This window comes from Buteo buteo, chromosome 3 (assembly GCF_964188355.1).
Source record: "Buteo buteo chromosome 3, bButBut1.hap1.1, whole genome shotgun sequence".
Classification (NCBI taxonomy): Eukaryota; Metazoa; Chordata; class Aves; order Accipitriformes; family Accipitridae; genus Buteo; species Buteo buteo.
In genome coordinates this window covers 11087505-11218005 of record NC_134173.1, presented here as the reverse complement: position 1 = coordinate 11218005, position 130501 = coordinate 11087505, and the positions used below count along the sequence as shown (strand labels likewise).

At 45.3% G+C, this 130501-nt stretch overlaps 4 protein-coding genes across 5 annotated transcripts; 2 read left to right on the top strand and 2 right to left on the bottom strand.

Moving 5' to 3' along the window:
* Nucleotides 1-13665: 13665 nt before the first annotated feature.
* Nucleotides 13666-21628, bottom strand: C3H6orf62 (chromosome 3 C6orf62 homolog). The gene is made up of 5 exons (XM_075022855.1): nucleotides 19364-21628; nucleotides 17224-17400; nucleotides 16513-16635; nucleotides 15498-15632; nucleotides 13666-14947 (listed from the first exon to the last, which is right to left on the bottom strand). The coding sequence occupies exons 1-5, from the start codon at nucleotides 19490-19492 to the stop codon at nucleotides 14822-14824; spliced, it is 690 nt and encodes a 229-aa protein (XP_074878956.1). The 5' UTR covers nucleotides 19493-21628; the 3' UTR covers nucleotides 13666-14821.
* Nucleotides 21629-36578: 14950 nt separating this feature from the next.
* LOC142029430 (uncharacterized) lies at nucleotides 36579-38199 on the top strand. Its single transcript, XM_075024284.1, has one exon. The coding sequence runs from the start codon at nucleotides 36632-36634 to the stop codon at nucleotides 37982-37984; it is 1353 nt and encodes a 450-aa protein (XP_074880385.1). The 5' UTR covers nucleotides 36579-36631; the 3' UTR covers nucleotides 37985-38199.
* Nucleotides 38200-45968: 7769 nt separating this feature from the next.
* GMNN (geminin DNA replication inhibitor) lies at nucleotides 45969-51928 on the top strand. 2 transcript variants are annotated; one of them, XM_075022852.1, is made up of 7 exons: nucleotides 45969-46052; nucleotides 46361-46424; nucleotides 48256-48354; nucleotides 48741-48876; nucleotides 49565-49647; nucleotides 49726-49836; nucleotides 51412-51928. In XM_075022852.1, exons 2-7 carry the CDS (start codon nucleotides 46368-46370, stop codon nucleotides 51613-51615), a joined length of 690 nt encoding a protein of 229 aa, XP_074878953.1. In that variant the 5' UTR covers nucleotides 45969-46052; nucleotides 46361-46367; the 3' UTR covers nucleotides 51616-51928. The 2 variants fall into 2 exon arrangements, with proteins under 2 accessions (XP_074878953.1, XP_074878952.1); XM_075022851.1 differs by having other exon boundaries at nucleotides 48738-48876; nucleotides 51412-51927.
* Nucleotides 51929-57816: 5888 nt separating this feature from the next.
* Nucleotides 57817-127164, bottom strand: RIPOR2 (RHO family interacting cell polarization regulator 2). Its single transcript, XM_075022849.1, has 22 exons — nucleotides 126879-127164; nucleotides 92923-93049; nucleotides 91499-91654; nucleotides 90795-90873; nucleotides 90553-90576; nucleotides 89337-89390; nucleotides 86316-86465; nucleotides 85315-85378; nucleotides 81074-81117; nucleotides 79563-79688; nucleotides 78422-78570; nucleotides 77256-77385; nucleotides 74500-75189; nucleotides 71715-71899; nucleotides 69635-69803; nucleotides 68022-68157; nucleotides 66908-67069; nucleotides 65974-66132; nucleotides 64729-64931; nucleotides 63193-63276; nucleotides 61022-61112; nucleotides 57817-59559 (listed from the first exon to the last, which is right to left on the bottom strand). The coding sequence occupies exons 1-22, from the start codon at nucleotides 126937-126939 to the stop codon at nucleotides 59459-59461; spliced, it is 3144 nt and encodes a 1047-aa protein (XP_074878950.1). The 5' UTR covers nucleotides 126940-127164; the 3' UTR covers nucleotides 57817-59458.
* Between the last annotated feature and the right edge of the window lie 3337 nt (nucleotides 127165-130501).

Below are 130501 nucleotides of genomic sequence, written 5' to 3'. Positions count from 1 at the left end.
GGGCTGGTATAAAGAGCAGCGTTCGGCTGGTACGGCTCTGAGGTAATGCTGCGTCAGGAGCAATTAAAGTTGAATTGAGGTGTTGCTGTGTTACCTTCAGCTTTGTAGCCTGTAGCTGCTGTGTAGGGTGGCCCTGTGGAGCAGTTTCAGTGTCCTCGTTAAATTTCGCAACGCTAGAATTCTCCATTTAATTTCTATTTGGGTAACTGTGACATGGAGTGATGCAGTAAATATATCTAAGAAAACCAGCCATGTCAAAATCTGTATGTTTTGCACCGTACACGACCAAATGTAATATTGGAAGCAGTGCTTTCCTTGACAGTTCCACGATCCCAAACATTTAATAGAAAGTAACTATTTGTAAAGCAACTCATACTGTCTTGTTTCCCCAAGATGTTTTGGTCTTGTATATAAAAAGTATAAAGCTTTAAGTTTAAGAAGTTCACTTATTTATAGAGTCCAATTAGTTCTTAGTCACCTCTTCACTGTGATAACTTTCCTCTACCTTAAAATCCCACTAAATGGAGAGCCAAGGTAGTATTTCAGCTCATAAAGGTAACTGGCTGGAAGTGAGCCGTGGGAGACAGGCTTCCTGCCTTGCTCTCGAATACTTCTAGACTTCTTCTGCAATCTCCTTCTAAAATTATGCTGCTGTGAACATAATCATAATATCAAAGTACACTTTTGTTTCAATTTAAAGTATCTGCTGTTTTTCTGGGAGACACCTGAAGCCTTTCTTACCATAACTAAATATGAGTCAAGTTTTTTTCCTGTTCTGGAAAAGATTTTAGTGTGAAACTTTTCAGTTCCAGCATCAGACTTCATTTCTGGTTTAATTCCAGTGTGGTATCTACATAGGGTTTAACGACTGTGGGTCTGAAAGCCCTTTCTCCAAAGAAGTAGAGCGTCGCAGTAGTGGTTGGAAGCCGAAGCAGCATATTGTTCACAGAGACAGACATGTGGGAGGACAGGCACAGAAGGGCTGTGAGAAGTACAAACACAGCTCTGCCTGTGGAAGTCCTGGAAGCGTTCAAATACTGAACTATTTTCGTCAAGGAGAGCAGGCAGCTAGTGCCAGATCAGAGCAATGACAAATGAAATGAGATGCTTTCCTCGCCTGGCTGATGGATTGGAGCGCTCCCTGACAGTAGTGGAAGCCATCTGCTCCCAGTGTCAAGCATCCGTGAAGTCCTCGTTAGAAATTCTGTCAGAAACTTAGGCCTCCAGTCAGTACAGCACAGCATGCCTGGTTTAGGACTTGGGATTTTCATTGATCAAGGTGCTATTTTCTATATTAGGACACTGGCTCAGTGATTTCCCCTCTGCTTAATTGCAGCTTTTTCTGTTTGTAGACGGACTGTGTACTTGTCCTTGTTTTGGCTGGGATAGAGTTAATTTTCTTTCCGGTAGCTGGTGTAGTGCTATGTTTTGGATTCAGTATGAGAAGAATGTTGATAACACACTGATGTTTTCAAGTGGTGCTAAGCAGTGTTTATGCCAAGTCAAGGATTTTTCAGCTTCTCATGCCCAGCCAGCGAGAAGGCTGGAGGGGCAAGAGAAATTGGGAGGGGACACAGCCAGGACAGCTGACCCAGACTGGCCAAAGGGGTATTCCATACCGTGTGATGTCATGCCCAGTATATAAACTGGGGGGAGTTGGCTGGAGTGGGGGGTGGGTGTGGGGTGGATCGCTGCTCAGGAACTACCTGGGCATCGGTCAGCAAGTGGTTAGCAATTGCATTGTACATCACTTGTTTTGTATATTCCAATCCTTTTATTATTATTGTTGTCATTTTATTATTTTCTTCCTTTCTGTCCTATTAAACTGTTCTTATCTCAACCCACAAGTTTTACTTTTTTGTTTCCCCCTCCAATTCTCTCCCCCATCCCACAGGGTGGGGGGAAGTGAGCAAGTGGCTGCGTGGTCTACTTAGTTGCTGGCTGGGGTTAAACCACAACAGTACTACATCATCATTTATCTTAGTATCATTTCTCTGCAAAATTTGGATAAAATTTGGCCTATCAGAAAGGGGCATGGGCTGAAACTGAGCTCTTGCACTGCTTTATAAATAAGGAATAGTGAAACTGGAGACACTTCAATCTTAATTCCTTCTAAGATTAAAAAGATTTAAGTCAACTCAGCTGATATGGTATGGAAACATATAAGTTAAAAAAAAACTTTCTAAAAAAATTAGAAATTTAGTAGGAATTATAATAAATATTATGCCCACATTTCACATGTGACAGTCTAAAGGTACTTCAGAGTCTTAGTTGTAGGTGTAAATATATATGCTGAACTTACCCCAGTTTTGCACCTGCTTTCAGATTTTGAATGTAGTGCTACTAACTGAAGAAACTTGAAAAAAAGATTTTAAAAGACTGAATTGCAGTAACTTCTTGGTCTCAAAAATCCAGCTTCTTGCGTTGGCTACAGGGGGAAGCACGGTACCATAGATGTACTGTAATTTTCTATTTAACACCCATGGGCTGAAATAAAAGTGTATACGCAAATCACGATGCTGTAATACAGTGTGATACAGTCTTGGATACTTCTACCAAGGAATATGAATTTCAGTTCAGGGAGTCCTATCTGATTAGCATTTCCAATGCTCATTTCAAAATACTGATTTTTACTGAGATTGCTCTAGTATAATGATTAATGAATTACTGTCAGTCTCGTTTCCATTTTGTGAGCTAACAAATACACCTTCACAGCTACAGTACGCACAGATAGAACAGTTTTGCATTCCCTCTAATCTGGCTTCTCAGTTACAGATTAAAGCAAAAGGAAAACTGAAGAATGTTGTCTCCTAAGCAATTCCTGAGAGCATAGCAAGTATTGAAGTTTTGTTAAGCTGTCAGTTTAAATATTCATCTGCAGTAGAAATACAATTTTTTCTAAGGCAACAATCTTCTGCTCAAAATTTATGGAAATACCTAATGTGACAGTTGAATTCCTGTATTTTCCATCTTTTAATTTGTCTCATGAGTCCAGAATTAAACAAGATTTACTTTCCATTTGATTCAGGGCAGTATTCAGTGTTGGTACTATTGTCAGTAAGCTGTTTATTCCTTTTTTGGTCATACAGATGAAACTTCTGTCTGCAACTCCTGGAAAAGTTGTTTGTGAAATGAAAGTAGAGGAGGAGCATACAAATAGAGGTGGCACCTTACATGGAGGCTTGACAGCCACACTTGTGGATGTGGTGTCAACAGCAGCGTTGCTGAACACAGAAAAAGCAGTGCCTGGGGTCAGTGTGGACATGAACATCACGTAGGTATCATCCACCATGTTTACCAGAACATACTAACTTCTCTTCCCCTAATACGGTGTCGGTTCCATTGTACTTTGTTTCTATGCTGTAGTACTCACCTCTTTGGTTTCAGAACTCTTGTCTTGATAAATTAAGGGGGGATTGTATTTGGGGATATTGCCATTTGGTTGCAAAATTCGAGTTGGACTGACTTAAGCTTTTATTTGCTACACACATTTAAGAGACAGTTCCCATTTGTTCATAGAATGTAAAGGGATGTTGATATGTAGTAAATTTTAGTCTTATGAAATTGGCTCAACTTCTGTCTTCACTTGCAAAGATGTGTCAGAGTGTGTCCTTAAACACCAAGATCTAGGGTAAGCAGCTTTCTGTAAACCCTTTTTTAGTATTAGTCAAAAAAATGTTAGAACAGGAAAAAAACCAGGAAACAGTTCAGGTCTGTTGTATTATCTGCTTACATAGAGGGTGAATTACAGATTGAATCAGAATTTCTCAGTGGAGGAAGATTGCTTTGCTCTAGGTCATTTAAAGGTAGTTTTATACTGAGAATAGTTCTTCCTGTAATGCAAATTTAAAGCACAGTGTCTTAAAAAAAAAAAAAAAAAGAAAAAGTTGTTCTGAAACCTTCTTTGATCATGCTATTATAGCTTGTCAACTTTGATTCATTACTTTTAATGAAGAGATTATGACTGATTGGAACTAAAGTAATCCTACTTGGAATAACTAACACAGAGCATTAAAAATCTTGGGAAAGTAAACCCTCATCAAAACTGTCTTAAAAAAAAAAAAAAAAGCTCTAAAAGTGGGGCAGGAGTGATCTATATCTTTACCAGGTTCCCTCCCTTCCCCCCCCCCCACCCAGCACCTTCCGATTTCTCCACTGAGGAGTGGGACTGGAGCATCTATTTAAGCTTTATACTACCACTGTGATAACTAGGAAACTACTGGAAATGAAAACCTGAAATTCTCCTATGATTATGTTTTTCTCCCTACAGTAGTATAGCAAGAGGCTAAAACCTGAATTATTTACACTGTCAAGTATGCCTAGCCAATTACATAAGGGCTAAAATTGTAAGAAAGTTCTCTCTCCAGGGGTGATCCAAAATGATTGCATAGCATAACCTTTAGGAAATGTTATGTGAAGCAATATTAATAGCTTTGTTTAACCCAGACTACTGCTTTTATTGAACAAGTGATACTGGATGTCAAATACTAGTATCATACAACTTCTTCCTTTTTCGGAAGGAACTTTTTAAAAAATTGGCATGAGGAAACTATTTCGGTAATGGAAAGAACAGAGAAACTTTTTTTTTTTTTTAATCACAAGAGGATCAGCAGCAGCCTCTGAGAACAAAACAAGTCTGAAACCCTGCCCCCTGTCAACTAATGGGACTTGTGCTACATCAGCATTAGGCCATTGGGCGTTACTGACGTCCTTTTGACGTGGTGTCATGTATAAAAATGGACTGCTTGATGAAATTTTTCTCAATAAGATTTATATCCAGTAATTATACATTCTCCTCTGTAATTCTAACATTTGAATATTGTTCCCTTACCTCAGATCATGGTTGGATCATGTTCCTCCTAATTCTTCCCAGGTTTTCTGAGGGGGAATTTCTTCCTGTTCCCTGGAGAGTTGTGTTTTAAAAGCACACCCTCCTACTCATGTAAATAAAACCAGAGAGTTATCTAATGAACGGAAACAGCATTAAACCTGGGAAGTTTGAAGGCCTCCCAGATTTCCATGACTCTTCTCTGACCAGGGTATGGGAAGCAGTTAACCTATGCTTAGATTCTATACAGAAATGACCTTCTGGAGCCTTTGTAACAGAGACATTTTGCAGTTGAACCAGCCAGACTGGTTTAGAAAGGCTTTAGGGAGCCAGCAGTGGCTGGAATAGGACTTGTAGCTGAACTTGTAGCTGAGGTCTTTGATACCTAATTGTTTGTGTTCCAAAATGGACTTTTCCTCAGAACCAAGCCAATGAGTTTCTTTCTGTCCTCCATTTTCTCAGAGAACTCTTATACTGAATTACCACTGCAGTATGCAGAGGAACTCAAGGACTTTAAGAAGTGGGGATTTGCAAGCAAGCGTTAGACGTGTCTTTATTACTCACATTTGCTAACTCCCTTCATGATAATCTAAAATGCAGGAATATTATTGGATTTTTGCTCTGTACAGCCTCTTACCTGTTCATTTTGTTCTTCATTGAAGATATACCTCTGCTGCAAAGATTGGAGAAGAGATACTGATTACAGCTCAGATTTTGAAGCAAGGAAGAAATATTGCATTTGCCAGTGTGGATTTAACAAATAAGGCAACAGGAAAGTTAATTGCACAAGGTAGACATACAAAGTATCTAGGAAATTAATATAAGAAAGTAATTTTAAAAATAATAATGTTGGGCTTAAGAATCCTATATAGAATGATTTTCTCATTTATGCAGTAAGACATCATCTGCACAAAGTTGTGATAGTCTATATAAAGTGAATTTATCTCACTCCCATAATGAACGAATTTCTTAATTACCACCAAAATTGCTACAAGCCTAAAATTAGTGCCTATTTTGGGACAAACAACATGATAGCATGGGGATGCATCTGGCTTTTTTTGGTCAAGATAGCAGAAGGGAAGAGCCTTTGTACAAGCCATATGGTTTACCAGCATGACAGTGTTCTAAGAGATCTCTGTTTTCTTTGCCTGTGGTGTCGTCATGTGACAAAGCAACCCTGTCTTCAGGCCTGTCACAGTCACGTTCAAACAACACTATACACGCTCACAAACTAAACTGCTTGTTCTGTAAGATGGTCATACAGACTTCCTATAACATAGTGTGAAACTGCTTTGAAAGCGTAAAGCAGGCTAATACAAAATGTGATTTACTGTAACATTCAAAAGTATTCAATAAAGTTTTCTGAAACTACCTTTTTAAAGATTATTTAATAGTTTTGTAATCTCTTTGCACTGAGTAAAAGCTTGCCAGCATGGAGTGGTTGAGAGAGGGTGCAGTGGAACCCTTGTACACAAGTTCACCTGAGTTTTCATCATCTCCCTGCGATTCCTGAATGTGACAATGCACGCACTTACATCATCAGGGCTTTTCACCTCTACCTGCCTGAAGTTCTGGCTATATTTGTTTAAAAATCATCAGCTGAGAGTTAAAGATATATCAGAATAAATTTGGTGAGCCTTTCGTCAGGCTAAGGCTGTAGATTGTCTGACTTGGGTTGAATGTGGTAGAGTTAAGCTGCTTTTCATCAGCTGAAGACTTGTCTCCTCATGCACTGTTGGGGACAGGTTTAACTGCTTTCTCCAAACTGATGACACATGATGCTTGGCAAGGCTATCACACTGTAAAAAAAAACAACTGATGCTACTACATACGCAGTGCAAGTTTACGTAAACCATGACCTTAGTTTTTCTTCTCTAGCGGGAGATTGGAAAAAGTTAATCTACGTTAGTAAAGGGCATGCCTAATTCTTTTTCTCATGGGAGTTGACTCATTGTTTTCAGTGATTTGAATTTTGTGATTAAATGTGTAGTTAGGGCTTTTGTTGTGCATTCCTAAACCTAAAGAAATAATTTCCAATGAGTTAAGTGACCTGTTCATGCAGACTGATTTTCAATATGAACAGGTTTACTAATACATCAGCAATCTTTCCAAAATTACTTTCAAACAAGTGATATAGCTGATAATTTACCCTTCAGTGGAAGTTTTCTAAAAAAAAACAAACCACAAACAACAAACCTACAGTGGGCTCAGGCTATCAGCATGTATTTTTGCTGCAAGTTTAGAACAGTTGTTTGTGCTATATACATTCTCAGCTTTTTCTGCGAGACTGTCTCAGAAGCATACGTGGCTTACATGCCTGTGGCTAGTTGAACTTTTAATAGTAGCATCCTCTCTTCCACAGTATGTTCGTAATTATTTTTTTGCCACTACTTGCACTCATGCTCAGAATCTTCCCTGAATCTCACTTATAGAAACACAATGCTTTGCTAAAGCAGTTCTGTGAAGATACTTATTACAGGAGCAACCTTTTTTAACATCTTTGCTCAGCAGAACTATATGCTTCACTGCATTAAATTGTTTCTCACTTTACAGCTTCCTCTGCCTGGAGCTCTACTGAGTCTTAAGCATCTCCAGCTCCTCTGCAGTTACTGGCATGAGCAGACAGAAAGAATCCACCATAGCATGCGGACACACCTAGTGGGTTTAGCAATTCTGTTCTGGTTGTCTTCCTATTAACATGTTCTGGCATCTCCAGTCATCTTTTTTTCTCATTCTTAAGTTTACCCCTTTTCTTCCGGAGGTCACCCACGTAGTAGAGTGCAAGGAAAGAGAAGTGAGGATTAAAACTGCTCCCCCAACTACTATAAACTCACCCCCCTTCACTGGAACACGAGTGTGATTTCAACTATTATCTGAAGTAAAAAGGCAGAGGGTGAGAATGAAGGAGGTGCCAAATTCAATACATGCCAAAAATTGGGAACGCTCTCAGCTCTGCGTGCTGGCACAACTCTGTGTAACTGTCCCACTGCAACTTAACATGACTTCCCTCAATCAAAGCTGGCTTCATCAGGAACCTACTATAGTTAACTGGTCTCATTCTATCACTTAGCATTCATCGTATCTACATAATTACAACTGAAAAGTGTCCAGGCAAATTAAGAGTGGCAAACCTCAACACCAGAAACAACAGCATCCTCCTGTTCCCGTTCGAGCCTGGCAAGGACTGTTGCAGGCCGAGAGGGAAATGGAAAAAAAACCCCTTCCTGACGTAACAAGTGAATTCTCTTCTCCCTTGTAACAGACTATTCACCACAGTATTTTAGTGCTGCCCAATTAATAAGAGGGACATCATTAATATGCAGGCCAGTTATTTTAAAGTGGTTCATTAGACTGATTATTTTAAGACAACCTTGTCTGTTATCCCTCCACCAGCCACAGTATGTGTAACTCTTAATTTATTTCACAGCTAACTTAGGCTTTGAGATGATCTTAGAAGGAATTGTCGCAGTTGAGCTTGCTTGGCTTTGGGAATAAACTGTCAAACATCAGACTTAATATTTGGAAGTGTTCTTTACTAACTTCACCCTAACCTACATGTTGAAAAATCTGTATCTTACCTCAGCTGAATCTCAAAGGAAATAATGGAAGAAAATTACCGTAATAAGGACAAATGGTACGTGGTTCCACCTGGCATCAGAACAAACATCTCCTGTGGGGCTGACCTGGTTCCATCACTGCAGATTTATGTATAATTCCCTTACAAGCAAGCAAATAAAGTGACCTTATGAGATCATCTTGTGAGTCTTGGTAGTACACCAGCTTACATATCCAATAACTGACAGACATCTGTAAGCTCCGTATCTTACAGCTGCAAATGAGACTGTCATTCCCATATTGTGCTGTTTGGGGTTTCTTTTTTCTAGTCTTTTTTTTTTTAAGCATACCAAACACCTACACCATACTCCTTGATGTCTAAAGGTCTGTCCTTACAGACGGCCACACGTAGCAGTACGTGACGTGTTGTGAAACAGTTTGTTTCTATCAGTGAAAGTAATTGCAGCTTCCCACTTCGTGCCAATATTGGTCAGCCAAGACTTTCATGCTGTTTTCATGTTACTGCTATTGCAGGAACGCATTCAGACTGACACCCAAGCATTTGCACCGTGGTAGAACTGTGCATTACAGATCCCTTGAGAAAATGAGGAATCCAAACAGAATCATTCCCACTGGCATTTAAGAGTCCAGATACTAATCAGGGCAAATACTGATCACAGATTAAGGTGCCATGAGAAGCGATTTAGTCATTAAGGATTCCAGCTCTCGGGAAGAGGCAACTTGTCAGCGATAAAAACAGTGGGGAGGAGAGGGTAAGGAAGGACATCACTGCTGAAACAGGCATTAAACTATCAGGACTCCTTGTTACTCTTTCAGGTTGAGCCACCTGTCACAGGGGTCTCCTGGCTGAGCTGCTTCACCCAGGTTACTCTGCCAATTTAATTACAAACTAGTTGGTTTACAATTCTCAAATTGGCAAGCATTGCCACCTAAAGGGGATGGGGGGGGGGGGGGGAATTAGGCTGTTAAGTAACTGTTCTGAACAGCAGTTCAATTCTGTTCAGCTTCATTGACTGGCTCCGAGCCACTGCCAGGGCGTACGGAAGAATTTCCAACTGCGTTTTATCACTAACCAACCATTTTAGAATCCTCTATCTGCAGAAACCATTTAGCCAGTAGAAAGAAACCTCAAAACCTCTCCCTTAAAGAAACCTCAAAACCTCACTGTCCAAAGGAATGAAGAAAAAAGTATTTTGATTCCTATTTTGCTACTTAAGAGTTCAGAAATGACACAGTGACAGTTATTACCTTTGTGATTCTGCAATGCATTCGCTGAACAACAGTGGTGACCAGATCCCCTGGTCCCAAGCTGCCATGATTGTGGGACACTGCAGCATATACAGCTCTCGCCTAAACCAGAGTAAATTACCTGCAAGCTCTAATCAAACAAGACACATTGGCTGTCCTCCAGAAAAAACACCAAACTACTGTTGTTCACCAAAACAGTACCTGGGGCTATACCACTACAGTAAGATTCTGGATCTTTGATTTCTTTTGCATAAAAGCAGCAGCTGCTCGAACAGATTTCAAGAGTCCAGGAAAGCAGCTTGTAGAGTGTGTGCTCTAGCATACACTAATTGTGCTCATATTAAGGGACCTTTCCATATGTAAATCCTTTCCAAGCAGAACTAGGTCATAGATATCTTCAGCCCTAAAAAGCATTTCAGTCATCCATGCAGAACAGAAATGCTGCTTATCACTTAGCTTGCTTCAGTTAACCTGTAGAGGTGATGCACCCCTCCACAGCATCAGCACTGTACAATCAGCCTTGTGAGCCCCCACCTGCGGTGCACAAACCGGAAAGCACAGCATCTCCTACCCTAGGTGGAACTGCGGTTTCCTCCTCGTATTTTCAACAGCAGAGAGTTCATCTGTACTCCAAGAACACCGCAACAGGGAAGATCTAAACACCAAACTAATGCAAAGCACCCAGCCCCTGTGCGCTACAGCAGGGAAAGAGCTAAGGGAACTTCCAGTTGCAGCCTAGAGGCTCACTTGCTCACTCTGAGCCTTTTAACTCACAGTCATGCTGAGCTCCTGCAGCAAAGTGAAGTAGCCTAGCAGGTACAGAAGACACCTACAAGCTGAGGCCTTGCTCTCACAACACCCGCATAGCACCAAGTAGTACAGGTGCAAACGAAGGCCAAACCTATACACAGAAATGTCCTTTTTGTATGCTAATGATAATAAGGGACAAGTACTAATACTGGCCTTATGGTTTGGGAAAGAGTGGTTTATATGTAAAGATTAGCAAAACGAAAAATTCCTCAAAAGGAATGCTAGAATAAACACCACTCACTAGTCCCATGCCTCAAACAGCCATGCTAAACTTTTTTCCCCTTTTGTAAAACACTATTAAAACCCTTTATCTCATTACTTCATTCTGGAAAGCTGTTCCAGAATCTGTAGGCTTATACAACTTCTGATTTTGCTGCTGCAAACCACAAAACTAAAAATAGGAGAAGCTTCTCCAGGTCAATAAAGTAAAACAGCAATTAAGTAAACTCACACCACATGTGTCTCTGCTTAGTAAATGTAGTCTAGTAATTCTTGACTTTAACAACTATCATACTAGTGGCAGGAACCTTAACATAACCTTAAATGAAGCCTGTAGCAGTCCACTAGAATAATCTCACACTTAAGGAGCAAAAAACCCTTAAGTGACCATTTTTACTGTTCAACCCCCAGAGATCCAGATTTAACATGAGATGGGTGTTCATTAACTGCAAGTCACCTAAGGACTCGGCACATGACAAGTACAAGAAAATCCAGCGTTCTCCCAGCAGCAAAACAGAAACGGGCAGGGAAGGACGCCTGTAGAGCTCACAAGCTGGAAGTATGTACAAGGAGCAGGATTTTATGGCACTTGTATGGGGTTTTAAAGGGATTTTAAAACTAATACATCATGCCTTAATGTGTCAACAAAAAGATGTGGATATTCGCAAGGACCAGAGCACCTACACATAGTGAAACCTGATCCTCTGCTTGTTTTGTATTTTGCAAATACAGATCAAGTAGATCTTTCAGGGATTTAATTTTTTAAGAGGTCTAGAAAATTTAAACTGGCAAAATTACCATCTTTCCACCAGCTTTGTTTCTCATAGGCTTAACCTTTTGCTATGCAAAAAAAATCAACTTGTAGCAAGAGATCAGTACCTTGATCTAAAGCTTTCAATGCACCAAGATTAAGTTTCTAGTTTGAGTAGCTATTTTTTTTCTTTTTTTAAAGAGAAACACTGAATAATCCCAATGTGTTTCTAGTACTTGATGTATCGCTTAGCACAGCGATTTTACTGGAATGGAATAGCTTTCGAGAAGCAATTTATGCTTTGTTTGAGACAGATGCGACAAAGGGCATCAACTGCCAACTAGCTACAGGCCTATTACATTTGTACAATGCTTGTACAAGCTGTTCTGTCCATCTTGCCATATTTCTGTTAACACTTGTGCAGCTGAAGAAGCTTGAAGTGTGAAGGGAAACTATGCAGCCGTGTATAGGCTATGACACTTAAGAAGTTTCTCCTCGTCATCTGGGAAGCACCTGACACAAGCTTCCCTCCACTAGACACTTCATTTAGATGCAAGAGATTGAACGGGCCTCTCTCTACTTCATTTTGCTGCCTCCACATTTATCCCAGCCCCATTCACACTTGCCAAGTTCACATGACAAATCCTCAAACAATAGCCTGGTAAAACTGCCATATTCAGGCAAGATATTGAGTGTTGTTTCAATCTTTGGTATTAGCATATCCAAAGCAGCCACACGAACAGCTGACAGCAGGTAGTAACGAATATTCTTCTCCTATAGAGGCCTTTTTGTATTTACAAACAGCTCCACTGAACAAACTAATAAGGTTTACACAGTCACAAACTCTGCTTTGTAAACATTAGTTTTCTGAAATAAAACCTACACTCTGAAGTTAAGAAAGCCTACCAAAAAGCCACTAAGGTGATATAAAGAGGGCCTGAAACCAAAAGCTGGATATTGTGAACGGCTTCCATTCACTTCTGGAGGGCATTTTGCTGAAGGAACTTAACAGAATAATATTCCAAGATTGAACTAGAAGCTCCATTAAGGAGGAGTGGGACAATTTCAAGTTTAATCTTTTCGCTCAAAAGTCCTCCTGTTTAGGTGGAGAAAGAGATAGCTTTCAAAGATGCCAAATGATTTCAGAACAAACTCTCATACACTCCCCGAGATTCTCATGCTCTGAAGCCTATTGTTCCCCTTTATCTTTTTTCCACAACTTACACAATGCAGATAGCTATCAACTCAACCTGATAGCACAGCAAAAGCGTAACGTTTGTTAGCTGGGTAGAATAGACCACATTTAACAAAATTAGTATTATACAACCATGTTCTCCCAAGAAAGCAAAGTATTATTTAACTCTGGGATCACTGTCACAAAGAACAAATAAGTAGCCTGTGCATCCCACACAAAACTAAAAAAGCCATTAAACTGAAGAGGTTGTTCCCTGTAATACAGAGAATTAAGGTTAAGGATCATAACATTGCTGACATTTAAAAAAAGCATTGTATGCAGCCACTCAGGCTTACATCTTGAGGCTTCTTCTACAAGAAATCAGAACAAAGAAAACCAAAACTCCTAATGCAAGAACTAAGTCATTTGCTTTGCTAACCAAGATAACCATGGCCATACTCTCACTGCTGCAAGATGATGTCCAAAACAACAAATCAAGAAGAAACAAAGGGATTGCACTGAGGAAACAAAATCCAAACTCATGAAACTTGAGCGTTCAAGACCCTACAAAATGTCTCTCAAGCTTCATGTGGACACTCAGTATTATGTCTTACAGGCCATTTGAAGGGGCACTTAAAGCTGGGAAATTTTAAGTACTATTAGCAGGTATGGTGGTTACTAAATATTCTAGAAAGTCTTGGCATTCTGTAGAGCAGCATTTTCAACATATTTCTTTGTAACTTAAGGCATTTACTAATGTGAAGTTGCAGCTTTTGGGTGGTGTTTTTCTAAGGAGCTCCAGTTTAACCTGTAGGATGACCAAAGAACTAAAAATATCCATGTACCAATACAATAGTATGCTAGTAATTCAATTATTTCCAACAGCTACTTTTCAGAACAAACATACTGCCCACATACAGGACACCTTTGCCACTAATCTTTGTTAATCTTAATACCATTTTACAGCCTGTACATTTTCAGTGTTTGCAATGGGTGACACTGCCAAGATGCAAGACACCGCTAAAATTCAATTCATAGGATTTCCATAAATAAAACCAGTCATCTTTCACCTAATTTTATTTAAGTTCCAATTTTTTCCAATTCCAAACAAAAGCTAAATACAAGTTTTTAACAGGTAAGCACTAGTTTTATCCAAAGGGAGCAGGCTTATGCAGTTTTACTCCAGTAAAGTACTCAACCCTTAAGCAGAGCCTTCTTTGTCATCAAAACTATACAGTAGTCTTCCTTTTATCATTGCACAATCTTAAAATGTTCTGTCAGAACCAACTTTTGACACTCCAAACACTATTTTACATTGTTTTATAATGTCTATTCCAAAAGAAAAAAACCTCAACGGGTTTTCCATAAGAAATGTTTTAGAAACCAGTATGTCCTGCACAGTTCACCTGCAAGTTTACAAGTCTCAACTCTCAAGAAAAAATAATCCTCTACCAACATTGTTTCTGCAGCTATTATTTTACTTTATTTTTAGCTGCTTTAGCAACTTCAGACTCCAGGTCTGCCTCATCTGTATAAATGCATCCAACTCAAAAAGAATACTTTCATACAGTTATACAGCAACTTGGGGAAAGAGATCCAAAACAAAAGTGCCAGTAAACTTAGACATGGCCCAGCAAAATAAAAGAGGCAAAAACTGCCTACACATTAAATGAGATGCTTTTTTTTAAAGAAAGATTTCTTTCCCGCATTTACCTCCTATTGTAATAGCCACTTTTCTGTTCATTAAAATGAATGATAGTGCTCTTTGATACAATCATTAACAGCAAAGCTATAAGGCTTTTATACCCGTTACATTCACTTCTCACCCTCCAAATACTGATGGTTAACATTATAGATGTTAGGGGGCATGACCAGCACGAATGGGAACACCACCACAAATGATCACTTTGTGCTTTCGGATACATTTGTTTCAGTGTACAGTCCCTTCATTTCACATTTTAGTAAGATGCTGATGCAGTGCAGAAGCGTGCAGAGCACCCTCTCTTTCACAAGGTCCATGCAGAAAACATCTAAAAAAAATTGTAAAGTTCTGAGATACAAATGATAAAAAAAATCCAGGATGATCAAGTTTCACAATGTATAGTGTTCTGAACATGAGTCCATTTTCTTCTAAATTCTGAAAGAATAAAGTGGTGAGGAAAGTGAAAATCCACTGCTGCATTCTGTGATCTTCCCCATTTTGCTGGCCAGTACCTTACTCTGGCATGTAAGGACGGAGGTGATCCTCTATGGTACCAACCGTCCAGTGAGTGAGCTGCTCCTGTGGCAGGTACAGGCAGATGCTGCATACCTTGAAGATTGTAGCTTTGTTTTTTGGAGTCTAGAGGCAAAGAAAACCCAAAGAAAAACTATTAAACATGAAAGTTAACTCAAGACTAATAGGCAGACCCCCTGCAGATCCAGCCCAATTATTAGCTTGCTGCTGGTTGTGGAACCACAGATATTTAAAAGCCACTGTTTCATCTGCATAAACAGCCCAAACTCAAAATTAGTCTGTGACCTGTAATGCCTAAAATATTTTCACTACTCTGTTCATTCTTCACTTGAATAATTTCTGTAGTATCACCCACATTAAGCCAATGTTTTAATTCTTCCAAAACACCATTAAGTCTATTTTAGAACTTACTTAATTTTCAATAAAAGAACATTAAATTCATTCTATGTGAACACATCTGTGGCCCATAACTACTTTTTGCATGTATGAATCCTATTTATACCATAAGGTTCCTCTGAAACTGCTGAAATGCAAGCATGAATGCATGATCAATGTTTCTACTTCAGTATTTTGCAGTAAAATCACTGATGTTCCTAAGAAAAAGTATTTTATCATTAAAAGACACTTGTTTAGAAGAGGGACAAAATAAACTTACCTGCAAGTGCTGTCTGTCAATGAAGAGAAACACTGACTGGTTAGGGTTGTTGACAACAATTCCAGTCTTGTCCTTTCGGCTCAGAACATGCAGAAACTGTTTTTCATAGTCACCGTGATGAAATTCAAACTTGGCCTGCATTGTGTGAGGGAAGGGAATAAAATATTTATTAAGCTAAAGCTCACATTTAACCAATTAATCTTCTTCAATCTGGGGCTTTACCATGACTTTTCTTTCCTTTTCTCATCTATGAAAAGCAGAAAATTGGGGACCACAGCAACACCACCACACTTGAGTCTTGGCACTATTTAAAGCATTACCTAGTTTCATTCTGCCAACATTGACGTTAAGTCATTGCAACAATGGATTAACAATTCAAAGGTACAACTTTAACTGCATGTATAAAACCAGATTTAGCTTGTTGTGGCAAAACATCCCTGTGCATCAACAATACAGCACATTTCTTCCAACAGCTTCCCATTATTGCAGAACCAGCACAGAAAATACATGTAACTGTTCAAAAATCTGAATGTAAACTGCTAAAGCTGGCTACTGAAAAAATAGTCTAAAATGTTTGAAGTTTATTTCAAGGTAAAATTATTATGAAACAATTCCATCTCAGACCCTCTTTCATCTAACAAAATACAGCAACTTAGGAAACTCGCAGACCCTTAATGACACCATCGTATTTAGACAAAGATTCAACTGTACTAAAAACCACATCTAATCCACTTGTACAAATACTAACATCATGCATGTATTTATACATACACGTCATTTGCAAAGGTCCTTCAGATGCTTAAATTTTGGAAGTGCTAATATAACAGTGCATAAAGATAGGAACCAGAATTTGGCATTCAAAACACTGACTACTTGATAAATAAAAACAGACAGCATACTTTAACATCCACAGAAGTCACACACCTTATCAACTTATTGGTTAAGAAAAGACAGTACTTACCTTCCCCTCCAGGTGTAAGTTACTTACTGAAGTTAGAAAAACAAAAACAAATACCTGAACAGGCCTAAAGGGTTCATCAGATCCCTTCCACCGAGAAAACAGGAGACAGACTATCTTCTCAATATCGTTACGAGGCCAAAGAATGAAGTCCATCTCCTGAGTACAGCCAATCACGTCCTGTAAGTAGTAAAGTTCTGTACTTACATTCCCTCCATTATAGCCAAAGATACAGATAAGCAACTTAATCCATACAGGCACATCATTTAAAGGTGGTACTTATTACCATGTTTGTGTAATTTTCCATTTGTATTACTTGTAGCACAACTAAAGTCTTCCTTGTCTTCCACTGAGTTTTAGTATCAGAATCCAGTTAATATAAATTCCAACTTTAAGAAAACATTAGCAAAGACTATCTTCCAATATTCAGAGCAAACCCACTTAGTTGTACAGCAAGTTATTGCAAGAATTAACACATGCCTACTAAAGGACAAGGATGGCAAGAAGATATAATTCCCAAGGCATATTTGAGTGAGACAGATGAAAGGTCAAGCTTGAGCACTACATATTTAAACAGAATTTCAGAACAGAACACATAGGCTGTTAACCCTTCAAACTAGATCCCATAAACACATGCCTGCAGAACCCTCATGCAGAACCCTCATGCAGCACAGGAGAAAAAAAAAAGCAAGATTAGTCTTAAGATTCACAAGGAAAAGCACAAGTGTTGAAAAACTAGAATTCAGCAAGTGTCAAGAGGAACTTTACCCTGCGCATAGACTGGTAGCGGGGTGCATGAAGCTGTACTACATCCTTCTGCAGAAGCTCTAAGGAACTTTCCAAAGAATAGCTGGAATCCCGCACACCTTTCAGGATATTTTCTTCATAATTATTGGTCATGACTGGTATCACTTCAGACACTTCAAAAAGCGCTGACTTCTTCTTCTAAAAAAAGCACAGGTTACATCAAGATTACAATCCCTTCTAGGCAATTATAGGTAACAGTTTATTTCAGAGTTTATGATTTTCTCTTAGCATTCATATATAAAGTGCACATCACAAGTTAGGACTTTGACACAAACCACACTAAAATTTACAGGCAAAATTTTATAAATTAAACAGAATCAGTCCAACAACTTTTTATAAGAAGAAGTTGAAGATGGTTTTGTAGTCTCCAAAGATACAGATTTACATGCCAATCTTGCAAACATTAAAGTTGTATCCAAACATTAACAGAACTGCCCTTTTATCACATAGATTACATGACTTTGGGCTGACCAAGAGCCCTCTGCAAGCTTCTCTTTGCAAATCAAGTAACACTCCCCCCATCCTCATTTCCCCACCCCTGGCCTTTGCAATACTTTAAAGTTGGCCTTCTATGAAAAGTGAAGTCTTTCAATGCCACATTTGGTAGCAGTGTGTGATCAAGATCCAATCTGAAGTTACCTAGAAGGCATAACCTCCTCAAAGGAGGACTATTTTAATCTGCTAAATAACCTTTATGCTGACTACAAATATTTCAGTATCTCTCAAACAAGGCCAAAACATTATGGGGAATTTGGAAGAGTTTTTGTTGTATGTAAAATTGCTTAGAGTTGTATGTCTCCTTCTAACAGTTTTCTTATAGCTCATGAGAACTCTTGACCTATTTAAGAACTACATAGCAGGCAAAGCATATTTTATGAAATAATTCTTCACACCCCCAGCCAGAACATACATAACAGGCAACTATTTGCTGACCAAGCTAGGCTGAGCTGAACTACTTTAAGCAAACTGGTACTGGATGGACATCTTCAGTTCACTGCGATAAGCAAATTTTACGGGATTTAAAACAGGCATTTGCAACAAATTTCTACAAAGCAACCAGGAAGTAGTATGAATGCTCCAACTAAAACTATTAAAGTCATATCATCTAAGAAAATCTAATTGTTACCACTGACTAAACATTCATATTTCTCTTTAAGACTATGAGACAGTACCAAGAAATTACATCCCACTACATCCATCTATGTTTGCACTAGAACTGATGAACAAAAGCAAACTAAACTTGGGAATTTCACGGAAACTTTTCAATTAAGAGTTCAAAGAACAGAGTCTTCATTAAAACACACATAACTATTACAGCAAATGCAAAAACTATACATTTGAGGGGATTAAAGAATTTCAGTGCTTATCTACATGCATTTCGCACATTATGTACCCTGTTGCCACTTGCTTCTATTTTCACTTGTTCATCATTTGTTCAGCTCATTCACTTTGTACAAGCACCTACTTCTCCCCATCTTCTGTGGACGGAAACTCTCCTACAATTCTGGGTCTAATTAGCTTTAGAAATACCACCCTGGCCCAGACACGCAGCATCCAGCAGCAGGCAAGGCAGCCAAGCAAATGAAGACTTCCTCTCTTCCCTCCCCACTCCCTTTCAAAATGGTAGCAGCAGTTTCACATATGCCTGCGTGCTTGGGCCATTTCAGTATTGCATTTTACAACTCCTCCCTTCAACTGCCAGGTCTTAAACGCAGTAACATTAGCAATCGCTCCAGCCAGGTCTCCCTTTCCAACTCCACTGTTCACAGCCAACAATTATGCAATTCAGACCCCAATTAGGCTTAATGAGTTACAGTAACTTCGAAAAATATTTACCCAATGCAGAAGTTACCAAGTAATCATTTAATAAGGCACTAGCACCCTCTGCATTACAAAACTACAAACATACAAAAAGCCAGAACTGCAAACATGAACTAAGTAAATTTTATAGTAATTAGCCATTAAAAAAATGTTAGAAAGTCAATGGAATTTATTAAGGATAAACTATAGGATGCAATCAGGCAGCAAGACTTTGCACAGCGTAGTCAACATGCATTGTAACAGACAACACAGTAAGAGAGAAACATTAAAACCAAGTTACCTTGTCTTTGAACACAAAGGCAATGTACATCTTGAAGTCAAACTGGTCAGCTAAAGATTCTTTTTTCTTTCTAAGCTGAGCACGAAGTCTGTTCAGAGCTTGTTTCTTCCGGGAGTTTGGGTCCCCCATTTTGTAATACAGGTGGTACTAAAGCCTTTGGAAACTGTTGCTAAACTATGGGCACCTTTTCGTAAGACTCAAGTACAACAGAAACAAGTCGTTTTATTCCTGCTAATACGACTGAATAGATAAAACACTAATGTAACCCAAAACCGCACCTCAGGCAATATTTTACGAGAATGTCGTATCGGAGGGGTCAAGAAACAAAGTAAGTAGTTGTCCAGCCATGCTGGACAAGAGGTTTTACAATAAACCAAGAAAAAAAACCCTAAGAATTTTGAAGACAAAAATTTGAACAGTTTAGCCGCAGGAATAAGTGGGTAAGAATGAGAAAAAAAAACAAAAAACAAATCTTATCACAATTTATGTGTACAATAAAAAGCAACTGGCACAAGCCCAATCCATGGGGGGGGTACTTTTGCTCTGCTTACAAAAAAAAAAATGAAGCTGAAATTACAAATTGCGTTTTACCCCAGCCAGATTCATGACTCTACTGATTATTATTCCCAGCTTTCCACTATTGCTATGTTGCCCGTCTTTTTTTTTTGTTCTTTAGAATTATTACACTTGGTGGAGAGCAGAGAAAAGGGTGCAAAGGAGGAGTGCACATCCTGGGAGGTATGACATTTCTCTGCCAACAACAACAACAAAATCAACTACAGACAACACAGTGCTGGTTTGCAGGGGAGCAAAGAGAAAAAACAGCGGAGTCATTTCTAACTTCATCCTGCTCGTCATCAGGCACATCACTGCCCTGAGGCTACTGCTGCCAAAGAGAAGAGGGATCATGATGGCCATAGATGAGGGGCGGGCAGGGGTTCAAGGGACAGTATTATCTCACCTAGAGACTAAAACCCAAATCAGTGCCCCAAACCCGGGCTCCTTTACCAGTGGGAGAGCCCTACATCCCCCAACACCTCACACGCTCCCTGGGCTGCTGATCCCCCGGGGATCCTTCTCTCTCTGCTGCTGCTGCGCTCCACAGCGAGCACAGTTAGCCGAGGCTGTGCATGGCCAATGCTTTTCGCTTCTCCTTAGGCCTCTCTCTACACAAGACGGCAGAGGCTGCAGCAGGCGGCCTGTGCCCAGGGAAACGGGACACCCACAGTAGCACGGCGTCTCCCCTCTCACTTCATGGTCACGACTTGGAAAACATGGAGAGTTTTGCTCCTGCTTTTCTCGCAAAACAGGTTTTCGGTGTCAAAAATTTTTGCGAGGGTTTTTTTTTTTTTTCAATTGCAAGCCTAGGTTGCAATTTTAAACCTCTAAAACACCCTCCCCCCCCAAAAGCAAATCCCCGGTTATCAGGTTATTTTCTTCCTCTCTCCAGACATTTTCCCCCCCAGGTGTTTGATTAGTCGGGGTTAAAAGTTTTTAGGTTAGCAAATTCGTCAGACCAGGTTAAGAAGAGGGGAAAAAGTATTCCCCCTCCTCTCTTGACAAAAAGAAAAAAGAAAGGAAACGGGAAAAAAAGAAAACAAAAAAAAAACAAAAAAAGGAACCCCTCCCAAAACTTCCCCCCCCCACTTAAGCAAGAGACTGAGAAACTCAGGCAAGAGACCGAGACCGTGGCCCGCTCGCTACCCGCAGCCGGCGGGCGCAGGAGGAGCAGTGGAGGCGGCGGCGCTGCTAGCAGCACGGAGAGGAGCCATGTCAAGATAAAGCCACGAAGCCGCGGAGCCCCCCCATCCCTGCTGCAGTGGACACGGTGACCGGGCCGCCCGCTCTGCCGCTGCTCAGCCCCAACCTGGTCCCCATAGTCTAGCTCAGCGCCCCGGTGCCGGGGAGTGGGGAAATGGTGGCGGAGAGAGGAAGAGGAGAAGGAGGAAGAGGCGACGGCGGTGGCAGCAGCGGAAGGAGGAGGAGACGGCGGCGGGTGCCTGCGCTAGTGGCTCCTACGGAGGGCGGCGGGCATAGAGATCCCGGAGCGGCGGCGGCGGAGGACGGGGACGGCCGGGAGAAGGACGAAAGGGCTGAGGCGAGCCTCTCTTCGCCCAGGAGGTCCCGGGACGTCCTCGAAGGCGACGGCAGGAGCGAGCGGCAGCACCTCGGTCTGCGCCTGTGCCTCGGCACGGGAGGGAGCGAGCGCGGAGCGGAGCTGCGCGGCCAGGACCCACCACTCAAAATGGCAGCGCCTGAGTCACACAGGCACCGCCCTGCCCGCACTGCGCAGGCGCGCTCTGGCGGGCGCGTACCAAGCGCAAGAGCCCCACACCGGGGGGGGGGGCACAGAACGTTGTGCTCCAGGCAGGCTCAGCGGTAGCCTCGCTAGCCACAGACACTCCTGTTCGGGAGAGACGGAGGGGAGAGTACGACGGCGACAGAGCATCTCCTAGCTGTCGCCACACCAAGAATCCGGGTCGCACTTCCCTGCTCCTTCCCCCCCCCCACTGTCACGCCTAGTGCCACCGCCCTCCTGCCCCACGTGATGCCGAGTGGGCCACGGCCCGCCGGACAAGGACCCGGATGGGGTTGCTCAACGCAGTTCTCGGCGGAGGGGGGGGAGCGGGGGCAGGGCAGGAAGGCACAACGGGAGGAAGGGGACGCCGCCCCCCCTCCCCTCCCTGAGGTGGTATCTGCCCGGGGCACACACACCCCCCCCCCCCCTTCGTACATGAAGGGAATATTTAAACTTTTTTCAACCTTAAGCGTCGTGATGTTATTGGTAAATACAGCTTTTAAGTCCTGTAGTGGTGCATTTTGTTTAATTTCGTCCGTTGGGGTTGGTGTTCGGCCCATCGTACATGCGTGAAGTAAACTGTAAATAAAAAAAATAAAAAAAATCTAACATTTACTAAAAGCTTATGTGGCGTCTCCAGCACTGATCTTGCAACAGAAACCAGGGCCCAGCCCGTGTAGGACAATCCGTGTTCCTCTGCGGTGGTCGTAATGCTTCCTGAGGAGGCTGCCTAATTTTTATAAATAAGTAATGGCTATTGCAGAGACACAGACCCAATCCTTGGAGAAAAGTAAGCATTTTTCTTCCTGTACTACAAGGAAAGGCTTATGCCTCCCTCCTTTCACCTTCCCTGCGATGCTGCTGGCTTTGACCTGGGCGCTTTGCATCGGAAGGCGGGAGGCGAGGCGGGAGAACCACCATCCTCAGGCGTTCGATGGCGCCCACCCCTCGTGTCTCCCCTCAGGCGTGCCAGGGAGAGCCTCGCCATCCAGAATTACCCAGGCTGGACGTGCTTCCAAAACGCCCGGCAGCTGCGCCAGAGCTAAGGGGACGGTGACTCGCTGAGGGAGAGGCAGGCCGCCGAGGTGGGCGAAGGCATCTCTCCCACCTTCCCTCTGGAAGCTGGCGCCTGTGACTCACCAGAACGGCAACGATATTAAAAAGATTACAAGCAGAAGACAAGCGCGGGCACCGTCTGTCTCATCTGGTTGTCTTTCCAAGCCCATGCAGCGTGGCCATGGCACTCTCCAATAAACTCCGGTAGATTTCAGTCTTTTTTCCCCTTGGTCTCTGCTCTTACTTGTCTCCGCTGGTTTCCCTTGTTCTCTCCTGACCTTCATATTAGCTATCTCCCTTTAGCACACCTTCACGCACTTTCCCTTGGACGCCTTGTCGACTTTCCTCCTACCTGTCTTCTGTCGCAGCCCTTAGACCTCATTGCCTTCACCCGGCATCAGTCAGGCCCTCCGATGCAAACACTCTTATCTTGCTTTCCCTGTCACAGGCGTTACCCAGAACGCTCTCCGGTTGTTTGAACAGGAACAGAGCAGAAACGAGTAATTTTTACCCACTTACAGACTGCTGTTTGCTCCTAATGGCAACGCCTATTGAAAATAACTCTTTATTTGGAGGTAAAAAGCAAGGCATCTAAACAGGGGTATTACATTAGCTCTGCACTGCTGGGACTGTTTCAAAATGCCAACACTCTTTAACTGTAATATCAGCCTGCCCTTAACGAGAGCTGTGTTTAGCTACCCGCTTTTTCAGTCAGAGCACTTTTGTTTGCCGTGCTGCCCTGTACGGCATTTTGTGCCGCAGTCTGAAATTCCCGTCTTGTGCCCGCTGCTATTTTAAGCCGTGACTCACACTTGGCCTGTGACCCTCTTTGTGCCGGCACAGCAGCACTGCTTGACGTGAGGATCGCCCCGGCACAGAAGGCTCTCCGAGGGAACTGGCACCTTGCTTGCCTGCGGAGGAGAAAGGAAGGAGTTTTATTCCAGCCCAGTAACTCCAGCTGCCCTCTCGAGTGCAGGGATGCATCCACAGCTACTGCCCCTTGTCACAGGGGAGTAGGCAGGTGCCCAGCCCCAGGTTGAGGAATGCATCCAAAAAATTTTGTCAAATGTAGTGCTGGCCGAGAACAGTTTTTCTTCAGGAGGACTTTCTAGAAGAGCTATGAGGAGAGGAATATATATACTTAGAGGAGAGATATATATATATATATACACCTAGAGGAAACGGGGATCGGGTACAGAGTATTACATGTTAAGCAGCCACCAGCTGTCTTCTGGAAACTCAGGCTGCTCAAATCCTTTCACAACATTTCAGAAGGGGATGGGGAACTGAAATCACTCCTGATTCCCTGTGTATAGGTTGCTGCTCCTCCTTATATAGGCAACTACCTCCCTTACCAAACTCAGAGAAGAGTTTTTTCTTTTCTCTTATGGGCTAGCAAAGAGATCCTGACGATGTTTATGCAAATGAGTACATCAACCAACCAAAGTATGTTTATTATACATAGATGTGCAGAAATTTCTGCACTATTAAAGCCATGAGTAAGAGCTGAGTCTTGTCCTACTTTTGTACAGTTGTGCTTCTTTTCCTCCATCATGCACAATGATGAAGCTCATATAGTAGAAAAATATCAGCATCTTAGTGAAAATATATATTATTAAGTAACATCTCTCACTGAATGGAGAGTTAAGACTTAGCAAAATAAACATTTATATGCTATTGAGCCATAATTCTCTTGACCAGATAATTGTATATTATTGTTATGCTTTTTACTGGTTATGCAATGTTGTACCATTTATAAGAGAGGCTTGTGTGCCTGAAAGCTGGTGTGTCTTTTGCCATTATAACACTTGGTCTAATGACAGACTGCCTCTCTTCAAATCTAGTTAAAAATGATATAAACTTTATTACTAAGAAGAGAGAAATGTGCGTGATATACAAAACAAACCTGACAAGTAGATTGTGGCAGTATATGCAAAATATGTAATAGTTTTTTATTTAGGCTTCAGTCCCATTAGCACAGCAAAAATAGTGTTTCTTGTGCATGTTAAATCCAGGCTGAGCAAAGCAGTCAGTAGAGTGGGTCAGCTTCTGCTTGGTTAACTTTGGTGTCCTTTAGCCTTTCTGCCACTCAAAGTGAGGAGGAATTTGTACGTTGCCATGTAGCTGCAGTCCTGTAGTCTTTGGGGAATCAAATGCACGCACATCCCAAGGGACTTCGGTCTCTGCAGTCGTGGGGTGGGGGGGAGGATTAAGTAGGAAAGACCTTGTCACAAAAATATATTCCTTGGGAAAGAAAGTGTTTGAGTAATGTAGTTTTGAGAAGCACTGCAAGTTTGGAATGCCTGGTTGCTTGTGTATTTTTTCCTTTTCTGCTCTGAAAAACTTGTATTTTCTCTTCACCATTTTATTGTTTCCTTGCCATTTTCAGTGAAATTAAGCACCGTAGTTTTTTTCACATTTCAGTTGCATAATAAGTTGTGGGTTTTTTCTGTAAATTAAAAAGGATTGATAACTCTATAGAAACACCTTGTTGGGGTTTTTTTTCCAAAATTTATGGGATTTCAGAATCTAACTCATGTTTTCAGAATTAACTATTTACTCATAAGCATATGGGCAAGATTGTACTCTAATGCCTCTGCTCTTAATTTCCAGCTTAATAATTAGTTACTTAAAACTTAATAATTTCTAGATAATAATAAGTTTTTAACAGATTGCAGCAAATTGCTATATATGTTAGGAAGAGATGAAATGGATTCTGTTATCTTTCTGTTTATACTTTCCACGCATACTGTACTGGCTGTGTATGTTGGAGTTGTACCAGCCCTGAAGCTACTCGCTTCAAAAACAGAACTGTGATTAATTCAGTGCCAAATGTTTATGCATCAGACAAAAATAAATCAGTATTCTTTCTAAATTCAAACAAAACAAATTAGGTGGCAATTTAAACTCTTTCATATACTTCAGAATATACTGTGATTCACTCTTTCCTGGCTTTAGAAAGAACATTCATCTCTAAGACATAACAGGAATGCTTTTGTGTAGAGAAATGGCAACGTTTAATGCATAAAACATTCCTCACATCATGCTGTGGACAAATGTATATCCACTGACAGCTATTGCTACAATATTAAGCTTCATTCATCACTTCCCTATGTCCTGCCTTCTAGTTGTAGGGCTGTGGTCATAAAACGGCCCATATGTTCTTGGGCACGTGAGGTATTGATCCTAAACTTTGGCTGAACTATACCTACTATCTTGCTGGGTTTGTTCCATCTGTGTGTGTATATATACATATATATACTTAAATACACTTGATTATGCGTGTTCTCATTTTCTGCTTGTCCAGTTTGTGCTTTCCTCACTCGTTTATGAGTGCTGAGTATGTGCAGTTATGATGTCAAAAGTAACTAAGGGTTCTCAGTGCCTTTGCTGAGATGATAGTTTCCCCAAACACTGACACCCAATCAATTGCCTCTTTGAGTATGGTAGTTTTGATTTCTTTAGCAGCTTGGCCATTTGTTTTGTGTAACAAACACACGTTCTGTCTCTAAAACTTTGCATTTATTTTGAAAACGTCGGAAGTGCACATTAAAAACAAGGATCCTTGCCTGCACTTTGTACGTAAACCTGCAATTCAAATTCCATTGGACAAAGTGTTTTGGTGTCTGAAAGACTATGGACTCTTTGTCACCGTGCTGTGTCATCTTTAACTTATGTTCTCAGTTAGTGATATGCAAATGCATTTGTCTTTATTAGACTGGTTTGATCTATCAAAACCAAAGATAGTCATGTAGGGTTTGTGTTTGCTCAGCAGGTACTTGCAGGAATAAGAGTAAAATTTGAAACAACTTGTTTTATCTGTTCAGTCTGTAAATAATATTCTGAATACTTGTAGTCAACAGAATTGGAAGTAGCTTTAGATTAATAATTCCTAGCCTTTATAGAGAATATTTCATTTTTAAATCTTACATGACAGAAATTATGTTTTTTTCAAGGTAAATCCATAGCTGAGAAGGTTAGGACCTAACAGTGTTTTAAGGGATGTCTTAGTGACTCACACAGTACATAACTAGGGAAAAATTCATAAGGTGAGATGTAGATTTTCTTTTAACCTTTCACCTCTGAAGCACTAAGGATCACTATTCACAGGACAATCTTTTATTTTAATACATGAAGATTCTGTGGAGAGATTTAATTAATAGCAGTGGCTGTCATTGAAAACTGGCTTGCATTATGAATTATACCTGCATTGTGCTGTGTATATAATCCTTTCTTTGGACTGAGTTTCATTAGCATGCAACCTTCCATGCTGATTAACCTAGGGAAAAGAAGACAAATCATTAACTTCTTGTTGGTAACACACAAAACACTTGTCTATACAAGGTAATACCCCAGGAACAAGACGCTGAGGGAAGGGAAGCATTAGCCAACATGATGCCATGCTGTCACCTACAGTGTCATCCGGCAGATTGCGGGGAGCCTGTTTATCCCTTCGGTTAATGATCTTTTTATTGAGCAGAAGGGCCAGGAGAACAGCAGAAAGGGACCATGAGAGCCACGGTTCCTGTTTATTGTTTCAGAGATCCCAAACCCAGCCTCGGGGCTTCCTTGCCTGGAGCCTCTTGCAGGGCTTGCACCTGGAGCAGGACTGAGGTACGACATTCACGACATTCACGACATTCACGTGCTTCAGAGGCACAGCACTGCATGGACTCTCTTGACCCTCTGCACAGTAGTTCTCTGCATCTAAAACAGTTACAGCAGTTGCTTACATTAAATACTAATAAATAGGAAAGCATCCATGATATTTACATAATAATGTAATTTACAAAATACAAAATTACAATGTAATTTACCTGCACTTAATGTAGCAGGTAAAAATAAAGAGTCCTTAAGCACCCCAGAGCTAGGTAATTACCTGTGGATTACTGTAAAGGCCTTGGCAAAAGGCACAATGTGACTGTCAAGTAGAAATATTGTTTTGCCAGTACTTGATTCAGATGGCCAAGTCAAAACTCTCTCTGTACAATGCTTAGGAAGTTTCCACACGCAGGCGGCCAAGCAAGAGTGGATCCCAGAGTTATTGGGAACCGGGTAGTGTCTTCCCACCTATTCCCATGTTCCCAGGCATATGAAGCCCTCCAAGAAGTTTTTTTTCCGTTGTCATTTGCTATAAAAACTGCTAACATTTATCGATAGCAATGGAGTATAAAAGCCCTAAAAAGTACACATTCTCTACTGCCACGAATAATCTAACAAATTGGCGGAGCTCTATGGGAAACCTTGGCGTGTTTGCCTAGGCTGGCTTGCACTGCAAATAGAAGTATTCGTGACAGAGACTTTTATTTTTTATGAAACAAACAAGCTGAAGTGCATTATATGGCACTCAGTCTGAAGAAATATGTATTCTGCTAGCGCTGGGCTGACAGATTTTTGCAGGTGTGCCTCTCCCCCACCCTGTGTCTGTGCGTGTGTCATTCCCCTCCTCTCTCTGTGTCCATGGGTGGGTCTCTGCCCCCCACCCGTGTCCCTGAGTGTGTCTCCCCCCCGCCTTGTCCGTGGCTGTGTCTATTCCCCCGTGTCCATGTCTCTACCCCCCCGTGTCCATTTGTCTGTCTCTTTGCCCCACCATGTCTATCTGTCTCCCTCTTCCCTCCCTGTGCTGTCCATCTGTCTCTGTCTCCCCCACGCCTCCCCGTGTCTGTATTTCCCCCCACCCCCATGTCTGTCTTTCCTGTACACCCCCTTTACCCTTACCCACGCGAGTTTTTACCCCCACAGCACGCCACCCGCATCCCCTGCCCTCCTATCTCATGCCCTCACTCCCCCCCATCCTCTCTCCCCCTCAAGCCCCCCTCCACCCCACCATATTCCACACCACGCACCCCCCATAACCCCTCTGCCTCCGGACCCCTGGGGCGCTGCTTGCACCCCAAACCCCCCCAAACCCCGACACCCCCCTGCGCCAGCTTCCCTGCATCCCACTCCCACCCCAGTCTCCCTCCTCCTGTGTTTTGGGTTTGGTCTGGGGACAGCATTGGGCAGGGGGGGGCCGCGTCAGTCATGGCTGAGCGGCGCTTGCACAGCACCAAGGGCTGTTCTGCTCCTCACGACAGCCCGGACAGCTGACCCCAAGGGACCCAAGGGATTTTCCAGACTGCATGAGGTCATGTGCGGCAATAAAACTGGGGCTGGAGTTTTTGGGGGGGGGGGTGCTGCTTGGTCATCGGTTGGCTGGGGGTGAGCAATTGTTTTCATTTGTATCACTTGCCTTTTTTTGCTTTTATTTTTCTCTGTTAGGTTTTTTCTTCTTTTCCTTACCGTTTATTGTTGTTGTTATTTCTTTTTAATTATTGATACCTCAAGCCATAAGTTTTCTCACTTTTGCCCTTCCGATTCCGAGCGAGTGAGCGGTTGTGTGGTGCTTCATTGCCGGTTGGGATTAAACCACGGCACAAGGTTAGTTGCAAGCCCTGCCTGGCTGATGCTTTAGGCCCTCCATGTTATTCCTACCATCTTGATAGGCCGTCCTTGTTCCTCCTTGCTGCTTTATAGTGCCTTTTGCTCCATAGGCAGGAGTACTCGGGCCGTGCGAGCATAGCTGTCTCCCAACCGCTGGGAAGGAACTCTGCCAAAGGCAAAGAGCGAAACGGCCGTGGCACAACCTGCAGCGATTCTGCCTCTCGAGGGACCCTTTCTCTCACCTTTTACTCTGTCCAGCTCGTCTGGAAAGTACGGTTGGTGCAGAAACTGCCACCCCCTGTACCTCCTTCTCGGGTTGGCGCTGTGTACAGGCTGCCGAGGTCACCAACTCTGCACGGGACACCGGCACCCTGGCGAGCTTTACACCCGGTCATTCCTTTCCCCTTGGGCAGCAGCGGTTCTGCTCCAGGCAGCCGCTTTCTCAAGGGCGAAGGGCTGGGACGACAACAGGCTGCTGCACGCTCCCGGTGCAGGAAAAGCTGAGGTCCTTTCTGCGCTGCTAACGGCTCGTCACAAGGGAACCCTGCTCTGCTTTTAGCAGAAAAAGGTGCCGGTCGCAGGCAGCCACGTATCACTGAGGCGTATTTCTTGCCCTGCGGTCTTGATGCCAAAACAATCCAGGGTTCAAGTTACAAAAGCCTTTTGCCATCAGGGCAAGACGACAGCTAGATTTCTACCAGCACTGTTATTTCAGCTGTGTTGCTAGCTGAAAAGTGGCTTGCAGGCCAGGAGAGATTTAGAGGGGTGTGAATTAAAGAAAGCGAGTGTTTGTTTTAAGGAGGCGAATTAGGCAGCCAAAGGAGCTGAGCTGCTCAGCCGACACGTTGGCAGCAAAGCGCGACTGCGACGCTTGCTGGCGGGAGCGGCACGGAGTGCTGAGCCACGCTCCTGTACCGAGCAAAGATGGAACCTCCAGGGCTCTAGTCATCTGCTGAGGACATCTAATATACTGCCGTGCCCCTTTGCTTTCCTTCCTCCACGTCTAATTACTTTGCAGGCTGGAGGGCAGGGGGGTAAGTTAACATCGTGCGGTGTTTCTTACCTCAGTGACAAAGCCTGCACGAGAAGCCTTGTGTGTATGCAGGATTAGGAGAGCAGAGTGCTGATAGCACAGAGGTGAGGAAATGTGCAACCCCCGCAAAAAAGCCCAAGGATCACCAGCGCGTCGCTCATCTGCAGATCAGCCGCTCGCATCTGGTCTGCTCAGACGCGCTGTTTTCTGCTAAGCGTAGCTGCCCCCCTCACCCAAAGCAGCTTTCCGTCTCTTCTGGCCTGCCTTCAGGACGTCATCCGTGTGGCCTTATTTTTTTTAAATCTCTCCCCAGCATGTGTTGACTCGCTGCCGCTGTCACCGAAATCGGGAAATGAACTCATTAACACTAATGTAGTATTAAGAAGCAGGCATTCTTTATTGCAGCGCCGGATGCACGGGGGATCGCTCAGCCTATCGTGCATGTCGTACGTTGCATCAGTCAAAGCTTGTATTACCCTGTTACATACATATGCATTAAGTTTCCCAGAATGATTATACTTATTCAATCTCTTTCCTGGGACTAATTATCATATTTACATAGTCATTACGCAGGCAGCCTGGGTCTCTGAGGGGCTTCCATGGGGGTCTTGAGAGATGCCTGGTGGTCCCTAGTGCTTGTGAAAGGGCACTTCTTACTGTCCTTCCTGTGAACCCTGGGTTCCTCTTTATGGTCACGAGTTGGCCCATCAACCATCTGGTCTCAAATTGTTGCAAGAGTTGTGAGCTTCAACTGGGTTCTGCTTATCTAGACGTAAGCATTCTTTAGTTCCAGCTATCTCTGGTTAACCAGGAGGCCTATTCACAAGCATCCTTGAGCTATCAATGTTATTTACTGTCGTTTAATGAATTAAGTTCACCTCACAACACTGTCACTCCCACAACCCCGATGTGAGGTGCAGAACGATACAGCAATCCCTGGGGCTCACTCCGGGGGAACCCCCCCCTACCTGTTCCACAGGTTCCCTGTGCTCCTCCTCCGGGGGTAATGGGGTGGGGGGCACGGACAGAAGCAACCACCAGATTTTTAAAGCAGTCAAACCCAAAGGACTGAAATGCTCCAGCCACTTGGGTGCTTTTTGGTACAGAGGCAATGAAGATTACTGCCTGGGCTGCGAGTGGGAAAAGGGCAGGGAAATGTAAACGCTGTACCCCCCAGCAAGCAGTTACCGCCTTCGGATGGTGTAAACTGGGCTGTTTAGTCACTTCTCACCCTCCTGAACGTTCAGAAAAGACTAATTAACAGGCTGCTGCCGTAGTGGCAAGGCAGTGCTGGGGGCTGGGGGCTCCTGGCGGTGCGAGAGCTGTGATGAGCCCAGGACCCTTGAGGTCCTGTCGCCCCTCTTGTGCGTCCCAGGCTCTCCCTGCCCCTTTCCTGGCCCCTTCTCTTTCCCATGCTGCTGTGATTATTTTTTTGGTTCCCTGTACCTCTCCTCTCTATTCTTCCATCCTGCTCCTTCTTCCTCCCTCTTGTTCTACCACTCCTTTTTCTTTTTCTCTCTGTGCTTTTGTCCTGCTCCCTCTCCCTCCTTTTTTCACCCTCCATCTCTGTCCTGCAGCCCATCGCTGTTTTTTCCTTTTCCCTCTTTTTGTGCTGATCTGCATCTGCCTCTTTTTCCCCCACAACCTCTCTGGCTTGTTCCCTGGTGTTCTTTTCCTCCCTGCACCAGTATGTGCTCCTCTGTGTCCCTGCCTTCCAATCTTTCTCCCTCCTTCCTTTTCTTTCTCCCTCCTTCCTTTTCTTTCTCCCTCTCTCCCTTTGTATTACTCATTGTCGCTGGTAGTTTTCTTTCTGCATCTCACTGTACCCATCCTCCTTCCTGTTCATCTCTTACTCTTTCTGACCCTTTGTGCTGCTCCCTGTCCCTATTATTTATTGCTTCACCTCTCTGTCCTGCTCTCTGTTGCTGTGTTTTCTCTTGCTCCATGTCTCTGTCATTCTCTCTGTTGCTCTCATTGGCTCTCTATCCCAGTGTCCTGCTCCCCAACCCTCTCTCTTTCACAGTATCCCACTTTCTGCCTCCCTGTCCCTCACCTGTTTTCTATATCCCTCTGTCCTTCCTCCTGTCTTTCCTTGTCCCTCTGGCCTGCTACGCATCACTGCCTTTTTTTCCCTTCTCCATCTCTCTGCCTCAGTCCTGTCACTCTCCTCCTCTCTCATCTCTAATGTTTCTTTCTTGATCTCTGCCCTGCTCCCTGTCCCTTTTCTTTTATTCTGTCTTCCCCCTAACTGTTTGTCTGTATATCTCCATACTACTGCCTATCCCATCGTTTCTCGCTGTGTCCGCCTACCAAGCTCGCTGTCCCATTATTCCCCTTTGTCCTGTTCCCTGGCCTTTTTTCTCATCCTGCAATCCATCAGACCATCTTCAATAACGGGATGGTCTATGTGGCACCAGGCCTGCTGGCGTCAGATGGGATTCACCTTTCTCAAAGGGGGAAGAGCATCTTTGCTCATGAGCTAGTGGGGCTTATTGACAGAGCTTTAAACTAGACTTGAAGGGGGATAACATCAGGCTTGCCCAGGACAAGCTGTGGGATGACACACCAAGGTTAGAGGGACAGGGTGCTTGTGTGCGTGGCTTTTGCTTTACCTATTAAACTGTCTTTATCTCAACCCACGAGTTTTCTCACTTTTACCCTTCTGATTCTCTCTCCCCATCCCACTGTGAGGGGAGTGAGCAAGCGGCTCGGTGGTGCCTAGTTGCCGGCTGGGGTTAAACCATGGCACCAGTGCAACAGGTTGATAGTCAGCTGGAGTCAGACCCCATCAGGGCAGCTCCCAGGGATTTTCTGAGAGCTGGTGGAGAGAAAGCAGGAAGAGGGGCAGGAGATGGCTGCCCCCATCCCTCTGGGTACCTGGAGGCCTTCCCACTCCCTGGAAAAGGTGCTGGGTGCCTCTCCAACTCAGCAGAACTCCTCCAGCCCTGCTCACCCCATGCAGTCGCCCCCAGCTCCAGCACCTCCCCTGAAGCCTGTCCCATGGCCACCGACTGCCTCCAAACCCTGTAATCATAGCAGCAAGCTGGCCCTTTGTCCCGGTTTTGGCTGGAATAAAGTTAATTTTCTTCCTAGTAGCTGGTATAGTGCTGTGGTTTGGATTTAGTATGAGAAGAATGTTAACACACTGACATTTTAGTTGTTGCCAAGCAGTGTTTATACCAAGTCAAGGACTTTTCAGCTTCTCATACTGCCCTGCCAGTGGAGGCTGGGAGCGCACAAGAAACTGGGAGGGGACGCAGCCAGGACAGCTGACCCAAACTGGCCAAAGGGGTATTCCATACCATGGGATGTCATGCCCAGTATATAAACTGGGGGGGGGGTGGTTGGCCTGGGAGGGATCGCTGCTCAGGAACTAACTAGGCATCTGTCAGTGAGTGGTGAGCAATTGCATTGTGCATCACTTGTTTTGTATATTCTATTATTATTCCTTCCTTTTCTGTCCTATTAAACTGTCCTTATCTCAATGTACGATGTACCAGCTGTCCCTGGCCTCCATCAGTTACATGCGTGAGCCACCATGGACTGAAGAAGCCTCGCAAATGAGGAGCATTGAGGGCGAGGGTCGGGCAGGCGGCACTGCGGAGGAGGAAGGGGCAGAGGCAGAGGGAGAAGCATCCAAGAGGTGAAGGTCTCCTGCCTGGTGCCAGGAGCTGTGGCGAGTTGCAAGCCCTCTCCTCTATGTCCTGGCCCATCCCTGCCACCCTTCTTCAGATGTCTGCCTGCCTCCCTTCTATGGCTTCCCAAAACTTTTGTTATTCTCCTGCCAAATCTGCCCAGTACCCCATTGCCTTTTAAATTTTTAATAAGTCTCTCTCTTACCTGCTTCCTTTCCCTGTTTATTTTTTCCACGCTGCCTGGTACACCACTACTTTTTAAATTTAATTTCTACATCTTCCCCTATCTGTCTCCCTGATCCTGGTTTTTTATTCCTCCCTCTGTCCTGTAGCCAGTTGCTTAGGACTGGCTGGGCATCAGTCAGTTGGTGGTGAGCAATTGTTTTCATTTGCATTGCTTGTTTTTCTTGGGTTTTATTTTTCAATTACCTTGTTGTTATGGTTTTTTTCCCTCTTACAACTGTTTTTTAAAAAGTATTTTTAATTATTAAACTGTTCTTATATCAACCCATGAGTGAGTTTCTCACATTTACCCTTCTGATTCTCCCCCCCATCCCACTGTGAGGGAGTGAGCGAGCAGCTGTATGGTGGTTGGTTGCTAGCCAGGGTTAAACCATGATGCTACGTCTACTTTGATGAAGCTGCCTATTGCTATTTTTTAATTATTTCCTGTCTGTTGTGAGTTCTTGAGCTCTCTCAGCCTCTACCTGTATTTGAATCATGTGGCAGTAAAAGTTAGTTAGTAACAGCAGGACAGTTAAGCAAGGCACAACAGCAAAGGGGAATGGACAGGGTTGTGGGCTGTGATGGGGAGTGAGGTCGATTGCTTGGGTTTTGTTCTTTTGGGGTCTCTGTGCTGCCCGAGTTTTTAAGTCGGTCAAAAGAAGTTGCTGGTCTGTTTTGTACGGCAGGCTCTCTCTTTTGGGAAGTGGTATATAACTTCTGTGTGTGCCTCTCTGCATTTTCCCAAGGCGGGCCTGGCATCGGAGCTTGTGGTTCCCGAGACATCAGAGCCGGCCCGACTAGACACACGGGCACCTGATGCGGCCGCTGACCCTGGAGGTCAGATTTAACTGGAGGAGAGCGGGGCGATGTTAGGCTGCTGGGGGAAAGGGGGAGTCCGGGAGGTGGCTATTGCCGTGGGGGTAAGAGGAGGGATGGGTGCGTGCTTCTCGCGGGTGTTACTGTTTTTCTTGAACTTGCTGATGTAACTGGCTCAGCACGGCAGACTGGAGCGCAAAGCACAGATCAACAAGGTTAGTGGAGTGAAGAAGTTCAAACGTGGACGGTTTACTGTCGGTTGGGGTAGTTGTCAGCATCTGGTTGACTTTGCTTTCTTTTGTTGCTGCAGATGCACAGCGGGGAGCCAGATGCCGAAGGGAGATGGTGAAGGGAGAGCCATAAGGAGGGCGGGGGGCAGACGGCCCTGGCCTTGTCTCTGCCCGGATCCTACACCTCTGTGTCCGTGTGTGTCCGTGTGTCCATGTGTGTGTGCCTCCCCCTGCCCCCTGTGTCCGTGGGGGGGTGTCTGCCCCCACCCCCATGCCCCCGTGTTCGGGGTGCGTGTGTCTCTTCCTCTGCCCCTGTGTCTGTAGTTCCCTAACAATGCCATAACTCGTCATTAAATTCAACTTTCAGCCACAAAAATGAGAATTACTACGATAAAGTAACCCGAAATGTTTTCATTATATTTTTATGTAATTTTACGGTTTTCCCACAGTTAAAACTATGAATAAGCTTCTAATAATAAGCTCTCAGAGTTCTTTCTGATATGGTGACAGGACTCCTGAGAAACCTTTCAAACTGAAGAAACTGAACTGAAGGAAGAATTGGAGCCACAGTGGTTCATAACAGGACATGTTCTTCAGCTGGACAAATTGAAGGAGCAGCACCTTTGTCATAGACCTCCAGCAAGGAACAAATTAAAAGGAAAAAACGAACAAATCTGTCATATCAGAACCATCTCCTGTTACCTGGGTCTTTTCCTGTTATCAACATTTCCAAAAGCAGCTATTCCAATTCTGAACCGTGCCTCTACCCGAAAACTTTTTATGAATGAAAACTGAATTTTGAAAAGGCAGTCCTTGAGAAAGTTTCACTCGAAAACATTAGTATGACAAAAATTGTGTCACAGGCTGTGAGAGGCTGAACTGTGAACTGTTTATCTTGAGCCATTTGTCTTGAGGATGGCTTGTTTAAGCAGGACAGTCCTCCGGCCGCTGAATGCGATAAGGACAACTATCAGGGCACTGAGGCGTCTGGGGAATGCGGAGCCTGCCATTGCCATGGAAAACGTGGTCCTTGAGATAACGTACCGGTTTTAGGTGTTGATCAGCGCTTGTGCGAATAGTCCGTATGTGCCCGCATTGGACCGTGCCCTATAAAACTGTGGAGATGAGCCGTGGGGTGCACCCACCACCGAAGGACTGAAGGCTGAGGACCAAGGGGACGCCGCTGGATCCACGGTGGTGACTCTTCTTGCGACCTAATCCCGGGGGCTTGCTTGATTTCTGCCTTTTTCTTCCATCCTTACCCTGTCGCTGCTATTTTCTATTTTTGATACTAAAAGCTGGTTTGGGGTGTGCGGCATCTGACCTGGTTTGCGTCTTAATCTCGCTCTTGGGATCGTATCGAAACCTTCCCCGACGTTGGATCGGGACATTAAATTGGCGTCCCGGAGAGGATCTCTGGAGAGGAGAGTGCTGTCCTGTTCCCCACATACGTGAGACCTCTCAGGAACGTGAGGGGGCGAGCTTGGCTCGTGTTTGTTTAAAAACCTACCTGCTGCCTTCCGAGACGAGCGCTTCCCCGCTTTAGACGAGATGAGTGACGGTAAAATTGCCCGTGCGGAGCAAAAAGTTTTGTTTGATTTTTTAGAAAAATATAAAGCGCGACCCTCTGTGCCCGGGGTAGACTGGGCTCGGGAAAACTGGTATAACCTGCAGAGCGTTGTCGATCGGGTGGTGGCTTTACAGCAAGTCTCTGGAGTGAGGTCAGGGAAAGGAAAAGCCGTTGTCTGCGCCGTTCTCGGTGCCAGCCTGGCCGCAGCAGTAGAGGCGAGGGATCGCCGCCTCGCTGCAGAATCTCAGCTCACTGAATCCCTCCAAAACCTTGCTCGGTCCCTTCAGGGGCAAGTGGCGGAATTAAAAGAACAGCTCGAAACAGAAAAGAACGAAGTGAAACATTTGCAGACTGCTCTTAAGGAGCGGCTCCTTGCGGATGCTGTCCACGAGGAATTTCCCCCCAAATCAGAAATCAGCTACCCCCTTTGCGACCTGCAGGCAGCGAAAGAGAGAGTAGAGAAGCTAGAACCACCTTCGTCGCAACCCTTAGTCAAGACTGGGTATATTTACGATCATGAGCAGGACCAGTTCCCCCAAGTTACAACTAAAGAGGTCCCCTATACCGCCACCGAGTTGGCAAAACTAAAAAAGGAATTTAGCCAAACCCCCAAGGAGTCAGAAACGGAGTATGTGTGGAGAGTATCATTGTCGGAGGGAGACCACGTTCCGTTAAGTGAAAAGGAGGCAGAAGGGTATTGGGGACCAGGAGTGTTTTTAACTACTGGGAACCACCGTGCCCCCTGGTCTTTAACCCAACGGGCAGCCTATTGGGTGGGGGGGTTGAACCCCTTGGAGAGGGGGGATCCTCTCATGATTACGGGCACTGTTGCTCAATTAGTGGAGAGTGTGCAGAAGGCGGCTTGTCTGCAAATGATGTATGATCGAAAATTAGACCCTGGACAGGAGTCCCTGATGATGATGCTGGTAGATCCCGAGCGAATGACTCCCCTTATATGGGGGCTCCCCGATTCTTTGAAGCCTGTTGGTATACAATTACAAGGAAGGATACAGGCGATGCCCCAGGGTCAGAGAGTCACTGCTGCTTTAGAAAGACTCACGCCCCATGGGCACCGCCGACCCCCAGGTAGGAAAATGTGGACTTGGGGAGAAGTGGCCCAGGAATTGATTAATTACAGGTGCAATTATGTTCCCGTTAACCTTCCAGCCACCAAAACGGACTCGAGGGGCTTGAGGCAAACAGAAGTAAAAGCAGTTCTGCGCCCTGGGAGTGACAAGAGAACACCCCTTACCAAATGGCTGGGAGAGACATCCCGAACAAATGTGATAGACTGTGGGCAGAGGGACGGCAGAAGGGGATCCCGCGTGACATAATGGACGGGCTGCCAACAGACAAATTAGAAAAGTTGGTTACAGGGTGGCAGACCCACTCTTCTTTTAACTCCCTGGTGTGGCCAGTACAAAAACCTAATGGCAAGTGGAGATTGACTATAGATTATTGCAGACTTAATGCAAATACTGGTCCATTGACAGCTGCGGTACCTAATATTGCTGAGCTTATAACCACAACCCAGGAACGAGCCCACCCGATTATGGTAACAATGTGTAGGGTTTAGGGTTATTCCATGAGGGGCCCGGACAATAGAACACCAATATGATGATTAAAGTCGCCAGTTTATTGAGCCTAGCTGATTATTCTTACACAATTCTCTAAGTTGCCCAGAAGCTCCGATTGGCTGCTGCATGCAAGCATTTGGTGTCCACGTGCACAAACATAAAATGTGATTGGTTATATCGATACTGTCCACGCATATAAACATAAGGTACAATTAGTTATACTCACTCTGTACACGCGCATAAACACAGGACATAATTGGCTATATTAACTAGAGCATGAGAAACTTGCCTCAGCCCAATTGGTCGAGATAAACTGCTGAATTGAGGTTGTTTGTGCCAAGCTCCCTTTATCGTGGAATGTCCACCTGTGTTTTTCTAATTGGGATCTTTCTTTTTCTATCTTCTTGTTTATTCTGTTCAAGGCCTTCTAAAGGCGTCTGGAATGCTCTTGCGACCATGAGCTACTTTCAGGCCCAATAACTAAGTTCCATATAATTGAACCCTACAACAGTGGATGTTAAAGATACAGTTTTTATGGTCCCTCTGCAACCAGAGGACCAAGACCGCTTTACATTCACTTGGGAGGGTCAGCAATTTACTTTCACCCAACTCCCACAAGGATATAAGCATTCCCCGACTGTAGCCCATCATGCATTAGCGCAGGAGCTAGAAGTAGTTCAGACAGAGAAGGAGGTCAGTGTTTACCAATATATCGATGACATTCTTGTGGGAGGTGATGAGACAGAAAAAGTTCAGATAACTCAGGATAATATAATTTCCCACTTATAAAGCTTGGGGCTGAGAATTCCACCAGAGAAAATACAAACACCCTCGAGCAAAGTAAAGTTTTTAAGAGTTTGGTGGAAGGAAGGAATGACGTGTATTCCACCAGATACCCTTTCCTCGTTAGATCAGATTAAAATGCCAGATTCAAAAAAGGCTTTGGAGCATGTACTAGGATTACTTGTGTTTTGGAGAAAACATATCCCTGATTTTTCAATTTTTGCAAGACCCCTGTATGACTTGTTGCGAAAACGGGCTCAGTGGGAATGGACTAAGCCCCATGAAGAAGCATTGCAGTTGCTAGTGTTTGAAGTGACTGCCCATCAAGCTCTTGGTCCCATTCACCCCACAGACCCCATCCATATTGAATGGGGATTTGCCAAGAGCGGGCTATCAATACATTTATGGCAAAAAGGCCCCGAAGGACCCACTCGACCTATTGGGTTCTATTCTCGCAGTTTTAAGGATGCGGAAAAAAGACATACTGCTTGGGAGAAGGGTTTGTTTGTAGTCAGTTTAGCCTTGAGAGAGGCTGAAGAGACTATTCAGCAACAGCCTATAGTGCTTAGAGGCCCATTTAAGGTAACCAAAATGGTTTTAGCAGGAACTCCAGCCCCTGATGGGGTGGCTCAGAGAGCCTCTGTGTGGAAATGGTATGCCCAGATAGAGCATTATTGTGACATTTTTACAGTGTCTGAGGGAGCTGCCAAGATGTTAACCATTCAAGAAGAGATGAGCCCAGACAGAGAAACAGCTGAACTCCCTCCTGTAATACAAGTGGCCCCTCTGTTTTCCGAGCAGTTGCAGGATGTTTGGTTTACCAATGCTTCCTCTAAGCGAAAAGGAAAAACTCGGAAATATCGAGCTGTAGCACTCTGCATAGACACCGATGAACAAATAATCCCTGAAGGGGAAGGTAGTGCTCAAGTAGGGGAATTAGTTGTGGTATGGAGTGTTTTCCAGCATGAAGCCCAATCTACCTCTCCTGTCTATACCTATACTGACTCCTATGCTGTATTTAAAGGCTGTACGGAATATTCGGCTTCCGTTCTGGGAACAGAATGAGTGGGAGGTCAATAGGATACCTGTATGGCAGAAAGAAAGGTGGCAAGATATTCTAACCATTGCTAGACAAGGAAAGTTTGCAGTAGCCTGGGTGGCTTCCCACCAACAGGATAACACCCCTGTTAGCCAGTGGAATGGCAAAGCTGACAAATTAGCGCAATTAGTTCCCCTCCAGAACACCCCAAGAGCAGAAGATTGGGAGCGATTGTTAGAATGGCTGCACGTAAAGAGGAAACACTCAGGGGTCAAAGATCTCTACTGTGAGGCCCACGCTCGAGGTTGGCCAGTTACCAGGGAAGAATGTAAAACTTGTGTGTCCGCCTGTGAACAATGCCGTACCTGCTTAGAAAGACACCCCCTGGAAGGTGAACCCCTACACTCGAGGGAGGGGAAAGGGCTGTGGGAAGCTTGGCAAGTGGACTACATTGGCCCTTTCCGAAAATCAGAAGGAAAGCATTATGTGTTAGTTGGAGTAGAGATAGTGTCAGGGTTAGTCCAAGCCAAAGCGTTTGCCAGAGCTACTGGGGAAAACACGGCGAAAGCTTTGAAAGAGTGGTTTGGCACCTTCCCCAAACCACGGTCAATTCAGTCGGATAATGGTTCCCACTTTACTGCTAAAATAGTCCAAGATCGTTCAACCCAGGAAGGAATCTTGTGGGTACACCATACTCCGTATTATCCACAGGCAAACAGAATTGTGGAAAGAACGAATGGCCTACTGAAACGCTTCCTCAAACCACATAAGCCAGGATGGGCCGAACGGCTATGGGATGCAGTGACTACTGTTAACAGTCATTGGGGAGTAAATGGGTGCCCGAAAATTACAGCATTCTGCCTGAAGGCCCCAATCATTATACCAGCCCCAGATGGCCTGGGTCATCCCAGAAATCCATCACATTTCCCGGGCCAACCAGTCTTAGTTGAACTCCCCATGGTGGGGGGCTATACCCCTGGTACTGGAAACCCCAATGAATAAATATGCTTGGAAAGCAAAAGATGCTCATGGAAAAGAACATAAGATCAACACCAGGTGGATTATTCCATCCTTCTAATAACAACTTTTTTCCGGTTCCTTAGAACGAACTGAGTCTGCTTTTTCTTTTCTCTTTCAGGTGAAGACTCTGGAGCCTGCCTGAAGGAACACGTGAAGCTGTTGATTTTCTGTGTGGTTTTGTCAGTGATTGTTTTGTTAATATTTATAGGATGTTTGCATACCACCGCAGATGTTGTTTTGGTCAACCCTTGTTGCTGCCTTTAATATTTGGGGGAACTCTTCCCCCCCTCCTCCCCCCTTTTTGACTTGTCGTGGCAAAATGAATTTATTGTTTTAGGCCAGCAAGTGGCCAACGCTTTTAATCTGACTAACTGTTGGGTATGTGGAGGGCCCTTAGGTTTGGAAAGCTGGCCACAGACTGCTGTCCCTATTCCCGAAATGGTTAATGAGTAATTACAGGGAGGTCAAAAAGGATTCTTATTGGGGTGAAGACACACAGCCCTGGACAATACGATACCCAGTCCAAGGCGAATATTGCTTGAACTGAACACAGAAAGATGGTGTCCCTGTAGGAAATAGCAAGTGCAACTGGACCTATACTTACGGCAACCATTGCCTTCACTGATGGTTGTAGACCAGTCGATTGTTCAAACCACGGGGCAACCACGTCATTGCCAGAAAGGGATGACGAAGCATATTGTTGCCTCCTGAGCTCCAGTTCTCCAAATTTTGTACCTTGCTGGCCCAAATGGGCTTGGGTGAATCAAACAGGGCACAGAAAACAGTTTGCCAATTTTTGGTCTTCCACTGATCAGTCTAATAACCGTCTTAATGTTACCTGCTTTTGGCACCGCGGTTCCGGTCCCTGGAAATGCAAATTCACCAATAAAACATATTCTCGGCTCCCTGACGGGACTCAAATTTGGTGGTCAAGTGATAATAAAGACCACTGTCAGGGACATTTGAGCATAGGTCCGGATGGACTTCCTATCTGTTGGGGCACCATGGAGGAGGTAGGAAAAACCGTGGACAGGTTGTTGATGAACAGTCCGTCACATCATCCTCTAGGATTAGGTAATACAACATATTTCCAGTCACCACGGACGCCCACCGGTTTGTTTGAAAATGGCACCCTAGCCTTAAAGGGCCACTGTTGGGTGTGTGGCCAACATGCCTACAAACTGTTACCAGCAAATTGGACTGGAGCGTGTTATGTGGGGGTAATTTGCCCTTTGTTTTTTCTGCTCCTGGAGGATGAAGGTGACAGACTGGGTGTTAAGGTATATGATGATCTCAATCGATATCGGCAGTCCACTGATACTTCCATAGCAGGTGGAAGTGGTCAAACCTGGGGCAAAGATGAGTGGACCCCTCAACGTATCGTACAACATTATGGACCTGCCACCTGGAACCCCAACGAGTGGGTTAGCGGTGCTCGAGAACCTATCTATAATTTAAATTGCATTATTTGGTTACAAGCCATTCTAGAGATCATTACTAATGAGACAGCCCATGCCCTTGATCTATTGGTGGATCAAGCCACACAAATGCGAACAGCAATATTACAGCATCGCATGGTTCTTGGCTACCTGCTAGCCAAAGAAGGAGTTGTTTGTGGTAAACTAAATGATTCTAACTGTTGCTTAAAAATTGATGACAGCGGGAAAATTGTTAAACAAATTACCGTGGGAATACAAAAGCTGGCCCATGTTCCTGTCCAGACATGGAAAGGCTGGTACATTGATATGTTTTCCTGACTCCCTGGTGGTCCATGGGTTAAGCAAATCCTATTCTACTTGTTACGTGGTTTTGCCATGTTGTTATTTTTAACATGTATCATTCCATGTTTTATACAATTGACTCAACCTGTTGTAACTAATATGCAATTTGTAACTACTGCTTCACCTTACAGGGTTAAGCAAATTCACCCTGTGTGTCAAACCATGCCATTGGTAGTATGGATTGTATGAAATGCTCTTTTCTGGCCTTTTCTACATAACTATCTTTTCTCAAAATCACCATGGGACCTGAAGCAATCTTTGAACCATGGGGTGGTGCGAGAGACTGAACTGTGAACTATTTACCTCGAGCTGTTTGTCTCTGGGATGGCTTGTTTAAGCAGGACACTCCTCCGGCCGCTGAATGCGATAAGGATGACTATCAGGGCACTGAGGCACCCGAGGAGGAGCGGGGCTGGAGCCACCGGAAGCATGCAGGAACGAGGAGACTGCCATTGTCATGGAAACCGTAGTCCTTGACATAATGTATGGGTTTCTGGTGTTGATCACATGAAGGTTGTGTGATAGACGAAACCTACAGTGTGTGAACAGTACGTATGTGCATGCATCAGACCGTGCCCTATAAAAAACGATGGAGACAAGCCATGGGGTGCACCCACCACCGAAGAACTGAAGGCTGAGGACCAACAGGACGCTGCTGGATCCATGGTGGTGACTATTCTTGCAACCCTATCCCCAGTGCTTGCTTGATTCTGCCTTTTTCTTCCATCCTATCCTATTGCTATTATTTTCTACTTTTGATACTTTTGCTAATAAAAGCTGGTTTGGGTATATGGCATTTGACCTCATTTGTGTCTTAATCTCGCTCTTGGGATCATATCGAAACCTTCCCTGACATTGGATCAGGACACAGACATACACACATTGCCTTCTGTCAGGTGGCTGGAGATAGGACGAGGAAATGGCATCATCTCCAGCCACCTGACAGAAGAGACCAGCAGCCACCTTGCTACAACCTCCTTTCAGGTAGTTGTAGAGAGCAATAAGGTCTCCCCTCAGCCTCCTTTTCTCCAGACTAAACCACCCCAGTTCCCTCAGCCGCTCCCCATAAGACTTGTGCTCCAGGCCCCTCACCAACTTCGTTGCCCTTCTCTGGACACACTCCAGCACCTCAATGTCTGTCTTGGAGTGAGGGGCCCAAAACTGAACACAGGACTCGAGGTGCGGCCTCACCTGTGCCTAGTACAGGGGACGATCACCTCCCTGCTACTGCTGGCCACACTATTTCTTTTACAAGCCAGGATGCCGTTGGCCTTCTTGCCCACCTGGGCACACTGCCGGCTCATATCCAGCCGGCTGTCGACCAGCACCCCCAGGTCCTTCTCCACTGGGAAGCTTTCCAGCCCCTCTTCCCCAGGCCTCTCGCGCTGCGTGGGGTTGTTGTGACCCAAGTGCAGGACCCGACAGCACTGAACCTCGTTGAACCTCATACAATTGGCCTCAGCTCATCGACCCAGCCTGTCCAGATCCCTCTGTAGAACCTTCCTACCCTCGAGCAGATCGACCCTGCCTCCCAACTTGGTGTCGTCTGCAAACTTACTGAGGGTGCCCTTGACTCAGATCTCAGACTTATGACAGACATTTCCACAAGAATCTCAGCCCGATGTTCAGCAGTGGTTAAAAAGGCAAACAAAACAGCATACAGTTCGCAAAAGAGCAGAAAGATGGAACAGCTTTCATGTAAGGGATGGCTAAGTAGACTTGGAAGAGAGAACTGGAGGGTAATCTGTCTCTTCCTGTGCAAGGGCTGGGGCTGTCAAATTAAGCTATCAGAATGGGGTTCAAAACAAAAAAAGAAAAGGAGGGGGTTCTTCAGACAATGGCTATTTGAGCTGTAGAAGTACTTGGCAAAGGATATTGTGGACAATGAAAGTTTAAATGGGTCAATGGGAGACCCATTCTCCCATGACTCCCAACAAGTTCATGCAAGAGAGATCAGCTTTATTTCCTTATCCTTGTTTAAAGATTTCCTAATTCATCATTTTTTATGTTCTGCCTTTCTTTCTTTCATCAGACCATGACATTCCCCTTAAGACATTCTCATAAGCGCCATACAGTTTATTTCCAAACAGAAAACTGACAGATGGGCACAGTAAATAAATACTTCTTTCTGTAATTATCCTAATTTCTAATAGCTCCATCATGTTGCCTGGAATAAATGCTGATAGCTGCTCTAAGCTAGCTGAGACCTTTATTGCAAGGAATGTGTCCTTAACTCTACAAACATTTACTCACAAGTCCACAGAAGACACCATTTGCATAAATAAAAGATAAACATAAAAATATGTGCAGGAACATAATTGTAAAGTGGCCTCTAACAAACTTAACAGCATACCTTATGCATAATTAATGGTGAGTTGCAGTCTATATCATATGTAAAATTGTTGTGTATCAGGCTTTGTGGCTTAAGCGTGTTAGTTTTCTTCCCCAGTTTTGCAGACTGCACTGTATATAGATAGGAGTAATAACAATAAAGTGGATACGTGATTAAATGTGGTTTGGTACAACGTCTTTATAAACTACAACATATAATGGCATTGAGGAAGCGGCCAGAGACACTTTGTACCTAGTTTCAAGCTCCAGGGAGATTTTGAATGTGGAAGCAGCAGACTTCCAACACAACATAGCCAAGATGAGCCCCAGGCAATGCTCAGGTGTTTCATTTCCTACAGCTTCCGTTCCGATGACGCCAGCCACGGAGCAGAGTGCACCACACAGGCCTGTGCCCCCCCCACCCCCCCCGAGGCAACTGGCAGGGCCCGGATGGGTAAGTTCACGGCTGAGGTGTCTCATATCCCAGTGCTGTAGTCTTTGAGTTTTCCTCTCACCTCCCTCAAGATGAAAAGCTCTCCCCGGACCACCTACAGAAGCACTTACTCTGCCCTACCTCCTGCGGGTCTCGGACCCCTCAGGCCCCCAAGGCCCCCCCACAGCCCCCTCAGGCCGCCCTCCCCTCCCCTCCCCTCCCCTCAGGCCCCCGTCCTCCCGCCAGCGGCCCTCGGGGCGTGGCTCCGCCGGCGGGGTGGCAGAGGCGAGGCCCTGCGATTGGCTGGGAGAGCGGCCGGCGGATCACGTGACCGCGCCCCCTCCCACCCTCCGCGCTCCTTATAGCCGCAGGGCGGGCGGGTCGGAGGGGGCTGGCTGGGTGCGCGCGCTGGCGGGAGGCGAACGGCAGCGGCTGGAGGTGAGTGGGGGGCGGTGGCTCGCGCGTTTGGGTCTTGGCGGGCTCCTGCCTCGCTTCCCCATTGGCCGCGCCGGCGAACGGGGAGGGGCGCTGCGGGCGCGCGCTGCCGGGAGCGGGAGGGTGCTACCCCCCACCCCCCCGCCATCTTGGGTGTGCGTGTGTGGTAGATACCACCACACACACCCCCCCCCCCGCCACCACCACTGTTCTAGAAGTCGATAAACTGAAATTGCAATATTCTGTCAGGAGTGAGCGTGATCTTCAGTTGCAGCCGGCTGTTGTTATCTTTTTTTACCTTTTTTTTGCAGTGATCCTATGAATTCCAAGATGAGACAGAAACTGAACGCGGAGAAATCATCAGGATCTTTGCAGGTATAGCCTTTAAAGTCTTAAAACTAGAATATGGGAGCCGATAAGGGACAGAAAATAGAAGATGAAATTTATCAAGGGTATCTCAAGCGCAGAATTTGCTTTGTTGCGAGGCTTGCGCTCAGTTCTCTAGGAAATGGTCCCTCTGTCTGACACAAGTTTCACATCCACTGACGGAATACGAAGGGATCTGTTGCAATGTGCTTCCACCTGGCTTATGTCCTGTTGGCTTGAGTAACCTCCTGGCAGGTAGCGTGGCTTGGGAACAACCTGTCCTGCTTGGGCATATGTGCTTATGACTACTTTTTTTCTTACTGCTCAGCAAGTCTGTTTTACTTTGACACTGAGCTTGCTGTCTTTCCATGTGACACTTTTTTTTGATGTGCTGGCTGCCTGCCTTAGTTTGATTACTGAATTAGTCTGGCTACTAAGGGGTTGTAGAGTAGGTTCTGTAGCCTGCCCTTTATAGGGATGAACTTGCTAAGAGTTAAATCTGTCTTGAGCATGGTTTAACTGAAGTATTCATGTAGGCAGTTCTGTTTCTACAGCCACCCCCGTGAACCATAGTTGCCTTGGAATTTGTGGGAATGTGTAAAGGAGTTAAGTTTTTAGGAGGTGACTGGTAAGAAGTTACTACAGTTTATACCTATTCCAGTCTTGTTACAAGACTTTTGTTAAACCATTTAATGTAGGCTCTAACCGGAATTGTACAAATACCATATAAAATAGAGGCTAGTAGCCCTTTATCATGAGGCATAGTGATTGTGATGAAAATTTCTGGTATTAATGAAAATTGCCAATTGATAAGTCTGACTTATATACATGGTAATCTTGTCCTATAGTGGCTCTAGGGTATAAATTCCTCAGTGTGGCTTTTTGCGCTTTCAGTGGGTTAACTCGAGTATTAGTCAATAATTTCTTGGCAGAGTATACTTAACTCTAGCCTTTAATAGCAGCAAGCAGTGTCTGACACACAGAGTGATTCTTGTTCCCACAGCAGTTAGTGTTTGTCCTTTAGTTCAACAGTAGGATAATTGGTGGCAGAAACTACCGTGGGAAGGCGAACTCTGGTCATGTGAAGTACAGTGTGAATCGGTAACTTTCTCACGCTGGTGTGGCATTGTATTCTGGCTATTCTTCCTTGGTTGTCTGCCACTGTTTGCTATCCCATGGTGGCAGTGTAACCAACCCAATCAGAAAGGTTTAATGCAGTAAATGGGTACTTATGCATGACAGGAAAGGTGATAAACATACTGTTTATACAAAACAATAGCCTGTCTGGATCGAAGCAAGAAAGCTTTAGATCCATTTTAATGGATAATTGAAGCAACGCATCTATTTAAATGAGCACCACTTGAGGGTGTGTTCACAGGTAACAAAACCCAGGTACTGCCTGAAGTGATGTGTGTAATTTTTTTACCATATGACCTTGCAATTGCAGTCACTTTTGTCTCTGTCCACCAAAATCTAATACTGCTGTTGTCAAAAATATAACTTTGAGAGCTTCAGCTAAAGTTTATGTGCGTCACTGCGCTGTAACTGGCCTTCAAATCTAGTCAGAATATTTCTGCTGTAAGACCTGTTCAGGTTCCTTTATGAAGGGTGTAAGAGTTTTCTAAGAGGGACTGAACATAACTTCATGTGACTAAGATCCATCCCTGCTACAAATAACTAGATCCCGTTCTTTACACAAGCCTTAACATAGTCTAAAGTATCATCTTTTGTCTTGAGAAGATGAACCATGGGTTACCTTAATGGAAGCATGACAAATTCCTAAGTTTCAGTTCATATGGAGAAGACTGGCAATCATCTGAAGCCGTATTTGTGTTTTCAGAAGTACCTCACAGACACCACATGCAGTGCTGCCCCAAGACGGACTCTTAAAATGATTCAGCCTTCAGCAACAGGTTGCCTGGTTGGCAGACATAATGAGGTATGAATTAAAAGGTAACCTGTAGATGTGTAATTATTTCTACTCGTAGTGAAATGCTTTTGAGCTTTTAACTGAAAACTAATATATTTGAAAAAACATAGTCTGCTAACAGATGTGTGACATAACTTAAGCTTACTATTGTTTTAGTAATAAACAATACTAAAAACTAGGAATTTCTGAGAACTTCAGGAAAATGTTTGAGATTTTTCTTTTGTTAAACCTACGGGTATCAGGGAAGATGTCTGCAAACTAGAACTATAACGTGAAGAAAGTGGAGCTTATAAAGACTTATTTGCAGTCATGAGTGAGCAGACTTACAAGTATGTATTTTTAAAAAAGCTGAAATGTTGCTCTGAAGTTAAACCTGCTTGTGTTTTATGCAGAAGAAATCTTCAGTCAAAAGGAAACTCTGGAATAACAAGTTCACCTCAAAGGCTTGTAAAGCTGAGGCATCTGTGGACAAGGAGCAAGAAAATGGGAATATGAATGATGTCATTCAAGCTGTAGATCTCATGATAAAAGGTATATGGTAATTCCTGAAGTGTTTTCTTGCACTTAAAGTGCTATGCTGGCATTGGAACATAACTTGAAACATGGTTCCTTTGTCAGTTAGATAAGGGCTTTGTGGTTTTTTTAATGCTTAGCAGGAATTAATGATACTTATCCTCTATAGTAAATACAGTATAGATATCTGATGTTTAAGAATGAGTTTATCCTAACCAGTAGCTGAGAACCACTGTGTGCAAGCAGTGTTAAGAAGTCCTGGAGTTTGTTACTTTGCCTTGGCTATGAGCTTTTGAGTGACTAATAATTAAGTTGAAATGAAGCCCTGTTTTGGCATAGTGTGCTGTGTGTGCAGTTTCTCAGAACCATTAAGCCCAATATGGACAGTGACTTGGGAGTAAGACTTCTGTCTTCCACAAAGTACACATTAAGACTGACATTTGCAGATGTGACCATCTTGCAAAGCCTGCTGCCATGCTTGAGGCAGCTTCTTCACTCTACCCGTATAGCCATTAATACAGTGTAGGAACTCTGTTTTCTATAAGCTTATGTCTCTAGTTGTAAGTTTAGAACTAATCTCTGGGAAAACTCTATATAGGGTGAGTTCTTATCACAGTTTATAGAACACTTGTATACACGTTGGATATCTTAAGGTGATCTTAAGAATCCAGTCTTGGCACAGACTTACTGTAGCTTCTTACTTCAGGAAGTCCTTCATCTCAGTATTGGAAAGAAGTGGCTGAAGAAAGGAGGAAGGCTCTGTATGAAGTGCTTCAAGAAAATGAAAAGGTAGCTAGTGAAAGATAACTAACTTCTTTACTGCTGGCTATTGTCTTCCTGTTTTAACATTTTGTTATTTGAACTCAGTTGCACAAAGAAATCGAACAGAAAGATGGTGAAATTGCCCGCCTAAAAGAGGAAAATGAAGAGCTAATGTCACTTGCTGAACATGTGCATTATATGACCAGCATGATTGAGGTACGTAAAGGAATTTTCAGTTAATGTTGTAGAATGAAAAAGTGAGAAACCAGCAAAGGTATTTTTAATGAATCATGACTTCTGTTTTGTGTGCTTACACAAGTCTTAAAATTAAATTACTGTCTGACTTGTTTCCTGTGGGATTGCTCTAATCCAGGGGCATAAAGCCCCTTCCAGGGGATGAGTTTTTTCCACCTTGGAACCCACAGGAATAATGAGGAAGTACTAAGAGTGATGTTTTCTGAGGGGGAGATTCAACCTGTTGTCTTGACAGAACAGGCTTTGCATCTTAGATATTGTGACAAGGGAAGGAAGTGTTCATTTTCACTTTTCTGAGATGATGTGAAGTGTTTGTACTGGCTGTGTCCTTTGAGGAACTAAACTTGAAACAGGGACAGGAAGTAGAACAGTGAGAGGGAGAAAGGAGCACCTATGCTCTTTAAAGTCAAGGTTTCACTGAGGAATTGCCAGTTTCAAGGCCCAAAAGGGGCTAATGCACAAAGTCTGTAGGGTTCAAACTTGTAAATTTCAAAACAGCTTCCTCTGATAATCCCTTGGGCACAGGTAGTTGTGTCAGTGATTCCATGACTCTTCTACTGGGAATGGATTGTCTGTAACAGTTTCTGAAGCTGTGATAAGTATATAGCCATGGAACCTTGATAATAAAATTATCAGCTAGCTTGTTTTGTAGGGATTGAGCTCTCAACTGGAATATGAAGCTGTGTGCCTGATGAATATTTTGATTCTCTGATTAGACTGGGGAGGTGGAAACAAAATGGAAGATTATTGCAGACAACTTGGTTAATCAAGAAGTAAACTTGATCAAGTTAATTTTCAGTTAGTGCAATTATTTAGAACAGTCTTGAGAGAATCCACTAATTTGCTACACTTGAATTTTTTTTGTGTGCTCTTGTTAGTGATAAGCCCACAGGCAGAAAATAAATGACTTAAGGACTTAAAGAACTAGTGTAGTTGGAAACCTCTCTGCAGTTCCTCAACAGTTGAGTTCACTTATTAGTTGTAAGCTGCTTACTTCTGAGGCTTTAATGAGCCTTAAGTGATATATCAAACAACCAGAAGTCTCAAAAGTAGCCTTTTACAGTCCTGTTTTTCTTCCTTAGATCAGGTTAGGTGAGGAAGTTTTAGTTTGATCGTCAAGTGCTAGAAACTGCTGGGTCTTCTTGACTTAATGTAGCTTCATTATATCTGACTAAATATTATGAACCTAACCTGTTATATAGTGACTTTTCTAAAATTAAACCTATATAGTACTACAGTAATATTTAACTTGGGAGCTGTTTCCCATATTTTAGGTTGCCTAAGATAAAACCTGTCCTACTGAAGAACCTAAGGAAGCCTTAGCAGTCAACAAAGCAGATGTGGTCTGTGAGTTAGAGGTAGCAATTTGAGTTGAACTCAAGTGTCTAAGATTTTGGTGACTGAGGAGTGTTTTAATTATATCCACAACCTCCAAATGAAGATAACTAGTTTGCTTAATTCAATATGCACAATCTTATTTCACTGGCTAATTAAGTAGAAAAAGTATTAAGTTCATTGTCTTCTGTTTCTTTCTAGAGGCTAACTGGGCAAGCACCTGATGATCTTGAGACACTGAAGAGTCTGGCTCTAGAGGAATCCAAACAAGAAAATGAAGAGCTTAACTGTGGAGATGATGCAGACAGCATTCCTGAAGAAGGGCCATCACAAGTATCATGCGGCTTAAGGGAGAGTATATTGGATCTTGCTTCAAAGGAAGCAAGTGACTTGCAACTGGAATGACAACCTTTTAAATAGGCTTATGTATGTGGCTTTTAATTGCAGACTTCCTCTTGAAAGGATATACTAAAACTTCTCAGGTATAGAAACTTTTGTGGAAGCATTACAGATGTTGGTTTTTAACTGGAATTATGTAGCAGTGGGAGTATCTGGATACTGCATAGAAAACTTACTACAGGCTGCTCTTAGTTGCTTGTATAAAATGCAAATACTGTGTATTTCAAACTGTTGTGTAAATATCTTATCAGTTGGTCTGACATGATATATGCAAATTGATAAATAAATCTTTGCCTTACCAAAATAGCCTCTTGTTTTGAGTGGGGAATGGCTAGTTCTAGGTTTAAGTCAATTGTGACTACTGTAGATGGAAGCTTTCAAATTTTGTAGGGAGTGCCTGGGCAGTTTTTAACTCCTTAGGTTTCCAGAATTCTGGAGAACGGAGTGGGTTTGGTGGATAGGGGAGGCAAAACTTGTGTGCTGTTGGTGACGTTCAGAATGTCAAGAATGGGTAATGAAAGTCAGGGTTGTGGTTTTGGGTTGTTTTTTTTTTAATAATTGCCTCTGTCTTTTAAAAGAGCTTTTTCCAAGATGTATACATGAGAGCTTATGTAAGTAGAAAGTATTAGTCTATTTTAGAAATACATTTATTGGCCTATAAAGAAAAGGCGGGGTGTTCTTGCTCCTGATTGCAGCTGTACTGAAAATTAGATTGAGATAAAGCAACCTACACTGCAGAGCTACTCTGGAAAGGAAACTCAAGAACTCAAGGTCTGTTTTCAAAGTACTGCTCTGGTATTTACCAAGAGATAAGGAACCTTTTTACCAAGACAGTGATGTTCTGAAGGGTTTACAGAAATAAAAAGAACTTTTTAAAAAAAAAAAACTTTGAGCACCTTATCTGGCATCCATATGGTGGGGGGGGGAAATGCTTGCTGTTGAAAGTGACTGAGGTAGAAGGGGAGCATAAGTCGAATACAGGTTTTCCAGACCTGAGTGAGCTCAGCAGTTCTGTAACAAAGTCTTCCAAGTATAGGCTTTAAAAGATGGTGGCCATTGCAGTATCTTGTGAAGAGCTTAAAGCTGAGCAGCTTTCATGAGGGGGAGATAATTGGAGGGATTCTGGTTTATGGATCCATCAGGCTTTGCCAAAACAGGTGCTTCAGGCTGTGTGTGACTACATCTGTGGAGCCATCAGATTGGCACCTTTAGATTCCTTCCACCTTATTGTCTCCCTGTGGGTGTCACTTAATAGATGTTTCACAACTGAAATCAGTTGTGAATGTCCCAACTGTTGTAGGAAGTAATGGTCCTTCTGGCTTCCATTTCACTTTGAATCTGGTAACCAGAAGGTGAGGCATCACATTTTCCTGGGAACTTTGTAAACAAAAGATTATACCTTCTAATTTGTGCTCTAGAGGGTGCTTAGACATAATCCTTTCCATCACAATGCAGAAATGGTGACAAAGGTGTGTCCTTTAATTTGTACTGATGCTGTGTTTGAGAAAAAACAAACAACTGGATGCTGGATAACTGCTCTGTAGAGTAACCTTTGTTTTCTGATCAAAAGAAATAGATAATACTGTCAAGTGACTTAAACCTCCTATCTCAGATTCTGAGCAATTTTCACATCAAAGTAGTTCTTCAACAATAGGAAATAAGGAAACACATAAAATTTAACTTGTTATAATAGTCTTTATGCAGTGCAGTTTAGTTTATTCATATTAACAGTCATTATTGAGGTGGCTTTATTTTTAAACATCAGGAGTATTTTGCATTTGCAGAGACTGTAGAAGGGAAGAAAGCACTGTTGCATAGTTAGCTGGCCAGGCAGACCAATCCAACTGAGACAGCAAGTGCAACTTCTTTTCCACCATTTTACCTCCTACTCTGTGAACTGCTATAATACAGGTGCTGCTGTTAGAACAAAGAACTGCCAGAAAGCAACACATCTAGAATCTGCATACATTATTTGCATCTGGCTCTTCCTTATTTTCATCAAGATGGTAAAGAAGAATGGTTATTTGATTTAAATCTTGTGCTTTTTCTTGATTGATTTTATTTAAATAACAGACAAGACAATCCCTTGAGTAGCTGGATCCTTACTTCTGTTGAAATGGGTTGTGTACAAAATAAATCATGCAAGTTCTTCACATAGGCTGATGGATGTATTGCAGCATTTGGCCCACCTGTAATAGAAGAACTTTTTATATCAAAAAGACATGCTACTTAGTAATATGTACACTTGCACGTAAAGTCTTCAAACCAAGGCTACTATGGTTTTATTAACTTTTAATTCATTAGCATAGAGGATAGTTTGCTGTATAAACTCTTGGAAAAAAACATGCTGCAGGAGAAGACCAGGCATGAGAGCTGATTTGTGGCATAGTAATAAAACCCATATACATGCTCTCTCTGTCATGGATGTATTGGACCTTGATCAAGCAATCTCCCTATGCCTACTATATCAGAAATATTAATGTATGAAAGTAATGTCAGAAGTTTTATGATGCTGGATTAATTGCTGCTTAAAAGTAATCTAAAAGGATCAAGTTTCATTCATTGTTCTGAAAATTCCTGAGTGTTTTTTAAAACATGCATGCAGTAGAACTATATAGTAAATCTATGAACTTTGTATGCACGTGTGAAAGGTTTGTCAAATGTGCAGAAATTATACAGAGATTTGTGTAATTAGTTCTCTTACAATCATCTGACCTTTTATTTTTGTTTACGTATATAGGGAAACGCTCATTTACCACTGGCACATAGCTATGTAACAGCTGAAAATCAACATCACCAAAGGCAAATTTCATATCCAGCTAAATTACAGAGAACATTCTGTCTAGCAGAATAAAACTACCAGTTCTGGGACCTAACTGCATAATGTGATTCTTTCCAAGAAGTCATAAATGCTTTTGTGCACCAACTTGACCAGCATGCCGACTCCTTTTCGTTGCAGAGGCTATGGCCATAATCTCGTCTTTCAGTGAAGTATTGTAAGGCTGCTCAGGAGTGGGATGCATCTACTGTGTCCTAGCAGTTCTCCCATAAAATGCGCGTGTCCTAACAGGACAGAATTTCAGATATGTAAGACTGAAGTGTGGGGAGACAGGCCATTTGCAGGTGTCAGATGTTTCAAGAAGGAACAGCTGTGGCAGGGACTAGCAAAGGCAGGCAAACTGGGGGGCGGCTGGATGGTTTGTGTGAGGAAGAGCTTCTAATTGGTTTAGCAAAAATAACAATTTTGGTGTAAACACCCATTGTATTTAAGACAATGTGTGGAGAAGTGAATTAGACCATAATAACTACTTGGCAAGGCAACTGAAACTCACTTGGTGTTTGGCATTGCATCGCTTACGTGAGGGCCTACAGCATTGTCGTGTGTTGCAGCTGATGTTGCAGCCTGTGCATAAGTAATGAAGTTGGCCATTGATTTTTGCAAGGAAGCATGATGCATATCTGTTTACTTTTCCTTAAGGGCCGTGTGAGGTTGTTTTCAGGACTGCATTTGAGATTTTGGGCAGAAGGTTTGCAAATCTGCCAAGACAGCGTGTTTCCAGTGCTCTGTTGTTCTTGAGACTGAATTGCAATGTTTATTGTGTATTGTTAATGTCTCTTTCCATTCTTGTAACTACACAAAGTAGTTCAGCAAATGATAGTGGTGTTCTGAGAAACTTGAATTTGCTGCTGCTTTGTCGATCTGCCAAAAACCGCCTGTAATGAAACGTGGACGGCCGTGTTCAAGGTGAAACCCTTGGGTATGACCATACCTCTGCCATACCCCTGGGGGCACCACAGCCATTTGAAGGGAGGTGCCGTGGATCCTGTCATCAGGATAATTCCATTGCAAATCAGCAAAGCAGGGTTCCATACTTGAGATACACAGTCTGGCAGTCGTATTGACTCCTAATTTTGAATGCTTAAAGTCAGCAATAATCTGTATATATCAGACTGCAGCATAGGGTAAAGCTATAGTAGATACCTTCTCTGAAGGTATACTGGGTAGAGGAGGAGTCTTACCGGTAGCAGTGTGAAGGCACTACAGGTTTATAGCTACTGAGCAGAACGCAGAGAGACAATAGCATGGCAGTGGTAGTGAAAACTACCATAGCTCATGAAAAGCCTAAGGTAAGAATAAGCCACCAACAAAACCACCAGGCAAACTCCTTTCCCGAGTACGCTTTTCCTGGCAAGCTCCCTATTTCTTCAGTCTGCACTGCTGCCGAGTTATTTTGGTACAGGAACTTTTTCCTAACATACTTTGCTGCTGCGGCCCACACCTTGAAATTTGCTTGAGTCAACGACCTGCTGCAGCCCTAAGAAAGAAGTTTTGTAATTACTGCCTGCTGGTTCCTTCTTTGCTAGTCGGTAAGCATCTGTCTTGCTACATTCACCTCTGTGCGTCTGTTTTTTCCTACTACACAAAGGAGAGCTCTTGCATTAACGTGGTAGGAAAGGGCAGCATTGTCAGCTCTGCGAGCATAAAAATGCATAAGTTACGAGACAAATACATAGTTTGTTCCTTTTAATTTGCCTTCTCGTTATGGAAGCTTTGTTACCCTGAGGGCAGAAACTCATGGGACTTTGCTTGGTTTTGTTCTTAAATTGAGTGTGGGGGTTTTTTTTCATATGTTGTCATGAATCATGTTAGAATGTGATTGTTTGTTTTACTTAGTTTTCTAAAACAGTATAAATGCTTAAAGTGAAATTTAGCCTCTATACGTCTATATGCCTGGTTCCTGCTTGTCAGTCTCAAATACCACAAAAGGTACTAAATTTGGTCTAACTGTTCCCACTAAAATTCCTGTGAATTTCCTCATTGACTTTGTTGAGAGCAGGATTTGCTCCTATCCGGTTCGTATGAGCTGAATACATGGTTTTTAATGGTCATAATGGTGTGGCAGATCAGCTTTAGGTTAATAAACTTCTCAAAGGGTGGATTTAAAACTACAATAAGATGAAAGTAAGTAGATATAAGCTCCATTTGGCATGGTACCTGTACATGTGAGCAGCCCTGTGCTCTCTGCACCTTTGGCTCTCTGCTCCATAGGCAGTTCTGTGCTCCCCAGGTCTGTGCCCTAAGCCTGAATATTTGCAAGAGGAAAAGGAGCATCTTCTGTCTGAGACGAGTCTGTCTTCACAAAAGGGAAGACGAAATCAGCCAGAGTTTGGTAACAGTCCTGGAGCCTCTTCAGCATATTTTCTGCTAGTCCTTGTATCTTGAATGATACGCAAAGCTGGTTTGCTCTGGACTTAAACTGGGAGTAGCTAGAAATGTAAGGCACTAGTGCTTGGTTGAAAGTAAACTTATTTCACTCATTCCTAAGCAATAGCTCAGAAAGAGGCACCTGCAACCCGATGACATCATAGCTTTTGCTTTAACAAAGTCGTGTTGCACACAGTGATACGCAAACTACAAGCAAGCTTTTGACAGTATGTATTACACGTAGGAGCTTTTGACAGATATGGGAACAATAAGAATATTCTCATCTGCTTTTTAAATAGCGTATGCCTCTTGCTGATTGATGCTCTGGGACGGGAGCAAGGGCCTGCACACGCACATTGAAGCAACGAGAGAAGGAACACTGAGAGTGCACAGTCCTCCCCTTGCTTCCAAAATAGCATTTTAGTTTAAAACTGGCTTTTTAAAAATGTGCTTTGGTTCACTTCACAGAGGTGCAACTAAGAGTAGTCGTTTTCACTATAGTTTCATCCTTTCTTTACTTTTCCTACTTTTGTGGTTTGTGTGTTTATTTCAATTACTAAAATAATTTGCCACTTATCCCCCCTTGGCCAGCGGAAAGATGAAAATGCAGGAGTTGTGCATATTAAAACACAAGTTAGTATTGCACCATTTCTCCCCCTGCACTAGAAGTTGCAGTTTTCTGTCCACCCTCAGGCAGTAGTCCTTGCTACGTATATTGTTTACTTGCTCTAATTTAGATATTTTTGTAAAATGTTCTTCTAAGTCTTAACAAAGTTTATGTGATATGAAATTATTTCTATGCTGTCAGAAATCTAGCAGATGACTTCATTAATTTAGCTAAACTGTTTTGAGACTGTCATAAAGTCTTGTGCTGGTGACCAGGCTTGAAAAGACAAATATTCCCTAGAAGCCTTTTCCCTTAATATGATTAAACAACTCCCTAACATTTTGCCCAAAATCCAGCTGCAAGTAGGTGGCTTTTACTGAGCCACCTACGGTACTGGGAGCTGACTCGCATAATGTTTGAAGGTTGTATGAGCCTCACAGTGGAGAGGCTGCTGATAGAAAGAGTGACTATACATATGGACTGATGTGCTTAGTAATTAAAAAATAATCTTTATTATAACTTAAATGTGATAGGAAATATGGTGAGTACAAATGCCACAAAACTAAAAGCAAAAAAAAAAAATTTAAAAAAAAAAAGCAGAAGTCAGTACAAAAGGACACCTTGGAAGAATTCAGCTGATGGGATAGGTGTGGTATAAAAACCATAACATGGTTATTTCACCTTCTGCAAAAAGAGTCTATATCCCTCAGTAAACAAGCATTTTGAACTGTACAAAATGTACTTTTAATTAAAGGAAGAATATATATATTTATAAATATACAGATATGTACATTTTTGTAACATTCACAGTAAAAAACCCAAAACAAAATGACCCCTGCCTGCCAATGTTTGGCGCACAAGGCTTCCTTTTGATGTGAATTGTTTGCAATCTTTTCTATGTAGTCTATGCAAATTTGGATACTTTAATTGACATCTAAATAGCATTTCATGCATAATGAACACAGTACAGGAACACTCTTCTGTTAAATTCTATTCACCTCCTCTGTTAACTTAAGGCTCATAATCAACAGTTTGAAGCACTTGCTGTCTTTCATCCTTGCAGTGAGGGGGGGAAGGAAATGCATTCACTTCACCCTCTGTTTATTACTGCCTCCGAGGTCCACTTCAGTTTGTTCTAGTTCTTTATATTGAAATCATTCTATAGAAGCTATGATCCACTAATTAGAGTGTATGAAATCTAATTCTGCCTGCAACTTAGGGGACCAAATGGCTTTGGGGACTCGTGCAATTAGCTGTATTCACTCCTTCTTCTCGGAATAAATAAATGCACTTTACCTTTTCATTTAGTTTTCAGAAGCCTACGTGATTGTTTGATCCCCCTCACAAATCTCTGGATTAATGATGGCTTGTTGCTGGAGGGCAAGAGAAAGGAAATAAAAGACCAGCGGAGGCATTTAGAATGAGTCACCAAAGTGACACCTCCCAGGGTTTACATCATGCTGTTTCTGGAGGCAAAACTTGAAGAAACTTGCTCTGTATTTTATTACTGAGACAAAATTGAGAAAGCCGAGTGGTGTTCTCTGCCGCTGGAGCGTTGCTGGGGACACTGCATGGCAGCAGACGCTTAGCCTGGGGCTGAAGAGAAAGCTTCTTTGCAGTCCTGCTCAGGTGGCCTCCTGCTTGTCCTTGTTAGATACACTATCGCACATCTCAAGCTTTCACGACAACTTCAAGGAAGTAAATGTAATCCGCAGTAAAATATATGAAGATGCCAAATTCTAAAAACTCACAGAAGTTTGCTGAGGCTGAATAACTGCAATTACATTATTTGTTACGAATCAGTCAAGAAAGTATTGTTCCTCAACATCCAACTGCTCCATCATAAGCTGCAAAGAAGAGCCAATAGGAACCCTGAAGCTGGATTTTAGATTTTGCTTTTCCTTAAGAAGTCTGTAAATTGCTACATTTTGGGACAATCTCATAGAATTCTTCCAAGTCTTCCTTCTGCTCCCCACACTGAAGCGCAGCTCCATCCTACTTTAATGCCTGTTAAATGTAGGCAGGTTCTTTTCCACCTAAAAAGCTGTGGCAGCTTCAGTTCCACGGCGGCTTCCAGCTTTAACAAATTCCCGGGGAAATTTGTCCAGCTGTTCGTATGCCAGTCTCCCATCTTCCCCTGAATGCAAAATGTTAAAGCATAATAATGTATTATATCATTGCCCTACAACATTTAAAATACTGGATTCTCTGCTGTTAGAAAGTACTGATCTGCCAGTATCTTCTTCCCTTTCTTAAAATTTATCTTAAAATTTATCTTGTTGAAGGCAACTTCAGAAATTACCTGGAAAAATGTAAGCATGCTCTGAATATTCAAATTTTTTTTTTATTGTCTCATGTAATTTGCTGGTTCTACCTAGAGCAAAACAGAAGCAGACGTGGCTTGTATGATTAGATGACAGTATCTGTACACTTGCCTTACTAAATGACCTATGGTGCTTGTCAAGGTCTCAGCTGCAGCTGGGATATACTTGAGACAGATGATGTTTATCCACTTCTACTTTGGACAATATAAAGTTTACTCACTTCTCACTCCTGGTGCTTTAAAGAAGTGAGTCTAGCCACATCTTTCCTTATATAACGCTGAAAAAGAGAAAGCAGTGTATTTGCTAAATTTAACTATTTGTGTGTCTCAAACCTTTTCCTCTTAGGTACCGTCATCTATATGTACCTGCAGACAGCATTGAGCCTAGTGTGTTGAATTGACCATTAGGAACCAAATTGGTCGCTGTATGTCATCGAGAAGAACACCAGTACAATCTCCCAGAGTTTTTAAAAGTGTCCCCGGGCTAGTTGTTTTATAACCTGAGCAATAACACGTCCAGCAGCAGAGTGAATTCCTGCTGAACTGGTGAATGAAGAAGTGTATGTTTGAGGAGTTTGCATAATTAAAATCACAGATGGACACACGCCCATGGAGCAGAAATTCATGCCTAGCCTAAAGGCCAGAAAAATGCAATTTTTATATGCCACTGAAGTACTGGTGCCCTGAAACTGTGCAGCCACACTTGCAGTCACACCCTGCTACAGAGCTAGATTACAGGTTAATGAACAGGGTATCTGTTGTCTCAAGGACAAATGAGGGTCAATGCAAGGTGCCTGAGGTACTGTGTGAAGGAGGATTTGCAGGCTAGGATCTGTCCAAATAAGCATATAGAGATAATTCAAATTAAACAAACACTTGGCAGTGCTAATGGCACTTGAGAGTGTGATAATGGCACTCCAGGAGCGATAGGAGGGGATCCCCAAGAGAAGGGTGTATGAGACGCAGTGTGCTGGTCCTGACACCTTAAATGCTTGCTTGGTTTTCAAATTCGTTATGAATTATTTCAGTTTGTCAACTTCTCTTTTGCTATTTTTCCTTTTCTACTTCCCCCTCCAGACTCACACAATTCAATTTATCTTTGGCTCATTTTCATGATTTTCAAACCAAATGATTTTTAAGAATATATATTTTCTAACCTGTTTGAGTCTCTAGGTAAAGTTTTGTGTCAATTTAGAGTCTCACCTTTGTATAACTCGGGTGTCTTACATGCTGCTCTGTTAGAAAATGAACTACTGCTCTAAAACAGGCAACTCACCAAGGGAGAGCAGGGTTTCGGACGCCACTTTTCTGATCTCTTCGTTGTCAGACTGGCAGAGTGTGACCAGCATTTTAATACTCTCAGTAGCCTGGGAAGCGTGAAAAGAACCGCATTAGCACTGCGTACTACACTGTGGTTTTATTTCACAACCTTGCGTGGAAATAGTCACTATCCTCTATGTTGCCCTTCCTACTCCAAGGGAAGGGCCTTGGTGGAGACATGAGGAACGGGGTTTCCCTGAGAGGGAGCATCTAGGAGAAGGCATATTTTCTGCTGTCGGTGTGGACTCTTTCTAAATTTCCTACCCTATGCCCTACATGCATAAATCTGGCTGACCAGCTATGTGTGCCCCTTCTGACTGTAGCCTGGGTGGTGGGCCATGGGACAAGGCCGTAAAAGTGCCAAGGCACAGGTACGGCAGGGAGACGAACGGGAGACAGGCGTCAAGGGAATGAGTTTCCCACGGAGCACGTCAAACCTGGTCGGTCTGAGAAGGCTGTTCTCGCCAGCCTAACTGTCTCTACAGGGGCACGTTGGCTGGCCAGCCCAGTCACTTCACCGCAGGCTCCTCACCGACACCTGCAGTCACCAACATTTCCACATTTTTGCCTTGCCTCTGCTATTTTGGGAAGAAAGCAAGGAATCATCCTGTTCTCTGCTACAAAAATGTCAAGCCTTTGGGGAGAGCAGCTGTCATAGTGCCTCTGGCAGGCTATTTAATACGACAAGAAGGGAGGCGAGAGAAAGGAAGGGCATGTACAGCCCCGGTGCGACATATGGAAGAGGTGCTGAGCCACAGAGTCAGTATTTGTACGAACCCTGTTCACCTGAGGGGCACAGGTCGGGTCTACGATGCTCTGCATGAGGGCTTAGCTACCAGAGCCATTAAATCTCACCACCCCATCTTCAACGTGGACACCTGTGCTTGACTCGGGGCAAGTCTGTGCTGAGTGCATACTGGTGACTGCAGCTCGAATGCTTATGAGTGGTGGGGCCACAGCCACACAGAGCTTGCTGCGACCTGTGAAACCTCTTATGAGATTCACAGTGGGACCTTGTGCAGCCAACATGGTTTGATGTGGATGAGACTGCCATTGGATTAGCTCATCCACAGTCAGCTATCCATTGTAGCATTTGCATCTCTGAAATAGTATCTTCCAGAAAGGCTTTAGCTTTTTATTTGAAGATCCCAAAGATCCCTACTTCCCCTCAGTAGGTTTTTTTTCCCCACCTATTGCCATTCTCACTATTCAAGATGCATCGGAGCCACACTGCTCAAGTTAAATGTGTCTGGCTCCAGTTCCACCACTGTCTGGCTTTTCCTGAGAGATCAAAAACCCCACTGTGCCCTGCATGCAGCAGAGGTGTAATGCCCCTCTCCGTTGCCTCTCAGGGATGCCTGCTAGCATCTCGTTTAAGGAAAAACAGTTTTTTCATATGTAAACTATTGGATTATGTACTGGATGGTATTGGTTCTGGCTGGGATGAAGTTACATTTTAGAGCTGTCTTCTCCAGGGGACAGTTTTGAGAGAGAAATAGTCAGCCAGTGGTGGTTCTGTCTCACAGAACATGTTTTTTTGCCCCAGTGTTCTGCATCAGTTGGGCTTGGGTGGCTGCTGTTTCGCATGGCTCTATACAGCCAAAACAAAAGTGCATTTTTCCTTCCCGTCATGAGAGGGAGTGCAGAAATGGTACCAGATGCTACCTGAAGCTGTAGTGCCCAGATGTACCAGTTATTTGTCATAAAATGAGCTGTGGCCTGTCTCTCCCTTTCTCTTCTACTGCTGCAACCTACATGCATTACAGCCAATTTTATCCTGAAAAAGGATGTCTTTTTGCCCTCTCAGTCAGTACTCTTGGATGATTTTTTTTTCCCTCTGTGATGTGGAAGTAAGCCCCCTAAAGTCAATATGAGAGGGAGGAAAAGATGACGTGCCAAAGATAAACTTTGTCATCGTCACAGAGCCCAGCTGTTTTTGCTGTTTTTGAAGCTTCTAAACCATTCCCAAACAGCACGGTATCTGTAAAAGGATGCACTGCAGCAAGGCAAAACAAAACCACTACTGCTGCTGCTACTGCAGTTTCTATTTTGTTGTTTGTACCTATCAATCAGATGTCCTTTCTTTAGAGCAAAGCCAAGTACCACAGTGAATTCCTTGTCTCTTACCTTGAGGTATCTTAGAGCCAAGCAAGCTGCTTTCTGCAGCTGGAGGTTGGGCTGGGTTAGTGCTTCACAGTAATAAATCAAGGCCTGAAAACAGATAAAGAGTAGTGATGAAAATGTCTGTGCCTGTGTGGAGCAGAAGGGTGGAGCGTGGAGGCATTGCTACCCTACTACAGGGAGAGGGATGCAGCCCACCTCCTGGACCGTGAGCCCGTGGGATGGAGAGGCACAGTCCCTGCCACAGGTAACGTGGTGGGATAATTCCCTACAGCAGATCCAGGCCAGGCCACAAGTTACAGCTTAGTAGTCTCAGGCCAGCTTTTGGTGAGGAAAAGTTCACGTTAAAGTGAGAAGCCCAATCTGGCACCCTTGAGGGCCTTTCCGCATAAATCGCCAAAGAGCTTTAAACGGGCCTTGGAGTCTAAATAGCTCAAGAGCTGACCCTTGAGATGGTCTCTCTAGTGTAGGGATAGTAATGAACAGACTGGGATGGACCCCAGGGGGACTGCAAATTACTATTGGAAGGTTAGCAAGAGCTGCTACACCAGTTTATTGCTTGTAGCTACTCCTGAGCAAACAAAACCAGTGTGAGCAGCAAACCTCAGCGGCAGTCAGCTGCACCATGAGCTCATCTGCAGCCTAAGGCTGCATCATGTCCTCGCACAAGGCACCTTGTGGTCCTTCCTGCAGGCAGTGAACCAGGTATGGGCTACACACGCCTGTTCCAGGAGAAGGTTGTATTTTCCCTGAGATGCCGCCAAAAATGGAAGATGAAGTGGGAGGGCAAGCAAAGAGGGGGCTGGATTGACAGAGAAGAGCAGCAAAGAGTGAGCTCCTTTTTCTCCTCCCTCCGCCTTCCTTCCACCACTCCTCCTCTTCCAACTGCCTTTTCTTTCACTCTGTCCTGACAGGGAACAAGAAGAATAGTAGAGAAAGGTCTGCCATGAAAGGGTAGAAGCCAATCCCTAATTTCTTCTTATTCCTCTTCTCCCTTCTCTTTCATTTCTGTGTTTAATCTGGCCCTGCTTGTTGCCTTTGGTATCTGTGATAGACTCAAATCTTAGATCTCACAGCTGAGCTGTGTTTGCCCAAGGCAGTCCATCCCCCCCCGAAATGGTGGGAGGTCCCACAGACGGCAGTCTCCTTTGGGCCAAAAACCCAAAAATCGGAGCCCTATGTCTTTGCGTGTTGATGATGCTGGGGACTGTTGCCTTGAAGCCTCGGACTGAAGCCAAGTCTGAGGCAGGCCAGCAGAAATGCTGAAGTGTGGAAGATAGCTGGACAGCACAGCACTCAGTAAGGATTTGCAGAGTTTTGGTTAATACCTGTTTAGTGTAACGACAGGTAGAAGCAGACTGGCATAACAACAGAAACAGAGCTGCATATCTGCAGAAAAATTAGACAGGAAATCCCTCTGGATCAGTTTAAATCAAGCTTGGAGCAATTATTTTATGCACATAGACATTTGAGACACACAGGCAGAAAAAATGTCATGATGATACAGGTCCCTTATGCGATAGGTGATTTTCTGCCACTTACCTTCTCCCTGAAGTGCCTGTTTTCTGTGGTAGCTGTCAGAAGTGATGCCACGGTCTCACTGACTTCATTTTTATTTTCATTGAGAAGTAAAGCCAAAGCTCTCAAAACCTCTTGTTGTGGTGGAAGGTTATTGGAGTTTATTTTGGCCACGTTTTGCTGCAGTTTTCCATCTTTCACTGACTGCAGCACCTGAACCACAGAGGCTACAAGTGCAAGAGAAAGATCCTTGTTACTTATTTTATCCTCTCAATATTTCAGATTGCTCCTTTCCCCACTAGCAATCCTCAATTCATACTGTACACACAAAGGACATGAAGAAATCCCCATCTGTGCAATTGTAGCACTGCAGTGTGTCTGCATGGGGAATTGTCTGGGCTTTAAGCTGGGCCAGTTTCTCAGACGTTCTTCCAAAGGAGGAGATGAGTAGATGGGCTAAGTGGGACACTGCAGCACTTACACCTTCCCAGAGCTAAAGGCCTACCTGTCAAATCTTCACTTTCTGCTGGAAGATGTAAATCCTCCCCGTACCAAGTGAAACCCAATATCCCTGTCAGTGCATTGACTTCCAGAGCATCTTTATGAGAGCTTTTCCTAGGCAGATTGATGTCCGCTACCAAGAGCCAGGGCTAATGTGTTTCAGAGGTGGACTGAAATGCTTTTTGCCTTCCAGGTTTTTGAGCAAAAGCTCCCCAGTATGTCCAAATAAAAACGAAAACTGGGCAAGGTTCCTCAGACTCCCTCTCAAATAGAGAAGAAAATTTGGCTTGCCAGGGATTGCAGTCTAGCACGCTCTGTGGAGCGTCTGCTTCCCCCTTTCGCTCTCGGTGGCAGAGCCTGCCAAACACTGACGTGCTGTGATCCCTTGGCTCCTGAGAATTGCTCAGCACTTCAGAAGGTCTCTCCATAAAGGATGGTGAAAGACCAGAACATCATCCAAGCTGTGGGTACAGAAAACTTCCCAGACCTTGGGTCTGGCCTGCCACCATCAGCCATTTCCTAAAAACTAACTCTTTTTTTCCCATTCAAATATGGAAATAGAAATGACTGAGGGTGTATCTGCATCAGCTGCTTTCCCTTGATATGTACAACTGTTCAGCTGCATTCAGACTTAGTATTCAAGGCACTTCTTTTTATCCTTTCCCCCTTTCTTTTGTAAAATCAGCCTCAGGGCTGAACTGTTTTGTCCTGAGCTCAGAGGTACACAGATGTACTCCCCTGTTAGCCACCAGAATTTATATACCCTACCTTCTTTTGCGAGCTGCAGCAAATAGCTTCCAAGGTCATTAACACTGTGGCTGGCAAAATAGTTGTAATACTGAAAGACGGTAATGATCTCGGAGGACATGCTGGAGTAGAGGACAGGCTCCGTCCGGTCCAAAATCTGAGACACCAGGATCCTGAAGACTGCAGGCAGCCATGGACAAAGGGACACATTAGTGAGAGCAAAAGCTGCGGGCAAAATGCCGCAGTCCACTTCCAAGCCAGAAAGAAAGAACCATACCTGCAAAGCCAGATACTTCCCAACGTTTCCAACCTCAACTGTGGTTAGGTTAGAAGGTAGACAGACCTTCTCCCTGTCTAGCTCTCATCACCAGCGGGTATCTTTGTATGGATGAACCCCTGCCAGTTTACAGATGGCTAGTGCAGCTTCCTATCCGATCAATACAGCATCCTTTCTACCCAAACGATATCCTGAAGCAAGTCACCCTACATCCCCATTCTAGCCCAGGGAGAGCTAGTCAATGTGGTACCTCTCACTCCAAGTAGGAACCTATATTCAGATAGTCTCACTTGGATGCATATTAATTCCAACCCAGTGAACTGTAATGGGGTATGGACATTATACAGACACATAAAATTAAGTGAGATGATTCCTACTCCACTGAATCACTTACAAACCTGTATTTGGGAATAGACTTACTTTTCTATTAGCTCATAAACCTCAAAACAGTATTTTTTCTTCTGCTGACCTCACCTTTTTTTCCTATTCTCATCTTATTATTCTGGGCCAAAACTGTTTCAAGAGTTGTAGTGTTAGTTTTCAAATGAGATCTTGGAGCCGTGGCCAAACACACCTCCAAGGGGTTGGAAAACAAAGCAATGAAGGTTGACTAAAGCCCAGTACACAGCTGTTCTCCATTTTGATGACCAACACAATTTTTTTTGCAGCAGTTGGTACCTGTTTCTGCAAGTCCTGGACATTCCTCATTCACAGTGGCGGCAAAATTGATATCCAACTGCTTCATCATCTTGTCTGCAGATGTGTGATACACTCCTGAAGGGCCAGTACACTTCATCCAGAAAGCCAGCAGTGACAGCTTCTTGTGGAACTCTGGAATTGCTGGTGGAGAAGACAAAATGAACGATGAAACAAAGCCATGCTGGAAGCATCGACTTCCAGAAGAAAAAAGATGGTAAGAGTGGAGGAAATCTCACCCCAGCCCATTGATGGACAATTACCATTTGGTGGGTCACCCCATGCCAGTACCTTCACAGAGCGTGATCATGTGCTTACCCCAAGTTTGCAACGTGTTTTTTCCATTTCCCATGGTAGGATGTAAGAAAATTTGCTCCTGATCCAGTTCTGGGCACTGATGTCTCATTCTTTTAAATACCATGAAATAGTAGGGGAATACTGCAAATGGTCTGCACAAGACTGGTCCCTGTCCTAGCACTGCTCTGTGGCCTTGGGTAAGTCACTCAATTTTGCCTCAGTTTTCTGATAAACAAAGTAAATACACCATGTTGTACCTATCCTGCCAGAGTGCTCACAAGGGTAACTACCTGTTTGTCAAAGTCTTCCAACGTATTAAAATAGATGCAATGTTTTAAAATAGATGCAACAACAAGAAAAATAACTAAATAATTCTCCATAGAGATGACTAAAAATAAAACAGATTAAATGTTCAAGGGGTTGTATTATGCCTCTGATAGTATAAGGCAGATCCTGCCTTTCCTCAGGAAAGAGAGGTGGAGGAAGAATTTGGCTTTTCAGAGGTAGCAGCATCCCCACCCCACCGCAGCAACGACCTCCGTGCATCTTCTGCACATGAAGCAGGGTAAGTATAAGTCCTTTCTCTCCTCACCTGCTTATTTCTGGATACCAGCGCTGAAGACAGAATAAGGCCCCTGACCAGTTCTGGTGACTGCTACACCTGCTGGTAACTGTGAGTTGACCTTATTACAGTGGCCTCTCCTGCAGTGATGGTGAGCTCTGCACAGCAATTATTTCAGCAGGCACGCATGCCCAAACAAACCCTTTTCAGAAGGAAACCCCCTAACCTGTCTCTTACCATCAGTAAGGGAAGTGATGTTTCCCACATTCTCAGTGCTGATCTCTGCGATATTCTCCATCACGAGGATCTGCCTGGACAGCTTATCCAGGAGGTCTCTTGCCACAAATGGTGTTTTACTGGAGAACACAATTTGCTGGTGAAGGCAAATGGGAAGGGAGGAAAAGGAGTCATTGAACCAAAAAAAAAGCCAACCTCAGAAGAAAACAAAAACCTCTAAAACACCTGGCACCTGAAGAAATACAGTGACAAATTCATTGCCAGGAACAATGGGATCTCCTTAACTTCAAAAGTTTTTTGTCTCTGGGATATTTTATGGTCCTGGTTGATAGGCATTGTTGCTTCTATCTTTAACAGCTACATCCAGATATAGGCACCTGAGTATCTAAGCAGCCATTTGCATAAGTAATTTCTGATATATACACTCTGCAAAGCTAAAGGAATCCATCATCATAAGCCTTAAAAGAATAGCCAGAAAAGAATATTAGTCTGACTTTTGCATAACATAGGCTGTGGACTTTCAGGCCGTACCTACCTGGAGGCAGACCACAGGTTGCTTTTTCTCCACTCCCTTTCAGCTCTGATCAGCTACCCAGGTGCCTTTATTAATTTGGTGCTTTTGTCTTGCTAATACTCCCTGCTGCTGACACCTGCATTTTCTTCAGCAGTCCGTGTAAATATTGTTCATATCAAATCTGCTCAGTGTGTGGACATAGTTCAAGCTCCAACCGCATATATGCTGAGTACTCTTGTACAAATAAAAAAAAAAAGCTTTTTTTTTTTTTTTTTTTGGCTTTAAAAAGCCAAAACCCTCCCTTTTTCTCATACTTGTGAGTCAGCAGAGTGTCCAGCTCAGCACTAAGGGTGCTGGAATCAGGATCACTCTGCATTGCTTCAGTGGGCCTTTGGGAAAATAAAGCGAATTATATGTAAGGTGGAAGAATCAAATAATTGCAAAAAGAGGAAGCTGCAGTATGTTTTGATTCATCAGGAAACCCCTGATGCCCTTTCTTGCTAAAAAGTGGCTTGCTGGAGGTTTAAAATCACATTGGCTGTGGTTGGGATCTGAAAAAAAAAACGCTAAAAGGTTGTGCTAGTTAGTTGTGAGCACGAACAGACCATTCTGATGTCCTGTCACGCGTGTGTCGCAGCCAATCTCTCCAGCTCACACGCAGAAATTAATTTCTGCTCTTGAACATCGCAGCCTCGTCTGGGGCTCGGTTAAACAGTGGGGCCACGGGCTTCTGTTTTACCTCAGAAGACGTGGGCTGCCTTAACCGGGGACCGATCTCATCGACGACCTCCCGGCAAAGCCGGCGGACATTTGTAACCCAGAGCAGGGGCTGCCCCCCCCTTCCATCATTTGAGGGATGCAAAATGCCCGGTCGTTTTGCACATCAGCTCTGCTCCGAGACAGGCCGGGACGGAAACGACGGAGGCCATTTCTGGCATCACCTTCGTCACCCCAAGATGGCGGCTGCCCTGGCCCTGCGCTCCCTCAAGCAGCGCTGACCTCGCCAGCCCGCTCGTACCCCGCGCTGCGTGCCCACCAGCGCCTGCGGGGAAGATTTCTTTTTTCAAATATATGCCCTAAACGAGCTGGGCGCCAGTACCTGAATGAGCTGCGTGCAATACTGCAGGTGCTTAACTATGGTTATATCGAGGCTGTCGTTCCCTGTGGTCAGGGGCAGGGGGCTGCCGGCCACGCTGGTGCCCACACCCGTGTCCTCGGTGAGAGCTTCGCTCAGGTGGCCTCTGGCTTCTGGGTGCTCCGTCCTGTAACTGGGGAGGGATGAGGGAGGTCAGCTATGGAGGGGGGGACGACGACGACCGCTGCCGCCACGGACACACACACACGCACGCTCACGCAGGGCGACGAGCAACGAGCATGGCAGGAGAGCGGAAAAAGCGGCCAGAAACCTGGCGATGAACACATCATATCCCAAAGAACACATCATATCCCAAAGGAGCAGTGCTGCCCCGGATGGGCGCGCAAGGGCTGGACCCGCCGAGGGGACAGCTCGCTGCCCGTTGACCAACTGGTTTGCCGTGAGCGACCCAACGCCCTCAAGGGCAAGCCTTTTCAACCGGCGGCTACCGTATTCATAGCTTGGCGGTGACAGTTTTCTCCCGTCTCTTGGTGAAAATCGTCTCCCCCATCGCTCTGGATTAAGCACCGTCCCAATTTGTGCCATCCCAAGCACCGAGCTGCTAACAACAGCTCTGTGCTTTCCGTGTCCTCCTGCTGCCAAATCTCATGCTCATTGCAGAAGGAAAGGAAAACCACTGCTGCAGTAAGAGACATGATGTTTTCATACGCTGTTTTAGGCACAACGTGTACAGCTTACTTTGTTTCTGTAAGAGCGTAAAGCTAGTCTCACTGTGATTTAAATCGTTATTATTTCCAACATTGCCATGTTGCACAAATGGTCCTGCCTGTCTTTAAATGCAAAGCCCGAGGTCAGTCCCCAGGTTGCAAGTGTATTATTTATTTGGCTGCAAGTTCAGAAGTTTCAACACTTGCAACCTTCACACTGAGTCACACGCACATCTAAAAATGGAAGCGGGAATCTACACTGTCTCACTGTCTGGGCATGAGCCAGAGGGGAAAAAAAGAAATTTTAACTTCTACTTTAACTTAAATGATTTTAGTTGCTTTCAAAGTTAGCTTATAACTAACATAAATTTTTGCTGCTAATGTTAAATTTATGCTGAAGTGCCTGGTTAAAGCCAGATCTTTAAATCAACACAGACTGAACTGAGCTCAGAGTGCCAGTTTAGCAAGCAAGCAACATGATTCTCTGAGTTTTTCTTCCCACCAAGTCTTATTCCGGAAAGAGGAAATGCACTGAGATGATGGGAACTGCATGGTGGTTGCTTGTTTGCATTCAAAATCGTTCTAAACAGGCCACGATAATCTGCAAGAAGTATAGCTCCCTGGTTGGAAAGCGTAGGGTACAAGGGACCCATGTTCTTTTCTTTTTTTCCGGCTCTAGTGCCGCTTACATGCCTGCTGGGCATCGTGTCAGCTCCGAGGATGCAAACATGCTTTTAGGATTGAATGAAACACAGCATCTTAAGGTCACACGACAATGGCAGACCACAGCACAAACACCACAGCTTTTTTTTTTTTTTTTTTGCTTTTTTTTTTGCTTTTTTTTTTTTCTCAGAAAGACCAAAAGTGATGAAAGAAGGGCAGGTAACACGCAGGGCCATGAACAGAGTACCAGTCATCACTCTTACATTCCAAAGGAAACCTACACCATGCTGCTTAAATCTGGCCCTGTGTTACTGTTACTGACAAGCTTAATCCACTGCAAAGACTCATTCGGCTAGAGAGAAAAGACAAAGGGAGGGGGGAAAAACCACAGAGGAATTAGTAATTACATCCAAGGAAAGCCAGGTCCAAACCTATGTCAAGGAAGAGGCTCTGCCAGTATTGATGTCAGCTTAATTTAATTTACCCTTCTCCTTTGGAGGGCAGATTGCGTATATTTGAACAGGGGAAAAAAAGTGATCCTGGAAGCTAAAGATTTTGTATGCAGCAGCCACGGGGAACCTTCTGACCCTACACACTCATCGAGGATTAGTCAGTCTTCCTTGAATAATGTGTGCACCAGGATCCCCTGTTAGCGACAAAGAGCTAGGGTGTCAGTTTGGCGTAAGCACAGCTGGCAGTTACTACAAACTTACCTATTCTTCTCAATCTCAGTATCTGAAAATACTGAGTCTGCACCTCCTCCACCATTACAAACCTCCACACCACCACCATCCTCATCATCAAAGTCAGAGGTGTTCAGGAAATCAAAGCTTTCTAAAGCACTTTCAACTGTTAGACTTAAACTGGAGGACCTGCTTCGGCTTACTGCTGGCTTGCACTGCAAAGGCAGAACGAACCAATGAAAACCCCAGATATTAGCTACTACTGAAAGAAAAGAAAAAAAAGGATAAAGCTTAAAACTTTCAAATTCTTCATTTTATTTTTAAAACTTCATTTTATTGGGTGTTTCATTTCAAACCTTCATATTCATAGCATACACAAACAAAGCCTGAGAAGTGGAAAACCCCTTCCATTCCTCCTCCCCTCCCCATCCTACCCCCTCTCTTCCCCAAAGGAAAACCCTCAAAGGCAAAATTTGATGTGTTTTATAGAAACGAGAAGAACGTCTTGAATCCAAGTGACACAGCTTTCAGCATCCTCCAAAAGGAGAGACAGCAGTTAACGCACTGGAAGTTGAAAGGGGAAGGCACATTCCAAAATTGCTGTTCTAGCTACAGAAGCCAATTTATACATATCCAATGGCACTATCGGATTTATTCCAGATGTAACTCCAACGGACCTTGGTGAGTAATGAATTTGGTCCCATATCTGCAGATTTATTCATGGGATGAGAGGACTTTTGTGGCCTTCGAAGCCACATGGCTTATCAAGGAAAAGCTAATCAGGTATCAGATTCCTAGATGACAGAGAAAGTCAGTGTTGTAACTCGGAAATTAACAGTGGTAGAGAGGGGGGAAGCCATCCCATCTCGCTGCTGGGAAGAAATGTGACAGAAACCTTGTTGTTGCTGTAGGAAATATCAAAGTCCCTGGTCTCACGTGGTGATTCATCCAGACATGCCCACAGAGCCGCTTCCTGGGTCACCTTGCAGGATCAGAAGTAAATTGAGGGATCACCTCCGCTGGTTTGTGCAATGACTTCAACACCTTTAGCACTACGTGATTATTTGATCAGAAACAGGCAGGAACCACCGGTGTTGTTACACAAGCCATATTTTCCAGTCCCAGGCAGGAGCCAGGACTTTGTCTCAGCTTGTAGAAAGAAATGTCTCCGTGTTCAGACTTGGCACTGGCTCCTATAGAGCTGAGGGGGCTTGGAGTTCTGTTTCCAATGCATTTGCACACAATATTAATGCTATAATGGTCATATGTTAGCACTTACGATGCTTGATTCCTTAAACCGGCTGTACAGGCATAAGCTGATTGAACACACTTCCCAACACATCTGAGACACAGGTGGGTGCTGTATCCTGCTGCTTCTGCAGCACCGATGGTTTTAGCTACCATTTCTTTCAGGGCTGGTAGTGCAGCTTCGTCAGGCGAAAGCAAACAGCAACCTGTGGGCTTCTCCTTTTCTCTGCCCATCTAATATGGCCAAGAGAGATTTCTTCAGCCAGAGCTGGATTACAGCTCAACCTTTTTCCATGGGGAGCCCCGCACTGCTGCTGGCGATGCTGAGTGTCGGTCTGCGAGCTGATCAATAAGTGATGCGCAGACATAAGCATATCTGGAAGAGGTCTCCTTCTCCAGCGTGCAGGAATCCTGTCTGCACATGTCCGTCCTCTCTCTCCCCTTTCCCATGTCTGTCCCTTTGTAACTTCTGATGGAAGGAGTGTAAATAAACAGTGTCCATTGTCCTTCTGCTGTTTGGATAGTTGACCTCTTTGTACAAGCTGCAGAGCAGCCACAAAGTGAAAAAATAATAGTAATGGTAGCTTTGCCTGCTTGAACCTCCTTGGGAAATAGTGCAAGAAACAGGGGCTGCAGGCTGTCAAAAAAAGCACTTAACTACACCAATGGAAACAAGGATGTTAAAGTTTCTTCATAAAAAGATAATGCTGAAGGACAAATGCTTCCCTCCTTCCTCCTCAGCCAAGTTTTTGCATGGTGAGGCTTAAATGACTAGCAGACCAACGTGCATATGAATATGAAGCATTTGAAATGATTATTTCCCATATAATACTCTTTGCACAGTAATGCATCATGAGTTATTATCCACGGGCAGGATACGAGTCACAGTGATCAGCAGTAAACGTATTAACAACATACATGCAACCCCCTTTTCTTCTTTCTAATTTTCAACACTTTCTGTCCATCCTGGTGTAATGACAGGATGTCTCTCATTTTAAAAATGGATGGGGGAAAAAGGAAAAGGCTTGGAAGAAGCCTAGGTGATGTGCGGATGGCAACCTTCAGTGATACTTGTGCTTCTAAATCCTTTTGGCAATTTAGAAAATTCAGCTTCTATGGCTAGAAGGCCTGATCCTCAGCTGGTGTAGTTTTGCACAGCTCCACAGAGTTCAGGGGTAGCATGCTAAAGTACAGCCACTGAGGACGTGACCCACAGATTTCAAAGGCAGAAGGTTGGCTATAATCTGATCTCCAGTATGGCACAAGCAACGGGTTCACAAGTAGTTTCTTCTGAGAAGGGTATAATTTAATTACCCCTCTGCCATTGCACCTTTTTCTCTTTCCCCCAGGTTTCGAGCAGATTAAAAGATCCATCGCTTGAGGATACAAGGCTACGCTAAGCACATTGCCGGCAGAAGTTTCAAAATGCAACACTGTGAAAGGGTGCTCCAAGCAGGAGCAAACCTACTGCTACTGAGGAATTTTACTGATCTCCAAAACCCCTACTTTGATGTTTGCGAGGAAGGGGAGGAGATTCTACCCGCTCATTTTTCGGTAACGTACTCACTTTTAGGATGTCATCTAGATGCATCACTTCTTGGTCCAGGTCCTGAAACTCTTTATACTGCTCTTTGTGTGGCTCAAGAGCTAAGAGAAGCCCTTGCAAGGCTTCTTCAATGCTTCCATCGAGATAAGACTTATATCCTTCTGATTCCCCACTAATCGATCCCTCACACGGCAGCCTCTCTGGGGTCACGGGTGCCTCTGCTGACGTAAGCCTTTTTACCAGCTGCTTCGTGATGTTCCCCTCGTAGGTATCCAGCTCCACAGGCTTGAGCTCTGAACCTTCATCCGTGTCCTGCAGGAGAGACACCGGGACGCTTGCTTCTATAAAGACGCGATCGCTCCCGGCATCAGAGGGTTTTTGGCAAACTTCAGGAGCTGCCCTTGGGGTGGTCTTGCCCTCAACCACCGCTCCTTCTCCCTGGGACGGCAGGTCCTTGGGCTCAGCGACAGAGTCTCTGCGGGAGTCGCTGCTGCTACAGTCCAGGCTCGAGCTCTTGGAGGACTTGAGAGCTCGGTGCTGGGTGGGGGTCGCAGTGATGTCGGGGCTGGAGCTGACGTGAGCAGAAGAGGACTCTGCTGAGTTGGCAGGGGGCACGCGGTCTTCATAAGGCAGGTCGCCAAAAGTGAAGGAAAGAGGCCGCTTCTCGGTGGTCGCCGTTCCATTTTCAAAGACGTCATCTGGCAAATTCGACTGAAAAGGGAAGACAGAAAGAGAGAAAAAGTTTTTCACGCAGCACTGGAAAGAGAAAAAAACCCAACCAACCAGTATGTGCCCAGGAAAGAAAAATGAAAGGAAAAAGATTAAAGAAGCATCCAAAACTTGAGAGATGGGAAAAATATTTCAAATCCAACTTCTGCTTTCATCTGGCACGGCTCCTGATTTCAGCAGGAAAACTGCTGGAAAACTTGGGCTCAGCACCTCTCTGGTAAGCAGAGAGCTCTAGGGAGCGAGTCCCAGAACAGAGACCCAAAATTCGCTTGTCCTACCAGATTCCATCACACAGCTTTTCCAGTGCACTGCTCTAGTTCCTGCAGCATGTCTCTTTTTAATGGGGTTGTACTTAAGCCATCTTGTCTGCGTTTTCCTACCTGTTACAGATTTCTGTTGTATTTATTTTCTGACTTCTACAGTAGCAACCCCTAAAATTTAATACAGTTTGCTCCAAAAGTTTCTCTAGTGTCATGGCATTTTAACGGTGATATTACTACGCTGTTTATTCTCTGTTGAAAGTACGTTCTGCATGTGGCATGGATCTCTAATAACTGTTGAACGTGAGTTACATAGGAGTCCTGTTCAACATGAGTTTCTGCTGAAATGAAACAGAAGAATTGCATGGTGATGTATTGACCAGGACATCAATCATTTAAGAAGCAAAACCAGCATATATAGACCCCAAAATGATCACAGCATATACAAATGTTCATCTCTCTGACTGACCTATGGGGAAAAATCAGTATAAAAGTCACAACCGGCCTATCTGACCTACAAATCTTACTTTGTTATGTGGCCCGCTCAGGGATATGCACAGCACAGACGAAAGGCAACTACTATTTTGCTGACAATTTTCTGGAAAGAACTGTAGGCATTCACATGTTGGTAAGGTGCATAAGGTTAAAGTGTCTAAAACTTGCATCTTTTTTCCCAGCACTATTAGCAGCTTTTTTCCCTACAAATAATTATACTCAAAGGTTTATTTTTTTTCTCCCTCAACATGGGTATGCTTTTAGCATCTGAAAGTCATGTTACTAGGCAAATGCATAACATCAATCAGTGTAGCAGGCAACAGGCTATTTTTAAGAATGCCATGTTGGCTTGTATTCCTGCCCTGCTCTCTGCCCACAGATAGTTGGCTTCTGATCATTATCCCTGTAGAAACCAAAAGGAATTTTGATTTAACACAAGCAGCATGGGCTCACAGTCATGTTCTCCCCTCTAATCAGTCAGCAAAATGAGTGAGTTGCAACAGAGAGCAACACATGAAGCATGCGTGGGAATGGAGATGCCACATGGGGACTGAAAAAATCCTTCACCAAACAAAAACCAGGACTCACATATAGCTCTAGCCCTGCTTTTGGGCTTAGCCTGAGCGATGGCAGGTCACTAAAAGAGCGACTGCGACGAAGCTTGTCAAAGAAAGTGTCTTGCAGAGCATCTAAGATTGTCAACTTTGGCCTGTCTTGCAGGGGATGCAGCCATTTCTTCAACAGTTAAAGCAAAGAGGGTGTGAGGAAGGGCAAGTTAAATGAATGCTTTGTAGCAGAGTACTAAATTACAGGCACGGGATGTAGCACTTGTAAAATTTGTATCTGTACAGATGGCCTACTCTGTTTATACACAGTCCTGATTAAGCATTCAGAATTTGATACATGCAAAATGTAGGAGCACCCTGTGAATATCTTCAGTATAGGGGCAAATTTTATCATGGGATATGCTAAAAATACTAGTGGTACAATGGTTGTTCAACTACTGTTACCAAATGAAGACACATTTTTTAAAGATTATTCAAGTATTACAGCAGTCAGGCAAGAAGAATAGGTATGCAATAATTGGCCACATAGCTTCAAAGATGCCAGGATCATAGTCACCCTCTTTTAGGATTGGCAGCTAGGAATGCACTTGCTTTATAAGTATTTGTAAGGGTAACCTGCTCGAACTGGGGAAAAAAAGCTTAGACGTGTAAAGCAATGAAGCATTTGCAGCATTTGAACTGCTCTAGGGCTTCTTATTACATAAACATGAAGCTGAACAGAGCTTACAAAGAATGAGTGGTCCTTGAAGGTTGGTGTTTCAGGAGTGCCTTGGCTGTACATGGACATTCTCCTCTGGAGAGCAGACGCCTTGCTCACGTTTCCTGTGGACGGGGTCAAGTCTTCAACATCAAAGGGGCTATGGACACACAAGTAGAGAAAAAAAAAAAAGGTTGTTAGGCTGAACGAGAAGGACTTTCAGGTCCATGGAAAGGATTTTTGAAAAGGTGGTTTATTAGCACATCAAAACCCGGAGGTAGCAAGTTTTTTAACAGAAGGGTTTAAAAGAAAATGTTGTTAATTAGACAGCAGCCTCACAAATGTGGTTTTCAGTTCTGATAAAAGTGTTCTGCTCTCAGAAATCATTTATGTAGTGTAGTCTGATGTTATTCTTCTCACATGAAAAGTATTCTTGGATTTGAGTTGCCAAGTGTCACACATACTAATGAGAAAGGTGCTCTGCTATTAATAGAGCTGTTGCGTTATAAAGGAAACCAGTAGCTGTTACTGCTGTCTTCATGTTTATTGCATTACAAGAAACAGCATACATGACTGTAAAAGTTAAATGCATCGATGCTTCTTCAGAAGTGACATTTACCTATTTCATTAAAATATAGTGAGAATTGGGTTTGAATCCCAACACCATCAGCTTACCTATGCTGCCCAATGCAGACAGACAACACTAGAGATTTCCCACCACCCTCGTGGTGTATGAAGCCCTTAAAAGCCAGCTTTTAAAGATGGGCCAACTTCTGTACTTGGCTATGCTAGCATAAATCCAGGGCAACTCCACTGAACTTTACACTAATATTAAAAAATTTTAATGAATATATGAGCACTCCGTTATGTCCCTTTTTTGGGCTTGGGGAAGAAGCATACGCTTTAGGCAATTCTGTGATCTCTCATCACTATCTGTTTCACATGTCTCATAATGTCAGTACTTACCAAAACTAATTTAACAGCTGAAACTAGGCACAACCCCATTTGCCACAGGTAACCTGTGGCTGACCATGAGTCATTTCTCATATCCCAAACTTGGGCTGCAATTGCTTCCCCATCTGCCTCAGCAGGGAGCAAGATGGAGAGAAGAGACTACATGGATGGACCTTTTCTCTTTAGCTGAATTTTTACAGTTGCTTAACCCAGTGACCAACCAACCAACCAACTCTACTTACTACCAGGTGATTTCAAGGTTCAGCTTTATTGTGCCAAGGTCGTTAATGTCTACCGCAACCACCTGAGGCCGAGCTGCGAAGAGGTCTTTTGTTTCACAGGTAACACTGCCCACAAGGATATGAGTAGCAAGTCCTTTGACTTCCGTGACCTGTAAGAGACAAGAACAGGATATCTAGGACCACACAAGGCATTGCAATCCTTAATTACAAGGCAATGGGTTTGATTTTCTGGCTTGGACCCCTTCCTAAAAGGCTTCTAAAATATGACCATGTTTGTTGCATCTTCATAACTTAGGGGAAAATTCAGATTTATTATTTTTTTAATAAATGCATAGTTGCATATGATCACGCTTCAATGTTTTCTTTATGTTTTTACAGGTGTCAGAAGAGAACAACCATGCTGGCTCAGACCAAGGGGCTACCTGACCTCGTATTTGGTCTTTTGCAGTGACCATAAGCAGAGCCCAAGGGAATAGTGGGAACAGGGAGAGCATATTGGATGTTTTCCTGTCTAATATTCTCTCAGCAACTGCCAATTTTTGTGTCACGCCATCTCCGGATGTAGCTGGCCTACTTAGTAATTCCCAAAGGAGCCCTATTCTATGTATTTGTCTCCTGTAACTCTGGGGTGACGAGGGGATGGAGCAGTGATGGAAAGACTCCAGTTTAGGAGGAAAAGTCGCTGCTGATTGCTAGGAGTTGCAAAAATTGTTCTTTCCCTGGGGGACAGGGACTTTCATACAGAAATTTTGGGAACTGCTGTGCTCTAGGAAGCTGCCAAAAAGCCAGAGTGGTTTTTCTACGCGCCTCCATCTCACTGCGAGCAAAAACCTCGCAGTGCTGCTACCTCACAGTGCAGCACTGTTGTTCTGCACAGGGTGATGGGACTGGACCTCAGGGCTGTTCCAGCTTCTGCCCAGCTGGCCCTGTGTGTGTTCAGATGAGAGCCCTCTGTATTTCTCCAGATGAGCAGATGCTGCTCTCTAGATCGAACAATACTATAGCACTTCATTCTAGTAGGTGTGCTGGAAATACTAGTGACGGCTCATTTCCAAAGAGTTTAATGATCTGCTGATGGTGCATGAGAAGGCAGCTTCTTGACTCCTGCCTTCCTTGCAGGCAAAGAAGTCAGCAGGCGTACCTTAATGGAGATCAGTCCAACGATGAGAGGGAGGAAAACCATTTCTTCTCCGTCCCAGCTTTGCTTGCCATTCACTTCTATTTTGCCTTTCAGTTTCCACCGCTGGCGACCGTAACGCATGAAAATCTGAAAAAAGGTAAATCCCCTTATTTTCTTGAGAAATCTGCTCTCAGGATGCACAAATATCAGAAACAGAACTGAGGAAAGGGTCTGAAGTAGGTTGGAAGAGTTAGGGGTGTAGGTGCCGCCCTTCTGCTCCCCATCGAGCCCAAAGGGAAAGGTCTGTCCTGCAGGATCTCTGCCTCTCAGTATTCCTAATCGCTCCTTTTGGTAACGTACCCCTCGCTCCAGCTTTCACCTTCGTGTAACTAGATGACTCATAACAAAGAAGCTGCAGGAGTTTTAACCCTTTTACAGGGACAGTGGCAGTGGCAGGGGGGGTGTAGGGGAGATTTAGGAGGGCAGGATGAAAGCCCCCATGGCCTTTCCTAACATCTACAGCTTGCTGGAGCCCCTGCCTTCCCAGGCAGGGGAGGGGGTAGGTGAGATTTTGGCCATCCCTCATCAGAGGTCTCCCCAGCTGCAAGACTTTGGCTGGCTGGTGATGGGGAACGGATAAGACCCTCCAGTGCAATAACACAATTTGAAGAACAGCAAGACCATTTGGGAGAGACCTGCACCAACCGATCGGCCCCGCAGAGGAAAGCGCACGCTGCTTGCAGGCGTGACAGCAGCAGGAGAGATTTGTCACGGGGAACGAGAGTGGGAACAAATGAATCGATGATCAAGACAGCCGGGAAGTACAAGCTGGGGGGGATCCGTTATCAAGCCGCTGCGAATTTCTTGCAGGGTTAGCTCTGTTCTGGATAGAGCTGGAGGCTTTTATTTTAATCCATCTCTAATTAAACAGCTCTTGATGTTCTCCACCGGAACGCTGCAGTGACCAGAGGTCCTGAAGCAGCCTCCCAGCAGGTAACACCTGGGTCTCAAGAAATGGTTATTCTGTGTCTTTCTGCTACTCTGCTTTATGATGAAGTAAAAGTCTAAACATTCAGTAAAGGATGCTTGCAAGGACTTGTTCAATTTGCTCTGCATGCATGGGATGAGGCAAACGCTTTTTTCCAGGGGAATTAGAAATGTTTGTCACGAATAAGACATGAGAAGCATGCCCTTATTCTGGGAGACACTTAAAAAATATGGGGACTTTGCCTGTGGGTCTGGGGGGTGTGTTAAATTTAATTTTTTAAAATTAAAAAAAAAAAAGGGGGGCACATAGTTCTTGAATAGCCATCATCCAGTGCTTTAAATATAATTTTCATGTCTTCTGACAGATGTCCTGACCTAGGCAGACATGAAGAGAACTCCAAGGTTTTTCAGAGCGTATACAGGAAAAATAATAGCTGTTTCTCAGGGTGCTGATGCAAAAAGGCCTTATTCACCACGATGTAAAAACCAGCAGAAATCTGCCATTCTTTTGCTATTAAACAAACCATAAACCGACGCAGACGTACCTCGTACTGATCTCCCGGGCAGAGCCGAGCGAAGCCAGCCAGACCTGAGAAGGAAAGACACAGAGGGGCTGCGGGAGGGCACGGGCTGCCGAGCGCAGCGGCTCCCGGCAGTGGGGTGCAGTGGGGTGCAGTGGGGGCCCTGGGGCCGCCGTGCTTGGACAGGAGCGGGCGGCATGGCAGCCCCCCCACTTCAGCCCGCACAGCCGCTCTGCCGGGAGGCGTTTGTAACCCCCCCTCTTACTGCTGCCTCCGCACCCTCCGAACCAACACTAAGCCCAGCAGCCACCCCCCCATCTTAATTTTCTTTCTTTTTTTTGTAGAAAATTCATTGGGTTGTGGTTTCTTGCATATGGAAGATTTGCGCTTTCCAGCTTTTGTTTTCCTACAAGAGCTCAAAGTTTCCTTTTCTATAATAATTATAGAAAAAGAAGAAACAGCTTCCTGATGTCATCTGGCTTCAGAAACTCAGCTTAACGCCCTTACTATCATGAAGTGTAGGCGAGCTGCTTACCGTGTAGTGCTTGCTGCTCAACACTAATCAGAGCGAGCTATACATTTTAACACAGATTCCTTTTTAGTACATCTTAATAGGGACACAGCAAGCGAGGGGCTCCTTCTGCTTGGCATTTCCATAACGTTATCATTCCCATACTAGCTGAGTATCTTTCAATAGTAAGTACATCACAAAACATGACTGACATCTGTAACACAAGATTTATCCCATCTTTCCCCAGAGGAGCAGAAGTAGCGCAGCAAAGCACTTGTGGTATATGTTTGCTTGATATTTTTTTTCCTAGATTTTATTTTTAAAGGTAGGACACGACGATGCTATTTCTATATTGGCACTGTGCATATGAAATGAAAGTTTCCTGAGGGACTATGCTGAAATCCCAGAGAAGTTACTGTCCCTCTCCTGGCCTTGCGACCTGCTCTTCTACAGGATTCAGCTGGTTGTTTTTCATTAACCTAACCATCTCCCTCCACAGAGGGAACCTCTCCTTTCTCACAGATCTCCTCAGTAGGTAGCTATTGCACTTGCTGTGGTATAAAAATTTACCCATCTTTGCCTGGGTAAGCCTAAAACTATGCCTCTAGCGTTGTAATGCCCAAAGAAACCATCTTGAGGACACACACAAAGGCTGTGGCAGAGAAAGGAATGAAAACAAAATCGCTGAGGTCTTCGGGCTGCATTTATCCTAAAACGCCATGACTGAACATATATGGGTGTGTTAAAACCAAGGCAAGGATGATGAACCCTAGTGTTGGCTTTATCTACCAGGCTGAATTAGTCCTGCTAGCTGGACTGTAGGAGCAACTAGATCCCTGCACGCAGTCATGGCCTGTCCCCATGATCTGCTGGTCCTCCTCTTCCATTTCTTTGACGAGAAAAGAGTTTTCTTCGCTCATCTTACTGTGTAGCAGAACAGAGAGGCCCTTGCACAGAGCTCATATTACCAATTACTTTCTAATTTATTTACTGTTTATAAATAATTTAAGCTTACTAGCACTCCACCGCTGCTTCTCTCTCCCCAGGCATGCTTTTATAAGTGAATTTGATCTCTGCTGGGACACATCACTGAAAGTATCTGAGGAAAATAAAAGGTCCTTTCTTTGCTCAGTGGATGGGGTGGGAGAGTGAGGAAACACAGCTTAAAACTCCGCATGGACATTGTTCGAGGCCAAGGTCTGTGAGCAGTGACTGGCCCAACCAGGCTGGCCAAGTCTCTTCAGCCTGATGAAGCGGGCGCTAAGCACTTGATCACAGGGGATAAGTACTTCCATAGGAAACAACTTTTTGGTAACTGAATGGCTTTTGGGGACTAAATGCCTGGCAAGAGCCAATGGCTCTATCGTACCATTTCAAATGTCACGCCTTTGTAAAAGCACTGGGCTTGTAATGCAGATGGATTTGGAGATTGTTCCTGGGGTGTCAGCATAAGTAATTAGGGGATAGGGTCAGTACGTAAGTAATTAGAGGATAGGGTCAGTACGTGGCTGTGGTAAGGTGGCAGGGCCACCTGAAGCTCACACAGCATGTACAGCCCCGCTCGTGTGCAGGATGCTGGACACGTGGACTGTGGTTGCTGGTGCTGGGCTCCATGTTGCAAAGCCCCTGGTGCGTCAGGCCAGAGTATTGCTCTCCCTGTGTGAAACGGCTGGGCATTTCACCTCCCGCTGTCCTGGCACTTCCAACAGGTATAGGGGCACTTCCCTATACATCGTAACAGGACGTGCAGATTCCATACAGGAACTTCTAAATTTCCTTGCTGGGTTTCCCTGTTTAATTTCAACAGCTGATTAATCCTGAGCACTAATCTAAGCCTGCTGGCAAGTTTATTGTCTTTATTTTGAAAAATGATTAGGCTTTTTTTTTTTTAAATATCAGTCATAAAAACACAGTGTGGGTCCCCTGCTTCCTGACAGCACTGTGTAGGTTGGCTTGCTTTCTGTGTAAGTGATAGAGGGCACAAAATAAAAATAACTTTCACTGGAATGGCTAGGAACGGATAAGCGTTAGGGAGAGGAATGCTTTGATTTTAAATTAGATCCTAAAGTTAGCTGGATACACTGCATGCAGTATAACTTAAGGGGGAAGCTTGCTGCGTGATCTGCAGGCTTTTGTGCTAGAGCTGTTGCGAGCTTTAGCAATAGCAGTGGCTGGATTGTCCTATTGGATTCCTATTCCTACGGAAAACTAGATAGAAATCTGAGATGTCCTAATTAGAGCATACTTAATGATACGGCATTTTTATTTGCTAATTTCTAATTTGGGCTTCTTTATGTTATGAGAACTGTGTTCAGAAGTAGCAGTTGTTTGTGGTTCGTGCTCTGCTCCTGCACGTGAGTGCAGCACCTGGCTCCTTGAGCACCCTTGAGCTTTGCTGGAGGATTTGGGCATTCAAAAGGGAAGGGGCTGGACCTTTTCAGCCCAGCCGTTTGCGATGCCATGACGCCTTCTGCAACACGTCCTGCTGTCAGGAATTGCGTGTTGCCCTGCTTTTACAGCAAGTAAGGAAATGCTCCAAGGGACCTGGCCTGATGCAATTCCCTTTCCACACTGCGTGACCTCGTGTTTCCTTCAGCATGTCCACGCTGCAGTTCTGCTGTGGGGTTTTGTATAGAAATACCTGGTTCAGGCTCTGTGTGTCCATCTTGTAACTTTACATCTATGCATCTTTGACTGCCTTTCCAGTACCTAAGAGTGGGGGCTTTAAAACGTGAGGTTTGGTGTTGTGGGGTGGAGCTAGAACTATGACTGACAGCTGCTGCACTTGTTTTCTCTAGTATGGAAGCCTGGAGTAACTATTTTAACTTGATCTAAGCTAGATGATGTCTCATGCACTGCTACCCCTGGACACAACTAACTTGCAACTGTGACAGAGCTGGCAAAAGCAAAACCCTGTATGAGATCTGTGAACAATAAAAACTCCACCAGCAACACCGTGGGTTTTTTAAACGGGCGAGATTTCAAGTAAAGAATTAAGACTGCACAAATGTTTAGATGCTGATTTTGTTTTACGGAACTATTTTCATGCCAGTGATTGAAGATCCAAAAAAGATATGTCTCCACAATCTCTTCAAGTCATTTAGTCTTAAAGCAATAACAGCATGAACAATACCTAGTGATTCATCGAGGCTTCAGGTAAAACCGATTCTATTGTATTCAAACCCATAAAGTCCCCTGTCATAAAGACAAGGAATAAAACTGAAAGGTGAATGCCACCACTGAATTATCTACGTGTTTAAATGATAAACTACCCCCAGGTCTTTGCTTTTTTCCATTTGTTCAAAAATAGTAGTCAGAATCAGCAAAAGTAAGGGACTTAGAAACAGCTGATGTCAAATTAAGAAAGTATTTAGAACTTCAGCTCCACGGGCATTCACGTAATTTCCCAGTCATCTTCTTAAAGGATTATGGAAATAGAGGCAAAAGGTACAGCAGCCTTAGAAATTGAATTGCTTTGGCTGTTGGGAGGAGCGTTTGTGGGAGGTAATTAGCCTTGAAAACAAGAAGCATCTCAGAAAATCTCTCTGTAAGCTTTTATGTTCCTAGCTCTGTGATCCTTTCCACTGGGCAGAGGTCTAAGTTGGGGGTTTGAAGGCTCAGCAATGGGTGCAGTGGGGAAAACCACACCTATCATAAATACACGTCACGCTAGCATGTCTCGATGCCCTCATTAACGTGCACAGAGACCACTGCTGTTCAGGGGGAAAGAAGGGAAAGGTGAAAAGGCAATTACCTTTCATCTTGATGCAAAACTCCCCCAATAGGTTTTCCAGCTCTGCTTCTATGGTACACATGTTCTGTGTTGGAAAAGAGAATAGTGGGGTCAGACAAACCCTCCTTCTGCCTTTTTTTTAAAGGTCTATTTGGAAAGAGAAGCTGCTGCTAGAGAGTTGAAAGATACTTTGCAATAAAGTTAATCCGCCAGAGCCATCCTTGCTGTTTACTGAGCTCTGGCCCTAAAAATGGCAGCTACGCCTGCTCGTGCCGGAGCTGAACGTAACCCCGTGCTCTTCTTCTGTTGTGTTCTAATCCTCCTGTGGGCAGAAGGCAGTTGTGGCCCTTGAAACGTAACCTGGTCACTGCCCCAGTCCTCTCCAGCCAGGACATGTGCCAGCGGCAGCAGCTCCGTGACAGAGTGGCTCCCAGCTTGGTTTTAATATCTCAAGAAATGGGGACTACCTTAAGAAAAAAACAGACTGTGGGAGATGGGTACCGGACCCTCTCCAGTTCTTCCTTCAGATTTTGGAAGGCTGTCACGGCTTGTGCGCTGGGATGTTTGTGACGTTATTAGACCCTTCTTCATCTACTGCCTGTCTAATAAAACAGCTGCTGAGCACAGCAAGTAAAACAGGATAGGATGCAGCAGATATCTGTATACACATGGGTTCCAGCCAACCTGCTGTCCCCAAATCTGCAGGGTGGGAAGGACAGAGTTAGCATTTATGTAGGTTTGGGGCAGATTTATGTTTTTTTCTTATGCAGCAGTTCCTGGGTATAACCCTGCCCTCATAGAGCATAAACATTATTATTTCAAGGAACTCTTTGGGCCCATGTCACCCTTCTCTGTAAGTCATCAGGTATTCACCTGAAGGTGAACAAAGAAACAATAATTCCTCTTTGCTGATTTTGCTTGTAATTCTTTTATCTGGATGAAATTCTCCATGAAATCAGTGGCAAAGTTCCCATGGCCTTCAAACAGCGTGAGAGCAAAAGACTAAACAGACGAGGCTGTACCTCTGTGTACTCCTTGTAACTCCTGTTGATTTCGGTTAAACTCTCTCGAGCTGCTTTGCTGGCAGGAGACATCGCAAAGGCTTGCTTCATTTTGCTGGCACCATCACAGAGACGTCTTTGGATACAATAGGCTTCATAAAGCTCATCCACCTAGAGGGAACAACGAGGGTGTGTTGACCCAACAAAATAAAACCAACAAACAATGAAGTCATTTGCATTACAAGGAACCTCAGCCAAATTCTTAGATCCAATGAGGGCTGAGCAAATGAAGCTGTGATACTGTTACGGTCTATGAAAAAGAAACACAAGATAAAAATAACTTCCACTGTAAAAATCTCATTAGAGCAACACCAGGTGCAATTCACCTTCTCACCCTGCATGCCTTTAACCATTGCTACTCCCTTTCCCCCGTCTGGGCTACGTACAATCGCAACAGTAAGGCAGGCATGTAGCAGGCTTCTCCAACGTATTGGTGTGGAAGAGCTCTTTCAAAGGCAACTGCAACGTCTACACTGCCAAATGGGACTGGATGCATTAAATGGCACATTTAACAGGGCCAGCAATGTCTTCTGTATCGCTAATGTCAGTCGTGGATCGAGGCTGTTGCAATACTTGACTAATAGGTAGCATTGGAAGCAGGGAGTGATTTTTTGAATTCTTGCTGCCCATCCTCCAGAAACTGGGAGTCGTAGTCAGAATCAGCACAAAGTAAAAGGCTTAGAAACAGCTGATGTCAAATTAAGAAAGTATTTGGAACTTCAGCCCCCCAGGCATTCACATAATTTCCTAGTCATCTTCTTAAACTCCTTTGGCATGACTTAAGCACCCAACATTTTGTAAGCACTCTGGCAGTTTTGCAAAACCTACTCACACACAGTTTGAAGTCTCACCTGGATCTAGCTTCAGAGTGCAATGGATTTACATGTGTCTTATGCTTTGGTTTCCCTTTTCCCTCTGATTCCTGCCCTGAATGTATACGTTTACTCCATCTGAGCTGTTTGCTGGGAGTTGCTGGGAGTGGTATAGCTGGTGTGTATATATATATATATTAGCTATATATAGTGGTATATGTAGTGGTATATATTTATATAAATGTAATCTGCAGATACAGGAGATGTAGGTTTTCTAATCTGACTTTGTCAGGGTGAGGAGAAGGAAAGGAACAGCAGAAGCTGTCTTTTCTTTCTACTTCTAATGTCCGTGCTAAGATAGGATGGTTCTTACCTAGAATAACATTTTTCCTTTGTTATCTCTGACATCAAGCGATCACCCTGTGCCCCATGGTTGTTGTTGCCCAGCAGTGGATTTTCACAGCAGAATTTCCTTCTGTGAAAGCATCCAGCACCTTGGCTTCTTCAGTCTACGACTTTGTGTTGCTGCATTAGAGATGAGCCTGATGTGACAATCCAGGCGTGTTCCAAATCCCATTTTCCAAGCCTGCTTAACCTCTAACAAAAAGCGCTGTTGCTTATTTATTTGGAATGGGACTGGTCTTCCTGACAGCTTCAAAGCCTTCGGTCGACTTTTACAAGGCCAGCTTAGATTCCCGATGGCAGAAGCCCCTGACTTGAGCGATCTCTAACCAAAACAGGGATCGCTTTGCAAAGTGAAAGAGCTCAGCGAAGAGAAATGGAGGCACAGGTAGCATTTTGCCATTTCAAAGTTACAAAAAAAGCTTCTTGGAGTCACATCCACTCCTATTTCTCTTGCAAGTCAGCAAGCTAAAGACAGCTACTATAAATAGCTGTCACTTGGTATTTACTTCTGCCATCAGGGTAGAGCATTAAGCCGGGGTCGATGTCCTGCCCCTGCCCATGTGAGTGCAGCTAGGGCATGCTCATCTGCCCCCCTAAATTCGTGGGGTCTGCTGCTGCACATCCCATTTTCCTTGCTCTGCTTCCCATACGGAGCAGCGGCGGGTAGATGGCAGAAGGCATCGCTGCGGCCCTGATTCGGTGCTGCTGAAAAAGACCTTCTCTATCGTTAGAAACAAAGATGTTTCTTTACCTGCCCAAGCCCGTAAGCTGTAACGCAGCACAGCTCGGTTCCTTTTGTTTCTGTTGCTGTGGGTTACAGAAAATGAACTAATGTACTCGGCAAGCTTGGGTAATACTGACCAGCGTTACCTCTTGCTTTTGGTGCTTTTCAGTCCTATTATAATCCCAGAAACCATTAGCTCTGAGCAGGCTGGAGTGGGAAGGACTTGAACGGAAATGTTCCTTAAGCACTAATTTTGCCATTCATGTTGCCAGCAAGAGAGAAGGTGGTTTGGGGAACAAAATTTCAGTCTATCGCCTTATGGTTTTTTGATATTTTTTTTTGGCTCCAAGAGTAAGAGAAGTCTGAAATTAAAAGGTTTGGATGGGTTGTCATAATTGGAGCACTTCAAGCTGTGCGAACGCTTTTCAAATGACTCTCAAAAGACATTTAATCCATCAAAAATAATTCATTCTTTTGTCAGGCTCAGAAAAGCAACTAATCGCTAGCAGATATGTTTATAACTAAGAGAACACACGCCGTGGATTTTGTCCAGCTCTAAAATGTATTAGTATAAATCACAAGTACCTCTACTGAATATTGTCACCGATGTAATCAAGTGGATGTGGGCCCCAAACCAAGCAGCAAAAGCGTTAGCAGTGAAATCCAGGAATAAATCCAACCTAGCGTACGGTGGAGACAACTGCTGAATTAAATTACTTTCAGACACAACTCTCTTTCTACCTATAGTTTAACAATAAGCATGCAATGAGATAGATTTTTCCCAGCAAGTGCCTGACCCTGTGTTCTCTCTGTACCTAAAAGCGGGTGGGAGTGTCTCAGGGCACGGCTGGACCTCGTGGGCTACAAACCACGTGGAAATCCTTTCTTTGGCTCCGACCACCAGCCCATAAAATACTGAATCTGGGAGAGGCATTGTTAAGGCAGCCTCCCCGGAGCAGAGGGGTAGCAGGAGGCCAAGGGTTTGTTTTCCTAATAACACAGGAGCAGATGCAGAAGAAAGATGATAGGAGCGCTCATTACCTTGCTAATGTGGAACTCCAGCCTTCTCATGTATCTTTCGACCGCTTTGATTTGCTGAAGGAAAGGAAGAGGCAGAGGGTGAGGCACATTTAAATAAATCAGTAAGACACCGCCATGCTAGCTCTGCTAGTCCCCGTGAATCTGAGAAACTCCTCCTTAAAACACACGGGGTTTCGTTGCCCATGAATCTGGAATTAGCTGTCCCACCTTACTACCATTAATCTGCTGCTGAAAATGGAGCTCACTGACGTCTGCACCTAATATATTTTTTACAAAGAAGAGTTTTTCTTTGATGGGATTTCCCTAGATTTTTGAAATCTTAAAAAAGGAAAAAAAAAAAAAAATCAGAGCTTTTGTAGCTCAAAGTCTAGTGTCCTGGTTTTCACTGGGATAGAGTTAATTTTCTTTCTAGTATTTAGTTAACACATGAGTTTTACCTTTTTTTTCCCAATTCTCTCCCCTATCCCACTGGGTGAGGGGGAAGTGAGCGAGTGGCTGCGTGGTGCTTAGTTGCTGGCTGGGGTTAAACCACGACATATAGTATTTTCAGTACTTTGAAAATTGATTGGGGTTTGCATTTCAAAAATCCATTCTCTTCCTCAGCAAACTGTTTTTGACAGCAAAACTAAGCTTGGCATTCTGACTGAAAAAAAGCCAGACTGGTTCAGGAAACATTTTTGAAAGCTTTCCTTTTGTTGCACTCAAATTTTCCTGCGGGGAAAAATATTTTCAATTTTTCCTTCCCCAGAACTGGCGGGAGCAGGGATGAGCCGGGGCTTGACCCGGCTCCCACAGCCACCCGTGGCAGGGCAAAGTTGCACAAGGCGATGGATTTAATGGCTGGCAGCTGATGGAAATAGGAGGTCTCACTCCTCCACCTCCCTCCTTCCCTGGCAGGGGTCTGCCTCCTTCCCTGTGCCTGTCCTGGAACCAGTTTAACTCGACAGACCCCGGGAAAGGGCTGATGGGGTAAGTTTGATGCCGGGTTAGCGAGCATAGCCGGCTGGCGGAGGTGCCCGGCAAGTACCAGAGCCCTTGGGAAGAAGAAGGGAGCGGGATTTCTTCCTTCGCAAATGCAAATTGTCAGGTAACTTCTCCCTCGGTGGTGTTGGCCTGGGTAGTAGACCTGTCCGTGAGAGGCTTCCCGCGCCAGCTACGTACACTGTACGGATACTAACGCGTCCTCGCAAAACCAGCGTCAAAGGGAGTAACGTACCTTATCTAAGTCGTACAGGACTCCCTGCAACAGAAAACATGAAACCGTGATTAATTTTGCAACAGAACAGCACCCTGAGAAAGCAATGTTTGTCAGTCAATAGAAATCACAAACAAGACCAGGGCTGGAAGGGAAGAAGAGCATCGATGCAAACTCCCGATATCCCGCTCCCACCCCCTGGCTGCTCCAGCACCTCGAGAAGGTTCCTGTGCCTCCGCACGATGAAAAAGCGTGACACGTACCAGGCGTGAGTTTCTTTTCATGTCTTTTAACTGAGTGGTCAACTTATCCAGCTCTGTCTGGTGAACTTCCAGATACTCGCTGTAAACACAAACCAGAGAAGGGATGCATGAGCTCTGCAGCACACATCAAGCTGGCTGCTGACCATCCTGAAAGAAAATCTGCCCAATAAATGGCTTTCCTCACTGGATGCGTTTTCAGACAAAAAAACTCATTTATGCTGATCTGTCCTAAAAGCAGCTCCCTGCTGCCTGTTTGGGAATAAATAGGAGCCACTTATTTAGCTGTGTGTAAGAGCTCGGTGTTCTCCTTACGCTGAACAACCAGTTTCAAGTAAGCTAATCTGCTGCTTAATTTAGGGGCTGGTGCCTTCCAATTGCTGCTCTTGTATCTGGCTGGTAAAAGCCCCGTTATCGTCTGGGATGTTATCTTAAGGGCAATACAACCTCTGATAGGGATCTAGGAAATTTGGAGGAAAAAAATGTTGAAATCCCAGCTTTTGGGAGCTTTCCCAGCAATTGGAGTGGAAGTGGGATTCTGCCCTGTTTCCCATACAAGTATTTCAGATCCTAAGTCTTACAATCCAGACTCCAAGAGGTATATTTTCCTCTCCTATGATTAAGGATCCCTGTTCCTGTGATATGTTTCTCTAGGCTCTAAAATGTCACAGAAAGCTTCAATCAGCAAGCAGAATAAAGGCTCTTACTCCAGGCCATGCTTCAGGGCTCGGTAGACCTCTTCCATCCTTTTAGGCTGGGGCTCTTTGGGAGTGGTGCTGTTCTTATGGCCCAAATTATGCATTTTCTTCACCTTTGCTTGGGGCTTCTTGAGTGCAGAGGAATTTTCAATAAAGGAGTTACACCTGCAAAATGAACATTAAAGAGGAGGAAACCCTTATAAATCATAATGATCTCAAAGGAGCGTAGCTTGAAGAAATCTTCTGATATTATCTCTGCTAGCAGAAACGAATCTGCTTCTGTGCCTGCCAGTTAAAGGACTGCATTTGTTTACAGGTTAAGAGGTCTGAGCAGCCTGGGACATGCGCTGTCAGCTTTTGATGTGCCAGTTGCCTTGCCGAGATATGAATGCTGGTCTGGAAACACCAGGCTGAGCCTGAGGCTCATCAGACATCATCAGACATTTCTCTGTCTTATACCATGCCTGTCCTGCCTCACGTTGCTCAGCCACAGCCACAAAAGGGCTGAGCTACATCCAGGTCCTAAAACCAAAGGGGAGCCCAGATAATCTCAGGTGTAAAGCCTGGGGGCTCCTAAGGGAGATTGGGGCTTGGTTAAGAGCGTGCCTGGAGGACAGCATCACGCTGCTGGTCTGGAGCGTGGACCATAGGTAGCTCTCCCATATGGCAAAGGGAGGACAGTTGTGCTGCATATAGGTGCCTCTGGTCACTCTGCTGGGGGTAGGTCAGCATCTACCCACCATCCTTGACTCGAGCCGTCAATGGGAAGTGACCCTTTGCCTGCCGTTCCTCCTCAATTGCTAACTGGTGGTTGGGCGCTCGGAGACTTTACACAAGTTAAAATTAAGTGTAAAGTACCCTCTGGGGGCATCGGGGACTGGATGACTTGGTAAGCGCTTGGATGACTTGGATCACTCAAAGTCCTGTCTAGCTAAAGGGCGGTGCAAGAAAAGGGTCTGCAGCCAAGCTTTGCCCTCTTTCCAGCAGGACATGAAGGCAACCCCGCAGAGGAAACAGAGTTCTTTTGAATTCATAGCAGCGTGGCAATGAGAAAACCGTCTCTTAGGTAGCGACGGTCTTAAATCGGGGGCGGTGGGAAGTGCATCGTGTTCCTGCACATTTCGCATGTTGAAAAGATCACTGTGCAAGTGAGTAAATTAAAATGATTCTCCGAAACTCTCTCACAGTGCTGAGACATGTGAGGAAGCCCCGCGTTAATGGGGGAGAGGCAAACAGGCACGTGGTAGCTAAGGCAGAGGGTAACAGCCTAGTTAGACAAACAATACGTAGAGAGATTTTAGCCCAGAAGGCTTTCTTTGGCAAGTCAGAGAGAAGGCAGTCCTCCTCCACTTCTTTTCCACCTTCACCCCCCAAACCCCAAGGGCTCCCTAGGGCCTGATTTGGAAATTCCCCTTAGAGAGCACAGCACTTGCCTGGAGCGTCTCTCCTGAAGCCCGCTGAAGCCAGCGAAGGACTGGCTTCTAATAATCCCATTAGGACCTCCTGGAGAGAAGGAATGTGATCCTATTGACATGATTTCGGGAAGCCTGGAAGATATTCCTGAAAAACAACAGAAAGCAGGTCAGCGACGATGGAGGGTGAGAGGCAGGCGGTGAGGCCGGGACTGCCTGGTGTCCATCGGTCACGGTAAGGGGCAACTGAACCCCACGAGGGGCCACGAGCCAGGGCACGAATCTGTTGGCATTGCCAAATCGTCCTGCCTCAAAACCAAAATGGTCCTATTTTCACTTCTGACTTATGGCCCATGCTGTACTGAAAATGGGCCAGAGGCACAAAGAGGGTCTGGATGTGGGACTAGAAAGCAGATGCTTCAGCGTGATAATCCCAACGCCATCCCCAATTTCTTCCATGCCTGGCATGCTTCTCCCCCAGCCCTGGTGTCCCCATCTGCTACGTCAGGGTGTCCTGGAGATTATTTTGGGAGCGTGCAGAGCTCTTAAGGGGCTCTCGCCATCACCGTGAAGTGTTATTACATACATTAAAGCAAAAAAACCCCAGGGTTCTTTTAGCATGAATCAAGTCCTGCAGCTCCCCTTTGATCCTTGCTCCTTTTCCCCGTGGCTGTTCCCGCCCGACTGCTGAGAAGGAAGACGCGGTGGGTGTACGCGCAGCCACGGCGTGCTGTGATGAGAGATGGATGCTCTCCGCCACGACCAGAGGCAAGTACACAAGCTCCAGGCACCGTATGCTCTGCGTTTCATGCGTTCAAGGGAGCTCAGCACCCCGGGAGAAAACGCTTGCTCTATGTGTGCTCGTTTCCAACGCCCAGCTCGGCATCTGCACCAAACTAAAGTGGTTTCAATCCACCCGTAAAGAAATAGCAAACAAGTGCCGTGGTTCACGATAGCTCCATCATCAGCTTGCTGCTGCCACAAGGGGAGAGAGAGACATCTCCCTCTTCCTTTCCTCCTTGCTCCACCGTTTTCCATGTCCCGGCCCCGGCGCTCGCTGCCCTCGGCAGACAACAAAGCAGACTTTTACGCTGCCTTAGTTTTGTGCTGCTCTGGTGAGACGAATGGCCTCACCGAGCCGTCTGAGGAGCGTCACGGCCAGCTGAGGCCAGGCAGCAGAGCAGGGAGCGTGTGGGGAAGGGGGATGCTGGAGAAGAGGGAATTGGTCCTCAGGTGCTGCCAGGGACCAGCTCCTCTGTCCCGCAGGATCCATCCTCTCACTGCCTCCTCCTTTCCCAGGGTACCAGCACGGCTGCTAACGCCGTTCCACTGTGAAACGGATTGAGAAACTAGGCCAGCTTAAAAATAACCTGACAAAAACCAAAAATAACCTGACAAAAACAAAAAAAAGAGATTTTTTAAATTTTTTTTTTTTTTTCATTTATTTTAAAAGTTGGAGCCGGCATGCCCCACACCCCCAGTCCATTTCACTCCAACAGCTGGGCGAGGGGCGAGTTTGGTGCAGAGGCAGGACGGCACGGCAAGGGCTGGAGCTGCCTGCAGGCAATGGAGCTGATGCTCTGCGAAACCACGACCTACGGGGCTGAGGGGGTGACCGAGTTCACACCACCCTCTCATCCCCACACACCAGCAAGGATCACGAGCATCCAAAAAAGCAGCCACTTGTGAAGGCCAGAGATTTGCAACATAAGCCTTCGCAGCCGAACGTACTTATTAAAGATAAGCACCAGAGCTACGTGGTGCCTGCACGGCAAACACTCACTGGAGAAAGCAAATACATGAGGAAACGTTGCGCGCCGTCCAGTTATCTTTAATTTGTAGTGCTAAGCTGGCCAAATACTCTTTGAGGTGGCAGTAGGCGCCGTGGCGAGCTACTGCTTCTCTGTGGAGAGGACCGCATTGCCCCAGGAGCTGCTTTGTCAGGAATGTTTCTGCAAGAGCTCTGCCAGAAATACTTCTTCCAGTCCCAGCGCTGCCAGCGCTACTGGTAACGTCGAGTTTTCTCTATTGCACAACCAAAAATCTGTACGCTTTGGAAGCAAGGGTTGCCCCCTGTGACTTGACGGCCCTCAGAGATACCACCTGGGCTGCACTTAGGGCAAGTTTTCTCCTCCACTGCGGTCAGCAGATAACGCTGCTCCACCATTTGCGTCCCCGGCTGAGCCCGGACGCAGCGTTGAGCCAGTTTAACCACAGCGAGGATAAACCCTTGGGATAGAGAAGTCGGTTTCGGGCAGACCAGGGCCGTAAGCACCCACCCTGGGCAGAAACCCATGGCCAGGAGAGATGGAAGAAAGGGAAGGAGTAGGAGTAGTTGGGTCTTGGGAGCAGCTGCTCCTCGTAGGCTCAGGAGAAACCACAGTGAGCACAACCTTCGGCTTACTCATACAGGGATAAACATGCTCCAGCCACGGCCGGAGATACTTGAGTCTGTGGTCAATGAGAGCCCAAATTTGGCCCTACGCTCACCTCTGGCTCCTTAAGGCTCTCAGCACACCTCTGCAGGGCTGAGCTCTGCTCCGGCTTGCTGACACCCCAGCACTTGGCAAAAGCCACTTTGCAGCTTTCAAGGTCAAACCTCGCATCCCTGTAGACGGTACAGCGTCTACCCGCGCCAGCTGACATCCAACAGCTCAAACCCCACCGAGAACCAGCTCCCGAGAGACAAAGCTGAAACCACCCGATCACAGTACTCTGGGGGTCTGCGCAGCAAGTTCCCTTTGGTTTTGCAAATAACCTTAAGAGGGTTAGGCTGCATGATCTATGCTTCTATTTGTGTACAAGGATTTGCATTAAAAGTTGGGTCCAGAGTGCCAAAGAGCAGAAAAATCCCTCGCAAGTGTTCAGCACTTGCATTGCTTGACAGGATGATTAACACAGCCCCCGACAGCATCTGGAGACCTCTGAGGGTAGAAGCTAAACAACACTGACAGTCAGAGGTGATTTAACTGCATAAACATCAGCCATTCCTCAAAAAATAACAGGAATAAAACCAAACTTGAAGTTGGATGCTAATCATGACCACGTTGGCTATAAAAATATAATTACTTTAGATTCAAAACTCTTGTCAAAATGCTAACATCTTCCACATGATGAATATCTTCTGTATTAATGTGAATGAAAGATGAATGGGTTTCGCTCTGAACAAAATCTTTGTGTCCATGTGTGACCGTATCCAGATACACTGGAAGCGTTTCGGTTTTCTTTTCCTTTGGGGAAACTTAAAAAATTAATAATTTTGGAAAAATTTTGCTCAAGCACTCGGATGGCTTTGCAATGCTTTAGTAGCTAAGACTTTCCTCAAGATACCAGAAGGAAGTGTGGAAGAAGTGCAATTGAAATGCAAATTGAAGACCTGCCTGGAGCTACTTTTGCTTTGCTTTTGCTTAAAATGGTCAGAACTCAGTGCCCAGATAGGCTTGTGCTCTCTCTCTATATTATATATAATCTTGGTGATTAATGTAGGTTTAATTTCTGTACAGAAGAAAACTGTGACAAAAGGAGGTAACAGAGTCAGAACTGATGAAATCTCCCAGTTCTGTTCAGTTACTTTTCAGTTTGTCAGGTTAGAGGTTGACTCTATTTTACAAACACAATCTGTTTTTAAGATTTAAACTTATATTGCTGACATCTTAGATACTTCCAACCGACCTCACAAAATCGCACTGACTCTGCCTAGCAGCAGCAGTCCCTTAGCCTAGATTCACATAGACAGTGGCTGCATATGGGCACCACGTCGATAGATTATTTATGATACCTACATCTAGCAAAGACACTTTCAGTGATGAGTATTTGTCACATTGTTGTAATATACTTTGTAGAGAAGGATTATATTTTCATGCCTCTTAAACCACTCACAGGCCTCTGTGCTGCCAGCTAAATAAACCTACCTCTGAATTTAATAACACAGTTGTACTCTGATTATACTCATAGATGTAGTCACCAGTATAATTTCAGTAAGGCTCAGCCCACAAGGACTTACCCAGATCTCTGGCTGACCTTACCGGTATCCCTACAGATGAACACTACTAGGGGGATTTTGGTGCTAGTCCAATGTAGGGATCAAGTTTCTAAGTCTGCATTTAGTAGTTAGGTGATATAATGCTACTGTCTCCTAGATACAGTATACATTTTGCTCTCAATATAAAGCATATTGCACATTTAAAATGGTATTAAATGCTTTTGAGATTCAAGAGATCCACCTCAGCAGCGGATGCAATGAGTATGCTTACATTTTTAAATCTATATAGCTAATGAACCAGTGATGTTTCATTTTAAAAAGTCACCAGTCTGCTTACTGCTAATATAAGCATGCACTGTGTAGGAGCATAATTAATATAATTAGTACTGCCCGTGCTAAGTGCACGGCAGTTGAACAATGAGCCCATCAGTGAGTCAAGGGATAAGGTGAAATCCTATCAGTACTCTTTCTCTGCCCTATCCGCTAATAGCTTGCAGCAGGGAATGGCATATAATTGACGATGTCTCTGTCCCCGGGGAAATAAAAGTCCCCTCTCCCAGCTCTCCTTTCAGTCTGGAAACAGGGAAACAGCTGAGCCTGAGCTAATGAGAGGGGAAGGGACCACTGAGGCCATCACTTCCACAGGGCTGCCCTCTCTTCATCACCCTCAGCACGGACCTCCACCGCCCGTAATGCTGAAATATTTGATAAACAGCGCGGACTTCGATCCAAGCTAAGAGCGGGGAAGTTCAGTCACAAACACATTTGCTAAACCTAGACTGACTTTCACACAGTCCCTTTTTGTTCGCTTCTTCCCCGTGACCAACCCGGAGATGGCATTTTTTGTTCACCACATTGACGAGGGGAAGTTGGTTTTGCTACTCGTGTGCTCGCAGCCATGTAAAGCTGCAACAAATACCCGAGTGGTGATGGTGCCCTTGATTCCTCCTGTTCTCCCTTGGCAGCAGCTACGGTTACGGCTCTGGGTCTAGGGTTTGCTGTAGGGTGTCAGACAGCTGTCTGCAGCTGAGAGTTTGTGGAATAGAGGCTTCGAGGATACTTTGGGGTTATGTATAAGCCTTGATTAAATGGGAATGTGGGGTTGGACTCAATGACCGAAAGGACCCTTGATAATCCTGTTCCTATCTTATTTTCTTGTGCGACGCGTGTTTCAAGGCCTATTCTGGATCTAAGGAGCTGCAATCCCTACAGTGAGATGGTTTGTATGTTGTTCCTTCTGCTGATATGTGGTCTGTAGGCTGCCCGTTAAAAAATTGGCGGTAATTATTTAAGTTAAAGTAAGCTGAAGGGGTCCACTAAACTGATGCAACTGGATGGCTGCGGAAGTCAACTGACTCTGTTTTGCATGCCAGGAACATTTCTTACCTGCAAACCTGGGGTATGTCTAACAAATGAACGGGTATCTTCTTGAATAATGAAAGAAAAGAATATGTTCCTCTCTCATCTATGTCAAGGTCTGTGTTCTGCTTATCAGACTAGCTTACAAACATAAAAACTTTTAATTGCAATAAGATCACATTTAGAAGTGTGCATCTCCAAAAGAATAAATCCAATAAGGGAAGAAACTGATTATACCCTAGAAGCCATGTCCTCCTCCCAGCCAATTCTTCCTGCTTTGCATTCCTAAACCCAAAGAGCACAATTCAGTTCTAAACTTACTCAGGCTCAGTTCAATGCTGAGCTCATTCAGTACACCTTCGGCTGGTGCTGCTTGCTTTTGTAGCCTAAAGTCTAGCCATTTTTAGTATTTATTTTCCAACTTCTTCCTTCTGACTTAATTGAATCACCCTGGCAATATGAGACCAGCATGGCCAGTAGCCCAAATAAGCACCTGGAATTTATGGTTTCCATGTTCCCTAGACTCCTAGTAGGCACAGAAGTATGCATCTTGGATGAGAACATAGACATTCTTGTGGATGATTTTTTAATATAAAAATTTGACAATAATATATGGGTAAGAGCGCTCAGGAGCATTATAAAAACTTTCACAAGAAATTTAATTCTTGCACAAGAGCCTTTACACTTTTAGGACAAAAACTTTTAGGCATTAGCGCACAGGCTCCTAATTCCTGGATGTGTCAGGAACATTTCTGTGGGATGGGATCTCCTGGAAGCACCCTTAGAAGGGTGTCTTCTGTTGGTCATTAGATTACCTGCATTGCAACCTTCATGGCATATTTTATGCTCCCAGTGATTGGGCTGCTCCTCCCTTGTGCAGGGTAGCGTTTGCCAGGGTTGTACAGACATGTGAGCTCCATCTGAAGAACTATTCTTGGTTGCCAGAACAAAATCACGTGCATTCGTTCCATCAAAGTCCAAGGCTATGAGATATTCCTAAATAGTAGCATATGGCTATACTGACAAGCACACTTCCCAAGCCTACATCAGCCGGTGAAAGGCCAGCAGATCTGTGAGCTTCAAACGTTAATTTTAGCTTACAGAAAAAGAGCCACATGGGCTTTCCAGCATGGCTGCGGAGAGTGGCGTCGCAGAGAGGGAGCTATAGCCGAGATGGCTCCCTCTCCTTCCAATGGGACATCTGGGAGCACCAGGGTCACGCTCAGGTGGGCATCAAAGCCGTCGGTAGCCACCTATTCCTGCCCCAGCGCAAGGAAGCAAACTTCTGCCCCATCTCTTGCAGCACCAAGAATCTTAGTTTAACCCACCGCAGCTCGTCCTGCCCTCGCTGGCAGCCTGAGCTGGGTCTCTGCCCCCACCGTGGACATCCAAGCCTGGCCACTGACTATCCAGCAGGATCTCTCTGAAGGCTCGTGCTCGCTTTTCACCGATAGCTTTTCACCTGCGTCAGTGACGCCCGCAGTGATTCTTTCTTTTATTAGTTGTCTTTCGATACCTTCAGTTTGGGCGGATTCAGTTTTTACAGTGCACGAAGAAGTGTTTATGCAGCTCGTGCATCTTTTACAGCTCTACTTAAGCCCATAGCTGGGAGCTTTACTTTGTCATGCAGAAATCCCTGCGAGTGAGCACAAGGTGCCGTTACCTGTTTCTAATAAACGAAAACGTTAGCTTTGGGTATTTCGGTACCAAATTTTAGCTTTTGTTTCATATAATATTTTTCCCAAGACTTGATACTAATAGCAAGACTTGTACTTTATGGTCTCATTTCCTTAAGAACATTTTTTATGTTGTATGTAAGGACATTTTCAACTCAAATGCTACAGTATTTGCTAGCTCATCACTAGACACCCTGAGCAGAAACACAAATTGTCTACCATCTGGAATAGCTCATGCTGTTTGTTCTGCTCCTCCTACCCAAACTGGATGAAGTACATAAACCAAAAAGCAATAGTAATAGTAAGAAAAAAGCTAACAATCCAGGTCAATAGCAAAATGGTAAAGTATATATGGCTGTAAATGTATAGGACCTGATACCTGATGCTCCCACCGCAATATAGCTCCACAAATTCTGTAAGCATTAGTCGTTTTTCACACCAGTCTAGGTGCCAAAGTCGGCGTGGGGACTTTTAACTTCATCTTTTACTTTTACCGTAAAACATGCCTTTGGCTCTAACTCTCATCACTTCACTAGCGCAGAAATAATGACTGGCTGTGGCTAAGGTAAAAGCAGCACCTCCCTTCTGTCTTGTAGCACGATTAGCTTTCTTCCTGCCCTTTTCGTAGCTGCTTTTCCACCAGAGCTGTCGGTACATGCCTCGTTTCCCCCACCGGAGAGCCACAAACTGCCCTTTCCTCTGCTTAACCTCCCCTTAGAGAAACACCTACAGCACCGCTCCTTACCCTTGGCGTAGCATGTGCCGAAAACACAAGGCGAGGGAAATGCAAATGAGTTATTTCACCGTAATAAACCCAAGGAAAATAAATTTGATCCTAAATGGCTCCCGCCCATGACAGATGGGTCCATGGTAGCTGACCTCCTTTTTTTTTCAGTTCCAACATTTGTTTCGCGCTGGCAGCTGGAGCGACCGTGCACACGAGCCCATGCGGTGCCCTCCCTAATGCCGTTCCCTTACAGCGCTAGAAACACAGAGCAATTATATTCAGCTGGCATTAGCGTCGATAAGCGATATTTGGTCTGTAACAGTACATATGAGTGTGGCTGAGGGATCAGAATCCGGCCGTCTAATTAGATTTGATGTTCATTCATTTCAAACCCACCCCGGTATGCAGAATTATCTTTGATTAGAAGTCAGCTCCAATTCTACTCATCATTGATTATTCTTTATGTCAATTAAAGATTTAATTAAAAACAAAGCCCCCCTGCTGTTCAAGTACCAGCAAATAATCTAAAGAAAAAGCATTTCTGAAAATCAACTGAAAATTATCTTCTCGTGCTTTAAACCCACCTCGCACCAAATCCGTAACAGAGGTTCAGCGTGAGTGACCTGTCTGTGTAATGAATCACGCTGTCATTTCGGCAGCGCTACGCGATAGTAAAGGTGGAAGGCTTTGTCCTGCTCTGTCATCTAGCCCTATTTTAGGAGATAAACTACAAAGAGGTATCTTGTGAGAAGCAGTTAGACTAGCAGGATGGAAAACAGGCTGTGGGAATTACTCTAGCAACAGCCTGGGTACTTCTCTACCTCTTTTGGCATATGCCACTGAACACTGCCCCACTGACGACACGCATTGGGTGGAATTTTAATTTCCGAGGTCATAAAAAGCAATCAACCTATTCTGCACTTTTGCAAGCATTAGCAGTGGGGGAGGCCTGGGAAACCACGAGTGGTGCTGGCGGTCTCCCGTGTCCCTTACTGACCGACATTTGGACGAGCCCAGGAGTAAGATCTGAGAACAAGTGGGTAAAAGTCAGCCCTGATGTCAATACATGCCACTCTGGTGGGAGACTTTTGGCAAAATCCGTGATGACTGTGAGCAGTGACCTAAATTTGTGTGTCAAGTGTAAGCAGCAGAGTGGCTTCGCTTTCTCAGACTGTGTAAGCAATGAACATAAAAACCTTCTCGCTGGCAGGAGAGAAAAGCAATGACCCAGCAGTGTTTAATATAAAATCACCCTTAAGAGCGCTGCTTTCTTTTAATACTTTGCACCAGTACTTCTGCTGTTTACAACCCTCATTTAATGCAGATGGCAGCAGCACGGGCAAGGACAGCAAGCCGAGACTACTACGTCTTTGCTTCTGCAGGAAAGTAAAGGCATCAAGTAAACACATGTAGGATGGTTTAGGTAACCAGTGGGCTACTCTAGAAATTGGTTGTTTTGCTTCGGCCAAGACAGACAAACACTGGCTGTACTCGGTATCCACTCCAGGTACGCCCTAATATAAGCATAAGTGAGCTAAATTAAACAAATAGGACAGGCATTTCATCCCTGAAAGGAAAGTAAAACATCATTGTTGTCAAATCCTTTCAGTCGCTAATGAGATACAAACGCTTTGCTTCTCCTCTTTAAATACGTGGGATTAGGGTGACTTAAAATGCCTTGGATGTTTATATGATCGTTCTACTTCAAGGGGCGACTTAATGGCACATCGCTCACTAAAATGTTGTTGAAGATGCATCGCTCTATGTTTTAGGACAGAACATCTTTAAAGCTGGACGTTCTTGTCCCAGATACGAGTATTGCACCAACAGATTTATTTAATCTTTTTGACACCTCACAAGTGTGGCCATTTCAAGAGCATTGCCATAAAAGTCCTGCGTTAACTTCATTTATATTTGGCTATAGCATGTGTCTGAAGCTTTCTTCCAGCACATCAAGTGGTTGAACACTGTCCATGCACAACCAAGAGAGGCTGTCTCTTGGCTTCAGTTCATTTAAATTAAAAACTTGAATCTTGTGCTAGAGAAGATCTTATGTATATGACCTCTAAAACTTTTATTTAAAATGAATGGCAGAGGTTATTATTCTTCTGGCTAAAACCTTTTCAATTTTAAAAACTCTCAAAGGTATAAGAGACAACAGTGCACATCTAATACCACCAATAGCCTAAACTTCCCCCAGACCACCGCCATCTTCTCTAGTCAGGATCATTAATGGAGCTGTAAAAAGTAACTGGAAGAGATTTGATGCAGAATAAAGGGGTAAGGGGGCTCTGTGCTAGGTAAAGAGTCCCTGTTGGAAAAGCTTGTGTTAAAGGTGCTGGTACTGGAGAAGAGATCTGATGCCCAACGGGACACAGCTAAGCAAAACCAGGAACCTCATTGCTATGTGCAGACAGCCGGAGGGACAGGTCTGTGCCCCCACGGTACTGTTTTACATGGAATAGTCACAGCCCACCAGCGCAAAAAGCAGGACAGCTTCGTAGATACACAAGTGTTTACAGAAACAGCTTGAAAAACTACATAGAATTTTATGGAGAACTGCTGTCCTTGCCACTGCTTTCTGAAACCACGTTTCATTTCAGTAGCTATCAGGTTTCTCACTATAGAAAAGCTGTTCCCTCTTGAACCTGCAAGGGCTTTCTGCTCCTTGGGGCAAAGGAGGTTACACTGTTTGAGTGATCACTGGCACAGATTTGGCTTGGGCCGGTTAGCACTCCCCTACACAATTACCAGGCATGGTTCGGGAAGCCGTGTGGGCCAAGGACCATTCCCAAAGCAGTCTTCAGGTGCTTCCCTCTTTTGGAGGACAGGGGAGTTCAACACCACGGATATAGGCTGGTCTGTTCCTGTTACCATTAGCACCTAAGAACAAACCCAAATGCCCGTAGTTTACTGTCACGGACAGAGCCAATGCTAACCTGATGAAAACCTTAAATATACGGTAAGTAGATCTAGTCAGGTTAAATTGGTAAATTTAATCTGTAGTGAACATTTAAAAAAGAAATCTTGATTTTAAAACATCATACGCTCCAGCCGTGCTATAGGATTAGTTACCATTCGAGTCTTTTAGACACAGAGATATTACAGATAAACTGAGCGTGGATTAAACAGATCTGACAGCGTTTATTGTCGCTGAACTACAAGGTAATTATCTTGCGTAACTTTTCATTGCACAAATTAAGGCAGCACGCATCTCAGCACAGCCCTGCTTTTCCACAGTCTGCCATTTAAAGGAAAAACCCACCAGGGCCATCGCAGGCTAATGACAAGCTTATAGGAGTGACCCCACAGCTTGTCCTCCGGTGGCCTCCCACTCTTTTCTCCTTTCTTTCTCTGTTGAGATTTCTGCATTTTCCAATTCATATCGTAGTAATGGACCACCATTCTGGTATAGGAAAAGGAGGATATAACGGTTTTATATGATGATGGAAAACTATTTTCTCCTTTTGCCAATGGAAGCCATTGCCTTCCTCATCTGGTGGCAGCACGACATGCCCACAAGAAATACAGTGGCTGGAGAAATCACACAAACAGCGTTTGGTTTATGCTCACATAGGAGCTGTTCCGCTGGACCCACCGGTGCCGCCTTCTCTACGAGGAAGAAGGAGGATTATTTTCTTTTTTAAGGGTAGAGCCAGGAAAGAATGGGGGAAAAGCAACCTCTTGCTGGATAACTGCAGATGAAAAGCCATCTAACCTTCAGGGAGCTTCTGCTGTCAGCGTAGGGCATGGAAATCAAGTATGTTGCAAGCACGTCCAGTCCAGCATCTGCATGCATGGAAACAAGGCTTTGTGGTCCAGCTGCCATCTGGGGAAATGATGGCAACGTCTCCCTCTGATTTCAAAGAAAGCAAAACCTTGGTATATGCAGGCAGAATTTTAAGCTGATTATTCTCCAGCCTCAGTTGAAGTCTTAGCATTTTTAATAAGGCTTCGGTTTGGTTTTGTGTAGCACAGATGACTTAGTGAGCGCTTCCAGCTCTTGGCTTTATTAATCTGAACATCTAATAAACTAAACATTCATCTCTGTTTACTTTAGCAGATGTCTATTCTTATTCATAAGATTTTGTGTATACCTAAGTAGATGCGGCCTGCAAGTGTTACACTGGATTCAGGAAAAAGCCTCATGGTTCAAAGAGCACCTCACAGCCAATTGCTTCCTATCCCACAATCATCTCTAGCCAAAAACCCAAGTCCTTCTTTGAACTAACAAAACAGTATTTTGCGGATGTACTGAACAAGACAAGGAAAGTGCAGTCAGTCATGCAAGACTTGACACATTATACACTTAATTGAGCAGTGGCATTTTTTCAACAGCATCATCACCCACTGATGTGCCTGTATGGTTGGGAAAGTGCACAGGGATAGCTCTTGCTACTATGATCCAGCGATGCTTGCAAGGATGAGAAGAGAAAAAGGTGTCTCCATACCCGGGGAGACTCCCTGGCCAAAGACTACTTGTGGGGATGTTATTGCAGAAAGCTATAACATACGCCCCTACTTCTGTGCCACAATTAAAGTCTTAAAACCAAACATTTTTAAATTAAGTTCCAACAGAGGACATCAGGTTGCTTAATTACTGAAGAGGCACTTTCCCTCATGTTATACGATTAGAAAACACCCGTCAGACTTTGAATACAGAACTACATGAACTGCCCTACCTACCTGCCCACCCGTGGCAGTACCACGGACCAGCGCCACCATCTCAGCCCCAAGCACAAGCCCTGCTCCCCAAGACTTCCGAGGCATCTTCAAGGGGTTCGTTCACTACAAACCACGGGTTTTTTTCCCTCTGTTTTGCCTCAGTCTTCTGGCAGATGCAAGATAAATTCGACAAAGAAGACAGATGCCTCATTGAGGGACAAATCAAGCTGTTTTGGCTGCTCAGACAGTGGGATGGTAATTTGGGGAAAGAGAAAGGAAGCTGCGGTGCTCAACCTTGCCCCGTCTGTTGAAACATAAACCTCCTGCAGCTATTTGCAGGTGCTTATTTGCCTACCTCCAACAGATTTCACTGTAAATTAGTTCCTCCCTTTGGTCAGCTCGAATAGAAAGATTTAAATAGTAAGAGATAGGGTCTGTCTAGCTTGGTCTTTTGCAGAGGTGAAGGCACAAACTAAAACCAGAACCTCAGTGATGACTAGATAGGTTTTCTCTGCTGCAACTGCTTTTTGGAGTCGATGGGTGGCTTGAAGTTTTCCTGTGGGTGACGTTTTCAGGACAAACTCAAGCCTGACAAATCTCTGGGTGGTGCAGCTAAATGGGTTTTCTGGATTTAAAAAAAAAAAAAAAGCGGTTTCTTGCAGAAGGGAGTATTTGAAAGAGATCTGGTGTCACTGAAGAGTTACCAGCAGCCTGCCTGACCTGGGAAGCTCTAGCTGCTGCAGCTAATCGGGCTGTTTGAGGGCCAAGAGAGAGGGCAGGCTGCGAGCAGTGGGACAGCAGTAATGAGGTGGCTGGCTCTGCCAGCCAAGGTCAGCTTACTGGAGGCATCAGAGACCGGAGAGCTTCTCATGCTTTAAAAGGGCTGGAAGATAAAATGTATTATTGTGACTACTTCATGTGTTGCACTGGTTCCAGGGAACTGTCAGCTTCAATTTGTTCCTCCCGTTGAAAAGAAGAAAGATGCTCGCATACTTCTGTGCTAATCCGTCGTTTCTTTTGTGCTGGTCGGGGAATAAAGATTACAGGATACCCTTGTAACATAAAAAACACAGCAGAAAAAGATAACTTTAGGAAAAAAAAACGAGTTAGTCCTTGCGTCATGCTTAGAGGACTCGCTTCTTATGGAGGTCACTGGGTGCAGAGCCTGGATGCAAAGACCAAGGCAAGGTCTGTGCTTGCGGCTGCCAAAAAGCAATTCAAGAGCACCAAGGAACCTGCTCTTCTTCACACCTTCCAGTGAGTGGGGCAGCGCGTACTGGGACCTGCTTTTGGATCACGGCTGGGATACAGCTGGTTCCTGGAGCCTCTCTGCTGCTCCCTAATTAACCTGGATGTCGTCGGGGCGGGGGGAATCCTCTTTCTTCCCAACAGCACCAGACCCAGCAGCAAAATACTTCAAAGCTAGAGTGGGAGAGCCAAAACTCAGGGGATTGAATCCAAATCCCCTGAATGCAGACGTGTAGCGAAGCAGAAGGGGTAATGGTTTTAAACTAAAAGAGGGCAGATTCAGACTAGATATAAGGAAGAAATTTTTTATGATGAGGGTGGCAAAACACTGGCACAGGTTGCCCAGAGAGGTGGTAGGTGCCCCATCCCTGGAAACATTCAGGGTCAGGTTGGACGGGGCTCTGAGCAACCTGGTCTGGTTGAAGATGTCCCTGCTCATTGCAGGGGGTTGGAACTAGATGACCTTTAAAGGTCCCTTCCAACCCAAACCATTCTATGATTCTGTGAAAGTTGAGACAAAACTGCTGCCCCCTTGCAGTAAAACAAGAGCTCAAGGTGCTCCGGGAAGCAAACAAGCAGTGCTCGCCCGCAGGAGGATGCTCAACCAGGTTTTGTCGTGGCAGCTGTCTCTAGACTGCCAGATGGGGGTAAAACCAGCTCCCGGAGAGTATTAACCTGGTACCCGCTGCTTTCCCTTTGGAATACCTGCCTGGAGCAGGAGCCAGAGGCACCAGCTTTGCGGGACGGGACAGGACTGGAGTGAGCCAGCCCTAGCGCAGCCCCGCAGCCCACCTGGGTGCAGGTAAGCGAGGGCAAGAGCAGCGTTTGCACTGAGGAGCAGAAATACAGCTGCTGAGCAGCCAGAAAAATACGCAGTTTCTGCTTTGATTTGGGATGTGCAGGGAAGGACGGGCATGGGGCTCAAAGTGAGCTGGCTGCCCAGCCTTAGCTAAGCCATTCCTGACATTAGGCAGAGACTCATAATACGATCCGGTTTATTGCATCCAGGGTTGGCTCCCGCTGCTGCTCTCTTTCTAGACCTCTCACGGCGAGTTGGCAAAGCCCATCCTGCCGTTCCTTCTCCAGCCGCCCAGACTGCCCTCCTGCTTTGCTCTGGTAAAACTAAATTGTCTGAAGGACAGCGAGGGAAACAAAGATGTTGGCAACTTTGCTACAGGGAGGAAATTAAATTCTCGTTTACACTGGTGCACATCCAAAGTGGAGCCACCACGGTTTGTGAAGTCCCCCGGAGCAAAATTGCTTCGGCTGTCAAAAGACTTTAAGTTTTATTTTAAATTCAGAGAGGGCCCCAATTCTTTCTCTCTGCCTTCTAAAAGGGCAAGCACATCCTGCAGTCTGTGACACAATCTGTGCAAAACTGGCAGGGAAGAAAAAAAGTCAGTGCATGCTCTTGCTGATTAATTTTGAAAATCTTTTACTGAGAAACTTCTTTAACAACCTCCCTGCCAGAAGAGCAACGAGCACTGGAAGCTGAGCGACCAAAACAGGGACCTCCAAGCTCCTGCTAAGTCGGAAAATAACCAGGTCTCTTTCCATTTTGTTAATAGAGTCATCCAGGAACCACATCACTTGGACGTGATGCGACGGGCCCCTGTCCGATACTAATTCACGTCCCGGTCCTCTCTAACAAGCCCGTGCCAGGAGCGTGCGTTCAGGCATCGCTCCCCTCGCTTCCTTCCCTGTCTGCTTTCAGCTGATGCTCTGTGCTGGTTGAATGGCCACAGACACAAGCTGCCTATCTCCCCGCTGCTTGCGGCTTAGCTTGACTGATGAAAATACCCCAGTAAGTGGGTTGTCCGTGAGCAGCTTGTCACTGCCACACGTATAGCATGAGAAAAAAAAAAAAAAAAAAAGAAAAAGTCAGACCAGCTATCCCTTTTTTGGAAAAAGCCAATGCTGCTTTTAGTTCTCACTCCCACTTCTTCCTAGCAGGGAAGCAAAGCGCCTTCCCCCTGGAACTGGACCTTGTCCAGCCGCCTGCTTTGTCTGGAAGTTACCTTTCTTCTTGCTCAGGTTTAAAAATATCAAACAGCAAAAGGTAATGCTGCGTGGCATGTGAACACGCTGCTGTGAGTGTTGAGGCCGTCTTTTGCACCACTGTCACCCTGAGTATTTGCTCTGTGATACAGGTGAATAAAATGGTCATGTGCCTTGAGACCTCAGGGAGGTAAAGCAATCTTCTCACTTAGGGATGCTCCTTCACAAACCACAGACTTCTCCCCTTACACATTCCCAAGTGTTTAAGAAATATTAATTCTGCTACAGAAATGCCTCTAAGATGTAACTGTACTGTCATTCTTGAGAGGAGTAGAGAGAAAAGCTAATTGCTCTGTTCCTTAGGCAGGAGCCTGGAAAGAAATCCAACCTGTTGCTCCTTAAAAAGCAAAACAAACAAACAAAACCCCAAAGCCCACACCTTGTCCAGGAAATGCTGCTTGGATGTCAAAAGTTAAACCAGCATCAGGTTATGGGATTTTAAAAGTCCACATCGCACAAGTGCTTATCTGCACTTGCAAGCAGCACAGACACCATCTTAAGTGACTGTCCTAGTGATTTAGATACTGGCTGAGAAAATGCTGAATTTATGGAAAAAAAGATAGATTTTGCTGCCATCATGTAATATATACCCACCCACACTTAAGTGTGGAGCACTCTTGTCATGTTTGCCCATTATGGTTATAAAGCACAGTTTCTAACCCGTCCCAGTGGATACCTTCCTCGAGTCTGGCCACAATAAACCAGGTCCCATTAAATCTCTTCCCAGAACGTGAAGATCTCGGAGACGCCTGGGCAGCGAGCACAGGAATCTTCCAGGAAAGACACCTTCCTCTTGCCTCCCTCCTCAAGCCCCCTGTTTGGGTATGCTCTCATTTTTTTGTTTATTCAGAAGAAGGATGCTTATGAAACCTAATTAGCCACTGGGGAAGATGAAGATAATGTTTCTGTTGGGGAGTGTGTTCCCTGCCCCGGGCTCCAGCTGCGTGACAGCAGCCTCAAACACGGTAATTAAGATGAGCATGGCAGAATGCACGGCCAGATTAATGAATACAGAAATTACGCTGAAAATAGAGTCAGCTCTTCCCAGGGAGATGTACGGAAGGGCGCAAAGGCAGAGCGGCCACACGCACGCAAACGCACGCACAGAGTTTCCAGAAAGCTTTTTGAAACTTTGAATGAGAGACAGCAAAATGCTCAGTTAACACAGCAATAGAACGATCAGTCATAGGATTAGGATGACCTTTTGTAACCAGGGCATTCAAAGGTAAACTGAAGTGCAATGCCAGTGTGTAATATGTTTGCATCAGTTCTTGGGAATGAGCCAGAGTCTGAAAGGAGAACTTAAGAGGGTCTAAGCTTTCCTCCGACCAGTAATACCATAAAAGCTCACTGGAAATAGAAAGACAAGACCTAAGGAGACGCTGAGACTTTTTTTTTTTTTTTCATGGAAACCAGGCTAAGCGCTTCCACGCGCTGCGAGAAAACATTAAACCAGTTCCCCCGCACAGCTTTTCACATCCCTCACCGAACACCCACACCCAAGATTTTTTTCTCCCATTCCCAGCCTAAACCCCACACCCAAAAAGCCCCCCAGAAGCCCCTTTTCCCCTCCTCAAAACCCCACGACCTCAGCTCGCTCGCGTCCAGCCTCGGCACCAAGAAGTGCGTCCCCCCCCCACCTCCAGCTTCCTTCCCACGCGGGTTTCTGTCCCGTGTCCCCCCCCCGAGCCCGGCCGGGTACCTGTTGCTGCCGGCGGGGCCGCTCACAGCCCGCCCCGGGACGCCGCTCGCCCCCCGTCGCCTCCCAGCGCTCCTCGGGCACCCCGGCGACCCATCCCCGTAATTAAAGATAATAATAAAATGAAAATGAAAAAATAAAATTAAAAAATAAAAATAAAAAAATAAGAATTTTAAAATTTTACAATGAAAGAAAAGGAAAAAAAAGGGGGAAAAAAAAAAAAAAGGGAGGAGGAGCGGGGGCAGCCCGTCTCCGATCGCAGCGCACCGCCGCTCTGACAGCCAGCGTAGCCGCTGCTGGCTTTTCCTTGCGAAGCTGCGGGAGGGAGGAGGAGGAGGAGGAGGAGGAGGAGGAGGAGGAGGAGGAGGAAGAAGAAGAGGAGGAGGAGGAGGAAGAGGCGGAGGCGGCGCTGCTGCTGCGCGGCCGCGGTCCGCCCCCACGGGGGCGGGTGGGGGGGTGCGGACCCCCCCAGGTTCGCCCCGACTCTTTCCATTTTTTCCTTCGACGCTTGTTGCCTCTCGGGCGGTTCGGCCAAAAGGTGGGAGAGCCGCAAAAGCCCTCCGGTCCTTCCCCGGGGGAATGGTGAGCATCTTTTCTCTGTTAGCCCAAGAAAGAAAAAACAGGCAGGAATGCTGTATTGTGGGGTATTTTCCTCAAATCCGGTCTTCCTTCCTAAATGTATAGCCTTATTTTCTATAAATGCATCTCTCTAGAGAGGTAAGGATTCTGCATATATTTATTGCTGCTCTTAGGACTTCTCCATTTCTCTTCTGCAGCTTTTTTTCATACTGGACTTTACATCAGCCATCACCCAACAGCAGTACCGAACACCCATGTCGTATTTTCGATATGATTTGCTGTTCCAACATTTAAAGCTGTTGCAGAGTCCTTCAACAAACTCTCCCTTGTGCCTCTTAGGCAGCTGGAAGTGTTTGGGTTGTTTATTGTTTGGTTTTTTTTGGGGGGGGGGGGGCAAATGGAAACCCTGGCAAGTCTGTGGGGTTGGTAAATAGACACAATTTGGAAGGTGGCCTGAGGAGGCAATACTGATACCCTCCCCATATGCCTGTATCTTTCCCCATTTGGGTCAGGATAGGTAGACTCACCCTTTGAAATGCAAATGTTTTTTCATGGAGCACACAGACCTGTCACACAGAGGATGATACTGTATGGAGAAATTTAGGAAATGACAACAAAGAAAAAGAGTTGGGGTTTCACAGAGAATTTATGCATGGGAAAAAAACCCTCACTGAATAAAAAATCCAGGCTGCCAATTCCAGCTGACCTATCGTCTTAAGTAATTTTCAGCAGGAATAATGAACATGTGTTATTTATATTGTACGCTGAAAATAAACAGCACCCTGTAGCCTTAAGAAGTAGAAATGAGAGAAAGCGACTCCAGATTCAGTAAAAGCAGAAAAGGATGCTCTTCACACTGGTGTGCAGACCTCTGGGGCCCTACCGCCTGTTTCCAAGGTTTCTGAGTTCAGATGGGCTCTACAGCGGTGGCATTTCCAGAGGCACCCACTTCTCCACTGGAAAAAGCGTAGGGGCCACTGCCAACGCCGTGATACTGCTGTAGGTCCAAGGTGAAATTTTGGGGGTGACCTTTCTGTGTCTCTGACTGAGTCGACTATGCCCCCGTTTCACGTAGGACGTGAACTCTGAGGCCAAGGCGGAGAAGTTGCTTTCTGGAAAAAGCAGCTGTGCGCTTCAGGCTGTGGAATGCCAGGGGAAGAGGAGAGGGAATATTTGTGGCGATGCTGAAAGCTATAAATGTCTCATCATGCATACTTAATATGCTTTTGAGTCCATTTCAGCCTTTTAGGGGGTGGCAGCTCTCACTGTGGAAGCCTGGTTAATTTGTTCAAGGTTTTCAGTGCCATATACTAATTGCAGCATCTTACTTCAACCTTGAGCCTCCTACGGTAGTTCTTGGCAATGACTGTATGTGTAACCCATGTTACAAATTCCCTCTGGCCCTTTTGGTCTTATCTGGCAGAAGATTTTTTCAACTTAAGGTTGCAGATGCAAATAACCTCATTCATTTGCAGCCTCCTCTTTCAAGGAAATATTCTCTATCCTATGCAAATACATGTGCTTGGGAAGTATGAGCTGTTTCTCTTGGTTTCTCAATATAGTTTTGCATAGCAAACGCAAAAAACTCATTTCCTCCTCTCCATCACCCCCAACCCTGCACACATTCCCACTTCCCTGCTCCCAGTGCTGTAGCTTGACGAAACTGCTGGGAGACTGAGTAGATTTACGGATGCTCTAGATAAAATCTTTGCCCCACTTAGTCCTTCCGGACATGTATTCATGCTGACACGCATGCTTTTGAAAGGCTCGGGTCACTTGTTCCACGTGTGCCTTGTTTTGCTAATTCAGTGGAAAATGCCAGAGAGCTCTGCCTCCCTCCATAATTAGGCAGGAACCGAAGTTGCCATTGTGTTGTGACTGTGATCATGCTACTACTCCTATAAATTATTCACTGTATTGCAGTGTAATCTGCTGTTATGTTAAAAATAGGTCAGCATGAATGTCCCTAGAGAAATTTCTAAGTGACAACAGCTGATTCTAGCTTTGTCTCCAGAAAACAGTGACCTTTCCAAACCAGTAATTGACAATTATGCTGCACTTCCATCTCCCTGCCAGCTCCAGTGCACCTTCACAAACACGAATTCCCAGCAAGGATAACCCCGCTTTATACTTGAGACAACTAAGCCAGAGTTCCTAAATGACCTGCTAGGCTTTGTCGGAGCACTTTGCTTTCTATTAGCCTTTGCTCCCGGGCCAAAGAGTAAATCAGGATTATCAGAGAAGAGATTATAGTCTCAGAATACCTAAATGCTCTGCTCCTCCCAGGCACCTGGAAGGCTTCTCGCAAGGGCTGAGCAGGATTTTCTGGCTGATATGCATCAGTTACACATCACTCCGGGGGGTGGATATGAGACGTACTCCACTTTTCCCATTGCCCCACAGGCTCCAACCCACTAAATCCCCTGAATCGGCAGAGCAGGAGGACCCCCTGGCTTTTAGGTCCATTGCAGAGGTGTCTAGAGAAACCTGGAAAGGGGGAGCAGGACCCAGTAGTATGGACAGAGGTCTGGGGGAAACCTTCTTTCCCCCATAAGATGTTCTGCGGGAAGACTCTGTGAGGACCCTCGTGAAAAAGTGGGGTATTGCTGCAATTGCCCTGCTTACTGTGGGGATGTATGTCATGCAGATACAAAGACTTAGCCCGGTCCTGGGTGACTTCGTTCACCTGAAAGCCAGGGCTGGTGGTGGGTGGCAGCGCTCAGCAGACCGTGCAGACAGCAATTTGCATGGAGGTCTCGTTAGCACGGGTGGATCAGTGAGAGGCCAAAGGAGGCGGGGGGACGGGTGGGCAGACCATGGCTTTGTGCTTTGGATGTCTGAGGTAGATCAGGCCTGCCCTAGCCTTCAAGGAAGACAATTTGTTCATGGCCTTTTTCTGTTCTAACTGCCCTTTGCTGTGTTTGTGTGTAACTCCCTTGCTCAGACGGGGGTTCGTGGAACCACACGGCATCTTCATATGGCTGACGGAGACCCCACAGGACATGTCCAGCAGGTATCACACCCAGGCTAAGCCTTCTGTGGGAACATCGGTAGCAAACCTGAGCGCTCTTGCCTGGGGACCTTGGTCCAAAAAAGAGGTGAATGATCATATTTGAGAGTGGGGAGCATGGCAGGTGCCAGAACCATCACTCGAAGAGGCTTTTAGGGGGGACGTAGAAGACAAGAGCCTGACCCCTGCCATAAGAAATCTGGACAAGATGCGAGCTTTAACTTGCTGACCGTACACAAGTTCACCATTACCCTTTCCAGCTAGACATACTAGAGCGTTTCCACAACTCTCCTGCTCTCTATACTACACCCTGCCCATGCTGCTCTTTGGGTTGACTCCGTTGCCATATTTATACCTTCTCTGTCAGCTGAGCCTGCCCAGTACATCTGGCTTACGCTCACCGTCATCCTGTAACACTTCTTGCTCTCCTTCTAAAAGAGTTTGATACCCACTTGTTTTTCACTGCTGACATCCTCTAACCACTGTGCAACCATTTCCCCCCTTTTACTTCCCATTGCTGCATTGCTGCTCCACCCTCAAGTTCCTCATTTCTTTTGATGTTGCTTTTGCAAAGCTTTCCACCTGAAGCTCTCGGGGCACTTTGTGGGGAAAAAAGTTACTTGAGCTGATCTTCTGCAGTGATTCAGGAACAGATTCAGTCCTCTGGGACTTCTGGCCAGATGCTCAGCACAGCTGGATCTTTGGGAACGACCAAAGTGTAATGCAGTGGTTGTGCCCTGTGGCAACGGTGGTCAGGACACACTTGGTATAGCAAGGAACAGCTATGGGTGCGGAGGCAGGGGGCTAGGGACGGAAAGGGGAGTTGCCTTTAGCTTTTAAAGTACCTCAAGAGATAACGCTTTCCATAGGTAATCCTTCTTTTATCTCTTCTTTGTCCCACCTTGCTGCATTTGCGGCGGTCTGAGATAGTTGCCTTCAGAGCAAGAACACTTCCCACCGACGGCCTGTGCCTCTGGCAGCATTTAAAGATAGCAACTTAACTCCGGGAGGCGGATACACAAGCATACACCCTACCTGCCCTCACGAATATAACTCGGGGGAGCAGGACGAAGGAGCCACCGATTGCATATTTTTCCCCCAGAAGTGTCCCCAATTCAAAATCAGCCCCGCTGCCTCTTCTGGGCAGGTTTTGAGTGGCAATGTTCACGGAGGGTTGGAGGGAGCAGCACATTCCCGTTTCTCAGACTGCTTAGCAACCAGGGCCGGCTGAGCGGCTCTTAAGTGCACGCCAAGTGTGTGGATGGCATGTCTAGTACTGCAGCTCTAGCCTTATTTTTTTCCCCTCTCTTGTTTTTGAAAAGCATTCCTTGTTTTCTAATTAAGGCACATGAAAAACTGCTGGAAACTTATTTTTGCTTTCCTGGACAGCTGGAAGTCAGCAACGCAATGCTATGATCAAAGCTATGGTAGTGATCAGAGATCCGAAGCGACAGGTATGGTGCTGTTGGCCTGCTTTTTGGGAGCGTGGCTGTCAGACAACCTCTTCCGTGCTGTTGGCGATGGGCTGGCTTGAAGTCCCGCTGCTGGACAGCCTCAAAACCCTCTCTCCCACCTTGCCTGGAGGAGCGCGGAGGGTGGGACGCAGTGCTTCCCACAGGTCTGCAACACGTGAGATAGATAGATACCTGCTCGGGGCTGCTTTTCCCAGTACAACCACCACGTATAAGATCAAGAAGGCCCTGCTAGACCATCTCCAGGAAAGGATTTGGCTTTGTAGGCAGAAAGTCCTTCTGATCCCAGCTTCCTCGTTGGGATCCTCTTGAATCTTTAGGTAATCTCTTGGCTCTTTCCTGATTCTGGGCTCTCAAGTGCCCAGACCTGGCTCCTTATCACAAACTTCATCTTCCATCGCAACAGCGGGCTGACCTCCCCGCTATGTTTGGGGGTCTCTTAGGGATTGATGCCATCTCTACCCAAGTTACCAGGCAGTAATAGCTGCTGCTGAAACTTGCTGCCTACATCAGGACTGCAGTTAAAATGAGGACCCAGCCCACGTTTGCCTCCAGACTCCCCTCGCAGCCTCACCTGCACTTGAGAGGCAAATGTTGGTCATGCTCTGAAGCACAGAGGAAGAAAGCTTTTCTTTGTACATGCCAAAGCACACTGTGCTTAGCAGTCCCAGGCATGGCTGGGCCAGCCCCATCCTCATCCACTCCACGCTATGAAGCAGTAAATTGGCCTGGAAGGACCAAGGATCATGAAGGATAGTTTTTATATGGGGCGAGAGACTGTGGGACATGTCAGCAACCACCAAAGGTATCCTAGGTCCATGATTGAAAGAGCGGATCGGGATAACCCAGGGCTTTGCCCTGCCTTGCTGTGCCCTCCAGCTGCAGCAAGGAGACAGCCTCTGCTTTCCTCCTGCTCAGTGTGTCCCACAGGTCACGGCAAGAAGGGGAGGATCTGCAGGGATGAAGAGCATGGTCTGGGGAAAACGATGGTCAGGCAGGAGAAGGATGCAAAGGCTAGGCTGGAGAGAAAGAAGCAAATAATGCCAGACAAGTTTCAAAATCAAGTGCCATGTAAAAATCCTGCAGAGCTGCACACCTCTATTCCTGCATGTTCCTAACGTGGCAGTTTCAATTTCCATCCTCAGTTACGCTGGTATAAAACCAGAGTTGCCCTGAAATCATTTCCAGTTGGACAGCAGTATGGGTGACCCAGCCGGGTCCTCAGTGCGGCCAGCGACCCAAGCTGACCGCGCTCCTCTTTCCTTCTCCTGGGCCACAGTTCTGCACAGAGGATTGCAAGTTTCAGAAATGATTTTCATTCCCTTCCAGCCTCCAAGATACCACCACGGCCCTCTTTTCCTCATCAGCGCATATTTCTGTGGCTTAAATATAGCAAATACAAAACAAGTGCAGCGCACATGAAATGCCATTCGGGGGAGCGCAACGAACACGCTGCCTCTGTAACGTAATGAGCCCCAAGTGCATCTGCCAAGTATTTGGGCTGAGATTCCAAAGGAGAGGGGGGGGTGTCCACAGCACGGAGAAGCTCACAACCAAACCCTCAGGCCAGCAGCCCTATGCATCTTTTGGGGTGATACAGGTTGCTTGTTGGTCCAGCCTGCCTTCACCTAGAGGTGTTTAACCACTCACAGCAGTCGTTTCCTCTAGGAAAGGTGAAGAGCAGCTTTTTGTGCCACGTCACCGGGGCTGTGAGTGGATTTGAATTAAACAATCACAAATAATATGTAACGTAAAGCAAAGAAATAGTGTTTCTTTAGGGGTGTGGTCTGGCTTTGTGCCTGAGGTTAAATGACATCAGTTAAACCACGCCAGTTTTTGAACATCTGACCCTGAGTACTATTTTCAGCGCAGTGATTTTTGAAGTGATTAATGACAACAGCTTGGCACTAATCAGTGGCTGGTGTTGCTGATTAAGCTAACTCTTCCTTGGCTCACAACAGGCATCAGGAATAGAAAGGGCAGGAAGCTCCCCAGAGTGACAGAAGAGGCAGAGCAGATCAGGACCTCCCGAGCTGCCTGCTTTTCCATGGGAACATTAAAAAAAAAGCTATAGCCGTCCAACTCCGGTGCTGAGCTCAGCAGTGCTGGAGGGCACGGCTCCTCCTGTGGCTTCGTTTCGCTTTGAGAATATTTTGGTATGGACCCTTTTCAACATTCCCACCCCTCTCAATAAAAAAAGTGCCTCACTTGTTAAATGTATGCTAGTATTGCTAGTGTGGTGCTCCTCCCATGTGTTTGTAGGAGGATCTCAGAGATGCTATCTAGCTTCAAATCTATCTACATCTATAAAATCTCTCTTTTCTCCAAGACGCTCAAGAGAAGGAAATCTGTTAGTTCAATGTGAAGGCTGCATGTTATGACCTAATCCTTCAGTCCTGATGTAACCCAAACTCCCCAAACCATTCAATTTATAAATCACACAGATTGTCCAGATGCCACCCCAGAACTTCCCTAGAGGAAGCAGGCTGTGCTCGCTCTGCTCTTTACATCACCACCATTAAGAAACTGCGGCGACCTCTGATCTGCTGGTGATGTTGGAGACAGAAAAAGATCTCATTTGCTCGGTGCTACCTCTCTTAGCTCCGTGACATTACCTGGGCTCTGTCCTATCTCTTTCTTCTTCCTTCTCGAGTGAGAAAACGCAATGAGCGGGACTCCAAAACTTACAGGGAGCTCTCAGTTGGCAAACTGCACTTCTACACAGTCACAACCACCCTACTAAAATGAATGCAGTGCCTCGTAGGTCGCATCCATGTTCACAGCAGAGCTTTTCCACTGCCCTAAGCTACCATGAAGCAAGAAGGATGTGAATGAAGCTCCATTTATGCCGTGGAGCCTGAATGCTGGCCAACCTCATTAGCCACCGGCACCCTAATCTCACACTTCAGAGAGCTGTAGGGCAAAGACGTAAGATTTTATAAGCTCACTTCCAAGAGGGTCCTGCAGGAGTCCTTGAAAACGGCATGTCTATGGTAACGACAAAATATTCACAGAGCTTTTAGCCATCCCGTCAAGCCCCTCAGAGTGGCTGTCCCTTTCTCTTCTGCCTCAGGTGGCTCTGACACCCCTCCAGGGAAGCTCCCGAATCGCCGCTTGGCCGCTGCCGTTCCCAAGCCATCGGCACGCTCCTCGGGGGAGCCTGGGGGGGGCCTTCCACTCTGGTATTGCACGGTGTGAAGAGAGGATTACTTGCACAAAAGCTTGTCACCGCGGGTGACTTCCCCTTGGGCAGGGCATGGGGCAGGCAGGGCTGGCCCGGGGAGCAGCCTGGCATGATGGAAGGGGAGATTTGGCAAGCCCTTGTGTGCGGTGCTACACGCACCTCAGGCAGTTCTGTCTGAGATTTTGGGGCAGTTTGGGGTTTTGCTTCCCAGAGCGGTCATTTCACCTGGGATTATGGGCTTGGATATTTGTGGGGCGGGGCTATTTTCAGTGTCTTTGCTTCTCTACGAGACGGATCGTTATTAATTATAGGCGGGATCATGCAATGCGATGACTTGGGCAGTAAAGGGCAGGCGTTGTCCTGGCACGGCTCTGGTGAGTGATGCTGCAGGAGCTGCCCGGGCGATGAGCTCCCCCCCCCCACAGTGCAATAGGGCAGCACCAAAGGCAGGCAGTTTTCCCAGTGGGGCATAACTAAAAGCACTGCTGTGCACCCGAGGAACCTAACCCCAGGCCTGCGTGGGCAGTACCTTAGCTACCGAGTCCCGTTGAGAGGCAAAATAAAAGTAGAATAGCACTTTAATGGTAAGCAGTTGCTGCAGGGCTTCCAAGCTGGGACCCGCTATCACAAAGATGAGTCTACCTGGCTCGTGCAGCGAATCTGCCCATCGTCACCTTGCCTGGGGACCAGACACCCCTATGGACACACACCTCTGCCAGGCTGGCAGCAGGGGACTGCCACGGGCAGGGAAAGAGCCGGGGTCTTCCAGCAGTGAAGGACCCCCATCTCCGTGCTCTGCATTGGCACCTGGAGGGGCTTCTTGTTTCCATCCCTGCCCTCCCTTCTCCTCCCACAACACACACTCACTATTGACTATAAGGGGAACTTAAGGTAACCAGTCTGAGGAGTTAGGACCCTAAATATCTGAGAAGGTTGGAATAGAGGTGATTGGAACTGCCCCAATTTGGCTGCAGCCAGATGTGTTTATCCCCTGCCATTTGTTCTGGCAGGGGCTGGGTCGTGGTGGGACTTTCCTCCAAATCCCACCTTATTTTCTCTCTCTCTCTCTCTGTGGCTTCCTTTCTTTCCACCTCACTTTTTGTCTTTCCATCTTTTTGCCAACTATTTGAACCCTAGGCATCATTTCCAAGCTCTGGGTCTCTGAACTTTCCAGTTCCCAGATTACCTGCAATTAAACCAGAGTAAGCCAATGTCAGCCCCCATAAGTTATGCAGCATTAAGCCTATTGTGTTCAGGATTTCCATAGTGGTTTTCTTCACCTGTTTTCCAGTTGCCAAAGAAAGACAGAGGGATATCAGTGGCTTTTCACGGTCTAAATGTTTCCTGCACCCTCCCCACCCAACCTTCTCTGGGGTGTGCAAATGCACACAGGTACACCCACCCGCCTTGGCAGAAGGTCTGTAGGTTGAGCTGTGAATTTCAGCAGCGAGGAAGGATTGCTTAGGAGGCAGCCACAGCGGGACCCCTCGTCAAACCATTTCCCTGCTCTTAGACGCCAGATCAAGACAATATTACTTAAAATTCTGTGGAGCCTGACAACACCCCTCACCCCCCAGGCAATGCTGAGATATAGGAGAAATCCTACCATCGGGAAATCATCCCCCCATCAACTTTATAGTGCCTCCGTGACATTGTCAAGTGCTTGACTACTCCGTCCTCTCTCTAATTCATGTTCTCAGACTATTTTCACTCCTCGCCTTTTAACTCTGCACTTCCTGACCTGGTTGTTTTGTGACTGTCACACCCTCGGTACACCAACCACAAGGCTTTGGTTTTAGCATCCAGGCAGGCGGAACTCATTTCAGAGGCAGCTGAGCTGTGCCTCGAATTGTTAAAGGGGTGAAATTGTTTACACCACCAGCACACGCTAGCCAAGCCACATTTATTTTGTGACTTTAATGATGGGACTGGGCGACAAATAGCTTGTGTTGCACGGAGCTTTGTAAAGACACGATCTAAAAACAGGAGGGAAAAAATGAGTGAAAAGGAAGGCAATTTTGCTTCAGCCTTTGGTGAGACACTTGTTTTGCAAGCTTAGAGGGTGCCCCGAGAACACCTAATAAGTGGTTTCTCTCTGACTTGTACATACCTTCCTCTTTTCTCTGAGAGCTGGTTAAATGCCACTTGTTTATTTGACCTGGTTTTTCCCCTCACCGTTGTTATTATTAGTGATCTAGAACTATTGTCGACAAATACGAACCAAACAAGTTGCCTTCAAGACATGGAGAAGTAAATAACAAGATCAAAGTTCTTTAATTAAAAAACAGGGAGACAACAAAGCAGAAAGTGTCTCTCATTTCAATCTTTTTTTAATTTTGAGCCTCATGGACTCAATCGTTTCTGCTTCAGATATGGAGTGCGATGCCCTGTTAAAAATAGCCCTCCAGCTGCCCAGGACAGCTGGAAGCGCCGTGGGGCCGGAGCGCTGCGGGTGGGTCGGTGTGGGGGCACCCGGGGTGGGGACGGGCGCCTCGCACCAATCCCTCCGACCACAAAAAGCTCTCTCAGCCGTCTGCATAACTCTGTATCTGCCCATGGACCGCAACCAAAAAGAAGCAGCTGCGAGAAGCAGGTGAGCAAAGCATTTAGTGTAAACAGGAATAAATAAAAATGCTCCCTAAGAGAGCACCCGCTTTCTCACGCCATCCTTGTCCTGCACGTTAAGTAGGTCTGCCCACGCTCTTGGAGAAAGGTGCTTCAGTTTGAGTTTATAGGCCAAACATCTCTTACTACCCTCTATCTATCTGGTTGAAGCAGACACTGTTGCCTTGGCAATGAAGCGATGGGACTTCTCTTCCTCTGGGCTGCGGTGAGTACGGCACACGCGTTCTCCATCTCTGGGAATGCGAGATAAGCCGAAAGGACAGGTAGGGCTGGTGGGACCTGTAAACGTTTTCAGGACAATGCTCTGGAGTCTCCCAGCAGCCAGTGAGGAGAAGCTGCCATGCTTAATACATTGCAAGGCTGCTCGTCTTTACTACAGCCTTCTCAGATATCGGGCCCTCGTATGCTGGAAAAAGTAGACACATCAAACTCTGGGGTGAAAACATAGGAAAAACAGTATCTCCGTATATCCCTGAGTAGACATCTGCTGGAATACCGTACACATGAATATCCTTAGAAGATATAATTTGCTTAAAGTTGCATCGGTTTGATGTGCTCTGTGGGGAGGGGACATACCCGAGCTGGCTCTCACCAAAGCGGGGCTGGCGGTGCCGGGTGAGCGGCCGGCTGGCTGCGGCATGGAAGGAAGCCTGGCCCAGTGGGTCACGGACAAGCTGTGACATTGATCTGCCTGCGTGACTTTTAGACAAGTCACTGCAGCTGTACGTCCACAGAAAGCTTGGTGTCTTGTATTGCTTTAGGGGAAGAGGAGGATTGCTTAACCCGAAGTGTTGCTGAATCAAGAGCATGTCTCAACTTTAAGTTAACATCCAAGACTTTATCCTCATTTTTCTCTAACATCAGCAGCGACGTTACAATACACCAGGCGGTGCACATAACCATGAAGAGCAGCTACCTTTCATTTCAGCTAAGCTTCAAAGCTGATCCCAAACCCCAGAGCTAAAACTCTTTTCTCTCTTAAAAAGGGCAGGCAGGCTTTACAAGGATGTAAAGGCATCTGGTACATTTTTGAAGCCTACCTTGAAAGTTTGATGCAGTTACTGTTCTGCTGGGAGCCTTGGTGGGCGGCAGTGCCGGAGCGTGCCTGTGTGCCGGAGCAGCACATTGGTCCTGGGCAAGGGGAGAGCCCTGGGACTCTGACACCGTGCCGTGCACCGTCTAACGTGGGGCTCTGGTCTGGTGGAGCACACACTTACTTACTGAACATTACGAAAAAGACAGCTTTGGGTTTTTTCCCCATCTTTGGAAACATGGTGGTTACTGTGGGTACAACCGGAGGGCACGTACAGGAGGTGGGAAGTGGGGATGTGAGGAGAGGTCGCTGCGGAGCAGCTGCATGAAAAGATCTGCAATAAATCGCAGTCTAATTTCTATTTCTCCAGTGCATTCTCAGTTTGGATATATTGATCACTGCTAGCGAAATGCCCGGACCCATATGCTTGCCGTGTTTGCTGAGCGCTTCCAAACTCCGTGAATGGATGTGCCTGTGTTGATCTAGGAGCTCCTGCCGTGCCAAGCCCCTGGCCCTGGTCAGAGGCTGTCCTGGCACAGTGATACCATGCCTCCGTGTGAGCGGTCAGCTCTCCTCCTGGGGAAACCAGGGTCTGCCAAGAGAACCGACTCGTGCCCAAATCTCCCTCCCTCCCTGGGCTTGGGAGCCGCGGGAGCCTTCCTGGCTCCTCAGCTTAGACAGACCCAAGGAAAACCCATGCCTGTTTGGCTGCAGCGATGAGGGGAAGACTTGTGCTAGTAGAAGTGATTTCTTTTAATGAAATACAACTTCAGAATCTCAGGCACTTAGAGTCACTAAAAATTAAAAAGTATTTTCCCCAAAGTAGGTGTTTTGACTGTATGTAGGACTAACTGAAGTCACTTGCCTTGAATTAATATAGTGCGTAAGGCCATAAAAGAAATGAAACATATCACTGCCTGTACTTTCAAGAGGCTAAAATAGCTCCTTCTCGAAACTTTTGCATACTACAGCTGTGCCCTGTTAAACGATGGCCGTGTTGCAGAGGAGAGGGAGTTGCGCTTCGCTGAACCTAAGCACACTCATTCGCAAAGTCTCCGCCGATCCTTTGAAGGAGATAGCACAATGTAAGTGCAAGGTTGTTATTTGCAAACAAGAAAATTAGCTAACAGATTTTCTTTGAGGATGAACATTTTCAAGCTTTGAATGCCTGTTGCAAAAGCAGCCTGATTTTTTGTGAAGATATATATACTATAGCTTGTCACACCCCGCTCTGACTTGGATTTTCAATGTACAATAAGGAAAAATCATGCTATTGGAGCATAAGTAGATGAAAATGGCAGAATTATCAATAATGCTGCAGAAAATGCAGAAGTTTTTGACAAATGTTTTTGTGTGCATGTGGGAAAATATCAGTGACAGCTTACGGTCTATATCAATGAGAAAATATTTTTCCCTTTATCTTTGCCAAAGGAGGATTTTAAAGTGTAGCTTTGATAAGAGCTATCGAAGGAGCTCTTTGTTGATCTTTTTCAAAAAACCTGAAACACCAGAGGATTTCCAGAGAGCTATGAGTTAATGTTGCGTCACTAATGGTGCGATAGCCTGGCAGTGGTCCTGGCCTCGTTACGGAATAGCTGATGTAGGAGTCACATAAGCAAAATTAAAGGAAATGGAATACAATCAGCGGCACTGACTAGTTTTACAGAAAATAATTGTTGATAGTGTACTTAGGCTGTTGTAAGAATTAAGACTTGGTATTGCATGAGATCTTCACTAAGAAACTTAAAATAGAGTAGATCAATTTGGGACATGGTGAATGGATCCAAAACAAGTCCAAATGACAGATATAACCCAGCTGAGGAATCATTGGGGATGCCAGTTTCTAGCGAGGACCCGCACAGATTGGTTCCATCCCTATGGGATTTAACACTTTTTATGTCAGTGACCTGAAAGAGAACTTTAAACAGTGACTGACTGAATATGCGGACGGCACAGTGTCTGGGGAAGTGGTAAATCATTCCAAGACCAGGCTACTTGAGAAAGTGAGCTGATTCACCCGATTTTAGTGTGGGCATAGCTGGGAGCAAAGGAGATAAGCCATAATTATGGGATAGTGTTGACCCTGTCCTGAGAAATTTTGATGCTGAAAGACTTGAGGATTATAAAAGAAAATCTGATGAAGAGGAGACCCTCATGTGATGCTGGCACCCAAAAGGACTGAAGCAGTCCTTGTACATATTAGCTGATCCTCAAACTGATCCTATATACACGTATTTATAAAGTATGAGTGAACAGATCATGTAACTTCTGGAATTGTCCCTGATGTAACAGTTTTGGACTTGTGCGCTCCATGCTGGTGTCCACGTCTCCAAGGGGATGGTGCCAAGAAGAACCATGAACTTGCTTAAAAGGTTAAAACTTGCATTTTATAAAGACACAGTCATTGATAACAGTCTGCTTGGCAAAGGGTAAGAGCAGTCTGAATACAGTCTGTGGATAGTTATAGAAGACATTTATATGTACAAGCAATAGCAAGTCCTTTGCTCTCCTGGACAAAAGGGCAGCAAACTCCAAAAAACTCGACAAAACAAGACTAGAAGAGATAAGCTGTAATTATCTTTAACTGTGACAGTAGCTGAGCACTGGGACAAGTTAAAAAGGTAGATGGGAGACCTGCCATCACCGCTTTCCAAATCAAGCCGGATGTGGAAAATAAAAAAAATAGCCCACACCCTAAGAGCTGTGGTCTGTGCTGAGCTGGGAGTCGGAGTTCAGCACCTGACAAACGCTTCCATCTGGCCTGAAAATCGGCAACTAAGTTTTGGCTGGTGCCTCGGTCTCTGCAGCGTGAGCAGGGTGGGAGCTGCCCCGTGACCGAAACAGCCACGGCTCCTCCACGCTCGGATCCCACCCAGCCCAGGGGAGCGTGCTGGCTTGTCCAGGGTCAACGGCGCTCCAGAAATAGCGGTGAAAAAGTTAATGTTTCCCTGCTATCCCATTCGAGAGAGAGGAGAAGGGGCTGGAGGGGAAGGCTAGCCCTGCGCCTGTGTTATTTGGGCTTTCCAGCTGGCAGGTTTGGGAGCCAACAGACCCTCTGGCCGAGAGAGCAGCTGGGGTAGATTTGCAGATGACTCGAAGAGGCTGTCACCAACTCATAGGCTCGTAGGATAACTCAGGTGGGAATGGACCTCAGGAGGTCATCTAGTCCAACCTCCTGCTCCAAGCAAGGTCATGGAGCGGTTTTTAAAGTGTTCCTGCCTTTGAAAAGCCAGCCTCCTCTAGCTGTTGCTGGATCAGCCCTGCCAGAAACAACTTAGCTGCGAGGCTGGAAAGGATTTCTTAAGCGCTGTATCTTTCCCTTCAGATAACACAATATAAATGTCGAATAACCTCCGCACATTCCTCTCCTTCCCTCCTCCGTTTCTGATTAAGAACATAGGCTAGAGGTTTCAGAAACAGCAATGAAGCCTATATCCCACTGGCTCTTCAGAGCACTTGAAAATGTCCATATCAAGTGGGAGCACGTGGCTGGTTATCCTGGGAAACAGCATCCACCTGCGTGAGGGCAAGACACAGGGAATGCAACAGGATACTTTCAATGCCAGTGGATTTGCCCAGTGGCATCAGGTCTTCCCTGGACTATCAGGATTTTTTTCCTGAATGCAAATGCTCTGACCTCTCCTTTCTGCAAATCCATTGCTCTTCTGAGCCCGAACTGGGACACAGGGTGAGGAGTGGGGGCATATATACGTGAGAAATATATTTGAGTACAGACAGTACATCATTGAAACTCCTTTCTTTTCTGTGTTGATGCCTTTCACTGGGGCTCAGATAACTTGATTTGGCACTATTCAATGCTAAGTTTTCCATACCAACCGCAGCTGAGCTTTGTTTAAATGAGGTTTGCCGAAGCTGTGCTGAAAGTGAGTTTAAAGGTTCACAGTCTTTGGAGCAGATCCAGGCAGCTCTTTGTGCCTTCAACTCCCTTGGAAACTGCAGAGGGCTGGGGGCCGGGAGAAGATTTGCATGAGCAAGTTCTCCCCCGGGCCCCTGCTCGAGTGCAAAGGGGAGCAGCGAGCAGCGGCAGAAATTAGATGCTGTGGGCCAGATTCTTCCCCCTCCTCTGGGTCCTGTTATCTGCCTCTCTGCTATTTTGACCTGGTAGCACTCGGTACACACGTAAACGGCGGCACAGGATGCAAGCAGTGAGGGGTCACGCTCCGGCAGAAGCAGTTTTAGCGATAAGAAGCTATGGCACTGGCTTCGTGCCCTGGGTTGTGGCAGTCGGAGAGGAAGGGGCTAATTCTGCTCAGACAATTTAAGTAGCAAGTCGCCTTTAGTCCCTGTAAAGAGCCCCGACTACTTTAACGACAGCTGCACCTGCGGTGTTGAATGCACGACGCGTTACTTTGCATAGGGCAGCCACTGTAGAAAACACACTTGGTGTCCCCCCAGCTTTCTTCTTCTGCAGTAACCTCCTCGCTGAGGAAGCAAGCTGCCGAACCAGTGTGAAAGTTATTTTTATTGTATCTGGGGTGCTTTTGTTCTCCATTCTCTTAGGAGAAAAAGAAAGCCTGGTCACCCTGTGACCTCGGATCCCATAGACAACTTCAGATTTACCCAAGAAATACCACCCAAGCTAGAAACCGGTCTCTAGTCTGAGTAGGAGAGGGATTAGTTTAATAAAAGATGACTTTACCTTCCCCAAAGGCATCATCTTCTTCTCCGGGTGCAGTCAGATCTTCTTGGGTGTGCTGCATCGTGGCGAGGACGCGGCTCGGGGAGCAGCCAGCGCCGAGTGCTTGAACTGGTTCCTACGCTACAGCTCAACTATTTCCTTTCACCAGTTTCCTACACATTTTGGTGGTAACAGCTTCCGCATCTGCACTTACATTAATCGTCTCATTCATAGGAAGAACGCTTCTTGTTTTCACAGACAGCCTTCGAGATGGGTTGTGAGGTGGGGTGTCCTCACTGCTGCGAGACAGAAGTTGATTTTGCGAGCAGAGGCAGGCAGGACGGGTTCAAAACGCACCCTGCCCCGTCGCTGCGAATGCCACTGCGCAGCGGCAGCCCCGCCAGCCCCGGGTGTAGGGGTTTTGCATATGAATGTAAATCCTTTCTGGTGGCAGAGGTAGAGCCAGGGAACAGCTCACCCTGCCCGGGCTGCAGAGCAGCTCACTTTCACCCCAGGAACAGTTTGACCAGAGTAACTCTCCCAGGCTCTCTCAGTGCCATGTGTTCATGGGATTTTATTTTTTTATTTAGCACGGCAGCAGCAGCGGCAGCACGTTCTCACCCACGCTGGGGTGACCCACGGCGATGGACCTGTTGACAAGCTGGGAAGCCACAGGTGACACCGGTTGTCCCACGGGCAGATGCAGTGGCAGGGACGTGATTCTTGCCGTTAGGCTTTCCCGAGTCACCGTCTTTGATGCATTACCAAACCTAAGGACCTTTCTGATGATCAGGTGAACAACAGAAGAATATCAAAGTAAACTTGCTGTCTGTCAATAATAGGCATATTATTTGAGTATCTGTGTCACTACTGATTCTGCATCACACCGGTCCATTCAGTGGCTGTGTTTCCTGAACTTTATAAAGCAAGTTGACTCCTTCCTGCCAGGCCTCTCAGTTTAGGAAAGGACCTTGCCAACAAACTAACTTTCTTTAAACTTGCACAAAAATATGTTTGGGCTTCAGGTAGCGTCTCAGCCTCGCACAGTCCTGCTGACTTTATCGGACCACTCAGGGATATTCCCGGGCATGTGTGTGCACATACAGGTGTGGGGCCTAACACCGGTAGTCCCTCACACCTCTGCTGTCCGAAGTCAGCGTGTAATGACGGTAAACCTGTACCACGTTTTGATTACTCAGTCTAGTAATTGCATGTGTCACCACACCCTTGAAAGCGAGACTCCTGGCCCAGCAGCGGCGTTCACTCCGGCTTCCGGTAGATGAGTCACAGGCCGATATAATGAGCTCATCTCTAATTATTATGTTGTGCTTTTTAAAGGTCTTAGCAGTGGGTTTCTGCAGGGCTGAAAAGGGAGGCGGCGGGTCTCCTAGGCAGTGCACAACTTGAGCTAGTCCAGGTGGAGAAGACAGGACAGAAGACAGGACAGGTCCCTTCGGAGTGCCGGACCTAACCCCAGCCCAGGCCTTAAAGCCGTGTTCATTATCTCCTGTAGCAAGTCCCGTGGCAGCACTTTGGTCATCGTAGGAAGGTGAAAATCCCCTCCCCAGCTCTAGCACAGCCTTCCCCTGGGCGCAGGGTAAGGTGCCTCCCGGTCCCTGGAATGTGGCACCGCATCCCGCGGAGCTCGTGCCTCTCCCTCGCTGTCCCGTCGGGCGTCTTGGCTGCACGACCCGGGGGCTGCTGCCTTGCCGGGGCTGGGAAGCGGTGTTTTCCTAGGTGGACATGGCCGAATCCTTCCTAGGACTGGTTGTTGGCGGGGCGGTGTGTCTTGACTGCCTGGTTGTTCCTCCGCCCCAGCAGCAAGACTCCTTGAGGAGCTCTTTTCCTAGGAGGCCCCTCTCGTGCTTTGGTTTGCTTTAAAATTACACTTGTTTAAGTCCCCGCGGAGTAAAGGTGGCAGTTTGGCCCAATGGGTAAGACAGAGGACTTGTTTCTGGCCCCGCTGGACAGGCTTGGGGAAGTCACTTCTCCTTTCTAGACCTCTCCCTCACCCTTTTTCCTGCCCTGCTTATTTGAAGTGATTTCTTCAGGCAAGGACCATCTCCGTTTAGGTGGTAGCTACACCTTAGTGTGCTCAACAGGAGCGTCCCTCTGCCTCAATAAGGCCCTCCTGCCGTGGCGGTGAGTAGATGAAGACAGCGGTAAAAAGAGAGAAACACTATTACAGGGTGATGTGGAGACACAGAGCAGGAGAGGGGATCAGTAAGAAAAAGGAGAGAGGTGTGAGAAGAGGAATAACAAGACGGAGACGGGAAAGCTGCGGAGGAAAAGCATGGATCGGAGGGAGGGGACGCCGATGCAGGGGGACGGCAGCTCTCCGGGCACAGCCTCCCAGGGTGAGAGCTGGAAACTGCTGAGCTTGCAGAGCCTGGTGGGGCCAACCGGGGTGAGGGAAAGGAGAAGTGCTGAAGGAAAGGCAGTCACAGGGTGTACCTTGCCTTAAAAACTTCCCGGCAAGAGCCGCTCCCAGCATCGTAGCCTTGAAACGGCAGGAGGTGGATGGGAGAAATCTTGAGCCTCTGGAAAGTCAATGGCTAAACAGCCCCAGGGTGCTGTGGAGCACATCCCACTCTGATGAGAACCAGCGTGGGCCAGAAGAGGCTTCCCTATTCCTGCTGAAGGAGGTTTTTTGGGCTTGATTTGAGTAAGTTGCAAGATGAGCGATGCTACACATACAGATGTGAATGACTCAGACAGCCTAGCAGGAAGAAATGCAGAGAAAATACCCTGCAACAACAACGCTAACTTTTCTGTGCTGTCCTGCAACTGGAGCTCATTTGTAAATCAAGCATGGGAAGTTTTAGCCATTTACCGCTTCCTTCAGAAACACGAAGGAGCAAGCCACGCTGTCCTGGTTATTGTGGCAGCTCCTTTTTGTGCTGCATTTCCCTGGGACTTAAAGTTATTTCCTTACCCACTGTTTTCAGTCAGCCTCTCCGGATGCCAGTTACCTTGACAGCCCTTTTTTCTTTTATTTTCGGGAATTAAAAGGCATCAAAAGCTGTCCTCTCTCCCGAAAACAACTGTCACCAGTATGAACACACCAGCCGGGCTGGTGATGAATGGTAATGACTCAGCCTAACGTCGCAGATGCACAAAGAGGAGTCGCTTTGATTCGTTCCTGTTTGCCACATTGTCCCTTGACGGCAGCCTCACCTACATCGCTCGCAGCATGCCACGTTCCTCTGGAAACCTGTCCCCCAGGGGAACGCCGCGTTCTTCCCCTCCAGACAGGATAAGTTAACACGGACAAAACCAGACCACTTCGCCTGGATGGCCAGGCCCCCCCTTCTCCCTGCTCCAGCTTTGCATTTGGGGCAGCATAATTTTGCCCTGCCAGTTTGCACGCCCGTATCTTTGCTGTTTACTGATCTCAGCCACCCAGCCTAACAAAGTGGCTTCCTCCCTGCTTTATTTTGTATCAGCCTTTTTTTTTGCCCTCTATACCCACAAGAAGTACTTTTATCTCGTTCTTGTTGAGCTGTTCCAAAATATGGTAAGTTTTCTTTTCACCTGTTGGCTAATGAAGCCCCACTCTGCACCAAAAAAAACCCCGAATCAATTTTGCAGGCACTGCAAAGCTCTCACATGCGTGTTTTTCATGTAACCACATCTGATCCTGC

Excerpts from the sequence above, each read along its gene's own strand:
- C3H6orf62 (XM_075022855.1), bottom strand. The coding sequence starts at position 19,492 with ATGGGGGACCCAAACTCCCGGAAGAAACAAGCTCTGAACAGACTTCGT. Across the intron at positions 16,636-17,223 it reads GCTACCAGTCTATGCGCAGG|GACGTGATTGGCTGTACTCA; the intron begins GTAAAGTTCCTC and ends TACTACTTACAG. Across the intron at positions 14,948-15,497 it reads TTGACAGACAGCACTTGCAG|ACTCCAAAAAACAAAGCTAC; the intron begins GTAAGTTTATTT and ends CTTTGCCTCTAG.
- LOC142029430 (XM_075024284.1), top strand. The coding sequence starts at position 36,632 with ATGAGTGACGGTAAAATTGCCCGTGCGGAGCAAAAAGTTTTGTTTGAT.
- GMNN (XM_075022851.1), top strand. The coding sequence starts at position 46,368 with ATGAATTCCAAGATGAGACAGAAACTGAACGCGGAGAAATCATCAGGA. Across the intron at positions 46,425-48,255 it reads AATCATCAGGATCTTTGCAG|AAGTACCTCACAGACACCAC; the intron begins GTATAGCCTTTA and ends TTGTGTTTTCAG. Across the intron at positions 48,877-49,564 it reads TGTAGATCTCATGATAAAAG|GAAGTCCTTCATCTCAGTAT; the intron begins GTATATGGTAAT and ends TTCTTACTTCAG.
- RIPOR2 (XM_075022849.1), bottom strand. The coding sequence starts at position 126,939 with ATGCAGCACACCCAAGAAGATCTGACTGCACCCGGAGAAGAAGATGAT. Across the intron at positions 90,874-91,498 it reads GCCCTGAAGCATGGCCTGGA|CGAGTATCTGGAAGTTCACC; the intron begins GTAAGAGCCTTT and ends TTGTGTTTACAG. Across the intron at positions 79,689-81,073 it reads GCCCGGGAGATCAGTACGAG|ATTTTCATGCGTTACGGTCG; the intron begins GTACGTCTGCGT and ends ACCTTTTTTCAG.